This window comes from Sus scrofa, chromosome 11, assembly GCF_054392235.1.
Source record: "Sus scrofa isolate SSC_HxYL_T2T_F1_AM1 chromosome 11, Sscrofa_HxYL_maternal_Yorkshire_Landrace_v2.0, whole genome shotgun sequence".
NCBI classification, from domain to species: Eukaryota; Metazoa; Chordata; class Mammalia; order Artiodactyla; family Suidae; genus Sus; species Sus scrofa.
In genome coordinates this window covers 20,071,885-20,216,063 of record NC_139393.1, presented here as the reverse complement: position 1 = coordinate 20,216,063, position 144,179 = coordinate 20,071,885, and the positions used below count along the sequence as shown (strand labels likewise).

General features: G+C 41.3%; 3 protein-coding genes across 8 annotated transcripts in view; 1 reads left to right on the top strand and 2 right to left on the bottom strand.

Moving 5' to 3' along the window:
- Positions 1-35,434: 35,434 nt before the first annotated feature.
- SUCLA2 (succinate-CoA ligase ADP-forming subunit beta) lies at positions 35,435-90,006 on the bottom strand. Of its 4 annotated transcripts, none has more exons than XR_014818880.1 (11): positions 89,822-89,921; positions 83,031-83,211; positions 76,838-76,937; positions 76,168-76,330; positions 64,045-64,173; positions 61,160-61,298; positions 51,940-52,101; positions 51,703-51,845; positions 41,526-41,646; positions 36,889-40,688; positions 35,435-36,217 (listed from the first exon to the last, which is right to left on the bottom strand). XR_014818880.1 is itself a non-coding variant. In NM_001444553.1 (11 exon segments), coding segments are annotated over 11 exon segments (1,392 nt in total). In that variant the 5' UTR covers positions 89,912-90,006; the 3' UTR covers positions 35,435-36,142.
- Positions 90,007-90,040: 34 nt separating this feature from the next.
- On the top strand, positions 90,041-133,773 carry NUDT15 (nudix hydrolase 15). Of its 3 annotated transcripts, XM_084981760.1 has the most exons (4): positions 90,041-90,455; positions 91,071-91,199; positions 128,407-128,603; positions 132,628-133,773. In XM_084981760.1, the coding sequence occupies exons 2-4, from the start codon at positions 91,147-91,149 to the stop codon at positions 132,786-132,788; spliced, it is 411 nt and encodes a 136-aa protein (XP_084837886.1). In that variant the 5' UTR covers positions 90,041-90,455; positions 91,071-91,146; the 3' UTR covers positions 132,789-133,773. The 3 variants fall into 3 exon arrangements, with proteins under 3 accessions (XP_084837886.1, XP_013834189.3, XP_084837885.1); XM_013978735.3 differs by lacking the exons at positions 90,041-90,455; positions 91,071-91,199 and adding an exon at positions 121,884-122,051; XM_084981759.1 differs by lacking the exons at positions 90,041-90,455; positions 91,071-91,199 and adding an exon at positions 121,884-122,051 and having other exon boundaries at positions 128,407-128,705; positions 128,979-133,773.
- Positions 133,774-139,770: 5,997 nt separating this feature from the next.
- Positions 139,771-144,179, bottom strand: part of MED4 (mediator complex subunit 4) — a 15,148-nt gene continuing 10,739 nt past the window's right edge. Inside the window, exons 5-7 of the mRNA XM_013978727.3 lie at positions 143,738-143,824; positions 142,261-142,392; positions 139,771-140,434 (exon numbers count right to left, since the gene is read on the bottom strand). Coding sequence (XP_013834181.2) covers positions 140,262-140,434; positions 142,261-142,392; positions 143,738-143,824 — 392 coding nt within the window. The 3' untranslated portion in view covers positions 139,771-140,261. The remainder of the gene's footprint in view (positions 140,435-142,260; positions 142,393-143,737; positions 143,825-144,179) is intronic.

Genomic DNA, 144,179 nt, shown 5'->3' with positions numbered 1-144,179 from the left:
TAACAGAGTATGTTATCAGTTGGATATTTTCTAATTTAATAAGTGAAAGATGATGTCCTGGTGTCGTTTCCATTTGCATTCTCTTCTTAAGAGTAAAGTTAGTCATCTATTTATATGTTTGAGCCATTTCTATTTCCTTTCCTAAACTATTAATTTATACCCTTTGACCATTTTTTATGGGGCTTGTTGCTCTTTTATTAAATTATAGGGGCTCTTAATATATTAGGGAGATCAGTGCTTAGTCCATGATGTGAGATACAGACTTCTTTTCTCACTTCTTTGTCTTTCGATTTCAATTACACAGGATTTTGCCTCACAGTAATGTTACGATGTCATATATTTAAATGTATCAACAATATCTTTTTTGTTTCTGGATTTTGTGTCACATTTTAAAATCTTTCCCACTGGAATGATTTCTTTACTTCTTCCATAGTTTTTTCAAGTACTTTTAATGATTCCATTGATCAAGTCTAAATATTGTGAGGTTATTTGAGGGGTAACAGTGTAACCCAACACACTACCCCTTGTATCATTCATCTCTGCTCCACTGAATAGAACCATATGATAAAAACTGATATTTAATGTTTTATTAATTTCATAATAAATATTATCTTAGGACTAAAACAACTATATGTACATGTGTTAAAACCTGCATTTCTTGCAAATCAAAACTACCATGAGATACCACCTCACACCAGTCAGAATGGCCATCATTAATAAATCCACAAATAACAAGTGCTGGAGGGGGTGTGGAGAAAAGGGAACCCTCTTGCACTGTTGGTGGGAATGTAAACTGGTACAGCCACTATGGAGAACAGTTTGGAGATACCTTAGAAACGTATACATAGAACTTCCATATGACCCCGCAATCCCACTTTTGGGCATCTATCCGGACAAAGCTCTACTTAAAAGAGACACATGCACCCGCATGTTCATTGCAGCCCTATTCACAATAGCCAAGACATGGAAACAACCCAAATGTCCATCGACACATGATTGGATTCGGAAGACACACACACACACACACACACACACACACACACAATGGAATACTTCTCAGCCATAAAAAAGAATGACATAATGCCATTTGCAGCAACATGGATGGAACTAGAGAATCTCATCCTGAGTGAAATGAGCCAGAAAGACAAAGACAAATACCATATGATATCACTTATAACTGGAATCTAATATCCAGCACAAATGAACATCTCCTCAGAAAAGAAAATCATGGACTTGGAGAAGAGACTTGTGGCTGCCTGATGGGAGGGGGAGGGAGTGGGAGGGATCGGGAGCTTGGGCTTATCAGACACAACTTAGAATAGATTTACAAGGAGATCCTGCTGAATAGCATTGAGAACTTTGTCTAGATACTCATGTTGCAACAGAAGAAAGGGTGGGGGAAAAAATGTAATTGTAATGTATACATGTAAGGATAACCTGACCCCCTTGCTGTACAGTGGGAAAATAAAAAAAAATTATATATAAAAAACTTGCATTTCTTATTAAATGCAAACATGTGAACTCTACTACAAGGTTTTTCTCGGCTGCACCTGTAGCATGAGGAAGTTCCTGGGCCAGGAATCAAACCCGAGGCACTGCGGTAACAATTCCAGATCCTTAACCCACTGAGCCACCAGGGAACTCCACCTACCACAAGTTTTAATAGCCTATCTTGGCATGTCTTCACTTTTAAAGCTGCCCTAAGGGGAGTTCCTGTTGTGGCACAGCAGAAATGAACCCTACTAGTATCCATGAGGCTGTAGGTTCTATCTCTGGCCTTGCTCAGTGGGTTAAGGATCTGGCATTGCTGTGAGCTGTGGTGTAGGTCACAGACACGGCTCAGATCTGGTGTTGTTTTGACTGTGGTGTAGGCCAGCAGCTGCAGCTCCGATTTGACCTCTAGCCTGGGAACTTCCATATGCCGTGGGTATAGCCCTAAAAAGCAAGAAAGTAAAAGAAAAAGAAAGACGCCCCTAAGGAAACTCAAGCAGGGCGCTGGCCAAGACTTCTCTAAATGCTGAGGCGCCCCTGGCAACATGACCGGTTCCCTCGCAGCTCCACCTATAGCAAGGTCCCCTTGGTTCCTCTTCTCTCTTCTCCATCCACCAGCTCAGAAACGTGGAGGAAAAGTCCAATGGCCTTAGAGAAGAAAGTCTTGCCTCCAGAGACTCTTAAACAAAGACCTAGGAGTTTCTGTTGTGGTGCAGCAGAAATGAATCCTACTAAGCAACCATGAGGTTGCGGGTTCGATCCCTGGCCTCACTCAGTGGGTTAAGGATCCGGCGTTGCCGTGAGCTGTGGTGTAGGTCGCAGATGTGGCTCAGATCCCGCATTGCTGTGGCTGTGGTGTAGGCCGGCAGCTGTAGCTCGGATTTGACCCCTAGCCTGGGAACCTCCATATGCCACAAGTGCGGCCCTAAAAAGCAAAAAAAAAAAAAAAAAAAAAAAGACCTAGATGTTCATGTGACCAAGGTGACAGCTGAGGTGACTCAAGAGTAATGATGGCAAGAGATGATGATATGCAGAAGGTTGGACGGGCCAACAAATCATCTGAACTACTTGCTACCATGTCCACCATGAGAAAGTCCTCAGAAGTCCCCGACAGCAGAAACGGAGCAGAGAAGATTCTGAAACAGAAGAGAGCATGGCCCGGAAGGTGTTCAGCCCTTCCCTGGAACTGGGCTGCATCAGCGTTTCGCCAGCAAAGCACGTGCCCTCCAATGGAGGGAAGCATGCTGTGTATGTGTGCATATTAGTGTGTATGTGTGCACGTGAGTGTGTGTGTGCGCGAGTGTGTGTGTGCATGTGTCTGTGTGCGTGCTGGGGGTGAGGGACACCTGGGTTTTGTTTGTTTGGAGGCTGATTGTGGTTTGGGGCAGGGTTGGGTCTGGGTTTTGCTGTTTGTTCCATGCAGTGTGTTCTGCTCCTGAAAATGTCTTTCTTTTTACCCTGAGTTGTTTTGACTCTATCCCAAGACACTTTCTTCAGGGGATATTTTGGTAAGGAGCTCAGAATAGTTAAATCGGATCTAGTTCTCCTGATTATTAAGTGACATAGATTTCATTTTATTTTTTGGTCTCTTGCATCTCAAGTTTACTGCCAGAGACAGATGCACATAAAAATATATTCAAGTGACTGAGACTCAGAATAGCCCATAGAAAAGGGTCTCCAATTTAACGTCAGAAAGCAAACAAGAAGGATGTCGGGCTTTTTGCAATAAATGTTCAGCTGAATCACGTCCATTGCCCATGGAGGCAGGTGGGCAAAGGAGCCCGGTGAACATTTTGGTCCCTCCTCCAGAAGAGGGCGACCTACAGGAGACACTGGTGAACAAAAAACAGCCCATGCCCTGACCTCCTCCAGCTTACAGTCCAGGGGCTGTTAGGACAGAGGCAGAGAGAAGAAATGGCTTTCACGTCTTGCAGAGCAAGGACGAGAAGGAACACTGAAGAGCAGCCACTTGGATGGCCTTCTTTTCCCAGAGGAAGAAACTAAAAGCACCTCCAAATAGTTCATCCGAGTGGTGAGGCTCCAGGCTGAGTGTTCGTGGTTTGTGGAAGTTCCCGGGCCAGGGACTGAACCCATGCCACAGCTATAACCAGAGCCGCAAAGGTGACAGCACCAGATCCTTAACCCATTTTGCCACCACTAAATTCCTTGTCCTTGTCATATTCTCCCTCCAGGAGCCCCCAAGTCATCATTCCCCCATAGAGACTGATCTTCTTCCGGGTTTCCTGTCTCTGCACTTAGCCCAACAAGCATCCTTGGCACAAGCTGGAACCAGGAGAATCCTTAATCCCTCCCCCTCTGACACCCAGCTTGAGACTCCTTCACCAAATCCTGATAGCCTCTCCCCTTAGAATTCTCCTGAATCCACCCACAGCTCTCCACTTCCACCACCTCGACCCTTGTCAAACTGCCACGATCCCTCACCTGATGACCAAAGCTGCCTCCTCACACGTCCCCCCATGGACTGTGGGCTCCTTTCAATCCACCTGCCACATTATAGTAAAGGTGCCCTTTGCAGAAGGCAAATCCCTTCACTCTTTTCCTCTTCCGTTTTCTTTTCCTTTCCATCCCGAACAGTTCAGATACAAAGCTAGCAGATGGGACACATCAAGGCAGGCATCCCACCCTGAGCTCTAAGACGTGGCCTAAAAAGAGACCTGTGGGATGCAAGCCACCCTAACAGACGACCACAGGACCCAAACCAGCAACACCTCGGCTCTCTAACCCGCTGGGACTGGGGGATAAAAATCAAGGATTTCCATAGTGATGGAACCTGCTGACTCTATTAGGCAAAGAGACCACCGAACCCAGCCAGAAAGCAGAGTCTCTCCAACATCCGTCTTCTCAGCCTCTTGGCTCTGATGCCATCCATAGTTCCCATCTCGTGTTCCACCTCCCGCCCGTCCCACTGAGCCCTTTGTGGACAGCTCTGCCATCCATGCGAATTCATCAGAGAGCTGACAAAGTCCACAGTGGGATCCACGCCTGCCCCCTGCCAGGCCCCAAGCTTAGTAACTGGAAGATTATGAAGTTTACACGTACAGCCTACACTTTACCATCTCAAGGCCTTAGTCTTAGGCATGGGATGGTGAACACGGAAATCATATACTGTCTTTCAGATTTGCAAATATTACAAATACCTGGGGGGGAGGCACAGGAAACTGATGCCTCAAGGAATGGAACTGCTGGGCCAGGAAACTGTCAGTCAGCATTTGTATCGCAAACAACAAAAACAACCCTGGCTGATTTAAGTAGGAAGGGAGTTTGTTAGGAGGATGTTGGAAGGCTTAGAGACGCCCCAGATCAGGCATAGGAACTAAAAAGTCAGAGCCAAGGCCCCAAATCAATTCTGTCTTCAGCAGTGAGAAACAGGCTTTGCCTCAAAAGGAAGGAAGAATCCTCCAGCGCAGCAGTGGCTCAGAATCTAAGTAAACAAAAAGAATTACAACCCAGCCATTACACTTGCAGGTGTAGAGCCAGAAGAATTGAAAGCAGGAACTTAAACAGATATTTATTCCAATGGCTGTTCATAGCAGCAGTATTCACACTAGCCAAAAGGTGGAAACAACCTAAATGTCCATCCAGGGGAAAAATGGGTCAACAAAAGGTAGCATATGCATCACATGGAGTATTATTTAGTCTTAAAAAGAAATGAAACTCTGATACGTGTCAGAATGTGGGTGAACCCTAAAGGCATGCAAAGGGAAAGAAGCCAGTCACAAAAAGACAGGCAGTGGATGCGTTCACTTTAATGAGCAGTCAAATTCCTGGAGACAGAAAGCAGAAGAGTGGTTACCAAGGGCTGGAGGGAGGAAGGGGAAACTGTGGTTTAATGGGTACAGAGTTTTGCCAGAGGGGTGATGGAGAAGCTGTGGATATGGATCGCGGTGATGGTTACACAAGCTTATGAATGCGCTTAACGTCACTGAAGTGTGCGTTCACGAATGGTTAAAATGATAAATGTGTGTTTTTGCCACAGTAATAAAAAAGAATTGCGAAAAACACCCACAACACTCACTTTCCACTGCATATTCTTCTGTACCTTCATATCGTAGGCATTCTTACCTATTTAAAGCAGATTTTTTTTTAATCAAGGGATTAACTTTTATAGGATGTGCTTTCAACGGTGAAAAAGTGGTTCTGCTGTATCTTAGAAATGGCACAATATTGAGGAAAAACATAAAAGCTAAAAACCTGCATCTGTGTGTAAATACATTCAACAATGTAAATAAATTCATCCATCGCTACTGCTCCTTGTTGGAGCGAAATACAAACTCTCCCCTCTTCCCTCTCCTCACAGTCCAGCCACCACTTCCTGTCACATGCAATGGGAATTTCACAATTTTAGCAAGCTCTCATCCAAAACAGGTCCTCGGCACAAGATTTATCGCTCTCCCAAATCAGAATGCAAGTTATGTTTTAATGCCTAGCATATTCACCTGAGGAAGCAAATTAACTTGCAATTATTGTAAATAGTTGCGTGACTGTCACAAAAAGATTTTGTCTTTTTTTTCCTAAAATAGCAAACAATATAAGATGTTGAAGCTGTGATTGGCCAGGAGAGTGCAGACAACCAACATGGGTTTCCCGTAGCATTAAATGAACCTCAAAGGAATGGGTTAGGCAGTCTCTGTTTCTTGGCTGACAGTTTGCACCATGATACCACAGCACTCATCCAAGCTGTTAGAAAGAAACATGTCAAATAACCTATTGGTGAACCTTTAAGAGCCTGGTTCACGCCCAGCAACATAACCTCAAATCTTTCTCCAACCACATCTATGGCATCAAAAGGAAAGGGAAATTTTCTAGCTCCGCCATGTCCCTTGACCTTCTTGAGAACTGAATGTGTTTTGCTTATTGTCCAACCCCTGACACCGGTAGGTGCTTAGAAGATGTTTGAAGGGATGAATCACTGAAGAAATGAAGGTCTGAAGCACCTGCCTCCTAGGTCTACACACCTGTCACTGGTGGCCTCGCCTTCAACACTCAGACCGACAGCAAGTGGGTCATTACATCAAGTCGAGCTGTGACCTTGCTGAGTGGTGGCTGGGACATGAGGGATCCCACTCATTCCAGAAGCACCCGCTGAACGCCTACTCATTCCAGACCCTGTACCGAACCTAAGGGTACAAAAGAAATGGGCAGCCTCCTGCCCTCTAGTTACTTACAGCACAGCAGGGGAGACCAGTGTGTCAGCTACTGTTAAACGCAGAATGTGAAGGGCTCCGGAGCAGGAGTGAGCAGAGGGCTCTGGGAGCAATGGACGGGGACACCACTGAAGATGCAAGCAGGGAGGGCCCACCTGGGGTGGAAGAAGGAATCGCAGGAGGAGGGAGGCTCCGGAAAGGGCCAAGGAGGGGACTTCACAGGAAAGGGGAGCTGGACAGGAAGGAGCCAGCCTGAGAGCTGCTGGTGCTGAAGAAAGAAAAGGAAAGGCCGAGGCTGGGGGTGGGTAGCAGAAGACAAGCTCGCCCTCTCTGCTTCCCCGGGAGAACCCTAAGAGGAGGCAGGGGGTGGCCTGGTGCTGGGGAAGCACCGGCCAAGGTCAGGGGAGGCCACGTGAAGACAAGGGCTGGACGCCGTTGCCCTGCCAGCCCTGGGGCCCAGCGTGACTCTGAGAAGGTCTCTGCCCATCCTCTGTCCCCACAGAGGCAGGAAGGGCCCGGAACACGAGCCTAGACTGGAGACAAAAGACGCAGGGGTAGTAGAGGAAGGAGGCTGGGATCCTAAATTTTTTTTAAACCATATTTTTCCAGTTCCCCTTGTTGAATTCAGTTCCTCATCTGTGACGTGGGTGAAGGACCAGGTGTTTGAAGTCCATTCCAGCCCCAACAGTCTCTGACTCTCTGACTTAGGATCTGTTACAAGTATAGATACACATGGTGCTGTGGACTGAATGGGGTCCACCCCCAAAGGCATCTGTTAAGCCCACAAATCCTGGTACCTCAGGTCGTGACTGTATTTGGAGAAAGATTCTACAGAGGTGATCATGGTTGCATGACTCAGACAAGTGGGCCCTGATCCAGTCTGACCGATATTGTTATAAAAGGAAATCTGGACACACACAGAGACGCCAGAGATGTATGTGCAGGGAGAAAAGGCCACATGAGGACACAGCAAGCAGGCAACCACCTGCCAGCCAGGCAGAGGCCAGGGAGAAAGCAAAACTGCCACCACCTTGATCTTGGACTTGCAGCCTCCAGACCTGGAAGACGGTAAATTCCTGTTGTGTAAGCCACCAAACTACATATTTTTCTCTGAAAGCCCTAGCCAAAAAAAAAAAAAAAAAACATCTGATAACAGAACAGTGGTTAAAAACTTAAATTGTCCAGGAAGAGAAAATTCCTCAGTCCAAACATCTAGTTCTTCTGACAGTCAGCCCTTCGCCTGGGGCTCTGTGCCATGACTAATAAGACGCAAGTCAATAAATACAACAAATGTTGGCTGAATGCCGGTCCCAAGGAGAGGCCCTGGCGGTCATCCTCCAAGGTCATGGGGATTGAGTGGGAAGGGGGAAATGACAGGTCCATCAAAACTCTGACGCTAATATATGTGGATGACTGGGTCACTTTGTTGTAGAGCAGAAATTGGCACAACATTGTAAATCAACTATATTTTAATTTAAAAAATTTTTCTTTGACATAAAAAAAAAAACTAACACTAGCCAAAAAACCCAAGTCCCTCTCTCCTTTATATGTGACCTGCGTCTCAAACTAATCATGGGTCCTCCTAGCTCGGGACCAGCCCAGTCTCTCCCAGCAGGGCTGATGAGCCCCGAGTAAGCATGGGAAGGAAGAGAGTACAAACGTGCATGACCTTGGAATAGCCATCCTGACAAGAGAGAAGCTGGGCTGCTCGCAGCAAGGGATTCTCTATGTCAAAGGGAGAGGACAATTCAGGACGGGCGAGGACCCGTGACGTCCTCCCAGTGTTCACCCAAAGCAGCTTCCTTCACTAAGGCGGGAATCTGCCGAGAGGGAAAAGAGAGTTTGGAAAGCCCTTTGAGCATTTTCTCCGATATGCCCATTAAAGTGTGGAGAAGAAAGAAATTTCAGAGTTCCCGACATGGCGCAGTGGAAACGAGTCCGACTAGGAATCATGAGGTTGCGGGTTCGATCCCTGGCCTTGTTCAGTGGGTTAAGGATCTGGCGTTGCCGTGAGCTGTGGTGTAGGTCACAGAAGTGGCTCGGATCTAGTGTTGCTATGGCTCTGGCGTAGGCCAGCAGCTGTAGCTCCGATTCAACTCCCAGCCTGGGAACCTCCATATGCTCCAGGTGTGGCCCTAAAAATTAAAAAAAAAAGAAAGAAAGAAAAAAATGTCACATTCGCAGCTCTTTCCTTGGATAAAAATATGATGAAATGGAGACAAAGGGGACTGGAAAATGGCAAGAAGGAAAGAAAGATCTGGGTCTTGTTTCATCCTTATGATTAATGTCCTGTCAGAGCTGAACATCTTTAGGAGTCACTCTATTATCGCAAATCTTTTAGCCCCTAGCAATGTTTGGTTTTTTGTTTGTTTGCGCTTTTTTTTTTAGGTCCCTACACCACAGCCACAGCAACATAGGACCTGAGCCCCGTCTTCAACCTATGTTACAGCTCACGGCAGTGCTGGATCCTTAACCCACTGAGCGAGGCCAGGAATCAAACCTGCATCCTCATGGATATTAGCCAAGTTCGTTACTGCTGAGCCATAAGGAGAACTCCAGCAATGTTAAAATGAAAACAAAGAGGCTAAATATTCTATCTCAAAGTTTTTTTTTTTTTTCTTTTTTGGCCTCATCTGCAGCATATGGAAGTTCCCAGGCCAGGGACTAAATCTGAGCCACGCCATAGCTGTGGCAATGCCAGATCCTTAACCCACTGCACTGGGCTAGAGACTGAACCCATGCCTCAGCAGTGAACTAAGCCTCTCAGAGACAATGCCAGATCCTTAAGCTATTGCACTGCAGCAGAAACTGCTATCTCAACATCCTAAACATCCAAGTCCCACCCAGCCCCCTGGAAGGTTTCCAGCATACCCACTGGGAACCGCAGCTCCACCAGGATCTCAGGAAGGCGACCTGTCGTCCCTTGCTTTTCAAGTGACAAAGATCTCAGCTCAATTCTAGGAACTGGGTCCTAGCAGAGGAGTGTAGCATAAAGGTTTCTTTTTTTAAATATTCCTTTTGAAATTCTCTGTCTTTATTTACATCCATCCCCAGCAGAGAAAGACAGCCACTATCCTTCTGGGCTCCTCTCTCCATTCTCCCAGAGACGCTGACTGTCGTTTCCAGGACCTGGTCTGTATTTCCCAGAACCCCCCCTCACCCCACAGTCCAGGCCAGGACCTAGGGCCAAATCCTCAAAGCGTTCAGCAACCCCAGGCCAAACTGAGGCTGCCAACCATCATGCGCCTGCGGCCCAGAGCAGGAAGGCTTCCCCTGCCTGAACCTGGGTTAGGCAGCAGCAAGTGGGCATCGGGGAGGCTCTGTGAACCCTCCTCTTAGAAAATCAGAACCAGGGTCTGGAATTTGTGTAAATGCAAAGTAAGTGGTTGGACCTGCAAGAAATCCAATTGTAATGAAACACAGAACAGAGGCTGTGTGTTCTGGAGGAAGGAGCACTGGACTAGGAGTCTCTGGGGTCTACCTCCGTCTTTGCTCTGTGACCTTGAACAAGTCTCTTACTGGCCTGGACCTCTGTGGTTTTCACTGGAAGAAAGCGGGTGTCAGATCAATCCCGAAGGCTCTTTTCGGCTCTCAAAATGTTAGGGCTTCAGTTTCTTCGATTTGCTCTGGTCGATATTCATAGAAAACAATCTTTAGTCCACATAAGATTATGACTCTCATCCACAATAAGTTATTAAAGGGTCATGCGTTGGAAGTACTATTTTCTGAATTTATACTTGGCATTTCTAATTCTTTTTTTGGCTACCTCTCCTGTATTGGAGGAGTCTGTCACCTTAGGAGGTGTTACGGGCTGAATTTTGTCCCTTGAAAATTCATAGTTGAAGGCCTAACCTCTAGTACCTTAGAAGATGACCTTATTTGGAAATAAGTTCGTTGCATATATAATTAGTTAAGATAAAGTCATCATGGGGTAGATTAGGCCGTGATCCAGTACAATCAGTATCCTTGCAAAAAGGGACAGAAACACGCAGAGAGAACCCCATATGAGGATGGGACTTAAGCTCTCATAAGCCAAGAAAGTGCCAGAAGCTGGGAGAGGAGCCTGGAACACACTGTCCCCCAGCACCTTCAGAGGGAGCATCACCCTGCTGATACCTTGACCTTGGACTTGCAGTCTCTTGAACTGTATAAGTTTCTATGGTTTAAGTCACAGTTTGTGGTACTTTGTTATGGCAACCCTAGCAAGTTAATAGAAGAGGTAAAGCCCATTTCTGTTTATAAAGCAGAGGATGCCAGCTCCTCATCTGAGATTCGCAGTGTTGTCTGGGGTTGATCAGACACACCTGCACTGCGAGTGATGCAGAAAAGCAGGGACCATGCAAGTCCCATCAGATGGCATGTGGCGGCAGTGGTAGCCACTCTACACAGCCCCCAGAGGCAGTTGCAGCAGAAGCTGTGGCAGGGCATCCAGCTGGAAACTGCAGACACCCAGCAGCAAGGTCCACCCCGCACAGCAAGGGCAACACCGCCACCTCCGCAGGGTGAGCGCTGCAGCCTGATTCGGGGGATCCTCTGAGCCTTCTGGAAATCCCTGAGTTACCCTGTGCTTTCTCAACAATTTCCAGTCTGCTTCAATTAACCAGAGGAGGTTTCTACTGCCTGCCTCACACACTTCCTGACACACAGTAAACAGGCCTCTCTCTCTCTTTTTATTTTTATTTTTTATTTTTTATTTTTTATTTTATGGCTGCACCTGGGGCATATGGACGTTCCCAGGCCAGGGATTGAATCAGAGCCCCAGCTATGATCTGTACCACAGCTGTGGCAACACCATATCCTATGTCCTATGCCATAATCCTGTGACTTATACCATAGCTGTGGCAACACCAGATCCTTTAACCCACTGGGCTGGGCCAGGGATGGAACCCACAGTGACCCAAGCCACTGACAGATTCTCAAGCTGCTGCACCACAGTGGGAACTCCTTTTTTCTTCTCTTTTAACTTTGTATTTTTTGGCTGTGCCTTTTTTTTTTTTTTTTTTTTTTTTTGGCATGCAGAAGTTCCTCGGCCAGGGATCAAACACGCGCCATAGCAACAACCTGAACCATAGCAGTGACAATGATGGATCTTTAACCTGCTGCACCACCAGGAAACTCATGGAGCAATAAATGTTTTAAATGGTAGTATTAAGGAAAGAATTCAAAGGTTTTGATTCTGAACTAGTTACAGAACATTAAGTTTGCCTGAATGTCCACTTGTCTGGAAAAAGTTACATGCGGTTTTCCCTGAGGAAAGAAAAATGAACAAGGAAGCTTCTAGTTTTCTGCTGATGGCCCAAAGGAAATTGATGTAAATAGCGAAATAATTGAGGGCACAAATTTTTCAGGTAGTAAAGCTGGGGAATTAATTTCTCTGCGAAATTGTGTGGTGTCAGTTTGACTTATAAAACCAAATTCCTTTTTAAAAGTGTTAGCCATTACAAATTCTGAGACATTTTGCAAAGCTCCTGTTTGGCAAATGAGAACAGTTGGGAAAATAAATATGTGCAGTGAAAACAGCTAAAATATCTTGTTCAAAAAAGAAATTATGGTAACTGTGACAACCAAAGTATCAGAACAAATGTCCATTCTCAAGCTTGGTAGACCCGTCACTGTCAGACTCAAAGCATCATTGAAAGTACACATATATATGTATATATATATATATATATGGGGAGAGAGAGAGAGAGAAGAAGCCAACAGAGTAGGTGGCAATAACAAATTGTCTGGAGGAGCTCGGAAGGCTGGGTCAGCCAGACGCCGCCTCCCATTCTCAGGTAGGAATCCTCTCTTGCAGGATTTCCTGTTGAAACCAAGTACCTCCCTGTAGGTTGACCCCCTATCACATCAAGCCCCATCATCCCCTTCCCTGCTGAGAGTGAATTAACTCCATCTGGCATCACTTCTCTGAGCCACGCGCAGGGTGGGAGCCACCTGCTTTGCCCCGCCTGACCTTGGAGGCTGGGTTTGCTCCTGACATGCCTTCCAGTTCCCACAGACCTTCCTGCCCAGCCACCATTTCACTCCTTCCCCTCCTAGTCTCTCCCCAGCCTCTGGGCTCTGACACATCATGAGGAAGCAGAGAATTCTGAGGGTCAGGCTTAGAGTCCAAGATTCAAAAGGACCTCAGGGAAATGGAATCTATTAAAGTGAAACATAGGCTAATCTTATAACTCAGGGATTCTGCTGCCAAGTGTATACCCAGGAAAAATGTGTGCATGTCTCATCCAGAAGACATGCGATCATAATGGCCAAAAACTGGACACCAGGCAAAGGGACATCAATAGGACAATGACCAATCTATGGCGTATTCATCTATTATTACACAGCAATAAGAAAGAGTAAACCACTTGTATCTTCAAAATATGGAGATATAACATGGATGAAAAGAGGCTAGACTCCTGGAGTTTCCACTGTGGCTCAGAGGGTAAAGAATCTGACATAGTGTCCATGAGCATGTGGTTCGATCCCTGGCCTCGCTCGGTGGGTTAAGGCTCCAGTGTTGCTGCAAGCTGCAGCATAGGTTGCAGATGCAGCTCAGATCTGGCGTTGCCATGGCTGTGGCGTAAGTCTGCAGCTTCAGCTCCAATTCGACCCCTAGCCTGGAAACTACCATATGCTGCAGCTGTGGCCATTAAAAGAAGAAAGAAAAAAAAGAATAAAGAAGCTAGACACCAAAAGTGCATGTTGTGTGATTCCATTTATGGAAGCTGAAGAACAGGAAACACAAATCTGCAGTGAAAGAGGTCAGAATAGGCATCATGTCTGAGAGAGAGGGATGGGTATGGACTGGGAGGGGACACAAAGGACCTTCTGAGATGCTGCAGATGTTCTGGATATTTGTCCTAATAGTGATGACATAGGTATGCATGGAGGTAAAAATTCAAATAGTTTGTATATTTCTGTACAAATATTCTATCATTTCAAAGATTAAGGAAGAGGCTTTTTAGACTCAGGACTTTGGTCTTAAAGTGATGAGGAATTAAGGAGATTTCAAGCAGAGATACTCAGGTCAGAGCCCTTAGGCTCAGCATCCAGAGCTCAGACGGCTCGGGATTCAGGGCCTGTAACTGATGGAATACCTGCAGGTGAATAGCACTCACCACTACCATCTATGAGGCACCTGCCAGGTGTCAGGCTCTAGACAAAGCATTTTGCAAAAATGACTTCATTTAATACTTACAACAGCTTTATAAGGTAGGTGCTATTATTCTCTCCATTCCACAGGATAATGCCCTGTCTCATTCAAGGTCGTGCTGCGAGTGGCAAATCCAAGATGCGAAAGCAGGTCTGTCCAGGATGGAGGAAGGGGTGGTACCAAGAAAGGAAAAAGGACTCTTCCAGGTCCCTCTGCTCTGGGCCTTTATATTCTTAGTAAGAGATTAATCACAACTTCAGGAACAGAAACGCCTCTCAATTCCCTAGGCAACCAAGCAGTCAATACACCCAAAGGAAGGCTGCTCGAAGGGGGCAAATCAGGTCCAGACACAAGTGACCTCTGCTTGTCAACCAGCACTTCTCCCCTTTTCTCCTGGAACAGGATTGACACTGACCCAGCAGGGCTCATCACAGCCTCTTTCCTGGGCACATGAAGCTTTAGTGCTGACAACAAGGATGGAAGGGAGACCAGCGCCACATCGTCACACGAAGACCAGAGCTCCTGTGGCTGAGGCTATGGGGCCGCTGGCTCCCTGCCTTTCCCACATGTCTTGTACGATCTTCTTTCCCTTCGGTGAACTGGCCCTATACCCTTTCAATAAACCCTATGTTGTTAACAGGGCTCTTGGCTACAGTAAAGGGGACCCAATTTGATAGAGATGCAGCCTGGGGTGGAACCGTGGCCTGGAGCCCAAGGGAGCCTAGAGGCATCTCTCTGCATCACTCCCTCTCCTCTCCACACCTGCCCTACTCCTCACTCTTACTGCAGACCAGCCTCCTTGGCTCCTCCATCCACTTGGCGGGGCACAGCCACGCTGCTCCCACGGCTTATACGTTCCAGCTCATGCACCCAATGAAGAGGTCCTCTTTAGCTCTTACTCCCAAAGCCAAAATCTCAAGGAAAGGAATAACTGGCCAGGTTGGATCCCAAAATGGGGGAGGGGGAGGGAGTGGGATGGACGGGGAGTTTGGGGTTAGTAGATGCAAACTATTCCATTTAGAATGGATAAGCAGTGAGGTCCTACTGTACAGCACAGGGAACCATATCCAGTCTCTTGGGATAGACCATGATGGAAGAGAATATCAGAAAGGGAGTGTACACATATGTGTGACTGGGTTACCTTGCTGTACAGCAGAAATTGGTAAGACATTGTAAATCAACTGTACTTTAATTTTTAAAAATGTAGCAGAGTTCAGGATCATGTTTAATCAGAGCATCTCCTACCTCTACTCCTACTCAGGTGGAGAGGTGGTAGAAGGAGAAACCAGTAAAAAAGAGATGGTGGGGAGTTCCCTTTGTGGCTCAGCAGTTAACAAACCTGACTAGGATCCCTGAGGATGCGAGTTCAATCCCTGGCCCCACTCAGTGGGGTAAGGATCTGGCGTTGCCATGAGCTGTGGTGTAAGTCACAGATGCGGCTTGGATCCTGCATTCCTGTGGCTGTGGCGTAGGCCGGTGGCTGTCGCTCCGATTAGACCCCTAGCCTGGGAACTTCCATGTGCCGTGGGTGTGGCCCTAAAAGTAAAGGAAAAAGAAAAGAGATAGTGGACAGCAGTCCAATGGGCATGCACCACGTGGGTGAGCTTAACAAGTCTTTGATAGTGGCACCACATCAGCTCTGGAGCTAGAGCGCCATCATTTGCCAGTTTTGTCACATTGGCCCAGTTACTTGACTCTCCCAAGGCTTTTTGCTCATCAGCAAAGTATGGATAATAATACCTACCTCATGGTCTCACTGAGAGGATTCAGCAAGAAGGAATAGGTAAAACACCGCCTAACACACCCAAGTGCAGAGCAGTTCTAATCTTATTTTGAAATCAAAGCAATCACAAGAGCACCGAAAGGACCTTGCATATACCGAGCTGATTTGCTGAAGTGGAGGCAATATAGCCTGATAACTTAAGCTAACTTACGGCATTTCGCTGGGGCATCTCATGCTTTCAAAAATTTGTTTTCCAAAAAATACATCTAAGTTGCCTTAGAGCTTGTTGCAAAACACCCAGAGGTTGCGGGTGTAACGTGCTGCAGGTACCCAAGTTGAGCCCTCCCTATGAAGCAGACAACAGCAAACATCATCCTTAGGGTGTCTGGATTTGCTGAATGATTTATCATTTAAGTAAATATGGGCAGTTATCAGGGATAAGCTATAAATAGGAAAGTTTTGATGACTCAGAGACCAAAAATCCTACCAGACTTGTGGGGGGGGCCTTGCTAGTTGTCAGGGGTGACAGATGGGAAATTCCTTTCTTCTTCTCTCTTTTCACAGGCCATTTCTTACTTCAGGAAATCCTGGACCAGCTCAAACATAGATCCTTCTAGGATTGACTTAACACTTTGAACATTCTGGCTTCATGTTAGCAATATCAAGATGGTATTTTCAGAAAACAAAGACAACAGATACTCACTTTGAACACAGCATGTCAGGGCTTTGAGAAAGTGTCTTGCTAAAAGACCAACCTCTCGAAGTTTATCAGTTTGACATTCTGTGGCTTAGAATTCACAGCACGGCCAATAACCAGCTTCTCGCTCACATCAAAATCTTCACTCATTCCCATTCTCTGAGGCTGAATGAAGAAAGCCAGCGAAAACTGCTCCATCTACAACGCTCACTGGAAATTAGCGCATGTGTGTCTCTCGTCATATTCAGAGTTAGAGTAGCATTTTATTTACAAAAATGTATACACAACCCACATATAATTAACATTTTATATTGAATCATGTTTCCTAAGGTAAACAGAGACTGCATCTGCAATCCAAAAGTCTAGCCCTTGTTTTATGATGTGAAAGACCTCAAGTCTTGGAGTTCCCACTGTGGAGCAGCAGAAACAAATCCAACTAGTATCCATGAGGATGCAGCTTCCATCCCTGGACTCGCTCAGTGGGTCAGGGATCCAGTGTTACCGTGAACACTGCACGGATAGGGTGTTGCTGCAGCTGTGGTGTAGGCCAGCAGCTGTAGCTACGATTCGACCCCTAGCCTGGGAACTTCCACATGCCTTGGGTGTGATCCTAAAAAAAGAAAAAAAACAGAAAACAAAAAACCTCAGGTCTTCTTTAAGTGAAGTTTTTGACTATAAACTGAAAAAGCAGGGATTTCCTTTTTAACATCGTGAAAAACACAGTATGTTCACGTGAGCATCATGGAAACCCACCCAGCACAGGAAACCCGTTTACAACAGTCCTACAAATGATCATCTCAGTCCCCCTTAATGAAAGTGGAATGAAGTCATGGGGAGCCACTCCCTGATTTACAGGTATCCTTACCTGCATCTGCCATATTTATATTCATACCCCTTGGTACTTATTAGGCTTCCAAAGCAAAAAGAACCATCTCTGGTGCTAACCATCTGATTTAAAACAGAGCGGCACCTCCATCACCAGCTCGCCCACAGGATTTGCTTTGGGAAAAGACGCAGTTAGAGAGAGTGTTGGGTTTTTTGTAATTAACTCATGGACAACATGGCTGACATGATCCTGCAAAAGATTTAGAGGGAGAAGCATGTTCCTGGAACTGGTCTCCAACTTTTGAAACACAGCAAAACAGTCTCATTCCTTTTTGCTATTGCTCTTCGAATATATCTCAGCTACAGTTGTTAAAACTGTAGGTAGAAGGACCAGGACTACTCTTTTTTTTTTTTTCCAGTATGAATACTTTTATCTGTTTGTCTTGCCTTATTATATCAACTAGAATCTTTAGTACAATATTGAATGGAAGGAGTAAGAATGGATATCTTTGCTTTAATGGTGATCTTAGGGGAAAAACATTGTCTTTCACCATTAAATACAATGTTAGTTGTAGGTCTTTTGTAGATCATTTCTTATTAATTGAAATATAATTGAGGTACAATATTATGTTAGTTTCAGGTATATGACAGAGTCATTTGATATTTGCATAAGTTATGAAGTTATCACCATCATAAGTCTAGTAACCACCTGAAGGATTACTCTTCAAAGAGGGATAACTGACAAAACAGGAACATGCAGCATGAAAGTTAGAACGACTGTTGTCACACGGTGGTCAGAAATTATGTACTTTTTTTTTGGTCTATTTTTTTCGCCCTTTCTAGGGCTGCTCCTGCAGCACATGGAGATTCCCAGGCTAGGGGTCTAATTGGAGCTACAGCTGCCAACCTACACCACAGCCACAGCAACGTGGGATCCGAGCTGCATCTGCAACTTACACCACAGCTCATGGCAACGCCAGATCCTTAACCCACTGAGCAAGGCCAGGGATCGAACCCACAACCTCATGGTTCCTAGTCGGATTCGTTAACCACTGAGCCACGACGGGAACTCCAGAAATTATGTACTCTTAATGCTAATGTTTTGGACTGCAAGTCTGTGTCCTCCCAAACAAAATCCCTATATTGCAATCCTAAGCCCCTAATACGATGGCATTTGGCGGCAGGGCCTTTGGGAGGTGATTAGGTCATGCGGGTGAAGCCCACGTGAACAAGATTAATACTCTCATTAAAAAAAAAAAAAAAAAAAGACCCCAGAGAGTTTGCTCCTCTGTCATGGAAGAAGCACGCAGAAGGAACCAGGAACCAGCACACGGGCCCTCACCAGACAACGAATCTGCCGGCATATTTGCTCTTGGGCTGCCCAGCCTCCAGAGTGTGAAAAATAACTATTTACTGTTTAAGCCACTCTGTCTGTAGTATTTTTGTTGTAGCAGCCTGAGATGCCTAAGACAAACCATAACCGAGTCTGCTTTGGAGACGTTCCCAAAGAGAACCCGAGGCATGCAGTCTCATCCCGCCCACACCCTTCAGAAACCAAGGTAAGTTGCTTGTATCATGAGAGTAGCTTCTGGTGAATATCACTTCATGGGAACTCCTGCTAGTTACTGCTTAAGTAAATACCTTTCCCTTTCCCCCATGCATCCCAAAAATCACTTTTTAGCACTTCTGGGAATATCTGAAGTTTAAGAAGAGCACTTGTACCAGACTGATTTCAACAAGTGTAATGGTTAAGCTCCCTGTTGGACACAGACATTCAGCATGAAGTATATCCATTCTGAAAATTCCTGGGCCAACTTGGTAGTCACCATCTTCTCTTTCCCATACTTTCGCTCCCAAATATCACCATTCTATGACTTTGCACAAACTCTCTGTCATTGCCACTCTCCTGGGGGACTAAACATCTAGCTATATGCCTGTCTCACCGCCTAGTACATAAAATTTTCTGTGCCCTCGTGGACCCTAAATGTTAAACAAGGATATTCCCAGTTATGTCTCTGAAGCCATGGATTTCAAGCCCAGCCTCATATTAGAATCACTGGGAAAGCTATTTAAAAATGCACATGCTGGAGTTCTTCTGCGGCTCAGTGGATTAAGGACCTGGTGTGAACTGCTGTGGCACGGGTTTGATCCCTCTGTGGCTCAGCCAGTCAAGGACCCAGTGTTATCACTGCAGTGGCTCAGGTCACTGCTGTGGCATGGGTTTGATCCCTGGCCCAGCAACCTCTGCATGCCTCATTCATGGCCAGAAAAGAATGCAAATGCCAAGGCCTCAACCTCAGAAATGCTAATTTAATGGCTGGCCCTGACATCAGTAATTCTTAAAAGCTTTTCTGGTGATTCTAACGTGTAGCCAAGGTTAAGAATGATTGTTCTAATGCTCTGACATACCTGCCAGCTGTGATGGATTCCATCAGTCACAGGTTCTCATGACTGTGGTTACATTCATGCAACAGAGGGAGGGAGAATCCCAGAGACGGACGGCTTCTAGAAGAGTCCTAGAGCACCTGCAGGAATAAACAGAATCAAGAATTAAATGGCTCGTAAAATATGACCCTAAAATTCACATGGGAAAATAAAGCTTCAGAAAACACTAACAAAGGAGCATTCTGAGGAGACTGGCCCAACCAGATCACTAAAACATACTACAAAGCCTGCGTAATAAAAGCAGAGTAGTTCTGGTACATGGATAGAAAACAAATCAAAGAAATAGAAACAAAAAGCCCTCAAGCAGATTCAGTTACATACAAAAATCAAGTATCTGATAGAGGTGGTATCTCAAATGACTAGAGCAAAGACAGTACCTGTAATATATGGTGTTGGGACAACCGAACAGCTATTTAGAAAAAAAATAAGATCCATTCCTCCTATCAGACAAAAGAATAAACTTCAAATGAATCAGAGACCTAAATGCAAAAAGTGGAACCAAAGAAGCAGGAGAAGAAAACATGAGTGAATCTGCCTTCACTTTGAGGTAGAGAAAGATTTTCTGATTATGACTCAGAGAACTCAGAGGCAATAAGACAGATAAATGTGACTACATAAAGAGAAAAAATAAAAACTTTTACATGGTCAAAAATATTATAACAAAGTCAAAAGACAAAAGACTGGGAGTAAATATCTCACTTTATAAGTGAGAAGTGCTTTGAAATGCAAAAATTTATGTACAGGTATGGGGTATATAATTAGGGAGCGATGTAAAGTACTGTTTTTTATGCAGTTAACTTGAAATGTTACTAACTTATGGATTTGAGTTTGCTTTTGAAAATATTCCTTTGATGTTGACATTAAATAAAGCATATGGTTAAAAATCTGAAAAAAAAAATAAAGATAAAGGGCTAATATCCACAATTTATTTTTGTAACTTTTTAAATTACGGAAGAAAGTCCCCAAATTATAAATAAAATGGACAAAAGACATGGACAGACAACTCATAAAAGGATTTTAAAATGGACTTTCGGAGTTCCCGCCATGGCTCAGTGGTTAATGAATCCGACTAGGAACCATGAGGTTGTGGGTTCAATCCCTGGCCTCCGTCAGTGGGTTAAGGATCTGGTGTTGCTGTGAACTGTGGTGTAGGCCGCAGACCTGGCTCAGATTCTGCGTTGCTATGGCTGTGGTGTAAGCTGGCAGCTACAGCTCCGATTTGACCCCTAGCCTGGGAACCTCCATATGCTGCGGGTGTGGCCCTAAAAAGACCAAAAAAAAAAAAAAAAAGGACTTTCAACAAATGAAAAGATGTATAACTTTACTCATAATAAGTGAAATACGGAGTTCCCGTCGTGGCTCAGCAGAAACGAATCTGACACAGGTTCGATCCCTGGCCCCGTTCTGAGTGGGTTGAGGATCCTGCATTGCTGTGAGCTTCGGTGTAGGTCGCAGACAAGGCTTGGATCCCATGTTGTTGTGGCTGCAGCGTAGGCCAGGGACTACAGCTCTGATTTGACCCCTAGCCTGGGAACCTCCATTTGCCGCAGGTGCAGCTCTAAAAAGCAAAAACAATAAAAAAAGAAAGAAAAAAAAAAAACAGATCTTTTGAACCCCGGGCACTACTGGCTGCCAGGAAGGTCAGAGACCCATCGAGACACACAATTACCATAAGCGCTGCACCCTCTCTGCCTAGACCAGGATTTTCCATTCGGAAGTCCGCTAAGGTCACTGTGTGTGCGATGCCTGCCCTGGGGCTGCTTGCCTCCCCTCCCTGCAGGTGCTCAGGCCACTCCCTCCCCAGGAACACCCTGGAGATTGTCCCCACCAAGCTGCCTCCCACTCCTCCTTCAAGACCTGGCTCCCCAAACCTCGTCTGAGCTCCCTGGGGTAGTGAAGCGCTGTCCCCTCTCTGGCCTCCCCTTCTCTCCCCCAGCCCCCGTTCCGTCGCCCGGAGCACACGATTATTATACGGGAAATTACATTCTAGCACATGCAGTGGCTTTCGCCCCCATTTCCCCCTCAAAGGCCCCGCAATGGTCGAGACCTGAGTCATATTTGTATCCCCAGGTCCTACTGAAGGTCTAGCACTTGACAAACGTTCAACCCAGCTGAACTGCGTGTCTTTCGTTGTCCGCCACCGAAGTCCTTTTGTGGAAAGAAGAGTATAAATAAATAGGAAATATGCAAGTTGGTGCGTGGGGAGGAAGCAGCTCTACCTCCCGGGAAAAGGAACAAACCTCCTTAGAAATCCCTTTTGGGAATCTTAGGTGTCACAGTAGAAAATAAGGAAGGGTCTCTTATATGATAATGAACTTGCTGCTCCGACGTGTGGAAAATAAACCTCTAGCGCCGTCTCTCCGTCTCTCCCGGGGCCCGGCGTTTTCATGTGAGAAAAAGCAGCTAATTATTGGGTGTTTAATTATAGCACTGTCTTGTCTAGAAATGGAAAAAGTAATATATTGAGCGGTGTTGACCTAAGGGGACAGCTTATAAGAACATTAAAGTCCATTTTAAGCACAAATTGTATTCCCTGTAAGTTGCATAACTGCCCGAACTTGTGTTCTCCGCTGATTAAAGAGACGGCGGCGGCGGCTTTTAGCCACACACAGAAGCCACGCCTAACCCTTCGCAACGAAGGGGCGAGATGCTCCTTTGATTTTGCCACCTCCGAGGAGTTCATGTCTCATCCCTTCTCACGCGGTCTGCTGTTCTTCCCACTCCCGTGCAGCGTGAACAGCTTTTTGGGGACGTGATTATGAAAACACCGCCCCATTATATACTCGCTCTCTGTGTCCTTCACTAATACTCGCCCCAGCTTTCCTGTCCTTTTCCAAGCAGCGTATTTTCCTTTGGGCGAGTTTGTCTCCCTGTCTCCTAATGTGGGGCATAAAATCGACTCCAAATATATTTCGGTTTGGGGTCTGAAGGGGTAGGTTTATCTTTGCACCCCAGAAATTGTAGGTTCGAAGGCTCTTCCTGTCTGATCGCTGCTCCTGCTGTTGACAGAGAAGGCTCTCGCCCTGAGGGCATCGGGGCTTTTCCAGTTTGGGAGGTTAAAGCCTGAGCATGCAGGGAAGAGAAGAGCAAAAGAAAACCTAAAGACTAGAATAGAGGAAGAACTGAAACGGATCCAGGCTGGTGAGGAGGAGTGCAGCCCCACCAGCAACAGCCCCTGCCGGAGTTCCCCTCCTCTTCAGAAAGGGAATCTTTCTGATCGAGTTCAGGGTTCTTTCAGCAACTACCATCAAATGATAGAATATTCTACAGCCCAACATCACATTCACTTTAAAACCAGCAGGTATAGCGTTTCCACACACTGCCTCTCGACCTTGCTGCCTTTAAAGTGAAAGCACATGGAGTCTGAGGTCAGAAGGCCCCGTTCAGGGCACATCGCTGAGACGCCCTGGTGAAGCCACTTACCCTTCTTGGCATCTCAGTGTCCTCAGCTGTTAAATGTGGGCAACTCCTGCCCACCCGGGATTGTTGTGAACGTCAAATGACTATGCTCGGGAAAGTATTCTGGAACCTAGCACACTGAACAAGCTTACACTTTCATTGTAACAGGAAGGGAGGAAAGTTACTATGTCTGGACTTGAGGGCTTCTGAGAACAAGCAACATCCAGGGGCCATTGATTTACTGAACTGAAATTTATTATCTGGCCATCCTCAAATTGTCATCTCTTTTCTCATGAAGTTCACAATTCAGTACTATGTCGATATGTATGCTTATTTTGATTTAATTGCTCAATGTCTGTCTCCTTAACTGCATTGTAAAAGCATGCGGGATCATGGCACTTGCTCTCTCCTTTTTTTTTTTTTTTTTTTTTTTTGTCTTTTTAGGGCCATACCTGCAGCATGTGGAGGTTCCCAGGCTAGGGGTCTAATCGGAGCTGTAGCCTCTGGCCTACACCACAGCCACAGCAGTGCCAGATCTGAGCTGTATCTGTGACCTACACCACAGCTCATGGCAACGCAGGATCCTTAACCCACTGAGCGAGGCCAGGGATCGAACCCACATCCTCATGGATGCTAGTCAGGTTCATCAACCGCTGAGCCATGATGGGAACTCCCCATCATGCCTCTTATTTAGCGTGTCTCTTATTCATCTCTATATAGCAACGCACCTGTGGGACATTATATGGCGCATAGGTGGAGTGCCATTAATATTAGTCCAATGAACTGAATAAATACTGGAAGTGGATTCCTGAACTAATTGTGTGGATCAAAGAACTCTAGAAAAATAGAAGCTTTCCGTTAGAAGAGACCTCAGCCATCTTTTTAATTACTTATTATCAAGTCTTCCTGATTACATCAAACAAGTTAAGAACTGAAGCAATTTAATCTACTACAGTAACAGTAGATGCGATAGTAATAACGAGCCTATTTTTTCCAAACTGATGTTCAGAAGAGCTCATAAGAGTCCCAGCAAAGACTCAGTTTCAAGTCCTTTCTCCACCAGTAAAACATTTCCCTACACGTCCAACTTCAAGCAGATTTCACAGTCAGTCCAGGGGCTACAGATCAACTAAACTAATCCTCTTCTCCAGGAAATTAATTGGGTTTCTCTCTCACTGCCACTTCCGCTGGAGGAGAGGCTGGGCAGAGACAAGAAATCCAGTCAAATTACAGGCATGAATTTGGCATCTGGGATAAAAGCCAGGCCTGGGGAGCATGTTGGTATTCGGTGGCTCCAACGTTGTCTGGAGCTTTCCCGCTCAGACTCTTCTCCATCCCCCCACTCAAAGCTGTTCTGCTTTTACCACCAGAAAGGCTTGGCTGTCTGTTAAGGCAGAGCTCCTCAAAGTGTGGTCCCTAAATCTCTTAGCTTCCCGTCCGCGCAACAAGATAAGAACTTACATCAGGACATAAATGAAAGCACTGAAGCTTCCTTCGCTGAAATAACCTTGCTAAGCAAGACAAAAATATAGCAGAGGAACTAAAGAGGGTGCTTAGGGCTGTACCTGATGTACATCTTGGCAGAAGGTCCTTACCTGGTTGCAAATCAGTAACAAATAGCTTCAGAGACTGGCACTTTGAAGAGCATTGTGCCAAGGTCCGAAGGACAATGAGAAGCTTAAAACCAAAGAAGCAGTTCCCTAGGTATTCATTCTAACACACACACAGTGTTATTTCTAGAGCAGAGGGACACAGTACTTGAGGTTGGGAGGGAACCTCTGAAATGAGGTACCCTGGCATGACCAAGTCTGGTCCACGGTAAGTGCACAGATCAATTTGAACACCTGTCCTCCTACCCCTGCCCCAAGCCAGTGTTTTGCAAAGAACTACCTGCATTAGAATCACCTAAGGAGTTTATTAAACACGCACGTTTGCCAAGTCAACGGAATTAGAATCTCTGGATATGAGACCTGGGAAGCTGCATGCTTAAGAGGCATCTGAAAGAGTTTTTTGAGTGTACACCCAAATCTGAAAACCACTGGACGAGGTCAGCTGAGACCTAGTCTCAACACTTTCTAAACGCCTACCCCAAGTAAATGTTAAAGAAAAAGACGTCTGTAAATGCCAGTTTGCAGAAACGATCTTATTACACAGTGGCACAGCTTCAAAGGAAAAATAAAAGCCCGGGGGAGGGGGGCATCAAGGAAGTTTGTGTCCCCGCCACTGTGATTTCAGAAAATATGTGAGTACAATGTAGCTGATCAACTGGTGCAAATACTGCTTAATCCATAAACAGGCCTTGCCTGACAGTCTGTCTACCATTGACCTCTAAAGCAGATCAGACAGAGGATGATTTCCTGGCCCATGTTTAATTGCCATTCACCTTGTAGGACTCGTGACCCTGGAAAGCCCATTTCTCACGAAGATACTGGATGTCTGATTACGTCGAATTGAGAAACAATGGATTCTTTGGGGTATTTTGTTACTGTTTTTGTTTTAATGGCACTTCCTCACTTCAGAAGCAGCCTGGAATCCAACCAGCCTTTTTCTCACTGAGGAAATTCCAAAACAATAGACTTCTTTCAAAGGGCATTTCACTCACAAATGCCCTAAATGACTGTCTTGCCAAAACCTGCTTCCGTGAGATCTTTTTATCTAATCCTTGCGCAGCGCTCTATCAGAAGTTCAGTCATTTAACACGGCATCGACGACATAGATTTTTACAGTCCCCTCACCACCCTGCTTTCTCAACAAGAGCATCTCTACAAGAGGGGCGCTAGGCCAGGTGCTCTCCCACAGAAACTAACCTTTGCCTAGTGGGGCATTAATGCTCAGCCAAGCAACCTGTCTCAGTCCACGGTCAAGTACAGGAGAGGGGCAGCTTCTAAACCACGGGGCAAACACCAGGGAAAGGAATGGAACCACAACAGGCACCAAATGTCAGGACTGCTGGGTCTGCCTAAGGGGTCAGCAAGGGCTTCTCATCGGGTCCTCCTGATGACCTCCTCCAACAGTAAGAGAAGCATTAGACAGGAGTTCCTGTCGTGGCTCAGTGATTAACGAATCGGACTAGGAACCATGAGGTTGCAGGTTCGATCCCTGGCCTTGCTCAGAGGGTCAAGGATCCGGTGTTGCCGTGAGCTGTGGTGTAGGTCGAAGACAAGGCTGGGATCCCGCTTTGCTGTGGCTCTGGCGAAGGCCGGTGGCTACGGCTCCGATTTGACCCTCAGCCTGGAAACCTCCATGTGCCACGGGAGTGGCCCAAGAAATGGCAAAAAGACAAAAATTAAAAAAGAAGCATTAGATAGAGATTCAGATCTAAGCCTTCCCCCTTCACAGGAGTCTTGGCACACCAGACCCAAAGTAAATCATCACTCAAAGCAGTATTTCCATTTCTTCCTTATCAGCCCACACAGTCTTTTACGTCTGGTGTCAAATATTGTAGCTTATTTTTCTCTAGCAAAATCTGAATCATCAGAAGAGGAAAGTTCAGGTTTTTTTCACAAAGTAACAGTGATAACTATGATAGCTAAGTGGCTGAAGGGGAAAACCATGCCATGGTTTCAACACTTTCTTAACTCCTGTCCCAAGTAAACATTAAAGAAAAATACATCTGTAAATGCTGGTTTGCAAGACATCCAAGAACACATAGGAAGGTGGTATATAATAAAGATGGCCATTCCAAAATGGGTGGGAAATAGATGAAATAATAAGCAGTGTTTATGAAATCAGCCAGCCATTTAGGGGGAATAAACATGTGCATTCATAACCCAAGTTCAGACCTTATACCAAAACAAGTCATACCTTTCAAAATGTGTCATGAAAACCAGAAACCACAAAGACTGCACATTTGATTATATTAAAAATTACATATGTGGAGTTCCCGTCGTGGCTCAGTGGTTAATGAATCTAACTAGGAACCATAAGGTTTCGGGTTCGATCCCTGACCTTGCTCAGTGGGTTAAGGATCGGACGTTGCCGTGAGCTGTAGTGTGGGTCACAGACGAGGCTCGGTTCTGGCGTTGCTGTGGCTGTGGCGTAGGCCAGCAGCTATAGCTCCGATTAGACCCCCAGCCTGGGAACCTCCATACGCCATGGGAGCGGCCCTAAAAAGACAAAAAGGAAAAAAAATTATATGTGAGAAAAATACTATATGATTCCACTTGTATGAGGTATATAAAACAGTCAAAACTCACAGAAACAGACTGGAACGGTGGTTTTCCAGGGTCTGGGTAGGGAGGGGAAGTGAGGAGTTGCTATCCAATGCGTATAAAATTTCAGTGATAGAAGAATAACAAGTTCTAGAGATCTACTCCACACCACTGTGCCTACCAGTAACTGTATGTGCACTTACCATTTTCTTGAGAGGGTAGATTTCATGTTAAGTGTACTCACCACAATTTTTTTTTTAAAGTACCTATGTTAAAAAAAAAAAAAAAAAAGGTACCTAAAAAGCAAAAAAAAAAATTGGAGTTCCCCTTGTGGCTGGGCGGAAATGAATCTGACCAGTATCCATGAGGATGCAGGTTCAATCCCTGGCCTGGATCAGTGGGTCAGGGATCCCACGTTGCTGTGGCTGTGGCATAGGCCAGCAGCTGTAGCCCCGATTGGACCCCCTAGCCTGGGAATTTCCATATGCCACGGGTACAGCCCTAAAAAGACCAAAAAACAAACAAACAAACAAAAAAAAGTATGTAGCATAACAAACTAATGGTTACCTCAAGTATGCAAAGAGTTCTTAAGTATCAATAAGAGTGAACAATCATTGGTAAAACCGTCAAAGAGCATAAAATGGAAGTCACAAACACACAAACACACACACACACACACACACACACTCCTCAACAAAGGAGTAGTAAGCAGATGAAAATCTAGTCAAGGAAGGACATGGGTTTTGGCCCTTGGAATCAGCAACGCACTGTTGTCAAATGTTTGGAAAAACCCTTAGGCACTGGGAAGGGGAGAGTAACCAGTACAGACTTCCTGCAAAGCAGTTCAGCAACTGCCATGGAAATGCTGCATATATAGTAATGTTTTTACACAGCTATTCCACTCATAGGTTTTTATCCAAAGGAGAAATTAACCACATGAGGAACATATGCACCAGCGCATTCACTTCTGTTGTTTATAATGTCAAAAATGTAGAAACCAAATGTCAATAATGTAAGATGTGGAGTTCCCATCATGGTGCAGCAGAAATGAATCCGACTAGGAACCATGAAGTTGTGGGTTCAACCCCTGGCCTCGATCAGTGGGTTAAGGATCCAGTGTTGCCGTGAGCTGTGGTGCAGTTTGCAGAGACAGCTCAGATCTGGCGTTGCTGTGGCTCTGGCGTAGGCTGGCGGCTACACCTCAGATTAGACCCCTAGCCTGGGAACCTCCATATACCATGGGTGCAGACCTAAAAAGACAAAAATAATAACAATAATAATAATAATGCAAGATTGGGTTATGTAAAATGCTGGTACATGCACCCTTTTGTATGTGTAGCCATTAAAAACGATGCATACCTATACTGAATGCCATGGAAAGATGGACTACGTGTTTACTGAGGAAAAGCAAATTGTGGACTATTATATATAATTTGCTCCCATTTGTGTGAAAGTATATTCAAATATCTGTGCACATATGCTTGTATGTAGAGAAGAACAGAAGAATGTTTATCAAACTGTTAACAGTAGTTATTTCTGGGTTCTGGCATTTCAGTTGATTTTTACTTGTCTTGCACTTTCTGTGTTTTTTGTTGTTGTTGTTGTTTGTCTTTTTGCGTTTTCTTGAGCGGCTCCCGTGGCATATGGAGGTTCCCAGGCTAGGGGTCTAATCGGAGCTGTAGCCACCGGCCTTCGCCAGAGCCACAGCAGCACGGGATCCCAGCCACATCTGCGACCCACACCACAGCCCCAGGGCAATGCCAGATCCTTAACTCACTGAGCAAGGCCAGGGATCAAACCCACAACCTCATGGTTCCTAGTTGGATTCGTTAACCACTGAGCCACGACGGGAACTCCTTTAATTTGTTTTTACAATGAGTGTGTATCATTTCACTAAAACAAAGGTCCCTTTTTCTAAAATGACATCAGCTTTTTATTTTTTTGGTTCCCCCCCACCCCCAGCCAACTCCATAGCATATGGAAGTTCCCAGGCCAGGGATGGAATCTGAGCCAGAGCTGCAACCTATGCCACAGCTACAGCAATGCCAGATCCTTAACCCGCTCCGCCAGGCTGTGGATCTAACAAGCACCTCCACAGAGACACGCCGAATCATTAACTCACTGCACCACAGCGGGAACTCCAAAATGATGCTAGTTTTATCAAACACATATATCAAAACGAGACTAGAAAGATGCTTTCTGCTTTCAGATCTCATCAGAGGAATAATCGTGACCTAGTCAAGCTTTGTCCCAGTTTCCTTCTTATGAAACAACCATCCCATTCCCCTGGAACATGTTACCTGAACATGCAAAGCCTCAACTGGTGGTCAGACAGCTCCTACTAAAGGCACTGAGGATGTTAGCGTTCAGTTTGCATCATACAAGCCAGACAGGAAGCTCAGGCCATCCCTGACCCTTTCGCTGCATCCCGCAGCTTGCTAAACTGAGCAATATACGGATTAGTGTTGACTAGACTCTAGAGCACACAGCAGTCATGTCACTTTTTTGATTAGTGGCAATTGCTTCACAGATTTACAAAGCTCCGCTTGAATCTCTCAACCCTGGATGTTTGTTTAAATCCTAGTACACATTCATGTGTTTACATCCCCACAAATTGGATGTGATAGCGTGTTCCTTAGTCCTACTCGGAATGTGATGTGTGTGGATGGAGGCTGAGCCACAGAGATCACAAATCCTCAAAAAAAAACAAAAAAACAAAAAAAAACTGCAAGACACAAGCAAATATTTAAAAGTAAACATTTAGAAAGTCTTATGGCAATTTGAAAGAGCAATTTTATGCGGTTGAATCAAAAACAAAAGAATTGAGGCTTATATTTGGCATGCTTTTTGTTTTTTCTAGTAACAGATTTTACTGTATGAATTAGTCCATGACAGATGAGAAATTTTTTAGATTTTTAATTTTTATAAATCAGCACTTTACCTCAGTTTCAGAGGTGAAACTAATTTTTAACAGGATGTGTTAGTGTATTAAGTTTCCCATTGCTGTCATAACAAATTGCCACCATTTTTAGCAGCTTTAAACAGTACAAGTTTAGGAGTTTCCATTGTGGTTCAGCAGGTTAAGAACCTGACGTGGTCTCCGTGAAGATACAGATTCAATCCCTCGCTCAGTGGACTAAGGATCCAGCATTGCCGCAAACTGCAGTGTAGGTCACAGATGTGGCTCAGATCCCGTGTTGCTGTGGCTGTGGTGTAGGCCGGCAGCTGCAGCTTTGATTCGACTCCGAGCCTGGGAACTTCTATAAGCTGCAGGTGCAACCCTAAAAAGACAAAAAAAGGTACAAATTTATCATCTCACAGTTCTGTGGGTCAGAAATCCCAGTGGGCTTGTCTGGTTTCTCTGCGGAGTCTCACAAAACCAAAATCTGGGAAGACTCCACGACTAAACGCATTCCAGCTGTTCAGAAAATCCAGGTCCTTTCAGCTGTAGGACCGGGATCCCCATTTCCTTGCTTGCTGTCAGCTGAGAGGGCCTCTCCTTGCTCGTGGACTCCTCCATCTCAGGAGAAGCAATGGTGCTTTGAACTCTTCTCCTGCCTGGAGTCTCTCAACTTCCCCTTCAGCTACAGCGCTCTTGCTTCCAGCTGGAGACTGTTCTTTGCTTTTAAGGGCTCCTGTGATTAGAATAGCCCTTGTTATGGACTGAATATCTCTGCCCGCCCCCCCCCCCATTCCTGTGCTGAAACGTAATGTTCAATGTGATAGGATTAGGAAGTAGGGCCTTTGGGAGCTGCTTAGATATGAATGGGGAGCCCCCATGAATGAGATTAATGCTTTTACAAAAGGGCTCCCACAGAGCTCCCTAGCTCCCTCTGCCCTGCAAGGACACAGCAAGAAGGCATCATCTATGGACCAGGAAGAAGGCTCTCATCAGAATCTAGCGATGCCTTCATCTTCGTCTTCCCAGCCTCCAGATCTGTGAGAAACACATTTCTGTTTGCCTGTCAGCCACGTAGCCTATGGTATTTCATTACAGAAGCTCAAAAGAACTAAAATAGCCCTCTGGGGATAATCCAGGATAATCTCCCTATTTTAAGATGCACAGCCTTAACCTCATCTGCCAAGTCCCTTGCTGTGTAATGTAACCTAGGCACAGGCTCCAGGGACCCGGCTGTGCACATCTGCGAAGGGGCCATCATTCTGCTGACCACAGACAGGCCAAGGTGAAGTCCAGGAGTTCTCACATATTTGTCCTTCAAGTAGGGAACCTAAAGGCTAAAGAAAAGGAAGGAAGGTTATAATGATGGAAGGGCAGACACGGGGGGCATGGAGGGCACATAACACTCCTTCAGGAAGCTGACTGAAGGGATCCTGGCAAGGTGGGCCCTTCCAGCCTCATTTTTCTAGGATGGCTGCTTCCTGAGTAGAGTTTGCTGTGGACTCTACCATCGGTGGGATCACCAAGCGGAGGGAGGCAAGTGGGGGGTGGCTCTCCCCCAGGAAACATGCCTGGGGGGGAGGGGGGGCGATGCCCAGGAAAGCAGCCGTGTACACACACAGTGGAAGAAAAACAAAACAGAGAAAGAAGCTGCTTACATGTGAAGAAACGAAAAGTTGTCCGTCATTGTTCCTCCTTATGAGGCAAAGTCATGAGCAGAAAAAGATGCGGGCAAAGCTGGCTCTTTGACAAGGAGAACAAAGACTGCTGCCACCTTGATCTCAAGAACATTCAACAGGAAGGCAAATCCCGGCCCTCAAGGACACACGGCCTTGTCTCGAGTCTCCTGCATCAATCACCACGGGCACGCCTGCCTCTCCCCGTTTTCTCCTCTCTAGGCTGTCACCCCGACACCAGCTTTTACGTCGTTATTACTTTATCCCTTCATGATCCCCGCTTCATTTTAAGTCAAACTTTAAACAAAAATTGATTTACCAACCTTTGATCTTTCCTCATTTTATACTGCAAACCTCTAAATCTCATTTCAGTTTATCACTGCATGATAAATTACACACATCTGAAAATGGATGTTTCCACAAGACTTTTCTCACCCTTTACGTTTCAACACGACCAAAGAGCATGGCTGTAATTACAGCCCCGCACACCCGACCCATGGCCTGCTAACATCGACACCCATGATTTTCAAATCTCTTTAAATAGAGATCTTTGCCAGACGCAAACAACTCACTAAAAGGTTAACAGTTTCGATGTCCTGCTGGGGTTGTGAGTGTTGTTTCTCCTTTTGTTGTTTTTGCTTATGTTTTCTCTTAACGTGTGGGCTTTTAAAATTCCATCTGCTACAAAACACCAGGCTTACTGCCCTAGGTTCTGGAGCTGTAAAGCTGATATAATAGTCAAAATTGGTCCTCTTTGATGCAGAAACTGCAGTTTATATGGATCTACTGAACTGTAACTGGAGAAGTCAAATGTTCAAGTAAGGTGGGGTTTTTTTGTTGCTTTTTTTTTTTTTTTTTTTCTTTTTTTCACATGAAGCAGGTAGGGCTATAGGGAAGGAACCTTCATGAGCATAAGGCCCAGCACTTTACTGTGCTTGACTTGACTGTGCTTGGCAGATACTGTTTTTCACAAGTTGAAGGTTTGAGGCATACTTGCTATTGATGCCATTTCTCCAACAGCATTTGCTCACATCACGTCTCAGTGCCACATTTTGGAATTTTTTAATATTTCGAACTTTTCTTTTGGTCTTTTTAGGGCCGCACCCACAGCATATGGAGGTTCCCAGGCCAGGAGTCCAATTAGAGCTGTTGCCGACAGCCTACACCACAGCCACAATGCCAGATCCAAGCCGAGTCTGCAACCTACACCACAGCTCACAGCCACATCAGATCCTTAACCCACTGAGCAAGGCCAGGGATCAAACCTGCAACCTCATCGTTCCTAGTCGGATTCGTTTCCGCTGTGCCACCATGGGGACTCCTAACTTTTTCATTTTTGTTACATTGGTTAGGGTGATCTGTGATCTTTGATATGACCACGACTCACTGAAGGCTCAGATGGCTTTTATTTTTTAGCAATAAAGAATTTTTAAATGAATTTAATGAATTATTTAATGAATAATGTTGTTTAGACATAATGCTGTTGCACACTAAATAATCTATGGTATAGTGTAGACCTTTTACATGCACTAGGAAACCAAAACATTGTAACTCTTTCCTGGATACTTGCTTTATCGCAGTGTTCTAGAACAGAGCGCCCATTATCTCCGAGGGGGAGATCGGGTGGGAGGGTGTGTTAGTAGCCACCGGCCAGTTGTTTCAGCTCTCCCTTCTCCACAAAACTGACTTCCTCCTGTACTGTTACTTATCATTCTTACCCAGATTAGTTACACCCTATTTCAGTTCCCCTAGACATATTGTATCCTCATGTTGACTTCTCAGCTGCAACTGATATTACTGATCATTTTGACTTTGCCCCAGAAACATTCTTATCTTACTTTCCCTGAGTCCACTACTGAGCAGGGTTGGGAGATCACAGCCAAGGCAGGCACTCTCCCTCTTGTGGTCCAAGCACGAGACGGCTCCCAAGCTCCTAGCTTCTCATCCTAGCAGTCCTTAATCTGAGTGAACTCAGCCCTTGATGTTTGCTCTCTCAACACCCAACAGGAGTTGTGGTTTTAAAATACATCAACATGGGGGTGGGGAGATGTGCTTGGGTTATGGGATGGAAATCCTGTGAAATTGGATTGTTATGATCATTATACAACTACAGATGTGATAAATTCATTTGAGTAATAAAAATATTTAAAAAAATTTTTTTAAATACATCAACAAACTCTGATACTTCTCCCTTCAAAAGTAGAGCTAAGGTGTCCCTGGTGGCCTGGGGGTTAAGAACCCGGTGTTATCACTGATACGGCACAGGTTCAATCCCTGGCCTCAGAACTTCTGCAGGTGTGGCCAGAAAAAAAAAAAGAGAGAGAGAGAGAGGGAAAGGGTAGAGCTGAATTTCCTTCTTATGGGCTGGACGTAGTGATTCATTTCTAATAAGACAGTGGCAGCAGTGACAAGAACATAAATATCTGAGATTAGAACACGAAAGGCATTGTGGTTTCCTTCCTGTTCCCGTCGATCACTTGCTCTAGAGGCAGGCGGTGCCCTATTACGAGGACACTCAAGCAGCCCCATGGACAGGCCAACAGGTGGCAAAACTGAGGCCAACAGCCATGCGTGAGCCATCCTGGAAGTAGGTCCTCTTACTGGAGTAAAACCTGCCAAGGACTACAGAGCACCCAGATAAACTGCTTCTGAATTTCTGACCCACAGAAACTATGAGATAAAAATGTTGTTGTTTGAAAATCAAGTTTTGGCATAATCCATCATGCAAGAATAGAAAACTGAAACACTGGTATTACCAAGAGTCTATATTACATCATCTCTGAAATCCCAAGCACTGTCTTCTTTCCTGATTAGATCCAACCAGTACAAACACCAGTCTTTTCTGAGCTAATCATTGACTAGAATTCTTTGCAATTTTTTTAATTAAAAGCTAAAGACTTGTACTCTTAATTATAACTTTATCACAATTTTAAGTGATTAATGGCTCTGATTTAGTCTTTTATTAAAGTACAGGCAAGGAAGACAGATTGATAGACAATGATATATGTATAGCTGATTTGAGTATATATATATTTCATGTAGTCTCTCTATATAATTTCCTTTCCTCTCTCTTTCTCTTTGCCTGTCTCCCTCTTCCCAGTAAAAAATTCTAGTGAAGATTAGAAAGGAGCTAAAAGAAACTGAGGTATACTGAAATTTAGAAACATGCCCCCACTTATACAGCTAGTAAGCAGTGAAGCCAAGATTCAAACCAGATAGTCTATTTCTAAGTTCTATGCTCAAAACCATCATGTTACACTGCTTCTCACAGTATGTTTGTGTCTTTTTTTTTTCGGCCATGTATCCATGGCACACGAAGTGTCCGGAACAAGGCCTGAACCCATGCCACAGCAGTGACAATGTCAGATCCTTAACTGCTAGGCTACAAGGGAACTTGTGTGTGCGTATCTGATCACCCTTTTAAGAAATAGGTGGGAGTTCTCAGGTTCACAGTATGGTTACATACCCAGCTTACTCCTTGGCTATCTCCTTCCATGGTACTTACACTGTTAGCATCACATGGTCTTAACTCTGTTATTAGTTAAATATCAACCGTTCTATATGCAGTGAAGAAAGGATGGCCACCTACATACACATATACACAAACTGGGACACAAAGACAACCTGTTTTGGGGGGGAGAAGGTACCAGAGGGCATACACATAAATAGTGTAATTCAGGTGAAATATCTGTAGGTAGCTTTAAAATATGTAATATCATGCCCAGGACATGATCTACAAATTGGTTCCTCCGAGGTGGTGAGTGCAGTGATGAACACATCACCTTCCACTATGTTCACTTGAAAAAGAAAAAAGAAACATCCGAATCACATTGGGAGATTTTTATTAATTTAAACTGACATTGTTAATTTTGTCTGCCACGTCCTTAGTACATACATCCTTACTTGATACAAACCTACAGGTTCTTCTCAACACCACAGGATTATGAGGACCTGCGGTTATCAGTGTTTTGTAATGATTAAAACAATGTTCAAATAATTCACCAGTTACTTCACTGAAATACTTAAAAGAATATTCTGGGGAGTGTCTGAAAGATCTGTTTATAAATAGTGATTGATATATTTAGTTAGGTATTTGGTGTTGAAGATAAACATTTCTTATATAAAACATTGTTTTAATACATCGCTCTACTAATGAAACTAGTTATTAGATATAATACATTTCTAACACTAAAGAATAAAGCTTTATCTTCATATTTATTTTATTCATAAGACTCTTATCAATGACGGATGCTATATCCAACCATAATAAACTGGCATATTGCAAGTGACATTCTAAAGAAGTGAAAACAAAGGCTGCAACAGAAGAAACTAGAAAACTGCATTACACATTCGTTATGCAAGCAGCCCATTCTGAACAGAAACAAATGCAGACCAAATGCTTCTAAAAGTTTCTTTGCCTAGATGGCAATTACGATCTCCACACACGAAAGAGGAAAGGAACAATAATAACACAAAACACAGTATCTTTAACGATTATAGCACATTTAACATCTGCAGCCATCCACCGGGTTCTCAGATTGGCAACTGGAACTTCACATCCACCTGGGCTTGCTTGGCTAAGGTCACTATCTCAGAGAGCTTTACAACCTAAAAGGAAAGAAAACAAATGCTCATTGTCTCTGTTTTCACAAAAACATAGAATCAGAATGATTGGTCAATGTGAAATTAACGGCATGTTCAATCCTTTTCATTTAAAACACCTGGGCTATTATGACACTGCTATAAATCGCCTCACAGTCTTAGAAGCATTTGCCACTCTTGAAGGACAGTCAAATCTGACACTATTCACAACCTACACTGGATTTTATTTATATATATAAAATCAAAAGGTATTAGATACATTTCTGATGTATACATATACCTCTTTTTTATTGCCTAAATTTTATTTTTTCCTTTTTAATTGAAGTATAGTTGATTTTACTATGTTGTATGTTTTACGTGTACAGTAAAGTGATTCAGTTATATACTCATACATATATATACTTTACAGATTCTTTTCCCTTCTAGATTATTTTAAAATATTGAATATAGTTTCCTGCGCTATACAAAAGGTCCTTGTTGTTTATGTATTTTGTATATGAGAGTGTGTACATGTTAATACCAAACTCCTAATTTGTCCCTCCCTTGCCTTTCTCCTTTGGTAACCATTAAGTTTGTTTTCAAAGTCTGTTTTGTAAATAAATTCATTTGTATCATTTTTTAGATTCCACAGATAAGCTATATCACACAATATTTATGTCTTTCTCTGTCTGACTTACTTCACTTAGTATGATGATCTCTAGGTCCATCCATGTTGCTGCAAATGGCATTATTTCATTCTTTTTTTATGGCTGAGTAGTATTCAATTGCATATATATACCACATCTTCTTTATTCATTCATCTGTTGATGGACATTTAGGTTGCTTCCATGTCTTGGCTATTGTAAACAGTGCTGCTATGAACATAGGGGGGTGCATGTATCTTTCTGAATTATACTTTTCTCCAAATATATGTCCAGGAGTGGGATTGCTGGGTCAGATAGTAGTTCTACGTTTAGTTTTCTGAGGAACCTCCATACAGTTTTCCATAGTGGTTGTGCCAATTTACATCCCCACCCACAGAAGGAGGGTTCCCTTTTCTCCACACCCTTTCCAGCATTTGCTATTGGTAGACTTTTTTAATAATGGTCATTCTGACCGGTGTGAGGTGATACCTCCTTGTAGTTTTGATTTGCATTTCTCTAATAATTAGCGATGCTGAGCCTTTTGTCATGTGCCTGTTGGCCATCTGCATGTCTTCTTTGGAGAAATGTCTATTTAATCTTCTGCCCTTATCTATCTTTAAAAACAGAAACAGTGACTGTCTTAGCTGGATACTACACAATGCAAAGCACATCTAAATAAAATTTGTTTTTAAAAGAATGTATAAAATTTTAATTTATCATGTTGGGATAGGAGCTTGGGTCTAGGGGTTAGTATTTTACTAACAGTAAATTAACAATTATCAATCTGAATTCCAATATTCTCTCTAGAATCTGAGAATATGAAGCTGGTGCCATATAAAATACACAAATTAAACATATCGAAAACCAAACAACAAATTTAGTTTCTCTCCTCCCCAGAAGTTTTAAAGTTAGACACCTCGAGTTCAGACCCCACCCTGATGCTTATGACATATGATCCTGGATAAGTTAGTTTATCTAACCTCTGTTTCTTCATCTATAAATATAGAGATTACACCACCAAAATTGTATTAAATGAGATAATACTTGAAGAAAAAAAAGCCTTAGCACTGCGTGCACAATAAATTACAAATGGTAGCAGTTACTAATATCATCATCACATTATGTTAATAGTATCATGACTTCCCATAACTTCCTACCCAGTAGGAAAACACTGCACATAACTTAGATCAACTGTTCACGTTCACCTTTCATGGTCTATTGGAGTCTTCTCCTTTCTTCCCATGTCCACAAAGCTCTTCTTAACTCAGGCTCTCATTGCAAACGAGTGTGTTTCAGACCCAAGTTCTACCCTATCCATTACCTTCACTTCACCTCACATCTAATTATGACTCTAGCCAGACTCCATCTATCCCTCACTCTTCCTCTCAACAATTAATTCTACATCTCAAAGTCAAAACAGGCTTTCTGCAAGACTTCCTCCCTACTATTCCCTTATTCAAAATCTTAATTTAAATTCAGGACTGAATATAAGATCCTCTGTCTCTAAACTGCAGTTGAATTTCATTTCCTAGTTAACTACTTTACCCAAGTATGTCCCAAAAAAGGAAGTAAGACCTTTATTATTCTTATAGAAAGATATCACATTAACTTGGCAAATCTTAAGCCTATTTATTGATTAAACCATATACCTGCAAAGAGTATTCTGTGAACCATCTATAAACATGGATGGGAAAGAATCAAAGGTTCTCACTTAGAAACATTTCTGTATCTCCTAGAGAGTGTGGACCAAGATATAGTGTTAAGGAGAAGAAATGAGGTAAAATACATGTTACCATCACATAACGCGGGAAAGGGGAGACATATGTACACATATATGTACATATATTCACACACATATTCACATATATTATTTGCTTGTGTTTTTCAAATAGTGAAAAGATGAACCAAAAAATTCTTAAAAACTTAAAAAAACTGGTTACCTGTGGAGAAGGAACCAAAAGGAAGAGGCATAAAGGCTAGGTTCTTTGAATATACCTTATTTTACAGTTTGACTTTGGAACCATGTTAATATTTATAACAAAAAAATTTTTAATAAATTCCTTTAAAGTAAATAAATGAAACTAACTGTGTATCAAAGTGGGATAAAACAGAGAACTATTTCACATGAATTTTAAAATCCAGTAGATCATGGGGAATACTTCAAAGGACAGAAAGAACTGCACATGCAAATGCTGAGCTGCTTTCAGTCATCATATTATTAGTATTATTATTGTAAAACGTTCATGTCTATATTGAGGGACAAAGCAAATAAATATTTTATATGGAATGGGAAGAGAAAAACAGATATCAGCTAAAGAAAGGAAAAAAACTGTACTCCTGGATTTGCACTGGAAATACCAATGTGTTCTCAGGTATTTCTCTCTTTAAAAAATACATATTTTCCTAGATTTGCCACTTAAAATGTAGAAACAATGAACAGCCCAATAGCTACAAGTACCCTTAGCACTTAAATAGTGGTGCCTAAATGCCATTTGTTTGATTCCAAGTCTGCAGCAAGAAATGTAAAGATGAGCCTGAAATATCTCATAATATCAGAAAGCATATCACAGGGTATGTGGGAAGGACAAAGGACTCAACTTTTAAGAGGTTCCCACTGACCCAAGATGGGATAATCTAAGCATCAATAAAAATAACTACAATGGATTGAACCACATCAAATAATATCTAAATCCATGAGTTCAAATAGCATATGCATACACACACAAACGCAAGACACACACCTAAAAACAGAAACTAAGAAACAAGAGCCTAGGTCACTTTTGTAGGCCATAATGGAAAAAAATCATTACTTTGAAAACTCATCAATAAAAGCAAAGAGGTAAGTCCTGCTTTCCCTATGCAAAATGTACTTCATAACGACAAATAGTTGATACAAGAAAGTTTCACTTTTTAGAAGTATTCCACATAATAAATGAAGAATCACAGAATTAGAATATCACCACTTTGCATAAACAAAATACTGGATCTAAGTTATGAGTGTCAATGACTGCTAGTATTACACAAAGAGAAATAATCTGGTATTTATATTCCTCCTTATGGAATTAGACAAAATCAACTATAAAATACTCTTGCTCCTTGCTTCCCAAAATCAAATATAAATATTATCAACCCTATAGACTGAACTACCAGATTACAGGAAATACAGGAGCAGAAGAGCATGTTAAATGACACCCCAGGGATACAATCATTCACATCCAGACTACAGGCAACACTATAGGACTACCGGCCTGGTTTTTTCAACAAATAAACTTAAGGGGAAAAAAAAAAAGGCAAGGGAGAATCCACAGATGACGAGAAATTTAGTGAAATATTAACCAACTGCCATGCATAGACTTATTCTGATCCTAATTCTAACAAAGAACCTAAGCAAAAAAACATTTAAGAGAATCAGGGAAATTTCAATACATGAGTAGACTATTTTTATAAAATATAAATAAAATACCACTATCCCATCTGAAACAAGTAATAATAATAATTCCTTTATATCATCAACATCTCTACCTTTTATAGATACATGATGATATGTGTGAAATGCTATATAATGTCTGGGACTTGCTTCAAAATCATCATGGGCAGGAAACAAAGTAGGTAAGAATAAGATGAGATAAGATTGGACATGAGCTGATAATTGTTTAAGATGGGTGATAGGTATACGGGGTTCGACACTGCTAGTATTTAGGTGAAACACCAATTATTTTTCATACACTTTGCAAATTTACCCTTAAATTAACATAGCCTGTTTACCATTTTAGCAGCTTCGTCCAAGTCATCACAAGCAAGAATTTTAAGTCCACTGTCTGCTATCAGTGCCTTAGCATCATCAACTCGTGTACCTGGAAATGATTTATGCAAATATAATTATGTTTTAAATATCTACACAAAATCATTTAAAATGTTTGTCACAATGTAAAGTATGCATTTCAACCTACTTCCACCATTTAATATAAATGCTTCTAAATCAAAGAAAACAATGTAAAAATCTAGAGTTATCTTGTGAAATTCTTTGCCTTAGCACATTAATAGTGATTAAGACAAGTCAGAATTCAAGAGAACTCACAACAAATAAATAATGTATCAACTTATACCAAGTAAAACTATGAAAAATTTTGCCCCAATGTTAAAAATACTTTAACGTATGTTTTAAAATTATTCCTCTCACAGTTCCCATCATGGCTCACTGGAAACGAATCTGACTAGTATCCAAGAGGATGAAAGTTTGACCCCTGGTCTTGCTTAGTGGGTTAAGGAACAGTAGGTTGCAGATGGGGCTCAGATCCCGCATTGCTGTGGCTGTGGTGTAGGCTGGTGGCTACACCTCCAATCTGACTCCTAGCCTGGGAAGCTCCATATGCCGTGGGTAAGGCCCTAAAAAGACAAAAAAAAATTTTTTTTTAAATATTCCTCTTATTTAAAAAATATAGAGAGACTCTTATTTTAAAAATACAGCTATTTAGGAGTTCTCCTGCGGTGCAGCCGGTTAAGCATCTGGCGCTGTCACTGCAGTGGCCTGGGTTACTGCAATGGTGAGGGTTCAATCCCTGGCCTGGGAACCTCCACAGTTGCAGCCATAAAAAAAAAAAAAAAACAGCTATTTAAAACTATATTTTACTCCTCAGAATATGAACTTTTAAGGGTTCATAGAATAACTGCAAGATATCTTTTACACTCACCTTGTAACCGTACCACAATAGGTATTTTAATTTCCAAATCCTTTACTGCCATGACTATACCCTGTGCAATAACATCACACCTCATGATTCCTCCAAAAATATTGACCAGAATAGACAGTACCTGTAAATAAAATATTTCGGTAGATTAAAATCTTCAGAGAATAAGTATTTGTCTTTCCTTTTCAAGAAAATATTAGTATCTGTGCCTTATGATAAAAATTAAACTCCACTGGGTCACTTTGCTGTTCCAACTATAATGGAAAAAATAAAAATCATTATTAAAAAAAAAAACAGGAATTCCCTTCGTGGCTCAGTAGTTAACGAACCTGGCCGGGATCCATAAGGATGCAGGTTCGATCCCTGGCCTTGCTGTGTTGTTAGGTTGCAGATGCAGCTCGGATCCTGCATTGCTATGGCTGTGGTGTAGGCTGGCAGCCGAAGCTCCAATTTGACCCCTAGCCTGGGAACCTCTATATGCCATGGGTGCAGTCCTAAAATAGCAAAAAAAAAAAAAAAAAAATTAACTCCATAAAAACATTTTCAAACCAGCCATCCCCCGCAGCTCTCACTGCTGAAGTCCACCACCCACCAAAACTTATCTCCCCTCCTTGGGTAATTTCAACACCTGGCTCAGAGTCTTTTCCCTCCTGCACCAGATGAACAAGACCTCCTGACTCCATTTGCTTGTTTCCTATTGAGTGTGGCCATTACCCACATGACTCTCCCAGACCACGCTGTAAGACAACACCACATGTGGCATCTCCAATTTAGGGCTCGTCAATTATATCTTCATTTTCCTCCATCTACTCTACCAACTTTTCACATAAACCAGGCCCTCAAGATCACTCAACATCTATACGCCCACTCCTGGCTACATGTCACATCGAAACCTCAGGGCCTGTCCGGGTCAGCGTTTTTTCATCATCACACTGATAGTCTGAATCACTGTTCTGTCCTCTACCCAAAAAAATCTTAATTGTTTTTTTTAAAAAAGAGGCTTAGTTCTGAATCACAAAAAAAAAAAAAAAAAAAAAAAAAAAAAAAAAAAAGGCGGCTCACTTAGCTCATTCAGCCATCCCAGAACTTCTCAACCAGTGAGATACAAATGGATTAGAGCCGCACCAAGACATCGTTCCCTTCACCCCTTACAACAACTAAGAAGGTCCTGGATAGCCGGTGCCTTGAGCCAGTGGCCTCTGACAACAAGCAACCTTCCCCACGTACCCCTCCTGCCCCAACGAAACATCATTCTCTGTGAAAGCCACGGCATGAAAAAAGTAGAGACACGCTGAGCTACACTAGGCAGTCCTTATCTTTACCACTATTATTTCTAGATTCAAGAAATGAAGGTCTAAAATTCATAATGGAACAGAATCGATAGTGGCCCATTTCTCTCCCGCCCACCTCATTCCAGACAGCTACAGTAAGCACCACAAGGCACCAGCCAGCACTCAAGCCTTCAAATGACTGGATCTCACTTTTACCTCCCGTCCACTTGAACTGGTTACGACCAAGGGCACATCCTTGCCATGACCAGAATGAACGTCTCTAGGGCATCAAATGTGTAAATCCCACTCTCGTTCAATCTCCTCTCCTTTCACCTTTAACACCTTCCACCTCTAACTCCATCAAACCCAGTCTTTCCCTCTCAAAGCTTCTAGTCCCTCAACCCCCTTCTAATCTCCACCAATCTGATGAGCTTCACCACGCAGCCTGGAAGCTATAGCTGAACAAGCCAACGAGACTGTCATGTGCATACGAAACTGCCTCCGAGCCACTCATACCCAGGCTACCTGCCATCCCCATTCAAATAACGCATTCTTGGAGAATTCCAGCCTATTCGTTTATCCATTACAACTTCAAGAAAAAGCAAAAGAGTGAGGGGGAAAAAAAAATGAAGACCTTTGAAACACTAGCATAACCTGAAGAACAGTGTAATAATGATTCACCAGCAATCTTTTCCTTAATAGTCTGACTCACACCTTAGGAGGCCGACTCACATCTTTCAACTTTCTTCATGGGTCTCCTATGCTACTTCGAACCCTCTAACTTTTAGCCCATCATCTTCCTTTCTCCAAACACCTTAAGAAGAAGTAACCTCCTCTCTAAAATTAACCTCATTGCTAATTACCACACTGTGTCTCCTCAGGTCTTTCTCCCTTTTTTAAACCATACTCACACTCTTCTGTATCTTCAAATCGCTTCTTTTCCTCCAGCTACAGAGAGCCCACCTTCTCGGTCTTCTACACAAACACACAAACATCTAGCACACAACTCTCAATCCTACCTCCATTTAACTGCTAGCACTCTAGGTCCTTCTGTGCCTCCACAGACCCCCTGGAATAGTAACTCTCCTCTATGACTCCACACCCTCAATTCTCGGTCACAACTCAACCCAGTGCAACCGGGCCCCTGGCCCCCTCTCCTCTCCTGTTCCTACTAAGGTTCCCAATTACCTCTCTCAGTTTATTCTACATGGTTGCTCTTACAGCATCAGACACTACTGCCCATTCCCTTACTTCTCAAAACTCTTCACCCTGGCCAGTGATGTCGCAACCACTCTCTCCTGATCTGCAACTCTCTCTCAGATTGTCCTCTCCCTCTTTTATTGTGTCTTCCTTCCTAAATCAATCCTTCAACACTGAGTGGGGGAGCGAGGTTCCATTCTCGGTTTCCGAGTATCACTTGCATGAATCATCTTACCAATTGCTAACACTTCAACTTTTCTCAATACACTGAAGACTTTCCAATATACATCCAAGCATTATAGGAAGAATATCTTTACAACTATCTCCTAGGCATAGTCACCACAGTGCAAACTTAACACATTCATTCACAAATACTAAATTTCTTTACTTTGCTTCTAACAGCACAAAAAGTATCACCAACTAATGATTCTCTCCAGGCACAAGTTCCAACCAATTCTTCCCCATGCTACCCCCCAAAAAAAGAAAAAATGAATTTAATGATTTTTTTCATTTTTCATCTTTTTGTAATTTTTTATTAAAGGATACTTAATTTACAATGTTTTGCCAATTTCTGCTGTACAGCAAAGGGTCTCAGTAATACATACATATACATTCTTTTTTTAAATATTCTTTTATATTCTTTTCCATCATGGTCTATCCCAGGAAACTAGATACAGTTCTCTGTGGTATACAACAGGACCTTATTTTTTATCCATTCTAAATATAACAGTTTGCATCTACTAACCCCAAATACCCAATCCCCTCCACTCTCTCCCCGTTAGCAACCACAAGTCTGTTCTCTAGGTCTGTGAGTCTATTTCTATTTGTAGATAGGTTCATTTGTGCCATATTTTATATTCCATATATAAGTGATATCATAGGGTATTTGTCTTTCTTTCTGACTTATTTCACTTAATATGATAATTTCCAGTTGCATCCATGTTGCTGCAAATGTCATTATCATTTCTCACGGCTGAGTGGTATTCCACTGCATATATAGGTACCTCATCCTCTTAATCATTCATCTGCCAACAGACATTTAGGTTGATTCCATGTCTTGGCTATTGTGAATAGTGCTGCTATTAACTCAGGGGGTGCATGTATCTTTCTGAATTACAGTTTTGTCTGGATAGATGCCCAGGAGTGGGACGGCTGGATCATATGATAGTTCTATTTTTAGTTTTTTGAAGCCCCCCCATACTGTTTTCCATAGTGGTTGTACCAGTTTACATCCCTACCAGCAGTGTCGGAAGGTTCCCTTTTCTCCGCATCCTCTCCAGCATTTGTTAATGACGGCCATTCTGACTGTTGTGAGGTGGTAACTCATGGTAGTTTTGATTTGCATTTCTCTAACAGTTAACATTGTTGAGCCTCTTTTCACGTGCTTACTGGCCATCTGTATGTCTTTTTTGGAGAAATGTCTCTCTACGTCTCTTGCCCATTTTTTGATTGGGTTGTTTGTTTTTTGACTCTTGAGTTGTATGAGTTGTTTGTATATTTTGGAGATTAAGCCCTTGTCGGTTGCATCATTTCCAACTATTTTCTCTCGTTCCCTAAGTTGTCTTTTCACTTTTTTTTTTTTTTTTAATGGTTTCCCTTGCTGTACAAAAGCTTGTAAGTTGATTAGGTCCCATTGGTTTATTTTTGTTTTTATTCCTATTGCCTTGGGAGACTGACCTGAGAAAACATTTGTATGGTTTATGTCAGGGAATGTTTTGTCTATATTCTCTTCTAGGAGTTTTATGATGTCATGTCTTACATGTAAGTCTTTAAGCCACTTTGAGCTTATTTTTGTGCATAGTGTGAAGGTGTGTTCCCGTTTCTTTATTTACATGTGGCTGTCCACTTTCCCCAGCACTACTTGCTGAAGAGACTGTCTTTTTCCCATTTTACGTTCTTGGTTCCTTTGTTGAAGACTAATTGACTATAGGTGTCTGGGTTTATTTCTGGGTTCTCTATTTTGTTCCACTGTAACAATGTCTATTTTTGTACCAATACCACACTGTTTTGATTACTGTGACTCTGGAATACTGTCTGAAGTCTGGGAGAGTTATGCCTCCTGCTTGGTTTCTTCCCCTCATGATTGCTTTGGCAACTCTGGGTCTTTTGTAGTTCCACATATATTTTTGGATTATTTGTTCTGGTTCTGTGAAAAATGTCATGGGTTATTTGATAGGGATCACATTAAATCTGTGGACTGCTTTGAGTAGTATGTCCATTTTAAAAATACTAATTTTTCTAATCTAGGAGCATGGGATATCTTTCCATTTCTTTGAATCCTCTTTAATTTCCTTTCTTAATGTGTTATACTTGTCAGCTTATATATCTTTCACCTCCTTGGTCAGATTTATTCCTGGGTTGGTTTTCTGTTTTTGCTTTTGGTGAGATTTTTAAAGGTTTTTTTTTTTTTAATATATTACTATTCTAATATTTCATTGTTAATATACAGAAATGCAACTGATTTCTGAATGTTAATCTTGTATCCTGCTACTTTGCTGAATTCATTTATCAGGCTGAGTAGATTTTTTTGTGGAGTCCTTAGAGTTTTCTATATATAATATTATGTCATCTGCATATGGTGATAATTTTACCTCTTCCAATTTGGATTTTATATATATATATATATATATATATATATATATGTTTGATTGCTATGGCTAGGATTTCCAGTACTATGTTGAGTAAAAGTGGTGAGAGTGGGCATCCTTGTTCCAGATTTTAGAGGGAAGGCTTTCAGTCTTTCTCCATTGAGTACTATATTAGCTGTGGGTTTGTTGTATATAGCTTTTATTAGATTGAGATACATTCCCACAATACTAACTTTTGTGGGGTTTTTTTTTTTTTTATCATGAAAGGAGGTTGAATTTTGTTAAATGCTTTTTCTGCATCTATTGAGATGATTATTGGTTTTTTACTTTTCTTTTGTTAATATAGTGTGTTGAACCACCTTGTGAACTTGAGGTGAATCCCACTTGGTCATGGTATATGATTTTTTTTATGTGTTGTTGGATTCAGTTTGCTAAAATTTTAAGAATTTTTGCATCTACAGTCAACAGATACTAGCCTATAATTTTCTTTTTTAGCAATATCTTTGCCTGGTTTTGGTATTAGGGTGATGATGGCTTCATAAAATGTCTTTGGGAGTGTTCCTTCTTCCTCAATCTTTTGGAAACATCTAAGAAGGATCTGTATAAATTCTTCTTTGTATGTTTGGTAGAATTCACCTGTGAAGCCATCTGGTCCCAGACTTTTGTTTGTAGGGAGTTTTTTTGTTTTTTTAAAATTACATGTTCCATTTCAATTTCAATTCTACTGACTGTATTCTTATTTGGTGAGCTATATATTTCTAGAAAGTATCCCATTTCTTCTAGGTTAAAAAAATTGTTAGCATACAATTATTCAGAGTATTCTCTTATGGTTTTTTATATTTCTGTGGTATCAGCTGAGATTTCTCCTTTTTTAGTCCTTATTTGGGTTTTCTCACTCTTCTTCTTGGTGAGCCTGGCTAGAAGTCTGTCAATTTTGCTTACCCTTTCAAAGAACAAATTCTTGGTTTCATTGACTTTTTCCTATTTTTTTAATCTCTATTTATTTCCTGTCTGATCTTTATTATTTCCTTCCTTCCACTGACTTTAGGTTTTGTTTGTTCTTCTTTTTCTAATTCTTGGTGGTAGGTTAGCTTGTTTGAAATTTTTGTTTTTTGAGAAATGCCTGTAACACTATGAACTTCCCTCTAAGAACTGCCTTAGCAGCATTCCATAGATTTTGTATGGTTGTATTTTCACTGTTGTTTGTCTCAAGGTATTTTTTAGTTTCTTTTTTGATTTGTTGAGCCACTGGCTTTTTAGTACCATGTTGTTTAGTCTCCATGTTTTTTCTCACTTCTCTTTTTCTGTTGTTGATTTCTAGTTTCATGCCATTATGGGTCAGAGAAGATGCCTGAAGTAATTTCTATACTCTTACATTTGTTGAGGTTTGTTTTGTGCTCCAGTATATGGGCAATCCTAGAGAATGTTCCATGTGCAGTTGAAAAGAATGTATATTCTGTTTTGGGGGGATGTAATATCCTGAAAATATCAATTAAGTCTAACTGTTCTATTGTGTCATGTAGGATCTCTGTTGCCTTGTTGATTTTCTGTCTAGAAGATATGTCCATTGATGTGAGTGGGGTGTTAAAGTGTCCTACTATTATTGTATTCCCATCAGATTATCCTTTTACTGCTGTTAGTATTTGTGTATGTATTTGGTTGCTCCTATATTAGGGGCATATATGTTGATGACTATAATATAGTCTTATTGAATTGATCCTTTTATCATTAAATAAAGTCCTTCTCTATGGCCTTTTTTTTTTTAAATCTATTTTTTCTGACATGACTATAGCAACTCCCACTTTGTCTTTCTGTTTGCATGAAATATCTTTTTCTATCCCCTCATTTTTTTCCTTTTTTTTTTTTTTGCTTTTTAGGGCCACACCTGCAGCACGCATGTAAGTTCCCAGGCTAGGGGTCAAATCGGAGCTGCAGCACAGGATCCAAGCCACATCTGCGATGTATATCGCAGATCATGGCAATGCTGGATCCCAACCCACTGAGTGAAGCAAGGGATCAAACCTGCATCCTCAAGGATACTAGTCAGACTCACTTCTGCTGTGCCACCACAATGGGAATTTCCAGCCTCTCGTTTTCAATCTATGTGTGTCCTTTGACCTAAAGAGGGTCTCTTATAGAAAGCATATTGTAGGCTCTTGTTTTATCCAGTCTGCCACTCTATGTCTTTTGATTGAAGCATTCAGTCTACTGACATATAGATAATTATTAATAGATATGTATTTACTGCCATTTTAAACCTTGTTTATCAGTTGAATGTCCTTTGTTTTGTTTTCTTTTTTTTGGTTGTATAATTTTCTTCAATTTTATGTTTGTGTCCTCTTTTTGGTTTTTGTGAATCTATTGCCTGGATTTGATGTGTGATTTCCCTATTTTTCAAGTATGTTAACCCCTTCCTATATCTGCTTGTTTTAGCCTGATAGTCATATAGGCTCAAACACATTCTTAAAAAAAAAGTCTGTATTTTCTTCCTCTTCTTTCCCACATTTCACGATCTTCATGTCCTTTCTCCCATCTTCATGTTTATCCTTTTGCTGTTCCTTGTGTTTATCGTCATATTCAGTTTTTCTTTTTGATCTGTATATGGGCTTATTTAAGTGATTACTTTCCAATTGTGATTTCCTCCATCCTATATCTTCTTGCAAGTTACTTAGTCACTCCTCTGCATTATTCATTCTGCTATTCAATGCCTTTAGCTCAGCTTTTGTCTTGGCAATTGAATTTTCTCATTTTTCTTGGCTCTTCCTTATAGTTTCTAGTTCTCTTTTAAAGTAATCTGCATTACTATCAATAGCCATTCTTAATTCCTTCAGTATTTTCACTACCTCCTTTTTGAAGAACTCAGTGTCTCTTAGACTGCAGAGGTCAGTCTCATTGTTTGCTCCTTCAGGGGAAATCTTCTGTTCTTTTAACTTGGAATGGTTCCTACACTTCTTCGTTTTGCTTATATTTTTCTTACTCTGTGAGTTTAGGGAAAATAATTATCTACTGTAGTCTTGAAGGGCTATTTATATTCGGCAGCGTCCTTGGGTAGCTTGCGTGGGTTTACTATTTTTTGGCATAAGGGCTGCTTTTGATTTGGATGCTTGCTGTCTCTTTCCTCTGTGTGTGGAGGCCCTTTTCCCCCTGATAAGGAATGTGCAGGTGTACGGCCTGCACTTGGTTGCAGGGGCCTCAGCAGTGACTCTCAAGGAGGAGGTATATGATATATGTATTTGTGTATGTGCTGAGATACAAGGGTTAACTTCAAAACTCCTTAGCTACAGGGATCTTCACAACTTGGCCTCAATTTGCCAAAATTATTTCATATCATTTACCCCAATAATGCTGTATTCTTACACATGAGCATCTTAACCATTCCATGAACACAGTGGCCCTCTCTGGACTCCATGCCTTTGCCTACTTCCTTCCCCTTGCCTAATTCATACAATTCTCAACACAGTTCAGGTCATCATCTGTTCCATGGAGGCCACCCTGATCTTCCCAGTTACCAGCTCTGTCTTCTGTTCTTCCCCAGCACTATATTCGGTTCACCCGCCTAGTCAAACTATAAATGCCTCAAAGGAAGGACCAGGCATTCCCAAATTCAAGCATGGTGTCCACCACAAAGGGACATAATATATATACCGCCACTTCACCGCTATCCACACTGTCACCATTTCCAATTCCAATGCCCTCTGTGTCAGTCCAGCACCAAAACTCCTCATATGCTTCTCCATTCTTGTACATAGGCTCTAAAAGCCATGCTTAGAAATATTAACTAGAATTCTAGTTCACCTTAGTAAGTACTGAACTATTAGATAATTAGATAATATTCTGCTTTTAGAGTTTCTGTCAAAAGAAACTATAGAAATATAATCTCAATAAAGTTTATTTCTAAAAAAATTATAAAACCAAAGAAATAAAGTACATTTTGTATCTCATTTCAGTTTAATATTTAATGCTCTTTGTAAAATTGAATATGGCTAATAACAGTCTATAGACTCAAAGGAAAAGACCTGTAAAATAAAACTTTTCAAAACAATTCTAGAGTCTAAGACCAAGAAAAAAAAAGTCAGCATCATCAATAATAAATATTTATTGAGGACCTCTATATGCACTGAGCATTATGCCAGCCATTTAGAAAAGCAACAATGAGTAAACTATGATCCCTACGAATAACAAACTTAGTCTAAGTTCAGTAAGACTGGTTACGTGAGGTTCGTCATCTTATTTGTCCACAGCCCTTACAAAACTCACACTGGCCACACAGTAGATATATTCCTTTAAAAAAAAATCTAGTACATGATAATATTTATGTTTCTTGGATCACAATGCTTCACATCTCTTGTATTGTGATAATCATTTAGAAATGCATAGTTATAAATTATGAAATATCTATACGACAGATTGTACAAATATTAAAATGAGTGTTTTTGAATAATACTTTACACAAAAAGTGCTCAAGATATTTTAGTCAAAAAGACTCAGGCTGTTGGGTGGAAATCCTGTGAAATCAGATTGTTATGACCATTATACAACTACAGATGAGATAAATTCATTTGAGCAATTAAAAAAAAGAAAAAAAAAAAACAAAAAGACTCAAAATATGGGTATGAATGGGTGAACTATATGGCATATGAATTATATCTCAAACTGTTTCTAGAAAGACACATATGCAATGCATTTGAATGTGTGTGTGGGTGTGAAATATATATGCATTTAACAAGTCATGAAGAAAATAAATCAATAGTAACAAAAGTTATCTCTGGATAGAATTAGAGATGATTTTTATTTTCTTTTTAGTTTTATAGACTTTCCAGATTTCTAGACTTTTGCAGTCAATATACCTAAAATTTTTTTCTAAAGGAATGGGCTCTCACACCAAGTCGCTACCATTTATAGTATTATCTAATGCTATCCAGTATTTTTTCACTTCATTTTCTAAATCACAGTAGAAAACTTTACCTTTCTATCTAGTTTTGTTACACTGATTTTAGCAAATTTTTCCAAATTATAGAGGACTTTTGAATTTTGATGCTCAACTAGTATTACAGCTACATTTACTAGTTAATCAAGTTACTTCTTATCATTCAAATTTTAAAACATAAGCTCTGCTCTTACCTTTTTATCTGAAGTGATAAGCTTAAATGCTTCTGTTACTTGATGGACTGTGGCACCACCACCAACATCAAGAAAGTTGGCAGGAGTTCCTCCATGAAGTTTTATTATATCCATTGTGGCCATAGCCAAACCAGCACCATTTACTATTAAGGAGGGAAATAATTTGTATAAGTGACAAACATAAAGAAATTAAATTAAGCTTAGCCAATTCAACTCTCACATAAAAAAATGTGGTACCTAGACAGCCTATATTTCCATCTAGGCCAATGTAGTTGAGATTTGCCTTCGCTGCATCTTTGTCCCTCTCATCTTCCTGGGTCCAGTCCTGCAGGTCAAAGATTTTCTTCTGGCGATAAGCTGAATTAGAATCAAAATTGATCTTCGCATCCATACACAGCACTTTGAAGGAAAAACAGGAACGTGATCTTAATCTCAAGATAGACACAATAAAATGTACAATAATCAAATGTTTTTTACTTTAGAGGAAAAACACATTTTGTTACTTACTGAAGGTATTTCAGTTTATGTTCACAGTTAATTCAAACTGTTTTTTGAAAAAGAATATTTGAGAATTAAAAGTGCCCCATCAAAGTTACTGGTTCTACATTTATCTTAAGCAACAGATAAAGAAGAATGGGGGGGGGGTACCCTCAAAAGCATTTCTTTTTTATTACCAAGAATTAACTAACCATACTCCTAGCTAACTCCTTTGCTTGGGCCCTGAGCCCCAACTCAAAGGCATTGTTCCAGCAATTCTGCTTTCAAAAAATAAGTCTTATTTAAAAAGATATAGGAGTTCCCGTCGTGGCTCAGTGGTTAACAAATCCAGCTAGGAACCATGAGGTTGCGGGTTAGATCCCTGACCTTGTTCAGTGGGTTAAGGACCCAGTGTTGCTATGAGCTGTGGTGTAGGTGCAGACACAGCTCGGATCTCGCATTGCTGTGGCTCTGGTGTAGGCCGGTGGCTATGTCTCCAATTAGACCCCTCACCTAGGAATCTCCATATGCCATGAGTGCAGCCCTAGAAATGGCAAAAAGACAAAAAATAAAATAAAATAAAAATAAAAAGATATAAATCAAGACTTACATAAATGAAAAATAATGTATTTCTAGTTAGAAAAATAAACTGCTAGGAAGATGTTAATTTTTCCCCAATAATTTATAGGACTAATACAATTCCAATAAAAGTCTAGTATGATGTTTTGAAACCTGACATAGTTTTTCTAAAGGCTGCTTAGCAATAAGAGTTAGTCATTTGACAGCCAAGTACTAAAAGCAGTACCACAGCAGGACCCTGACAACTCTGCTAGCAGTAAGGGTTTGCAATATTTGTAAACAGAGCCCATACTCAATCCATAGTGTTCAAAAGACGGTAAGAAATGTACACACTGTTTTTCTCCTCCTAGAAATCACAAATGGCCCAGGCCAAAGTTAATTTCTTGCTCGGAGATTTCTCCCAACTGCTCTTAAGTCTTTAGGTAAAATAATCAGGACAATTGGCATCCTGGTAAGTCTAATATCAGTCCACTCTCCTTCACTCAGCTTTTACGTATTTTGTGCCATGAACCTTTGATAAAATGAAGTACATGGTTCTGGGAACAAAGCTGTGCCTGGGGCTCCTGGCAGTGGGAATGACTTAGGTTTTGGGGGTTTTGGTTGTTTTTTTTTTTTTCTCCTCAAATTTGGTAATTGAGGGGGGTCAAAGCTGTGATAAACTTATATGTATTATCAACATTTTGTACACTTTTAGAAGCAAAGCACTTAAGAGACCTGAAATACAAATAATTCTGAGACCATGAATAAACTCAATCCATTCCTATGAGAGACAGTCCAAACTGCCATAGCTGAAAGAATTTAAACTCTATCTAGAATTCATAACCTCTCTTTTAATCAAAATATACAAGAAATTAGAAAGAACATTAATTTCTTGGAACTTCTAACTCAGATAAGAGAATCTGGCTTAGGATTTTAGTTCTCCAGGTCCTTTGGACTTCATCACATTTGGCCTTAAAATCCAGGTGGGTCTTTATGCAGTTTACCATTAGAGGATTTCAGAGAATCTTAACGCCATAATTTAATCTCACTGATGAACTTCTATACTCCAACAGACAACCTACCCAGACACGATACGGTGTCAGAAACAGCAAAGAATAAATTTTCAGAGTTGAGCATATCACTTTCTCACAGCTGATTTTATTGTATTATTTTGACCCATTTTAGAAATTTCTGAAGGTGAAAATCCTCACTACCTATTAAGTGTTCCCAGAATATCTAAAGGAACAAAGGCTGGTATTGGAATATCATCAAAGTCCGAATGAGACCACCCAGACAGCTGCTCTCTCAAGAGCTCCACATCTACCTTAACAGACCATAGCTCAGGGGGTCAAGAAAACACATAGGAATGCTGGGAAGGGGGTGAATCAAATCTTCCCCACTCCTGATGCTGCCTTTCTCACTCGAAGGATTCGCTTGGTCTAACAGTCTGTCTTTCACTGCCTCTCTACTCACTTCTTCCCAGAGGAAGGGAAGCAAAGCATCTGTTCAGTTAATCTGGATATTCTAAAACCAGGCATGTGATTCAGCTCAATCTTTCTTCCTCTGGGAGTAAGGTTCCCACAGGGAGCAAGCATTTCCAACTGCTATTCCCAAGGGAGAGTCTCTGACTGAAAGGACTGCCCTGTTAAAGCCTCCTCTCTGAATAGATTTATTAAGTCTAATTGTGTAATTTGATCCATTTTAATTAGAAATCTGGCTAGGAAGATGGGTAATCACTGGAAGATCTCGCAGAAACCCCAGTGGTATGATAAATGGTATGATAAACTATTTAAGCAATAAACTATTTAAGCAATGGTATGACAAACTAAGCAATTCTAATCAAACATATTATTTATATATGTCCATGTATTTTCAGAGCATTACTAGGAAAATAACTCTAGAGTCTGTAAGCTTTCCTCTTACAATTATTGAAACAATTAAACCAGTACAAATTAAGAGGTATTCTTGATTCTCTGCAGCAGATATGCTCCAAAACAACTGGGCACATAGGAAGTAATTCTAAATTTAGTCATTCAAAACGTCCTTAAACTGGAGTTCCCTTCATAACTCAGTGGTTGATGAACCCGACTAGGATCCATGAAGATGTGGGTTTGATCCCTGGCCTTGCTCAGTGGGTTAAGGATGTGGAGTTGCTGTGAGCTGTGGTGTAGGTCACAGACAAGGCTCGGATCTGGTGTTGCTGTGGCTGCGGCACAGGTTGGCAGGTGCAGCTCTGATTCGATCCTGAGCCTGGGAACCTCCATATGCCATGGGGTGGCCCTAAGAAGTAAAAAAAAAAAAAAAAAAAGTTCTTAAACTATTTTAAGTAATACTATGATAATTTCCCCAAATGTATACTTTTATCTTGTCATATGGTAACCTAGTACCAAAGGAGACAAATACCTAAATTTTTGCAAGTTTTACTTTCAAAATATTACTTTTGAAAGTCAATAGGTACCTTATAAATCAAACCTAACAATCTGTAGATATTTATAACCACACAGTCTACATTGCTCCAAAGCCTCCACTCAAATATATGAAGAAGGTACTGTGAGAAATGAAGACCCACTAACAAAGCCTGAGCTTGGACGTATCTGTAAAGTCTTCTTTCCATTCCCACCGCCTTTGTAACCCAAGGCCTCTGTTACCTTCTGCTTGGACTATTGCTACAGCTTCCTAACCTAAAAGACTGTCTTATCACTAATCTCTTCCTACTCCAGTACTGCAGATATACTGCTCTACCAAAACTACCCGAGTCATACAACTGTGTCATATGTAAGAATACAAATTCTGCATCTGACTGGATTCACAGCCCATCTCTACTAGCCATGTGGCCCTGGCCAAGTCATGTAACCTTTGGGTAACTCAGTCTTCTAACCTATAAAATAAGGATAGTTAATATACCTACATCACAGAACTGTTTGAAACATTTAATAATCTATGGGGGGGGTGTCCCTATTTGAAAAGTTCTTACAACAATGTCTGGCACACAGTACTTGCCATGTTTTTGTTAAATAGAGGGAAAATACATTCTTTCTTTTTTTTTTCTTTTTAGGGCTGCACCATAGCATACGGAAGTTGCCAGGCTAGGGATTGAATCAGAGCTACAGCTGCCAGCCTACACCACAGCCAGCAATGTGGGATCCGAGCTGCATCTGTGACCTACACCACAGCTCATGACAACGCCAGATCTTTAACCCAGTGAGTGAGGCCAGGGGTCAAACCTACATCCTCATGGATACTAGCTGGGTTTGTTACCGCTGAGCCACAACTGGAACTCCTAAAAATATATTCTTAAAAACTTCGCTGTAGGAAACCAGAGTATACTCAGAATGCCTCTTTTGTATGGTCAAAATTCAAAACTATGAAAGAAGAAACTGAAAATAAACCAAAACATGGGAGACAAGCTAAAATGGAGTAGAGGTTTTTTTCAAAGACTAAGAAAAACAAATACAACGACAGAATTAAAATCTACAAATGAAGAACAAAACCAATAGTCTCTGTATTTTAGCAGTAATTAGTAAGAAAATACACTGGTGAAAAGATCTTATTCAAAACAGCAACAAAATATATCTCCACAAATCTAAAAGGAAATATAACACCTACCAAAAGAAAATAAGTCTTATTTAAAAAGATGTAAATCAAGACTTACATAAATGGGAAAATAACATATTCTAGTTGGAAAAACTAACTACTAGGAAGAGGTTAATTTTTCCCTACAATGTATAGGATTAAAACAATCTCTCTAAAATTCTAGCATGATCTGTTTGGAAACCTGACAAAAGGATTCTAAAGGTTGCCTAGCAACAGGAGTTAGTCATTCGACATCCAAGTACCAGAAAGCAGGAACAAAGGCTTCAAGGAGTTGAGAACCTCTAGACTGTGCGAAAAATAGAGCACATGCACATGCGCACAGAGTAACACTGGTGTGGACTCCTTGGTGAGGGTTTCTCACTTTCACGCAGTTTTCACTGCACCTCTTAAATTTGTCCTTGACCCACAAAGGGTTAAACAATGCCAATCTAAAATAATAAACAGGAATAAGTGCCCCCCTAAAAAAATTTAAACACGCATATGAAGGAAGCTTATCTCATTCATTACTAAAATGTACAATGAGGAGTTCCTATCATGGCACAGTGGAAAACAAATCCAACTAGGAACCATGAGGTTGCAGGTTCGATCCCTGGACTCGCTCAATGGGTTAAGTAAGGATCCAGCATGGCCATGAGCTATGGTGTAGGTCAAAGATATGGCTCAGACCTGGCATTGCTGTGGCTGTGGTGTAGGCTGGCAGCTACAGCTCTGATCAGACCCCTAGCCTGGGAACCTCCATATGCCACAGGTGCAGCCCTAAAAAGCAAAATAAATAAATAAATAGATAGATAAATAAATAAAATGTACAATGATACAAAAAAGAAAAATCAGATCCATGGAATCAGACACTTGAATAAGGCGGGGTATCAAAAATCAGTAGGGAATGTTTTATTTAATGATTTTAGGGAAACTGACCATTTGGAAAAAAGAAGTAAAGCTAAAATAAAACCTTCCAGTTTAAAGGCTTAAAAACGAAAAAGTGAAACATAAAAAGCAGAACTCAGTGAAGATGAATATTTACTTATTTTATATAATGGCAGAAAGGATACTATTCAAAATTGCAACCAAAAATTTATTTCTAAAAATGAATCTAAGAAATACAATACCTCCATTTAAAAAAAAATGTCTTATTTCTTCTTAGAAGAAAAAATATCTTTGCCGAAAAGCAATGGAAGTCAAAATGAGACCTGACTACATGAAAAATCAAAAAAGCTCCAATATGTTCAAAAAAAGAAAAATTCAAACAAAATTAAATAACAATAAACAAACTTAGAAAAATACATATATTAGATGTCAGACAGGCAAGCAACAGCCTTAATATATAAAAAGTTCATACACATGGAGAGGCACCAGGGTGTATATATATATACATATATATATGTGTATATATATATATATATATACGTGTATATATATATATACATATATATACGTGTATATATATATACATATATATGTGTGTATATATATATACATATATATGTGTGTGTGTGTATATATATATATGTATATATATATACTGTAATCTTTCTTTGAGGGGTTAGTTAAGAACCTATTATCTTTGTTTATATTTGCAAAAGAAACACTAGAAACACACACAAGAAACAAAAAAAAAGAGAGAGAGAGAGGAAGTGGGAGTAGACAAGGATGGGTAAAAGCTAAATTTTGAGATAAAGAGATGCTTCGATATACTGTTCTGATTTTTCAGCCATGCAAATAAATTTTCATCAAATTAATAAGAAAAGCCATCTGTATTTCCTTTGGGTACTATACATAGTAATGGCCACCCAAAGACAACAGGTCCTAACATATAGAACTTTTGAATATTACTTTATACGGTAAAAATGTTTACAGCTATGACTAAGATAGATAAAGATCTTGAAGAAAGGAGATTATTCTGGATTATCTGGGTAGGCCCTAAGTGACACTGAAGGTGTCAGGGAGAAACAGAGGGAGATTAGATAAACACAGAAGAGGAGGAGGCAGTGAGACCTCAGAGTTAGAGAATGGAATGCCACAAGCTAGAAAAGGCAAGGAAAGGCTACTTTCCTGGAGCCTCTGGAGGGAGCAGAGCAGCAGACACCTTGAATTCATATAATTCCAATGATTTTGGAATTCTGGCTTCCAAAACTGAGAATAAATATCTGTTGTTTTAAGCTACCTAGTTTGTAGTAATTTGTTACAGCAGCCATAGAAAACTAACCCAGATACCAAGGTCATCAACAAAAAATTCTTAGTCTGAGGAAACATACACTCAATAAATATGAAAAATTCTCAATATCACTACCAATCAAAAAAATGAAAAATAAGACACCATTTCCTGACTATTAGTTCAATGGAGATTAAACACACTACAACACTCACTTCTGGAACAAATAGGCAATGAAATGACACTGTGTATCAGAAAAACTTTTTCAGACAATAACCTAACAAAATACATCTCAAAATGTCATTATTCTGACTCAATAATCAAACCATGTAAAAAAAATACTATTACTCTTTGACTCAAAAATTCTACTTCTGGAGTTCCCATCGTAGCTCAGTGGTTAACGAATCTGACTAGGAACCATAAGGTTGCGAGTTCAATCCCTGGCCTCGCTCAGTGGGTTAAGGATCTCAACCCCTAGCCTGGGAATCTCCATATGCCGCGGAAGAGTCCAGTTGGATAGAATCCAGGAGTCTTTTTTCAGAGTTATCAGGTTTCATGATCAAGAAAATAACACAAGAAATAATGGTTTTGGAATTTCCATATGGCTCAGCGGGTTAAGTTCCCCAATGCTGCACGGGTGCAGACAAAAATAAATAAATATTTTTTAAAAAGAAATAACGGTTTTATTCTGATAATTCTCATTCATTGAATATTTCATTTTTAAAATGTGCATTAGTCCTCAACTCTTTAAAAAATTAATTCCATTTTTATATATTATCTCTATAATCTTTAGAGAATTTACTCATTCTTCTTTATACAATATAATGACCAGCTAAAAATTGATTTTTATGGTAAAAAATATAACTAATTAGATGTATGAAAATGAAAGATGATTTACAAATGCTTAAGAAGATTAGAAATGTCCAAAGAGACTTAAAAAAAAAAAATCAAACAAGTTATAGCAACAGAAGCAGTTAACATAAAATATCAAGAAAATTTTAGGCTACAAGTAAAACAACATATATATATGTTATATATATATATATTTTTTTTTGCCTTTTCTAGGGCCGTTCCCACAGCATATGGAGATTCCCAGGCTAGGGGTCCAATAGGAGCTGTAGCCGCTGGCCTACGCCAGAGCCACAGCGACTCAGGATCCAAGCCACCTCTGCGACCTACACCACAGCTCACAGCAACGCTGGATCCTTAACCTACTGAGCAAGGCCAGGGATTGAACCCGAAACTTCATCGTTCCTAGTCGGATTCGTTAACCACTCCTTCAACTTATATTTTTAGAAAAACTATACATGGAAGGCATGATATTCAAAATCTGATATGCCTTTTTTTTCTTTTTTTTTTTAAGGGCTGCACCAGCAGCATATGGAAGTTCCTGGGCCAGGGATCAAATCAGAGCCACAGCTGGAGCCTATACCACAGCCACAGCAACACTGGATCCAAGCTCCATCTGCGACCTATGCCGCAGCTTGAGGCAACGCCGGATTCTTAACCCAGCAAGCGAGGCCAGGGATCAAACCCACATCCTCAGGGACACTATGTCGGGTTCTTAATCCACTGAGCCACAATGGGAACTTCCTGACTTACCTTTTGAATGTATGTAAAAGAAAAGCTGTCAAAGCGACAAGGTAATCTTACTTCTCTAATATTAAAAGGACCCCAGTAACAGAACACACCTTTGCACAGTAACAATTACGGTGTCTCTACCATCTGAAACTGGGGGGGACTAAAATGGCTAATTCCCCAAAACTACAACTATTTACTCCCTACTGCACTGGATACTATAATCCAGCACTGCCCAGAAGAACTTTCTGCAACGATGAAAATGTTCTATATATGTACTATCCAATACAGTAACCACATGGAGCTACAGAGCACTTGAAATATAACTAGTACAAGTGAGAAAGATTTTAATTTTATATCATTTTAATTAATTTTACTGTTACAGATGACTGGATTCGGAAGATGTGGTATACACACACAATGGAATACTACTCAGCCATAAAAAAGAATGGCATAATGCCATTTGCAGCAACATGGATGGAACTAGAGAATCTCATACTGAGTCAAATGAGCCAGAAAGACAAAGACAAATACCATATGATATCACTTATAACTGGAATCTAACATCCAGCACAAATGAACATCTCCTCAGAAAAGAAAATCATGGACTTGGAGAAGAGACTTGTGGTTGCCTGATGGGAGGGGGAGGGAGTGGGAGGGATCGGAGCTTGGGCTTATCAGACACAACTTAGAAGAGATTTACAAGGAGATCCTGCTGAGTAGCATTGAGAACTTTGTCCAGATACTCATGTTGCAACAGAACAAAGGGTGGGGGAAAATGTAATTATAATGTATACATGTAAGGATAACTTGATCCCCTTGCTGTACAGTGGGGAAAGAAAAAAAAAAATTTTACTGTTACATGTGTCTGGTGGCCTCCATATTGTAAGTGCAGCTTTAACCCCTCTCTGTGTGCATAAATATATATTTAAAGTGTTTGTTTAATGAGTCTCCAACATTTGTTCACATTCGCTCTTTTCATTATAAAATAAGCTTCTACATAGGAATTAGTTTACTTCCTTACAAGGTTAACTCCCTTAGCAAAGCATACGATGTGTGGATAAATAGATAATCAATGTTTGATGAAAGAAAATACTTTACCAGCTCCATCTGAATCCTCTACCATTGGATTTATTTCTACCATGGTTGCATCATATTTCAGAAAAAGGTTGTAAAGCTTGATCATGTTTTCTGCTGCAGAATCCACAATACTGGGTGGAAATCCCATCTTCTGTGCAAGCTGAAAGCAATTTGTCTCTTTATTACAGGGATGTCATATACATCCAATCAACATTAAATTATTACAAATAAAAAACCTTACAGTTTATCATCTAAATGGTAAGCTTGAATCATCTGTGGTCAAACATTAGTCACTGAAATAGCAGCTACTATCACTAGATGGTTAAAGAAAACATTTTTTTTCAAAATCCTCACAAAGCAGGTAGTATGCCCATTTTACAAACAAGAAAGAGATTCAGAGGTCAAATTGACTTGCCATTCACTTCCTGTTCCCATGTTTATTCCATAGCCTCCATACTGCCTCTAAGCCTTACACCAACCTAAACTGAAAGAAGAGGCTTATACTTTATTAAAATTACATATAAAAGTTAGACTAAAAATCCCAATGGTTCAAAAACAATGGCCAAAACATCAAATCACCCTATTTTAGCTTTTAGGTAATTTATGAAGAGTGTCTACCAAGCAATGAAGACAGTCAAATGGGTCTTATCCCATTCATCCAAAAATCACATGAGCACCCAATACAAGCTAGGTGCAAAAGCTACAGGTATTTAAGCTTCTAATCTACTAGAAATGTTTTGTCTTGAGCAGAGATTTCTCACTCTATACACCTGAAGAGTTTTGTTTTTGTTTTGTTTTTTTCTGGCTTCTCCTGCAGCATGCAGAAGTTTCCAGGCTAGGGACCACACCTGCACCACAGCAGTGACAACACTAGATCCTTAACCCAGAGCCATCAGGCAACTTCCTTGAAGAATTTTTTAAAAAATACACACACCAAGGTTTCAACCCAGAATTTCTGGTTCACAAGTTCTATCAGGGGATGAAGAATCCGTAATTTTTAAAGTTCTATCAGCAATTCTGAACCACTGGTATAGAAGCTACATGTCTCTATGTTTATCCTAACTGCTGCAGTCCCTCGAGAACCCTACAAAGGAGTTTCTTCCTCTCTTCCAATTGCTATCTAAGCTACAATACATCTGACTTTCAATAACAGAAAACATTAAATTCTTTGAGAGTGAATGTGACTTTTGCAAAAAGTCAAATGCAAATAAATAAAGTGGATGATCATACTAAGACATGTCATTTGAGGAGTTCCCACTGTGGCTCAGCAGTAAGGAACCTGACTAGTATCCATGAGGATGCAGGTTCAATCCCTGGCCTCAATCAATGGGTTAAGGATCCATTTAAGGATCCAGCTTTGCCATGAGCTGTAGTGCAGGTCATAGACGCAGTTCGGATCCCGTGTTGCGGTGGCTGTGGTGTAGGATGGCGGCTACAGCTTCAATTTGATCCTAGCCTAGGAACTTCACATGCCATGGGTACAGCCCGAAAAAGACAAAAAAAAAAAAAAAAAGAAAAGAAAAGAAAAGAAATGTCATTTGAGATTAAGACATTTCAAATAAAGAATATTAGTAAAGTACCATTTTCATTTAGAAAGATTTTCAATAGGTCCCAATCTACTGTTTTAAATTTAAACATTTGCGAACTGCAACAGAATTCTGATCAACCCAGTATGACATCAGTTGTCAAGCATTGTGCTGGGTATTATTTCTGTTCATCCATCACTCAAAAAGCTACAATCTTAGATTATTCCTTCAAGTATTCTTGTAAATCAAGGGTTTGTTTCTCATCTAAATTTAAGTCTCCAGTCATCACTCTCACATAACCACCTAACGAATCAAATCTCTGTCCCCTTTAAACCTTTATACCAGTCACTTGCCTAAATGACTCGCTTCATGCTTTATCAGGGATATCTTTGTATCAGTCAAAATTCCTGCTCTACTGTACTTCAATACCATAAGCTTCTTTTGACAGTTTCCTGATAAGATATGTTAATTTCAGTCAAACTTTAATACTCAAACTTCTTTTGAAGATGGGTCACTCATTCTTTATATCCAAACTAAACAATTTAATTCAGCAGCAATATTATAAACATTGCCAAGCAACTCTCACAGGCCATAACATTAAACTTCATTTAGTTTTTGTTTGCAGGTTTTTTTGGGTGGGGTGGGGAGGATGATGGAACTGGATGGGAGGAAGAGGCACACAAGGATGGCTCAGAAATTTGCCTACTGTAGGCAAAATTTATTGTGTATGTGCATACACCAAGAGGAAAGGTGTCCATAAACCTCACTCCACCCCCCAAAAAACCACTGATCTATCACCAGGATATATTCAACTGTGTCCCCACCATTCCACAGAATTTACAGGATAGGAAGGAGGGACGGGAGCATGTTAAATGCCACCATGGCGATGTAAAATCCAGACTGTGAAAAATGATGAGGGGTAACTGCCCCAGGTTCTTCAACAAATGAAAGAAAATGGATGAAGAAAGGGAGGGAAAGGAAAGCTATAAACTAGAAAAAGACCTAGGAGACATGTTATCCAATAGCAGTGAAGGAACTTGTACGGATCCCAACTCAAACAAATTGTAAAAGGAAGAAAACTTGAGACAATTAGGGAATGTGAATGAATAAGTAAACAAGGGTATGAAGAAATTATTGTACAGTGGCTACTTTAAAAGAATCCGTATCTTTTAAAGATACATATTAAAGTATTTACAAAGATAAAAAGAAAAACACTTTAGATACTTCTAAAACATTCAATACCAAACAAGATATTAACATGCCTTGACACTCAAAAAAATTTTTTACTAAGTTTTGTCCCTCATGTCACTTATTCAAAGTTAATTCTAAGTTTTATAATTACCTAATCAAAAGCTAAAAATGTTTCAGGATACAACATACCCGGACAGCTTGTTCTTTTTTGATGCCTTCTACAATGTCAATAGGTTCTTTAACTATGGCCTCAGGCGTCTCAGCAGCAACATCTTCAATGTTGACACCACCTTGAGAACTTCCGATTAATACAGGGCCCTAGTAGGAGGGGAAACAGCCAAAAACATTTAGGTTTTCTTTTGGACCCATCAGTAAAATTTTAAAATATATTTGTGCACAATATCAGACTTATACATCTACCACCCTCACCACTTTCAAATTCCCTTGGGAACTTATCCTGCCTCGCCTACACAATGCCCCCTCAAATGTTCGATTAAAGTAATGGAAAAAGAAGCAAAAAGAAAGAAAAAGACAATGGCTCACCTGTGAGGGAAAAAGAGTAAAAATATATGCAAGATGTATACCAAACAAGTTAACATAAACACATATAGAATATGAAATAAAACCTATGCATTTTTCATAAGAACCCAAGGGTCATTAAAGCATTGTTTAAAGGACATCAAAAAAAAAACAAAAAACGGAAAGTCTAATGAGCAAAAGTTCCTGATTTTATAAACACTAGCCCTACTGGAAGTCAGCGAAAAGAAAGCTACCTACCTTGAGGGAATAGCTCTGGCTACTATCATGAACAAAAAGAAGGTAAGCCGTAAATACTCAACAATTAAGTTAACTTTTGGAGTTTCCATCATGGCTCAGTGGAAATGAACCTGACTAGTAACCATGAGGACAAAGGTTCAATCTCTGGCCTCGCTCAATGGGTTAAGGAGCTGGCATTGCCATGAGCTTCGGTGTAGGTTGCAGACACGGCTTGGATCTGGCATTGCTGTGGCTGTGGCAAAGGCTGCAGCTACAGCTCTGATTCAACCCCTAGCCTGGGAATCCCCATATGCTATATGATATCATCCTACACTTCTAGGAGGAACTGAGTGGGCAATGATTAAACCAACCATTCCTACTTCATAAACTATTCCCCACCCTCCACCCACCCCCAAATACTCTGGACGTCAGAGTCAGCAAAATGGTGGAAGAAAAGGCCCCAGCTTTTGCTTAGTGCTTAGAAACACTAATTCAACAACAATATATGGCCCCAAAAGCCTGTCAGAGGATGCCAGAAACCAGTTAGGAAGTTGTATCCCAAGCAAGCTCAACTGGAACAAAATGGGTAATAAAAGCCATTTCACCTCATCTAAGTCAGCCCCTCCCCAAGCCAACACAGTTCTAGATACAGAGCAACAGCCCAAGGCTGGGCTTCTCTCTGGGAAAGGAAAGAGAAGAGTGAAATGTGCACCTAACACTTCCTGCTTTTCAAGAGATTATCCAAGGACAGGTTTCTGTCTCATCTGACTTTGGAGGGCTAACTGGGAAGCTGCATACTCTGAACGCCTGTGGGGCCACTGAGAATAAAAGAAAGCTCAGCAGCTGTGACAGCACCAGCGAACTCGGAATATTATAGCTCACCAAAGTTGGGAGAAGGTACTCAGCTCATGGATATCTTTTTAACAACTTCAAGAACTAGAAAAAGAACAAACTGAACCCAAAGTTAGCAAAAAGAAGGAAATAATATAGATTAAAGCAGAAACAAAAGAAGTAGAAAATAGAAAAAAATTAACAAAACCAACCAAGAGTTGGTTCATTAAAAAAAATCAATAAAATCAAAAAACCTTTAGCAAGACTGAAAAAAAAAAGACTCAAATAACAAAAAGCAGTAGTGAGAGAGAATACATTACAACTGATGCCACAGAAATGAAAAAAAAAATTATGAGACTACTATGAACAATTACATATCAACAAATTGGATAACCTGGAAGAAATGGATAAATTCCTAGAAACATACAATCTACCAAGACTGAGTCATGAAGAAATGAAAAAACTGAACAGACCTTTAACAAGTAAGGAAATTGAATTAGAAACCAAAAACCTCCCAATAAAGAAAAGCTGAGTGAAAATGGCTTCAATGAACAATTCCACCAATCCTTCTCAAACTTTTCCAAAAGACTGAAAAAGAACACTTCCAAACTCATTCTATGAGGCCAGCATTATGCTGTTACCAAAATCAGACCAGGATAGTACAGGAAAACTACTGACTAATGTCCCTGATGAATGGCGATGCAAGAACTCTTTACAAAATACTAGTCTACCAAATTCAGTAACATATTAAAAGGATGATACATGATCACCACCAAAGGAGGGTTATTTCTGGAATGCAAGGATGTTCAACATAGGAAAATCAATCAATGTAATACACTGCATTAACAGAATCAAGGCTGAAAATCTCAATTGCTCCAAAAAATCACTTGAAAAAAATTCAATGCCCTTTTATAAAAAGACTCAACAAACTAGGAAGAGAAGAAACTAATCTCTGCATAATAAAGGTGACATATGAAAAGCCCATAACCAGTATTAAATTCAATGACAAACAACTGAAAGCTTGCCTTCTGAGATCAGGAAAAAGGCAAGGAGGCCCACTCTCACCATTTTATTCAAAATAGTATTAAAAGTCCTAGCTAGAGCAATCAGACAAGAGAAACAAAAGGCATCCAACAGGAAAGAAAGAAGTAAAATTACCTCTGTACACAGATGATGATTGCGTACAGAGAAAACTCTCAAGAATAGGCAAAAAAAAACTGTTTAAGAATGAATGAGTTCAGCAAAGTTACAGCACAAAATCAACACACAAATATGTCTTGTATTTCTTACACCAACAATGAATAATCCAAAAAAAAGAAATTAAGAAAATGATCCCATTTACAATAGAGTCAAAAAGAATGAAATACTGATGTTCCTACTGTGGCTCAACGGGTTAAGAACCCAACTAGCATCCATGAGGATGCGGGTTCAATCCCTGGTCTCACTCAGTGGGTTAAGGATCCAGTGTTGCTGCAAGCTGAGGCGTAAATTGCAGATGTGGCTCAAATATGGTGTTGCTGTGGCTGTGGTGTAGGCTGGCAGCTGCAGCTCTGATTTGATCCCTAGCCCAGGAACTTCCATATATCACAGATGCAACCCTTAAAAGCAAAAAAAACAAACAAACAAACAACAACAACAACAAAAAAACAAATGAAATACTTAGGAATAAACTTAACCAAGGAAATGAAATACATGTACACTAAAAATTACAAAACAACAGTGAATGAAATTAAAGACACAAATAAGAAAGCATCCTGTGTTCATAGACTGGAAGACTTAATATTAAGATGTCCAATACTACTCTAAGTGATCTACAGATTCAATGCAATTCCTATTAAAATCCTAATGGCATTTTTTTCCCAATACAATCTTTTTTTCCATTGTCCATGTGCTGCAAAAAAAAAAGAAAAGAAAAGAAAGAAAAATCCTAAAATTCATGCGGAATTCCATAAAACTCTGAATAATCAAAATAATCTTGAAAAAGAAAAAAAAAAAGCTGAAAACTTCATACTTCCTAGTTTCAAAACACATAACAAAGCTATAGTAATAAAAACAGTATGATTAGAGAAATGCAAACCAAAACTACAATGATGCATCACTGACGTATCACCTCACACCAGTCAGAATGGCCATCACCAAAAGGTCTATAAACAATAAATACTGGAGAGGGTGTGTAGAAAAGGGAACCTTCCTACACTGTTGGCAGGAATGTAAGCTGGTGCCACCACCAGAGAACAGTACGGAGGTTTTTTAAAAAACTAAATATAGAACTATAATATGATCCAGCAGTCCCACTCCTGAGCATGTATCTGGAGGAAACCATAATTCAAAAAGATACATGCACCCCAATATTCACCACAGCACTATTTACGATAGCCAAGACATGGAAGCAACCTAAATGTCCAGGAACACAAGAATGGATAAAGAAGATGTGGTACATATATAATGGGATATTACTCTGCCATAAAAAAAAGAATGAAATAATGCCATTTGCAGCAACATGGATGAACCTAGAGACATTATCATACTAAGTGAAGTAAGTCAGACAGAGAAAGACAAATATATAAGATCATTAATATGTGGAGTCTAATAGAAATGATACAACAGAACTTAGAAAACAGAAACAGACTTAAAGATTTTGAAACAACTTATGTTTACCAAAGGGGAAACATGGGGGGGGGATAAATTACAGGGTTGGGGTTGATATACACACACTACTATATATAGAATAGACAGGTAACGGGGACCTACTGTACAGCACAGGGAAAGTTACTCAGTACTGTGTAACCTATACAGGAAAAGAATCTGAAAAGGAATGGAGAGAGATATATATATGTGTGTGTATAACTGAATTACTTTGCTGTACACCTGAAACTAAAACTTTGTTAAAATACTGAGTCTTGAGAATAAACAAACTTTTTTTTTTTTTTTTTTTTTTTAGTATGGCTCTGGAGTTCCCTGGTGGCTTAGAGGTTAAGGATTCAGTGCTGTCACTGCCATGGCTGGGGTTTGATCCCTGGCCCAGGAACTTCCACATGCCATAGGTACAGCCCAAACAACAACAACAACAAAACCCCTGCAAAAAACAGTATTGTTTTTGACATAAAGACAGACATAAAGACCAACTGAACAGAACAGAGAACCCAGAAATAAACCCTCATGTACATGGTCAAATGGTCTTCAACAAAGTTGCCAAGGCTAGAAAATGGGGAAAGGACAGTCTCTTCAACAAATGCTGTTAGGGAAACTAGATATCTACATGCAACATAATGAATTTGGACCCCTACCTTATACCATATACAAAAGTTATCTCAAAGTGGATTAAAGACCTAAATGTAAGACCTGAAATTGTAAAACTCCTAGAAAACATAGAAGAAAAGCTTCATAACATTGAATTTAGTGATAATTTCTTAAATAAGATAGCAAAGCACGGAGTTCCCGTCGTGGCGCAGTGGTTAACGAATCCGACTAGGAACCATGAGGTTGCGGGTTCGGTCCCTGACCTTGCTCGGTGGGTTAAGGATCCGGCGTTGCCGTGAGCTGTGGTATAGGTCGCAGACGTGGCTCGGATCCCGAGTTGCTGTGGCTCTGGCATAGGCCGGTGGCTGCAGCTCTGATTCGACCCCTAGCCTGGGAACCTCCATATGCTGCGGGAGGGGCCCTAGAAAAAGGCAAAAAAAAAAAAAGACAAAGACAAGCAACAAAAACAAAACAGACAAGTGGGAGTATATCAAACTTAACCTCTACACAGAAGAAACAATCAACAAAGTAAAAAGGAAACCTAGAGAGTGAGAGAGAATATTTGCAAACCACATATGAAAGAATAATATTCAGAATATATAAAGAACACAACTCAACCAAAACCCCAAACAACTCAACTAAAAATGGGCAAAAGACCTAAATAGACATTACTCCAAAGGAGATATATGTCTTAGCTTAGGATGCTATAAAAAAATACCAGATTGGTGGCTTAAACATTTGTTTCTCACAATTCATGGTTCACACCCATACTAATCTCCTTATCAAATGGTTCTTCAGCCACAACCTTTTAATTATCTTCAGAATAGCTCTCTCAGAGTTCTGTTGTGGCTCAGCGGTAATGACCCCAACTAGTATCTTGAGGATGCAGGTTCGATCCCTGGCGTCACTCAGTGGGTTAGGATCCAGAGTGGCTGTGGCTGTGGCATAGGTTGCAGATGCAGCTCTGATTTGATCCTTAGCCTAGGAACCTCCACATGCCTCAGGTGCAACCGTAAAAAGAAACAAAAAAGAGAAAAAGAATAGCTCTCTCATTTTTTGCAACATAGGCAGGCTGAGAATGTTCCAAACCTTTAAGTGTTAATTCCTTTTTATTTAATAATTCCTTCTTTATTTCTCTCTTCTCAAATTCTACCAAGCAGTAAACGGTAAGGAGAAATGAAGCCACCCCTTCAACATTTTGCTTAGAAATTTCCTTACCTAAATATTAAATATCATCACCTTCCACAAAACACTAGAATATGAATACGATTCAGTAACTTCTGCGCCACTTCATAACAAGGATCATCTTTCTTCCATCATCCACGAATGCTCTTCATTTCTGAGCTCTCACCAGAATAGTCTTTACTGTCACTATTTCTATCAACATTCTGTTCATTATTATTTATACAATCTTTAAGAAGATGGAAGCTTTCCTTACATATCTCTGTTCTTTTCTTTCTGCGTCCTCACCAGAATCATCTTTGAATCCCTCCATCGCAATCTCAGCTTTTTCTAACCTGCACCTCAAAACTCTTCCAGCCTCTCTACCAATTACCCAGTTCTGTATTATGGCATTGGGGGTTAGGGCTTCAACATGAGAATTTTGGAGAGGACATAAACATTCAGTCCATAACAACATACAAACGGCTAACAAGCACAGGAAAAGGTACTCACTATTATTAAGCACTAGGGAGATGCAAATCAAAACCACAATGAGATATTACCTCACACCTATTAGGACAATTTGTCAATAATAATAATAATGATAGTGTAAGTGAAGATGTGGAAAAGATGGAACTCTTGTGCCATGTTGGTAGAAATGTAAAATATTGGAGTCACCGGGGAAAACAGAATAGAGGTTCCTCAAAAAATTAAATATGGAATTACCATATATGATCCAGCAATCCTAATTCTGGGTATATATCCAAAAAAAACTGAAAACAGGATCTCAAATAGGTATTTCCACGCCCATATTAACTGCAACATTATTCACAATAGCCAAGAGGTGGAAGAAACCTGAATATCCATCAACAGATGAAAGATAAAGAGAATACTTTATGGAATGGAATTTTCTTCAGCCTTAAAAAAAAAAAAAAAAAAGGAAATCCTGACATATGCTATGACACAGATGAACTTTAAGGACATTATCCTAAGCAAAATAAACCAATTACAAAACAAGAAATACTGCATGATTCTACTCAGAAGAGGTATATAAAAGAGTCAAATTCTTGGAGGTCCCTTGTGGTGCAACAGGTTAAGGATCCAGCATTGTCACCACCATGGCTCAGGTCGCTGCTGTGGCATGGGTTCAATTCCTGGCCCAAGAACTTGACATGCTGTGGATAAGGCCAAAAAAAAAAAAAAAAAAGTCAAACCCTTAAAAACAGAAAGTAGAATGGTGGTTGCCAGGAGCTGGAGAAAGGGATAAATGGGAAGTTGTTTCTCAATGAGTTTCAGTTCCACAAGATAAAAAGTCCTCTATTATGCAACAATATGCATAAAGTTAACACTATTGTGCCATACCTTTAAAAGTGGTTAAGATAGTAAATTTCGAGTACTTCTGGCCACAATTTGAAAAATAAAAACAACTCTAGACCAGAAGATCAGTGAGCTTCTGTGGTTGCCAATATCCTGCTTATTGTCATATATCAATACACCAGGAGGGTAACACATCCCTGATCAAATGGAAACTTTATGTATGCGACTCTCCTAGACCTTGTCCGGTGCATCTGTCCATTCGGTTGATCCTGATTTGCATCCTTTGGCTATAATAAAACTGCAAGCACAAGTATAGAACTTCCCTAAGTTCTGTGAGTCATTCTCTAGCAAATTATGAAACCTGAGGGGTACTAGAAACCCCTAAATTCGTTGCCAGCTAATCAGAGGTGAGGGTGACCTGGGGAACCCCAAACTTAAGGCTGATGTCTGAGTGAGGACAGTAATGTGAAGGACTGTGCCCTGAACCTGTGCAGGTTGACCTGATTCCGGGTACTTGGTGTCAGAACTCACTGCAAAATACACACACAAAAAATTGAAAAGAATCCACTGCAGAAGAGACTACAGAAAAAAACAGCAGCAAGCTTAGGTAAAGGGAAACGTTTGAAATTACAGTCTAATTTTTAGTTTCTCTATAAACTTCATATGAAAAGGTGTTTTCGGGGTTCCCATTGTGGCTCAGTGGAAACAAACACGACTAGTAGCCATGAGGTTGTGCGTTTGATCCCTGCCCTCGCTCAGTGGGTTAAGGATCCGGTGTTGTCATGAATTGTGGTATAAGTCGCAGATGCAACTCAGATCCTGCATTGCTGTGGCTGTGGTGTAGGCTGGCAGCTACAGCTCCAATTTGACCCCTAGCCTGGGAACCTCCATATGCCGTGGGTGGGACCTAAAAAGCAAAAAAAAAAAAAAGGTATTCTTCATTTCCTCTCAGGAAGGCAATTCATAATTATAAGCTTTTACAGAGATTTAAAGAGAGGGAAAAACTCAGAAATAGCCTATTCAACTACGGTCATGCTACTGATGGTGAATATAGATAATCTACAGATAAGCCCCAAATATACTTTTATTCAACAGAAGAGGTAGAATCAACAAACTTTTAAGGCATTTGAACATTTTATTTTAGTTTTACTTTCCTTTTCTTTTCATTTCTGCTGATAAGAGAAGTAAAGAGTCACATAAAAAGCAGCACTACTAGAGGAGGGGCTGTTAATATTAAATTCTCACTAAAGCAATGATTAAGTTTCCAAGAGCTGGCCATAAGTTAGAGAAAAGGCTTAATATATATATAAAAAATATATTAAAGAAAGTGAACAATTTCTCTTTATACTAATTCCCTGACCCCCAAACTTGTAGCCAGTGAGTCAGAAGTAAACTTTCAGAATAATTTAAGTTCTGGCAAAGAACTATAATTTCAAATAAATTAATAATGCTATTTTCACCTTCTTAATCTAAATTCCTCTTTTCTTACTGATCTCACAAAAAGTTTTGTCTTAAAATGGATTTGAATTTAAAATTATATGACAAACAGGCCACTTAAACATCTCTTTTTTAAAAAATAAAAGTATGGAAAATAAAATTTGGAATTCCTGCAGCACATTTTATACCTCATCCAAGCAAAGCAAAAAACTGACATAGTTAAATGTACCATTCATTTACAGAAGACTGCAATGTTTTTACTAGAAAAATAAATTAAAGTACAAATGCAATTTGTTAAATTAGATTTGTCTCAGCAAAAAGTACCCAACAGGCACTGGAAAATGTTAAAAAATCTGATTTTTTAAAAATGCCAAAACATAGAATAGGAACTTAAACTGATTTTTCTGGCACATCGACCATATGGTAGCTATCTGCCCAGGCTTCCTGATGCGATACGTACTAAAGAGACCAATAGAGCCTATGATTCATCTCTTAAAAACAGATAAAGCAACTAAAGCAATTTTTAAAGATCAGTTAACTCTTCTGCATATGACTAATTCAATCAAAGTGCTCTTTGTCTTTTAGCTTAAATAGCTGACTTATTCTCTGTTGTTTAATGGGGATCTGACCACAGAGATTCCCAAAATAGTTCGTCTTATCCCCAAAAGTAACACCAATCAACTCCACGTTAGTCTAACACAATAGCATCCAAGAATATTATCATTTCCTTGGCCAAATGGTTTAACAAGTACTACTGAATTTTTAGAATGAATTGTTACAACTACATATTACTTGTGCAAATAAAATAAACACATGTTCCTTAAATAAGACTTAGAGTTCTCCGAAAATTCAAGTTCTTTTTTTTTTTTTTTTGTCTTTTTGCTATTTCTTGGGCCGCTTCCACGGCATATGGAGGTTCCCAGGCTAGGGGCCGAATCGGAGCTGTAGCCACCGGCCTACGCCAGAGCCACAGCAACTCGGGATCCGAGCCGCGTCTGCAACCTACACCACAGCTCACGGCAACGCCAGATCCTTAACCCACTGAGCAAGGTCAGGGACCGAACCCGCAACCTCATGGTTCCTAGTCAGATTCGTTAACCACTGCGCCACGATGGGAACTCCCGAAAATTCAAGTTCTTAAAATGAATTCAAATGTCATCATCTTCCCTAATGCTTTAACATGCCTTTAACATATTCCGTGTGTTATAGTCACATCTTTAACAATACATATTCAGTTTGCTACATTTATTCCAATCAAGATAAGCTACTCTGAATGTACAATATTACAGGACTCATATCTCAAACTGTCCAGGCACATATACTTTGTTTCCGGCTATAACAAAAAGTTATAACATAATAACTAACAAAATGATAGGTGTTGATATATAATATCAATGAAAAGTAAAAAAAAAAAAAAAACTAGTGAAAATAATTTAAATTGTAAAAATACAGTTTTTACAAGTGTTTGTATTATAAAAGGTAATTGTCATAGGATTTCTAAAGTAACTTACAAACTAAACTCTATTACATAAAGCCTACAGAAGTAAAGATATCACTTATGACCAAAACAATGTTTTTTTAATCTTATATCCTAAGTGGCTTTTTACTACCATCTAGTGTTACACCTTAAGAAATACTTTCTTACAGGAGTTCTCTAGTGGCCCAGCTGGCTAAGAATTCCATGTTGTCACTGCTGTGGTTGGTTCACACCTGGGAACTTCCACATGCCATAGGTGTCACCAAAACGGAAAAAAAGAAAGAATTTTTTTGTTTGTTTTTTTGTTTTTTTTTTTTTTTTTTGCCCTTTCCTAGGCTACTCCTGCGGCATATGGAGGTTCCCAGCCTAGGGGTCTAATCGGAGCTGCAGCCGTTGGCCTACGCCACAGCCACAGCAACACGGGATCCGAGCCGAATCTGCAACCTACACCACACAGCTCAAGGCAATGCTGGATCCTTAACCCACTGAGTGAGGCCAGGGATCGAACCCACAACCTCATGGTTCCTAGTCGGATTCATTAACCACTGTGCCACGACGGGAACTCCAAAACAGAAATTCTTATAAAAATTAAAAGTTACAAAAATTTTAGAATGCCACTCAAACATTACTAGAAGACTTAACTGTAGGAAAAAAATCACTACATGGAAAATAGCTGTTTCATAAATAAGCTGTCTTGGAGTTCCCGTTGTGGCGCAGTGGTCAACGAATCCCAACTAGGAACCATGAGGTTGCGGGTTTGGTCCCTGCACTTGCGCCCTTGCTCAATGGGTTAACGATCCAGTGTTGCCGTGAGCTGTGGTGTAGGTCGCAGACGCGGCTCGGATCCCGAGTTGCTGTGGCTCTGGTGTAGGCTGGTGGCTACAGCTTCGATTAGACCCCTAGCCTGGGAACCTCCATACGCCTCGGGAGCGGCCCAAGAAATGGCAAAAAGACAGAAGACCCAAAAAAAATAAATAAATAAATAAGCTGTCTTATACAAGAAATCATTTTCTTGACCCTTAAAATTTGTTACACTACTAATTATGTAATTAATGATGTTCTACATCAAATCCTGACCAGGGCTTCCAAATATGCACCCAGCCTGCTTCAAAAGACAAGCTAGTTACCACAGACTCAGCTCATAAAATTTAACCAACCCACTCAAAAAGCCAAATGATTATACTACACAGCGATTGCCAACGCCCTCTCCAAGCACTAGGTCTATCAAAGAGTTTTCTCTTCACCTGATGCCTTAAGTTCATCGCTAGCATTTCAAGTTCCATAAAGAGAGCAGAGCAGAATAAGGTTTGCTCCTCAGAGGCATACTGTTTGCTACTGAATGTTATCCTTCAACTTACCAAGCAACAAATCATCTTGTGAAACAAATTCCAAACTCCAAAAAATTACAAGAGGTTGAAAAAGAAAAAGATGAAGCCAGGGACACACATTCTCTTAGTGGGTTCAGAGACTTCTCTTGGGTTAGACTATTTGACTGCACTAGAAATTATTTTCTCAGCCTATGGAATCTAAAGGTAAATTAGAGATGAGTTAAGCTACTCTTACCAAATTAACAATTTGAAAATTCTGTGGATTTTATTTCACCATGGTTTTGCCTCTAGTTTTGGGTTTTTTGGTTTTTTAAGTGCCACACATGCAGCATATGGAAGTTCCCAGGATGGGAGTAAACGTGGAGATGCAGGTGCAGGCCTCGGCCACAACCACAGCAACAGCGGATCCAACCTGCATCTGCAACCTCCACTGCAGCTTGCTGCAACGCCAGATTTTTAACCCACTGCGTGAGGCCAGGGATGGAACTTGCATCCTCACAGATACTACATTGGGTCCTTAACCCACTGAACCACAATGGCAACTCCTTACCTACAGTTCTTATTACCACAATATTATATATTAAATGTTATATCATTAATCATGTTATTTTCTTAAAAATAACATAAAAATAGTTATTGTGACACATACAAGTTGATTATGAATCATACCTTTTTAATCCTTCCCATATAAATAGAAATAATAATCACCTTTGAAATTGAATGTTATAAAATCATTCTAAAAGCATCATGTCCAGAATTACTCACTTGAAATGACCTTTCCATTGTTATTGCAAAATAGTATTCCCTCCTGGGATATCTTCGCTCACAAACCAGTACTTGATTGCATATTCTGCCCTTTTCTCCTGTTTGCTTGGTAAACAACTTTTTTCCAATCATTTGTGAGGAAACAGCTTTTGCTTCTTCTGGACTAAAATAAGAAAAAGAGCTCAGATACTTTTCTCCCCCACCTGAGAAAAATAAAAGCACATGACAGCCAAAATCTTACCTAATATTTAAATCTCAGGATTTTTAACATCTCTGTAATAAGGGGTATCTTTTACACTATACATTTTTTTCTTTAATAATGACGATTTTTTAAAAATATAACTTACGAGGAGTTCCCGTCGTGGCGCAGTGGTTAACGAATCCGACTAGGAACCATGAGGTTGCGGGTTCGGTCCCTGGCCTTGCTCAGTGGGTTAAGGATCTGGCGTTGCCGTGAGCTGTGGTGTAGGTTGCAGATGCGGCTCGGATCCCGCGTTGCTGTGGCTCTGGCGTAGGCCGGTGGCTGCAGCTCCGATTCAACCCCTAGCCTGGGAACCTCCATAAGCCTCGGGAGCGGCCCAAGAAATAGCAACAACAAAAGACAAAAAAAAGACAAAAAGACAAAAACAAAAAACAAAACAAACAAACAAAAAAAAAATATATAACTTACGAGAAAACTATCTTCACTCCTCCTTTGAGGCCACTTTCAAATGTTCCCTTTCCTCTACCACCAGCTAAAACTTGTGCCTTTATCACAACATCTTTTGAACCTAGAAGAAAAACACTTCTATTAGTAAGCATGGAACAGCATACAACACACAATATTTTATTAAACATACATATTAAGCTGTCATTAAATGTAGTAAAGTCTCATTTACCCACAATGTTAAAAAATGAGGCATTCCATGTACATAGATTTTCTAAGAACACTGTAACAGTCACCATCTAAAGATCCACAAACTTAAAAAAATTAGCCGCTCATATTAAACCACCTCTTAAAGTATACTGAAAATAATTTTACCTTTCCTAGATACTTTAAATAGTACTTTGGAAGATACTGAAAGAACAAAATTGAGAGTCAAATGTTTTCCTAACAGTTCCCTCCCTTCCTACTGATACATAAACTTGCTATCTTATGAAAATTTGAGTTAGAAATGCTACTTTGAGTAGAAATGTACCATGACTTACGGGGAAAGTGCCACTGCTGATACCTATTCACATCGTCCCATTAACAAAAAGTCCTGTTAAGAGAGGGTTTTGAGTTGTTCTGTTGTGAAGAGGACTATCAAGAATTATGATGTTTATCAGGAGTTCCCGTCGTGGTGCAGTGGTTAACGAATCCGACTAGGAACCATGAGGTTGCGGGTTCGGTCCCTGACCTTGCTCAGTGGGTTAAGGATCTGGCGTTGCCGTGAGCTGTGGTGTAGGTTGCAGACGCGGCTCGGATCCCACGTTGCTGTGGCTCTGGCGTAGGCCGGTGGCTACAGCTCCGATTCGGCCCCTAGCCTGGGAACCTCCATATGCCGCGGGAGTGGCCCAAGAAATAGCAACAACAACAACAAAAGACAAAAGACAAAAAAAAAAAAAAAAAGAATTATGATGTTTATCAAAAGATGCCAGAATGGTATGCTTCTAAGTCTTTAACACATTTTTTTTAAGAAATACTCTGAATTTTTCTTCTTTAACAGGGAGACTGATGACCCCTCTCCCTCTTCCCCTCCCTCTTTCCCTTCCTTCCTTCCTCTCTCTCTCTTTCCTCACCTTTCTAACTTGCTGAAGAAAATCACCAAACTCGCTGTTCGGTCCAGGTACAACCCTTCATGATCCAGAGCAACACCACTTAAGAGGGGCAGCCTGTCTCCTGAGACAGGCAGAATCTCAGAGCCTCCTCATTCTGCTTCTCACGGCATTTTGCCCACACTAGTGGTGTAACACCAATTATATTACAAAAAATACCTTTCAGGAAGTCCCCTTTGTGGCTCAGCGGTAACGAGCTGGTATCCATGAGGATGAGGATTCGAGCCCTGGCCGAATCCGGGGTTGCTGTGAGCTGTGGTGTAGGTCGCAGGTGCAGCTCAGATTCCAAGTTGCTGTGGATGTGGCATAGGCTGGTGGCTACAGCTCCGATTCAACCCCTAGCCTGGGAACTTCTGTATCCCACCAGTGCAGCCAAAGAAAGAATGAAAGAAAGAATGAGAACGAAAGAACAAACAAACGAAAGAAAGAAAGAAAAATAGCTCTGAGAGGAGTTCCCGTCGTGGCGCAGTGGTTAACGAATCCGACTAGGAACCATGAGGTTGCGGGTTCGATCCCTGGCCTTGCTTAGTGGGTTAAGGATCCGGCATTGCCGTGAGCTGTGGTGTAGGCTGCAGACATGTCTCTGATCCCACGTTGCTGTGGCTCTGGTGGAGGCCAGTGGCTACAGCTCCAACTGGACCCCAGCCTGGGAACCTCTATATGCTGCAAGAACAGCCCTAGAAAAGGCAAAAAGACAAAAAACAAACAAACAAAATGCTGCAATTTGTCCACCTGTGAACGATCCCCCTTGCCCCTTTTTTTCCCATAGAAGTCATCACTTTCAACTATATAATTTTCTCTATACCATTTCTGTTTTGCTTTCCCACTAGGATATTAATTCCAGGGGAATCTTTATTGATGTTTACAAAGTCCTGGGAGGGATCCTAGCACATAATATTTTCTGGATGATAAATAAAAGAACATTTAGAAATTGACAAAATTCTTATGAATCTAGATTTTTCCACTGCTCTTAAAAAACCCAGAAGTGAATATCCTGGGCCTTGCAACTAGAGCTGCTTAGAAGTGCCCTGTTTACACAAGACATTATTTCAATTTGCCACAGTCCCCACCATTCCCAAGAGTCACAACTATTAGATGTAGATCAGAGAAAGTTTAGAATTTCCTTAAAACTAACAATAATTTTCTTGCTGAGAAAATAACAGGGAGCCTCAGGGGCTAGGGCCAGTTAGAGAGTTCATGCCCAAACTAAAGGGAGCCACTAGTCATTTTAACTGTTTCTGTTTAACTGACTGTCAAGTCAGTTTTCCAAAACCTTAGAAATATTCATCTATATTCAAAGAAGATAGCTATAATCCAAACAGTGTACATGTAATGTAAAAACAGACAACAGTTAAACTGGTGTCTTGCTGAGCTAAATTCAAACATTCTTATCCATTAAACTGGGAACTTAACATAATGACCTATTAAGTAAGAGTAAGAATGATCTATTTTATCAAAAACATTTTACAAGACAGAAGACTTTTCCCCTAAAGTGTCAATGTTCTTTTTTTAGGAAAATAAACTCTTTAAGGGCACAGATGATTCTTCAAACGTTCCTTCTAAAAAAGTCCTTCACACCAAAAGAAAAGCCAAAAGAAAAGGTAACAACACACAATCCATCCACTATCAAGACAGAAGAGAACTAGAAGATAAATCTGAGGACAACTGATCAAAACAAAGATTTTATTCAATTCATTAATTCATTCAACAATTACATCTACATACCAGATACTGTGCTGGAGCTGTAGCTACAGTGAGCAAAATACTCCTATCTTGCTTAAACAGAGCTCACAATCTTACCAGATCTGGCCCTTTGCTCTAGTCAGACAAGATCATTTAAAGAGCCAAGACTGTTTTTAAAATATTTGCATCATCCCTCCTAGTCACTGACAAATGTTGTAAGCATCCCCTATTATTAGATGACTGTTATCTAATAGAACACTAGAAAAAGGAAAAAGAAGGCAGAGTGCTATTGTATTCCATTAGAAATCTCCCTCCAGGCTGACAAGCATTCATCAGCACCCTCCGAATGTTTATTCAACCAGAGAGAAATTCTACCTTAGTTATACCAGAACCCAAACTGTATTTCCCCAGTGCATAGGGAAATCACAGGAACACTGCCAAAGCCTTATATCCTATTTTCATGAACAGGTAACTAAGAGAGAGATGGCAATCTGCTCTTAGAACCAACCCCCAATTACAAGCACTTTGTTTCTACTTCAACCACTCCTTTGATAATCCCACTCCAGAAACTTCTCCACCATCTTCCAGCTCATCAGCCTTCATTCTGCGGGCTCATACGGTCTTTTAAAATACTGGAATAAAGATTTCTTTCCAACCATTCGTCCATTCCTAGCTTCAGTTGTTCACAACAGGTAAAACGTGCCTCCAGGACAGTGTTTCCCAACCTTTTTCTCGTCAGGACAAACATAGGAATGACGTCATTTGCAGGGAGTACTGGGGAAAGAGGTCATTCTTTCTATTCCAGGAGGAGTTACCAAAAGCTATTCCAGGAGGAGTTACCAGTTCTGGGGCTCAGCGGCCACAGTCCCCCTGCTAACTCAGCTTCTCCTGGCATCCACAGGCCTGAGAGGAAGCAACGGTCTGCCATACCTGTAATGCATGTATGCCCCAGTATGTCAGTCGGTGAGTAAGACCTTATAAATAAAGGGGAATTCACATTTTTGTGAATTTAGCAGTAACTGAGAAGCAAAAATTACCCCTAAGTAGCCAAAACCAGCACTGGAAATTGCCAGCAAGATGGAAAGAACCAGGTGTGTTTCCAGGGGCTCTCATATCACACCTTGCGCAATTACATCCCATAATCCATATCTTCTGACTAATGACATGCCACAAAAAACAAAACTGTCTCATCTTCAAAGCAGTCAGGAAACACATCTTTTAAAAAGTAGTATTTCTGCACCTCTAGACTGAAAGATCCTCATTAGCACTAATCCCGCTCCCAAGCTACAACCATCATTTGCAGCCTTCTTTGACAAAAACACACTTTCTAGATAAACAAGATGCTTTCTGTTCCAAAAGGCTCATCATCAGAGCTGCCTACCTGCTCCCTACTACTCTAAGTCCTGGTCCCAGAGACCTTGCCAGAAGTACAGTTACAGAATATCCAGTACATATTAACGATTTTGTATTCTACAACTAGGAATCATTAAAGATTTCTACAATGAGTAAAGAAATCAAGAGACTGGTACCTGAATAAATCCTATTCATTTTATGAAGAAGTTTCAACACGAATTATTTTTTTCTGACAAAATAATAAATTTGACTAAGTTAGAAAATATATAGAAAACTAAGTAAGGAAACCAATTATAACAAATTGGAAATAGAAAAAGAAATACTAGCTTTTACTGACTTCATTAAACAAGGACCTATTATCACTGGCATGGAAAACACTTTACGCTCTTGGCATTATTAAGAGGAAAGAACTGGTAAACAAACAAACAAACAAAAAACGCATCACTCAAGAGATTGAACTAATGAAAATAAAAGAAAAAACTCCAGGGTCTGATATTCATCCTTAAGGACAGAAGCGTAGGTAAAAAAAACTTAAACTTTCTCAATTACATTTCCAATTTTCCTTCCTGCTTAGCTGGATCTTCTTTAGAAATTAATGTTTAGGTCATATACATAAAGCTGAATTTCAAGAAGGCAGTTACTAAAAAGTGTTTTTGCAAGAAATACTAGAGACTACAAATATGAGTTTTCTCTAAGCCTTGACCTCCAAGATCCTCTAATATACAGTATTTCAAATGTTAAAATGAGGTATATCTTTTACCACAGGTCACCATTAATTAACAAAAATTTTACCGAAATTACCACGAATTTACACAAGGCTTTTGCTCAATGAAAAGAAGTTTGCAGGAGTTCCCGTTGTGGCTCAGTGGTTGACTAGTCTGACTAGGAACCATGAGGTTGTGGGTTCGATCCCTGGCCTTGCTCAGTGGGTTAAGGATCTGGCGTTGCCGTGAGCTGTGGTGTAGGTGGCAGATGCGGCTCGGATCCCATGTTGCTGTGGCTCTGGCATAGGATGGTGGCTACAGCTCCGATTAGACCCCTCACCTGGGAACCTCCATATGCCGTGGGAGCAGCCCAAGAAATGGCAAAAAGACCAAAAAAAAAAAAAAAAAAAAAAAAAAGAACAAAAGCTAGTATGGTTTCTGTCAGCAATTTTTAAAATCTACTAATGAACATGGACAACTATTTAACTCATTTCACAAATATTAATATTTACTGATTACCTAAGTGTGAGGCACTCTTCTAAGAGTTTGGGATCTATCAGTGAACAAAACAAAGAAACCCTGCTCTCATGGAGCTTACATTCTAATGTTCTACTTTCTTAGAGTTTCCATTGTGGTGCAGTGGAAATGAATCCGACTAGGAACCATGAGGTTGCAGGTTCTATCCCTGGCCTCACTCAGTGGTTAAGGATATGGCACTGTCATGAGCTGTGGTGTAGGTCACAGATGCGGCTCGGATCTGATGTTGCTGTGGCTGTGGTGTAGGCTGGCAGCTGCAGCTCTGATTTAACCCCTAGCCTGGGAACCTCCATATGCTGCGGGTATGGCCCTAAAAAAAAAAAAAAAAAGCAAAAAACAATTATAATGCTCAACTTCTTTTTTCCCCTCTTTTGGTTCCCTGTTTTTCATGTCCAAAAAAAAAGGGGGGGTACAGGGGGAATACAGAAGTTCTCTTTACAACCACATAAACATCTAAGATCTTCCTTCACCATTTCCCTGAAGAATCATCACAGCCAGAATTTCCTTCTCCATAATTATATTTCAACTAAAAACAGGACTTCAGTTTCCTAATGCCAATATAAGTCACTGTTAAGTTACTAGCACTATGGGAACTCAGAATAATATCAATAATTTTTTGGAATATCGACAATCATAAAATTCCAAGTTAACAAAACTTATTTTTTAAAGTCAAAATAAATAAATAAATAAACCAAAATAAAAGCCAAAAGTTGCTATTAAACCAAAGTAAAGTTATATCTTATCAAAGATCCCATGTCAAGGTGGCATAAATTTTTCTTAACTTAGTACCTAATTTTTTGGCAATTGCATAAGCCTCATCTGGTGACTTAGCCACATGTCCTTTGGGAATGGAGACGCCAGCTTCTTGCAATAATTCCATACTCATGTATTCATGTAGTGAGAGATTCCTTTGCTGTTGCTGCTGTATTTGGAGTCCATGGTTGTTAAACAATCCAGAACTTCCCAGAACCTAGAAAAATGGAGACATATTTACATAGAGAGTGATTTGGCAGTAATTCTTGTTAAATACACCTTCTCAAAATATTTTGTTTATATAGAGTACTTGGTTCTTCAAAACTATAATAAAATCCTTATATTAAGTCATCAAACTGTAATATTCAGAGTAAATTACAACATAAAACTAAGAGCTAATCTACTAGCTAAATACTGAATAATACCTTTGCAGCTTTAACTATTTCCGGATCATCTCTAGTCCTTATCTTTTATTTGAGCTTGACCACCCTATCTCTAATGACCCACAGGGCATTTCTACCTCAATGCCAAATTTCACAGATCTAAAACCAATTTATTTCCACCAAACCAAAAATCCTTCCCATCTCTTTTCTCTCCACCATTCCTCCAGCACCTGACAAATTGCCTGACACTAGATACAGGAATTGAATTATTTGGTACCATTAATCTTTCATACACTCAAAACTCAAACCCCAACTTCATCTGCAGTGCACACTGCGGTGTGCTGTCCAGATCCTTCCTCAGGACCAAGGCATTCCTGGCCCTAGCTGCTGACAGTGCTGGCAGCTGGCAGCCCTCAGCTGAGTCCCCTCATTGGCTCCTCCTTGCCCAAAGTCATCCTTTCCCACTGTCAGCCTGAATCCAATGACTGGCCAATAAGGGTGAAGGGAGAGATGTAAAGACCCAGCACCTCGCCCCAATTTGGGACAGTTCAGGACCATCCCGGGAAGAGCAGAGGTCCCCACTGCACCTCAGTTCTATGTCTCTCTACTCAATCCTCCTGTCTTCACTCTGCTGCAAGTGTTGATCCAGAGATCACTTTTGAGTAAACTTCCTCCATGAAACTCTCCTTCTAATAGTCTGCAAATTATAGCTCAGAGAACCAATCTGCAACATCATCTTTAAGGCATTCTTTCTAAATGACTCCCTTAACTAATAACTCCATTACAACCCCAGTTCAGGTGTTTGTCCTTCACAGCTGGACTGCGAAAGTTTCCAATGAAGTAATGCACAACAGACCGCTCCCTTTTTCAATCTATGTAGAACATTCACTCATTGAAATATTCACTGAGCACCCAGGCATTGGAAATAGAGCAATGAACCCAACAATATCCTTGCACATAACCCTTACAGTCTAATGTGTATTGGGGGCCGGGGGTGGGGGGGGCACAGATAATAAACATAATATGCCACAGAGTAGTAAAATGAGTAAGAAGAGAGGAAAATAAAAACTAAGAGAAAATGCTATTTTACAAAACTGTCCCTTAGTAGAGCTGAGTAAGAATTATCCTTTCAAAAAGAAATAAGTAGGAAACAAAAATAAGATGTCCCTCCACCAGCTTAATAAGTCACTGCTGAAAGACAAAGGAGATGAGAACTGTCAGCCTCCGGTGGCAGGACCACAACAAGTGCTGAAGGAAGGATGCAATAGGAAAGACCTCTAGCATCTATTGGTCCCAAAGTGCCACTAAATTCGACCTAGTCTTAACCCATCATAACAACACACAAAAACACCTTCTCCCCTTCCTCTACTCCTCAATTCTATCAAATTTATACCGCAATATGTAGAACAAATTAAGTGCTGTGAACGCCACGGAAAACTGCACTGGAATCACACATTTAAGTGTTTCCACTATTATTCTGTTTCTGCACAGAACGCAGAATACTGAAACATCATTCATATGAAACATATGGTATTCTAAGAAGTGAATTTAAAAGAATCTTCGAGAACTATGTCTAGATACTCATGTTGCAACAGAAGAAATGGTGGGGGAAAAACTGTAATTGTAATGTATACATGTAAGGATAACCTGACCCCCTTGCTGTACAGTGGGAAAATAAAATTAAAAAATAAATAAATAAATAAATAAATATTTTTTCAATGCTGAGCCATATAAAAAAAAAAAAAAAAGAATCTTCTACAAAACAGTCTGCTTCTTAAAGAGGGTTCATTAACCATCTGCATTAAAATGATCTGGGAATGTCTCTAAAAATGAAAATTCCAGGGCCCCATTCTCATTTACAACATCAAGATCTCTGGACTGGGCCTCAAAAAATCTCCATTCGTGAAAAAGTTATTCAGTTGATTCTTAACAACTCTAAAATTTGAGAACCACCAGTCTAACAAGTAAAAGAATTTCTGTTATTTCTGATTCATCTGGTAAACTAAAATCCTGAATAACATTTCTCTTGGGTAGTTCCATTCACTGCTTTATCTTAACTGTAATATTAAAAGCCAAAAAATTCTCAAACCTCAGTGTACTTCTACTTTGTGTAATCCCATTCCTGGGTATATACTCAAGAGAAATGAGTGCTTGGTCTACCAACAGGCAGATATAACAATGCTCACAGCAGGCTTATCCATAAGAAGAAAGAGGAACGAACGAACGAACGAACGAAAGAAAGAAAGAAAGGACGGACGGAAGGAAGGAAGGAAGAAAGAAAGAAAGAAAGAAAGGAAGGAAGGAAGGAAGGAAGGAAGAAAGAAAGAAAGGAAGAAAGGAAGGAAGAAAGGAAGAAAAAAAGAAAGAAAGGAAGGAAGGAAGGAAAGGAAAGGAAAGGAAGAAAGAAAGAACCCAACTGCCCAACAACAGGAGAATGGATAAGTGTTAGCATATTAATAGAATACTACAGTGAAAAAAAAAATAATCCTACTGCTCACACAACAATGGATTAATCTCGCAAATATGACTTCAAGCGAAAGAAGCCAGACATAAGAATATATATCATTCAAAACCAGTCAGAATTAATATACAGTGATGGAAATCAGAATAAGTGGTTACTTTCTGGAGTTCCCATCGTGGCGCAGTGGAAATGAATCCAACTAGGAACCACGAGGTTTCGGGTTTGATCCCTGGCCTCACTCAGTGGGTTAAGGATCTGGCATTGTCGTCAGCAGTGGTGTAGGTAGGAGACACAGCTCAGATCTGGTGTTGCTGTGGCTGTGGCGTAGGCTGGCAGCTGTAGCTGATTCAACCCCTAGCCTGGGAACCTCCATGTGCCACAGGTGCAGCCCTAAAAAGCAAAAGAAGAAAAAAAAAAAAATAGTGGTTACTTTCTGTTGCTAAGTACTGAAAGAGAGAGTACCTTTTGAGGGCTAAGAGTATTGTATGTATATCCCAAACTGAACAGCAGTTACACAGATGTATACATAAAAATTAATCTAGCTGTCCATTGAAGGTGTACATAATTTGTACATAAACTACATAGTTTGCTGTACATAAATTATATTTCAAAATAGTAATAAAAATAAGGGGGAGAAGGGGAGTACCCAGCATAAGCTTGGCAAAAATAGTCATACACTGAAGCATTTTTTAAATGCGCATATACCAGACATTGTACTAGGAACAGTAAAAGAATGAGGCCAACTTGGTCCATTCACAGAGTTCACAAACGTATAAATAAACAGCAGCGACACATATAAGAGCAATCATAGACTGGCACCTAATTAGCTGGAGAGACGGGAGAAAATATACCACAGAGGTCTGATCCCAATTTAAAAAAAAAAAATTAAAAGCTCTAAAGGACACTTTGGAGACAACTGGCAAAATAGGAATTTGATCTATACATTAGATATTAGTAATAGAAAAATTTTAAACTACCTAAGATAACTATATTGTGGTTATTTAGGAGAACGTTCTTATTCTTAAGAGACATACACTGAAATATCTAAGGGTGAAGCGCCATGATACCTGCAACTTACTCTCAAATGGTTCCCCCCAAAAAAATGAATTTACACATCTGTGCATATCATATAATTTTTAAAGATAAAGCAAATATGGCAGATGTTAAGTTTAGGTGAAGGTAATACCGGTGTTCACAGTACTAGCTGGAACATATCTATTGGTTTGAAATTTTCCCAAAAGAAGATGACAATAAACTCATGATGCAAAACACTAAGTATATTTTTAGAGTTTCTTTTAAATACCTATATTTACAAAGAATTAGTGGTACTCATAAGGTATTGTTGATAGCTTTTTATACCACTTTAGAGGTTTTTTTAAGTATCTGAGGTATTGTGATAATCCTTTCTTTGTACCACTAGAAGTTACAACTTGAAATATCATCAGCTGTGAATTATGTTGGTAATACAAATCCCTGCACAATCACGAAGATTCTCACATTTAAGTATTTTTCTTTCCTGATACTGTCACTTAGAAGATCCTTAACTGCCAAAAGGCCACTAGAGTTCCCGTTGTGGCTCAGCAGGTTAAGGACACGATGCTGTCTCCGTGAGGATATGGGTTTGATCCCTGGCCTTGTTCAGTGGGTTAAAAATCCCAAACTGTGGTGGAGGTCACAGATTCGGCTAGAATCTGGTGTTGCCATGGCTGTGGCTTAGGCTCCAGCTGTGACTCCCATTGGACCCCTGGCCCAGGAACTTCCACAAGCCACAGGTGCAGCCATAAAAAGAAGAAGAAGAAAAGGCCACCAATTCCTGGTCAAATCCCTACCTACACCGCCACCCATCCAATCACATACCGAATTTAAATAATACTTATTCAAAAGTGGGAAAATGCAGTTACTAGGGAGTATGATTCACAACGAGCAAGAAAATTCCTTAAATTATTTAACATGCTCATAACTGAACTATTTTTATAAAATATACACTGGATGAAAGATACAGAGAAACTAGAAGAGGGTCAGAGAACTAAACAAAAATGTTTATGAGAATTTGCTAAACTCAGTGTGTAAACCTAGACAAGATTCCTTAGGCCCCATACCTCTATGTCCCCAGGTACAAAAGCAAGGGGCTAGACGGGAGATTTCCAACTCCAAAGCTGTACTATTTAATGTGAGCATGGAAAAGAAGAGAAGATGTTTAAGACAAAATATTAGGCATTTCTACATGGAGACACAGAGATTTTTAAAGGAACTTCCAAGAGGATAAAAACAATGATTAGAATGGAAACATATTTGTTCATCAAAGCCTCACAGTCTAAAACCTAGCTAGACAGCACCCTTTAAGACTCATAAGAAGGAAGCTCAAGGCCAAAAAAAGACATATCAGAAAGCAAACTCATAGAATTCACTATCTCTAGGTTGAAAGTACAAATATTTAAAAAGAAAAAAAAGTCTAAATCAATTCATTTATGGTATGTCTGAGGTTGCCTCAGAATACAACCTAAAACTCTGGAATTAATTCATGAAGTCAATCAACCCCCTCCCTTTTCTAGTGTCAATGTTGGAAGGAATGGTCCAATGTTTATGCTCTAGAAAAAACTGTAGAACAGATTCAAGCACACAGACTCCGAAGCCAGTTCTGGAAATTAAGCCATAACTCTGACCTTACCTGTGTGGTGACCTGGATTAAATTACCATTCTCTTAGCCACAAGTTCTCCATCAACAAGGTGGAGATTAATGACTTTTTACAGTGATGCTGAAAAGCCTAATGAGAGATACGCGTAAAATGCTTGGAACAGTTCCCGGCACACAGTATATGCTCCATACATTAAACTGAGCCCCTAAAACCAAGTTTCCTTACCGAATTTATGATTAATCTGTCTACCCCAATTTTTATTCCCTTTTTGTTCCCACCAATCTCTAACTGAACATTAATCAACCAGTCAGATAACTAAAATTGCTGTCGTTGATAACATCACTAATGAACTAAACGTAATACTGCAGATGTCATCATTAAAGTACAAACTCAGGTTGTTTCTCCAGGTCAAGATGAGCTAATAGGCCCTGGAGCCACGGACCATTTGGCAAAAGAATCAGAAACAGGAGATAATCTGAGTCCCTGAAACTAGAATTTAAAAATGTCACAGAAATTACAGAAGCTGATGATTAATCCCAGCTTCTTTGTTCTTCCCCTTTAAAAACACTCCAACTCAAAGACCAAGCTGGAATAGATCTGTGACTTGTCTACCACTCCCTCGCTTGCACTCTGCAAATAAACCCTTACTTTGCTGCAAACAACCCCTTGCTCCTGTTACTACACACACACACACGCACACGCACACGCACTACACACCCCACATACACCCCACCCACACTCCTAAAGCTAAAAGATTTTTCTTCCCAATTGGTAATTACCACTATTAAACAAAACAGTACACAGCTACTTGGAAGAGATGAGAAACTTCCCGGCTGAGTCCCAGAAAAGACCAGTCAGCAAGCACTGCTGGTTATGTGAAGCCATTCCCATCTATGACAGCTCCTGAGGCACAAAAGTACATCTGAAGGGCATTCCCCTCCCAGCCCAAAGGCGGGCCGAAGAAGTCTCGGCGCACTGCGCCGGTCGCGGGAGCAGCAGGAGAAAGTGCTCGACCCCCGCCTCGCCACTAGCTACCCATCCTGGCTCTCCTCCGCCCCCTCGGAAACTGGACGAGCAGCCCCGGCCAGATGGCCACAGCTCTTCGCAGAATGAAGGCGGGGACAGAAAGGCGCAAACATGAGCCGGCTCGCGGTCTTGGCAGGCAGCACTCCCGGGCAAGCCTCCCGTGAGCCCGGAGTGGCATCTCTTGTCACCCAATGTCACTGACGGTGGGGTGACCCCGAGCCGGGCCCCGGATCCCTTCACACCTCGCCCACAGGTGCCAATCCCCCACGTCGCCCTTTCTCCTGCCGACCCTCGAAGCGAGAGCCGGCTCGACCGCAGTACCTGGGCGGCGGTCTGCAGTGCCGTCCGGGGTCGGTGATTCCTAAGGGTGGCGGCAGCCAACAGCCGGCTGTAGAACATGGAGGCCGCCATTTCTGAGTCTGACCCAGGCCCCCGGGCGCCGGGCGCAGGCGCAGAAGCTCGAAGCGACCAGAGACGCTGCGCCCCGGGACGCGCGCACCGCCCCTGGCCCCGCCCATGGGGCGGGGTCTCGGGTTAACTTCGCAGTGGCGGGACACCCTGGGCAGGCAAAGCAAGAATTGCTGCTGAGAAGCTGGGCTTGGCTTGCCCAGAGCAAACTTTGACCTTTGTAACCGGACACCGCAGCCTCAAGGTCCGACCTGCAGCCGCTGCTCAGCCACCGAAGTTTTCCTAGCAAAATGTAGTAGAGGGACCACCAGCGCCACCACCTGTGTGATCTTAACCTGAGCCTCAGGTGGTGCCCCCTCTGTAACTTGGGGTTCATTCAGAAAATAAGTACTGCAAGTCTGTTTTGTGCTGAACACTGCAGCTGAGCTTTGGGTTACAGCAGTGAATAAAACAGTGATTCTGCTCTCAAACAGAAGATGGACAGCCGCTAGTTACTGAGGACTGTAGCCAAGAGACAGTGTCTCAGTAGGAAAACCGCTCTGAAAAGGTACGGGAGTGTTAGTCCGTGTGCCTTATGCACAGTGAGGCCAAAATGAAAGGTTGGAGTTTGGAACAGAGAAAGGTTTATTGCAGGGCCAAGCAAGGAAAGCAGATGGCTGTAGCTGAAAAGACCCGAACTCCCAGATAGTTTTCAGGGAGTTTTTATAGGAGAAATTTGGGGTGAGGCCTGAGGGGTGGAAGGCTTTCTGCTGATTGGTTGGTGGGGTGATAGCAGGGTGCTGTTCCATGAATCATGGGCTGAGCCTGAAATTACCATACTCCACCTGGGTGGATGCCTTAGTTCCTACAGAAGAACTCAACGATGCTCTTAGGTTTATTTATTGAGGAGGAACAGGAATCCTGCTTTAGTGGCTACGCTGCAGTTAGCCACTGCAGTGCATTTCCAGTTAATGCACAGGAAAAAGTTTTTGTGCCCAGGATCTTGCCTGGTTTCAGGAGAAGCCAGGATGCAGGAAGATTTATGCTAAGAAAAAGAACATGAAAGTATTATGGCTGATCACAAAGAATAGACATCTCAAGTTAATGATTTTAGTACTTTTCTAGTTATGGGAAGATGCTGGGTTCATTGAAATTATTCCTTAGCTGCATCTTAACTCTCTAGGGCCAGTATCCAGAGAACAGAATGCTTCCTGTTTTCCATCCTGAATCCCACTCAGGGTGGACCACAGGGGAGGAAGATGTCTGAGACAGCAGTGGCCGATGATGGCTTGATCCTTTTCGAAATGAAAGGGTAGGTAACATTCTTTGTTCACTGGAAAGGCATGCAACATTCCCTGACCACATAACCAACCCAGAGGTATCAGAATCACCTGGGAAGCTTTTCTGGAGTTCTCTGGTGGCTTAGCGGATAAGGATTTGGCATTGTCACTACTGTGGCTCTGATTCCATCCTTGGCCAAGGAACTTGCCTGTGCTGTGGGCATGGCCAAAATACACATACCTTCACCAGAACCCATCTAAGGAGTGGAGTCAGGACACTTGCATTTCTTAGAGTTCTGTAGGAGAATCAGATGCACACGCCGTGAAAGGAAAACCCTGAGATGACATGTGCCCCACCAAAGAATCAACCACTGGACAAATGACTGGGTGCCTGTTCTGCTCTGAACATCAAGCTTCAAAATGTGTCAAAGCCATTTCTGCCAGCAAGATCTTAACCTAAGGGTAAGCGTGTTGCTGACAGGCATTAGCCAGGCTCTGGCACCTACCTCTGAGGCCCAGTGATCCAATCCACAGAAAAGCACAGGAAAAAAAAAAGGTGAATCTGGAACAAGTAGCTGGTCAAACTGGGGAAGGAAAAGAAGCCTTTTGCAGGCCCCCAAATCACTTGAGTTCTTAAAGGTAGGATTTTCTTAAGGACTTTATCATTTCATTGACAGACATGAGGGACTGATCTCCAGGCTCCATTCATCACTAATTGATATTCTGTTTAGTTAAAAACAGAAAGAGGAGGCACAGACTCTGGTTATTCAGATATCTCTTGCTCCATCTTTCTCCCGCCCAACTTAACCAATCAAATAAAATCTGGATGATCTATGCCAAAAGCTGGCATTGAGACCTAAGGTGGATATTAGAAAAGAAACATATATCCCATCAGATATGAATAGAGCATACTTATTTTCAAGCCAGCTCTTTTTAACTGATAGTAAATACAGTAGTTGAGCTACTGAGTACCACTGACCATCTGAGTCCAAGACCGGGTTATTTAAAGGCCATCTGGGTAAACCCAGAATAAGTTGGTGTCCTAAAATAAGATGTAATGCTATAGCCCTGCTAGAATTAACTCGGTTCACTTTGCTCCACATGCTTCACGGTGGCACACGTGATTTGTTAAAGGAAACATCTCCACTCCCATGACTTCTGCAATACTGGCTCAAAAACAGCAGCAGCAGCAGCAGGAATATGAACTAGAAGCAGGAGAAAGGAAACATGCGGTTCCCGTGGGGCCCAGCTGCTTTGGAAGCTTAAGCAAGGCGGTGGGAGGATGGGGGGGGTGATATACTCCTCCTACAGCACTGACCGTGCTCAGAGCTCTGTACCTCTTGACACCTCATTAAAGAACCAAGTAGGTAAAGTGGTCATGGGCCTCCTACCTGCTAAGTGCTTCGTCACCACACAACCAACCTTAAAAAGTGAAATTGCTAGAGTTTCCTGTTGGCTCAGCAGGTTAAGGATCTGGTGTTGTCACTGCTGCAGCCCAGGTTCTATCCTCGGTCTGAGAACTTCTGCATACCACAGGTACTGCCGAAAAAAGTGAAATTGCTTTCTCAAGGAACTACTTTTGTCACAGCAAATCTTCCACAGCCCTTATCTCCAAAGATCTTAGAACCTATTAGTGGGCGGTAAAGGATGGCAGAATGTGATACACAGAGTAGACGCTGAGGTTTTGGTTCGCTTAAGGGGTGGAGGGGACGGGGGAGAGAGTACTCGAGCAAGAGGGGAGAGAAGAAATTGTTCTGCAGTTAGAATGGCAATCCTCTCCTTGACCTTTAGTCACTCGCTTTCTCTTTCTCTTCCTTCTACTAGGAGATTAATGATGGGATCGCATGCAGGAAAAAAGGGAAAAGAAATGTCCTGAGGGAAAGAAGTCTTTAGTTTTTCCACAGTCCTTTGAAAGCGTTAAAGTTTTATACCCTCCACTTTTCAATGCCCAGAGCAAAGGCTCTGCTTAAACCATCCGTAAACTATAGATTTAGTAGAATTAAAAAGTGCTATGGAAACAACCTTCAGTATATCCATTCATCCTAAACTTCTGAGGGCTGAGATGAGTAATAACTATCTGCTGGACACTTAGTTTTTCGTGCCAGATTCTGACATACATTTTCTTCCTTTTTTTTTTTTTTCCCCTATCCTTTATTTTGCCTTGAGACATTTTCAGAATTCTCTAGTTTTCATCCTACTCCATTTTACCCATCCAACCTCTGCAAGAGAAGGAAACTCTAATTAGTTGTATATGGTCTCTTGAACTAAAGTTGGGAGAGAAGATTAGAAACACAACATGGGACAGCTGGATGTTTACACAGGAGTTCTCTTTGTTCTCTGGAGGCTGCAGAAACTGTAGAAGATGAAACACTCGTCTAGATCACCCTGGAATGGCAGTGGCCACAGAGAAAAAGAGACACATGTGTTGTTTTATTAATCCTTAACAATAGTCCTTCATTTTACAGAAGGCAAAACTGAGGCTCAGAAACAATAAGTCACTTGCTCCGTGTCACAGCTTTTACTTGGCTGTTCCAGCACAATATTTGAACCCAGTTTTAGGTGGAAAGATGAGAATTTGAGATATAAATGGAGATTCATATCCTTTTATCATTTTCTTTGCCTCTTTGTCATTCTCTCCATGGTTTTTTTTGGGGGGGGAGGGTTGTTGTGTGTTGTTGGTTTTTGGGGAGGGTGCCTTTTTAGGGCCACTCCCACAGCATACAGAAGTTCCCAGAGTAGGATCCACAGCAACATGGGATCCAAACTGTGTCTGCGAACCACAGCTCCCAGCAATGCCGGATCCTTAACCCACTGAGTAAGGCCAGAGATTGAACCTTCATCCTCATGGATACCGGTCAGGTTCGTTACTGCTGAGCCACGAACTCATAGTTCAAGTCCATAGGCCATCAGGCAGGAGACACGGGGTAGAGTTGATGTTTCGTTCATCCAAAATCCATCAGGCTGGAGAATTTCCTCTTTCATGGGAGAGGTGAGTCTTTTGTTCTAGCCAGGCCTTCAACTTATTGGGTAAGGCCCACCTGCATCATGGAGAGCAATCTGCTTTATTTAAAGTCCACTGATTTGAATGTAAATCTCAGGTTCCCGTCGTGGCGCAGTGGTTAACGAATCCGACTAGGAACCATGAGGTTTCGGGTTCAATCCCTGGCCTTGCTCAGTGGGTTAACGATCCAGTGTTGCCATGAGCTGTGGTGTAGGTCGAAGATGCGGCTTGGATCCCGCGTTGCTGTGGCTCTGGCAAAGGCTGGCAGCTACAGCTCCAATTGGACCCCCTAGCCTGGGAACCTCCATATGCCGCGAGAGCGGCCCAAGAAATGGCAAAAAGACAAAAAAAAAAAAAGAGAGAGAGAGAGAGAGAATGTAAATCTCATACAATAACACCCTCATGGATGGATTTCTCACTGTGGCTCAGTGGGTTAAGGATCCAATTGCAGCACCTCCAGTTACTGGGGAGATGTAGGTTCAGTCCTCAGCCCAGCACACTGAGTTAAAGGGAGTTATCTAAATGGAAGGGAAAAGATCAAAGAAGAAATCTTGGGACATCAGTAAGAAAAAAGAAAATGGCAAGCAGAAATAGGGTTAATACAGTCGGTGTTCTTTTCCCACTGGAGTCTTCTAAGTTATATTTGATAGTTGAAGCAAAAATTGTAACACTGTCAGATATAGTTCGAAATGTATACAGAGAAAATAAGACAATTATATATTATAAACAAATGAGAGTAAATGGACATAAAGAGAGGTAGGTTTTTTGTATTTCATACATCTGGAAAAACTACACTATTATGGTAAGTGAAGTGTGTATAATGTAATAACTAGAGCAACCATTACAAAAGGTATAAAAAGAGATACACTCAAAACCACTATAAATAGATGTTCCCATCGTGGCACAGTGGAAAGAAATCCGACTAGGAACCATGAGGTTGCGAGTTTGATCCCTGGCCTTGCTCAGTGGGATAAGGATCCGGTGTTGCCATGAGCTGTGGTGTAGGTCACAGACACGACTCGGATCTGGCATTGCTGTGGCTCTGGCGTAGGCCAGCAGCTGTAGTTCCAATTAGACCCCTCGGCTGGGAACCTCCATATGCCACAGGTGCAGCCCTAAAAATGACAAAAGCCAAAAAACAAAAACAAAAAACCGCTATAAATAAATAAAAAATAGAAGTCTAAGAAGATATTCAAATATCCTTCAGGAAGATAGGAAAAGGAAAACAGAGAAACAAATATTACAGAGGACAAACAGAAAACAAACAATAAAATGGCAGCCTTACCTCTTAACATTATCAATAATTACATTAAATAAATATGGTTCAATTGCACCAATTAAAATATAGATATTGACAGGGGTTGCTTAAAACACAACTATATGCTAAATGCTATCTATGAGAAACACTTCAATATAACAATGTAGGCAAACTGAAGGTATAAGTAGCAAAAGCTATCAGTGGTGACTATATTAACATATGATAAACTACTTCCTTGCAAGGAAATCCTCCCAACACCACTTACACACATTTCTGGTTTTATTTAGCATCCTGCTCTTTGGGTTTCTCTATTATGTCCATGTTACCGCCCACATTAAATTTCTTGTACTATTGCCTAAGGGAAGGGCAAAGAGCAGACAAGACAATGGCAGTGGAGTTATTTTTAACAAGCAGCTCTGCTTAATAACTAAACACATGGCAACATAGCTTTGCTCAGTCTGGTAATATCTTGGTACCAATATTCCCCTATTTGAGGAAGAAACTAAGATATAATCCATTTTTCATGGAGACCATCCTAACAGAAATAGATCTGGATTCCAGAACTATTAACTTTTTTTTTTTTTATGTTCCTTTACAATTTGAGCTAATACTTGTTGAGCACTAATTCCATCCACTATTTCAAGTACTTTTACACACGTTAACTCATTCGTTTGCATGATGACTTTAGGGCAGGTACTGAGGTTTAGTTGTTTTGAAAGTAGAGAAACTGAGGCATGAAAAATTGAAGAAACTTTCCCAAAGTCATAGAGGAGGTAGGTAGTAGAGCCAGGATTTGGGTCCAGGCAGTCTAGCATTTTACGCTTCAGATTCTTATGTGTAACAGGAGAGAACAGACTAGAGAGCCCCAGGGATCCCTTGTAGTGCTAAAGTGCTCCCATTCTGAAACCCCTGTAAATTATCCCTTTTTCCCCCAACAGCCAACACAGAACAATCTCAAGTTGTTCCTTCACATCCAAGGTTTTCCAAACTTCTTCTGGCTCTCGTTTGTTTCTTTAACAAATTCAGAACATCTATACCAAAAGTAGTACAGGTTACAACTGATCATTTTTTTTTCCTGACCAGGCTGCCCTGTGATCTGGCAGAGAAAAAAAATATCCCATTCCCGAGAGACATAGTCCAGGGAGAATGGCACACCCAGGTGGAGATACGTGTTGAATATAGAGCATGAGTTCTCCTTTTCTGTGCAAAAATAGCAGTGCCGACTCAAAGTAGAGCACACTGTCTATCCTCTGGCCCTGATGCTAATCTCCATGACATGCCAAGCCCCTTATTAGTTGAGGTACGCATTTGCAAGATTGCTGGCCAGGTGTAGGTATCCCATTTTTGGCAGTGTATCAGGATAAACCAGACACTCTGCCATTCATTTACTCATTCATTCAGTGGTCATCAAACCAGAGTAATGTAGCGGTGGAGAGCATGGGCTACAAAGCCAGGCAACAGAACTTACAATCTCAACTCTCCCATTGAAAGCTATGTGATATTGGACAAATTAACTTCTCTGTGCTTTAGCATCTTCATTGGCAAGCTGAGGATATTTGCTGAGTTCCCTGCGTCAGAGGACTGTCCTGAAGATCAAATGAGTTCATAAATATTTAACCTTTGCTATGGTGCCCAGCGTATAGCACTCGAAATATATGACTTTTTTTTTTTTTTGCTTTGTGAGGCTGCACCTGTGGCTTATGGATATTCCCAGGCTAGCAGTCTGGTTGCAGCTATAGCCACTGGCCTACACCACAACCATAGCAATGCGGGATCCAGGCCGTGTCTGCGACCTGCACCACAGCTCATGGCAACGCCAGATCCTTAACCCACTGAATCGAGGCCAGGCTTCGAACCTGCAATTTCACAGTTTCTAGTCGGATTCATTTCTGCCGTGCCACAATGGGAACTCCCTATGACTTATTGTTGCTGTCATCATTCTTATTTATTTGGTCCTCCACTTCCAAATAAATAAATGATTTGGGAATTACATGATTATGCTTAACATATAGATTTTCAACACAAGGATTTTGTCTTTTTCATCACCCAAAGACTTTTAACAATCAGTTACGTACACTGGACACTTAATAAATGTTCACTGAATAAGCCAATGAATTAATTTAATTAATCTAAAGGGAGACAGCAGGAGTTCCCACTGTGGTGCAATGGGTTAAGAACCCGACTTCAGTGGCTCAGGTCTCTGTGGAGGCGTGGTTTGGACCCCTGGCCCGGCACAGTGGGTTAAAGGATCTGGTGTTGCAGCAGCTGTGGCATGGGTCACAGCTGAAGCTTGGATTCAATCCATGGCCTCAGGAACTTCTGTATGCCATGGGTGCATCCATAAAAAATAAATAAATTTTTTTAAAAAAATTAGACAACAGGCTAGCCAGGCACATGGATAATTTTCAAATTGTTGATTTGAACATAGGCACATCGATAATTTTCAAATAATTGATTTCAACATAAATATCAGTTTTGCATTCAAGAATTTTATCTTGGGAGTTCCCGTCATGGTGCAACAGAAACGAATCCAACTGGGAACCATGAAGTTGTGGCTTTCGTCCTTGGCCTCACTCAGTGGGTTAAGGATCCGGCGTTGCCGTGAGCCATGGTGTAGGTGGCAGACATGGTTCAGATCCAGCATTGCTGTGGCTATGGGGTAGGCTGGCAGCTGCAGCTCTGATTAGACCCCTAGCCTGGGAACCTCCATATGCTGAGGGTGCAGCCCTAAAAAGCAAACTAAATAAATAAATAATAATTTTATCTTGAAACTAACTGTAAAGGACATTTGTTGTTTTAATTTCTTGTCTTTTTATTATCTGAGCAAGAATTTTATAAAGCTTATTCTGAGAAATAGCAGAATATTTCATTGTGGCATTACAAAACCTTGAGAGTGAATATCATAACTAAAGTGTTTCAAAGTATAATCCAAGCATTGCGAAAAATGAAGAAATGGTTTGCAACCAGCCTAAGTATTGCTTATGAATTGTTTTTTGTTTTTTGTCTTTTGTCCTTTTAGGGCTGCACCGGCGGCATATGGAGGTTCCCAGGCTAGGGTTGAATAGGAGCTGTTGCCACTGGCCTATGCCACAGCCACAGCAACTCGGGATCCAAGCTGTGTCTGCGACCTACACCACAGCTCACAGCAACGCCAGATCGTTAACCCACTGAGCAAGGCCAGGGATCGAACCCGAAACCTCATGGTTCCTAGTTGGATTGGTTTCTGCTGCACCACAACAGGAACTCTGCTTATGAACTGTTGATAGAATTTATGCATTAAATGAACCAGAAGTATCGTTTGTATGATAAATCTATAGAAGATAGTACATGCCTGAATTAATTTTGCATCTTCTGTGTTACCGCTCCGAAGCTGTATCCAACTCGAATAAATGGATCAACTTGTTTCCCCGAGCAGTTGATGTGAGTCCACATTTGAAAATAAATCTATTCAGGAGTTCCCGTCATGGCGCAGTGGTTAATGAATCCGACTAGGAACCATGAGGTTGCGGGTTCAATCCCTGGCATCGCTCAGTGGGTTAAGGATCTGGCATTGCCGTGAGCTGTGGTGTAGGTTGCAGACGCGGCTCGGATCCCGCGTTGCTGTGGCTCTGGTGTGGGCTGGCAGCTACTGCTCCGATTTGACTCCTAGCCTGGGAACCTCCATATGCCACAGGAGCAGCCCCAAAAAAGGCAAAAAAGAAAAAAGAAAAGAAAAGAAATCTATTCAGACCTTAAATTTGGATTTAATTATTGTACATTGACCTGTAGAACCATAACACATTTATAGGAGAAACTGTAAATGTATTTCTGTTGCAATCATGTATATCACAGGTAATTAGTGCACTAACAGGAAAGAAAAAGATAAACAACTCAACTGATAATGAACAAAAGGGTTTATTTAACTCTCGCTGGAGTGTGGGATATCAAAATTGTACCTAACTCTTATTCTAAATGAGCCTTCAAATTATTTCTTTGTTTAGGAAAGCTTATCTCAAACAGCTCCCTAAGACAGTTCCAGCTGATTTTAAGATTTGAAATCCATCTCATTAACATGAAGAATGGCTTCCCTTTGGCTGCTGGCCACAGTCATTGGCTATTGTACACTTTGGCCAATTGCACCCTAAGTGAAGGATGTAGAAGTGAAGGAAAAGGCTGCAGTGACCACTCTATCCTCTATGAATAGTAACAGTGCCAGCTGGTGTGAGCTATAAGTCCTTGGCTCGAGTCCTGATAAGGATTAAGAATTCCAAAGGAAGTTAAGTTTATAAGAATCTAGGCTGTAGCTATGCAAAAGCAGGCTAAATCAGCAATTCTCCAACTCGTTGATCTCAGAATGCATTTATACCCAATAAGTTGTTGAGTTTATGTTTATATGGTTCTACCTATCAGTGTTCACCACATTAATTCTAATTTAACTGAGAAAATGTACATTGGTTTACTTTAAAAATAACTGTAAAAAAAAAAAAAAAAGAATAGGGAGTTCCCGTCGTGGCGCAGTGGTTAACGAATCCGACTAGGAACCATGAGGTTGAGGGTTCGGTCCCTGCCCTTGCTCAGTGGGTTAACGATCCGGCGTTGCCGTGAGCTGTGGTGTAGGTTGCAGACGCGGCTCGGATCCCACGTTGCTGTGGCTCTGGCGTAGGCCGGTGGCTACAGCTCCGATTAGACCCCTAGCCTGGGAACCTCCACATGCTGCAGAAGCGGCCCAAAGAAATAGCAAAAAGACCAAAAAATAAAATAAAATAAAAATAACTGTAATAACCTATGCCAGGTTAACATAAATAGATACATTTTATGAAAAGTAACTGTTTCCAAAACAAAAAGCATTAGTGAGAAGAGTGGCATTGCTTTACATTGTTTCCAAATCTTTCATGTCTGCCTTAATAGAAGACAGCAAGATTCTCCTCTCTGCTTCTGCATTCAGTCTGTTGCAGTGTATGTTTTGGTTGAAGTGTGTGAAGAAACATATGCAGATATACATTTGGGAAAGAGAGGAGTATTTTATTAGCCTTCTCCGATAAGTATGGATATTTGTCTTTGACACTGTACTGAAACTCAAGGAGCGTTTATTTCTTTTTTTTTCCTTTTTTTTTTTTTTTTTTTTTTTTGTCTTTTGAAGGTCATACCCGCAGCATATGGAGGTTCCCAGGCTAGGGGTCAAATCAGAGCTATAGCCTCTGGTCTACACCACAGCCACAACAATGCCAGATCCGAGCCATGTCTGCAATCTACACCATGGCTCATGGCAACACCAGATCCTCAATCCACTGAGCAAGGCCAGGGATCAAACCTCATGGATCCTAGTCAGACTCATTTCTGCTGAGCCACGACGGGAACTCCAAGGAGCATTAATTTCTTAAAGATGTGCTGCAGTGTACCATCTGAAACTATATCAGTGAACTTTTCAGCCTGTTATTTTGCAGTCCATTGATCTATTGTGAGTGTTGAATGAATCTTTACCCATGCGTGCAGTCCATTATCAGCATGTATTGATCATTTGAAAAAAGTATCAGTTCACTGAGTTATGTAGCACTTGCAAATGCTGACATATTCATTATGAAATATTTGTACAATGACATTGGTTAATAGCACCACTAATTTCATCAGAAAAGCCTTTAAATTCTGGAAAGCTGTCCAGCTCAGGGTGGCAGATAAAAAGTTTTCCAAAACTCCGATTTTCACTTGAAAGCTTGAATTTTAGTACCATTTTAGCAACAAAGAGTGTCAAGTGTTTCCCTTGAAAGGACAGGCTTACTTCATTTATTTTTGAGGCAGTGTCCACCCATGTCCCCCTAATACCCAAGCCTGCAAATCCCAGTTTGTCTCTCAGTCCCGTGGCGAACCACCAAAAAAGCAACTAGTTTAGCTCACAGCTCCATCTCACAATTTTTTTTCCTCAAGACAATCATTCTTCCACTGCAGCAAAAAGCACTTTATAAACACCTCCCCTTTCATCACACAGATTAATAAAAAGACATGTATTTTTGGATTGATTTTTAATGATATTATCATTTTTACTGCTTCATCAAGGATGTTCTCAAGTAAAACCGGCTTGTGCTTTTTTTTTTAAATAGTGTGTATATCATGGTAAAGAATTCAATGATTGAGGACTATCATTATGGCTTTGTGCCATGACCTTGATTCTTGCTAAATTCTAATAGTTTTAACCCCCAGTGTTTCTTTTTTGTTTGTTTTTTAGGGCTGAACCCATGGCATATGGAGGTTCCCAGGCTAGGGGTCTAATCGGAGCAGTAGCTGCCAGCCCACAGCCACAGCCACAGCAATGCCAGATCCAAGCCACATCTGCGACCTGCACCACAGCTCATGGCAACGCTGGATCCTTAACCCACTGAGCAGTGCCAGGGATCGAACCTACAACCTCATGGTTCCTAGTCGGATTCATTTCTGCTGCATCACAACGGGAACTCCAACCCTTAATGTTTCTAATCAACAGTGTAGGTGTCAACACAAGATAAAAATAAACCAGTGGTGCAATGGCAGCACAGCTCCAGGATAAAAACAAACCAAAAAAAGTCTTTGTATTATTATGAAAATAATTTTGACCTCATGGATCCCCTGAAAGAATCTCATGACAACCCCCCACCCCGGGGCCTTTTGATCAAATTCCAAAACTGTTAGTCTTAACTCTGCAGAAGGAAATAAATTAGTCAAGCCATAAATAACAACTAAAAAAAAATAAGAATTTGTTTTTATTTACCTATTTTAAATTTTTTTTTAATTTTTTTTGCCATGCTGGTGGCATGTGGAAGTTCCAGGGCCAGGGACAGACCCTTCGCCACAGCAACAATCCAAGCCACAGCAGTGACAACATTGGATCCTTACCCATTGAGCCACCAGGGAACTCTAAGAAATAGTTTTTATGTAGCATCTTAACAACATAATTTCTCACACATTACCTCATTTGACCCGCCAAAGGCACTCTTGAAGTGATAGGTGAAGCCAGTATTATTTTTCACACACATAGGAAAACATCCTTTGAACTAACAGAAATGACAGCTTGTCTTTTTGCTAGCAAGTGAGGGAGTTAACGTTCAGATCTAGACTCTGTGACTCCAAATGCAGAATTTTGCCACAATACCACATTTCCTGTCTGCCCCACCCTGGAACAGAGCTCTGCTTCTCTTTTCCCCCCTTAATATGCCTGTAGCCTGACCTGTGTTGGTCCCTACCCCCAACCCTCACCTTGTGCTGAATTTAACAGGAACTTTCTCAGAGTAGACAGGATAGGAAGCTGTAGAAACTGGCCCATGAGTGGCCTTGCAGTTTGGAAGATTTTCTCCAAAGGGAATGAATTACATCACACAAGCTGCCTCCAAGAAGATGGTAAGCGGGCAGCAGAGGGCATCTCAGCAGACCCCTCAATGCTCTTCTCTTTGACAGTGACTTTGCCCTAGGACCTTGTTAAGCAACCTGTATCCCATGGTGACCCCGAGCATCAGAGAGGTACCCCGCCAGCCTAGACGTTTTTATGTCGGGACTGTTTATGAGAAAGAACCAAGCTTCTTTGTTCTTTAAGCCACTTCACTGCTTTAACAGCTTTGTTATACCCCGATTAATATGCCCTCATTTCTTAAAGCTTTTAGTTCCTGGTTCACTGTTCCTCTTCCCACTAGTAATCTAACGATAATTATTCATGATAGTGCCCATAAAGGTGATCTTTCCAACTCCTCCACGTTTCCACTGCCTTTATCACGATCACCTTTGACCTCCACGTGGCTAAATCAAAGGGTCACGTCTCAGTCCTATGGAGCAGACTGTCAGCAGTGTTTGATCAATCTCTTCGAAACACCCTGTACTCTAGGTCTCTGAAATCTGATATACCCTTGTTTTCATCCCATAAACTCAGCTTTTGTACCATTTCCTATTTCCAAACACACTCAGACCCTTGGTGACCTCGTTCAGTCTCTTAATTTTAAATATAGGCCATATGCTCGTGATGCCCACATCTATTTCTCCAATCCAGCTCCAGAATCTAAACTCATATATTTAGCACTTAGTCACCACCCATTCAGTTCTCTGCTTCTGTGTAGACTAGACATTTCACACTTACCACGTCCAAAATGTAATCCCTGAGTTTCCCTTCCAAGCCTGCACCTCCTGACTGTTCATGTCAATTATATTTTTCTAGTTGCTCACATGTACACTTTCTTTCATAGCCAATCCACCAGCAAACTCTGTTTATTCCACCTTTGAAATGCATCTAGAATCCAACCACTTCTCATTCTTTCCATGAATACCACTACCGTCCAAGCCACCAGCAGCTCTTACCTGCATTATTGCAACAGCCTCCTCACTGGCATCCCAGCTCCACCCTTGTTCCCAGCAGCCAAAATGGTCCTATGAAAACATAAGTTAGATTGGACCCCTCCTCTGCACCTTAGGGTAAAAGCCAAAGTCCTTCAAAGTGACCAGCAAAGCCACGGTCTAGACCTGATAACCAATAGCTGTTCACCTCCCACTGCTCTTTCTTGCTTTTTCCACTCCAGGCACACTGGCCTCCACACTCTTCCTGGAATGCATCTGGCATGGTTCTGCCTTAGCTTTTGACAATTGTTATTCCTTTTGCCTAGAATGCTCTTCAACCATATGCCACCTGACTCACTCCCTCACCTTAAAGTAAAATGTAAGAAGACAGAAAAAGAGGAGTGGAAAGATAGCATTGTGGTCAGGCATAGCACTGAAATATGTTGGCAATAATTATTCATACTAACAGCAGGCCACAAACCAGGTCCTTAAGGCTTTCTGTAGGCAACTAGTTAGTGATGTAATTTGATTGTAGGTATATAAACAGGCTCAGGATCTCTCTTTCTTTCTTTCTTTATTCATACTTTATTTTATATTGGAGTGGAGTTGATTTACAACATTATATTAGTTTCAGGAGCATGGCAAAGTGATTCAGTTATACATATACATATATCCATTCTTTTTCAGATTCTTTTCCCATATAGGTTAGTACAGGATTTGAGTAGAGTTCCTTGTGTTATACGGTAAATCCTTGTGAATTAACTATTTTATATATAGTAGTGTGTATATGTTAATCCCAAACTCCTGATTTATCCCTCCGCACCCCTTTCCCCTTTGGTAACCATAAGTTTGTTTTCCAAGTCTGTGAGTCTGTTTCTGTTTTGTAAGTTAGTTCACTTATACCATTTTTGGATTCTGCCTATAAATGATATCGTGTGATACTTGTTTTTGTCTGACTTACTACACTTGGTGTGATAATCTCTAGGTCCATCCATGTTGCTGCAAATGGCATTCTTTCATTCTTTGTATGGATGAGTAATATTTAAGACCTGCATTTTTGTTTGTTTGTTTGATAGGCAAGAAATAGATTAAGAGAGGACACTTGTGAGAGTTGCAAGCAGACAGGCAAGGAGGCTCTGCCACAGGGCCTGTATTTTTGATATTAAGATCAGGCAAGCATTTCTTCCAGGGATAAGGTCACTCTGGAACACACTGGAATTTTTGTGTTTGTTTGATTGAGGTGGAATTGACATACATGACTGTATAAGTTTATGATGTACAGCATGATGGTTTGATTTATATAGATTTTCAAATGATCACAATTGGTTTAGTTAACATTCATCTCACAGAGATGTAATAAAGAGAAAACAAATTCTCCTTGTGATAAGAATTCGGAAGCTCTACTCTCTTAACAACTTTCCTAAGTATCATACAGCAGCATGAACTATAGGCATCATATTGTATAGTACATCCCTGTACTTTTTTATCTTTAACTGGAAGTTTGTGCCTTTCAACCACCCTCCTCCAAGTCCCCCTACCCATACCCCATCCCGCTCGTTGTCTCTTTTTTATTCATTTTTTAATTTTTATTGAAGTACAGTTGATTTACAAGGTTGTGACAAATTCTGCTGCACACCAAAGTGATTCAGTTGCGCATGTACACACATCCATTCTCTTTCAAATTCTTTCGCCACATAGATGATCACAGAATATTGGGTAGAGTTCTCTGTGCTGTACAGCAGGTCCCCGTTGGCCAATCAGTCCACACACCTGAGTGCGCATATGCCAGTCCCGAACCCCCAGTCCATCCCTCCCCACCCCCCTCCTCTCTTCATCTCTGATAACCACAAATCTGATCTCTTTTTCTGCGAGTTTGGTGGGAGTCTTTCGGTCATTGTTTTCGAAAATATTTGATGATATTCTTAAAGTATTAATACTCTCAGAGATTCATTTCTTATAGCTCTCAATTCAAAAGTCAATTCAGCTTAAAAACCAAAAATGAAACAGAACAAAAGTTGGGGAGGTGGGGAGACTTATATGTAGATAATCCAAATACCCAGGCCGGTACAGGGATATATTTTGGAGTCTGGATCAGGAGGTGAACGGAATGTAGGTCTTTTAATCTGTTGACTCGGAACATTATTTATTTCTCATTTGGGGTTGTAATAAATTTTGAAAGATAGCAGCCAAAGATTTCACTGTCAGGCCCAGAGAGAAGCTCTCCTGATGTTGCCAATTAAGGTTCAACTGAACTTGTAGACCTTACGTAGAGCCTGTGCCTACAGAGGCCGCCTCTCCTGTTCTGGAGGTGCCTAGCTTTTCATAAGAACAGTGTTTCTGTCTGTTCCATGGCACAGAGAAACAAGAACACCATGTCTTAGGCAGACGCATTAAGCCGGGGTAAAAATTCCACAAAGACTGTTCGTGTTTGTACGACTGTGTAGGGCGCTAACAGGAAGTGCCTCATCCTGGTGTGACCCGCTCCTCCTCTACCTCTGGCACTGCCCCAAAGATGCAAAGGAGCAAGTGACAGGAGAACACAAACAGTGTCCCCAGACTCTCCCAGCCACTCGTCAGCATCTTCCACAGGCTGCTCAGAGTTATTAATGCAAATGCAGCGTTACCAAAGCTTCATTGTGTGTTTCCAAGCATAGAGCCCATCAGTGGCTCCTTGGCATTCAAATCCTCTTCATGTTCCAGTTCCCTCCGTCTTGTTACCTACTGTGGCGACTCACCGGCCTACCTGCCATTAAAGCTGTGTTGCAATTAAAGGCCGTGGCACAGGGCCAGTGTCCCTGCACTTCCATCTCTTACCCTGGCTGCTAGTTGGCTTTTAGGACTCAATACAACGGGCAATTCTTATTGGAACCCTTTCCCAACGCCTCTACCCACCCCCTTCTCACTCCCCACTTCCCCCCAGGCTGAGGCCGAAGCTGCTGTGTAGTGTATGCCTGTTCATAGCACATGTCACATTATATTGAAATCTCTGACATGTTTGATCTTTCTCTCACCAGACTTGAGTTCTTTGAGGCAAGGCTATACCCTTAACTTTGGTGCTTAATTCAGTGCCTGGCAGCGGGTCAGAAATTAAGTATTGATGAAGGAAGGAATTCAACACAAAATACCTATTGATTAAAGTCAACTCTGTTCTGGGAGCTGTGGATCTGGGCACCTTGGGAAAGAACGGCTCGCAAAAATCAACACAGCATCACTTCTCACCCGGCCTGTACCCTGCTGCCGGAGCAGAGACAGGAGCTAAGTAACCATACTAATGAATAAACATCTGAAACTAAAATGTGTGCTTTGAAGATGCAGAGCGTAGTCAATGAGAGCAGTTAAAAGGACTGTGATGTAGACTGTTAATCTCTTTTATTTTCTGTTTGTATTTGCTTGGTTTTAGAAAGAATAGATCTGATTATGGTTTAGACTTGATAGGAACAATTCAAGTGAGTGAAAGACGTTAATATACAGGAGCATTAACCTGTATATTAACAGGAGTCGTGGCTCAGAGGTTAGCGAACCCGACCAACATCCGTGAGGACTCAGGTTCGATCCCTGGTCTCGCTCAGTAGGTTAAGGATCTGGCGTTGCCATGAGCTGTGGTGTAGGTCACAGATGTGGCTCGGATCCCGCGTAGCTGTGGCTCTGGCGTAGGCCAGTGGCTATAGCTTTGATTGGACCCTGAGCCTGGGAACCTCCATATGCCTGGGTGTGGCCCTAAAAAACCAAAATAAATAAAATAAAATAAAATAGGAGTTCCCGTTGTGGCGCAGTGGTTAACGAATCCGACTAGGAACCATGAGGTTGCGGGTTCGGTCCCTGGCATCGCTCAGTGGGTTAAGGATTCGGCATTGCCGTGAGCTGTGGTGTAGGTTGCAGACGGGGCTCGGATCCCACGTTGCTGTGGCTCTGGTGTAGGCCGGTGGCTGCAGCTCCAACTGGACCCCTAGCCTGGGAGCCTCCATATGCCGCAGGAGCGGCCCAAGAAATAGCAAAAAGACAAAAAATAAATAAATAAATAAAATAAAATAAAATACAGGAGAGGACAGGATTAAATAACAGAGCACACTTCCAGAAATGATAAGGATGATCCTACAAGCCCTCGGGGAGGGACTGGCCTCTTCTGAAGCCACAAGAGGGAACGTTGAGCGAGTGGACACAGAAGTGGGTGGGTGGCAGGTTTTGTCCCAGAAAATTGAGATCCTGCCCAAAAGCTTGGATTTTCTCTGAGGGAGAGGAGTCAACGTTGTCTATGGGAAATACGGCAGAGATGAGACATTCAGAGGTCTGAAGAGACTGGAGAGGGTTTGAGGCTTTCAGCATGGAGTGCAGCAAAGCAAATCAACTGAGAAATGCAGCAGGATGGTTGGGCTGTGGGAACAAGAACCCATCTGAGGAAGGGGACCTGACTATATACGGACAACACTCTACTTACTGCGTAATTTTCTCTAGCAGACCTGGCGGCTCAGAGACATCCACAGAGAAAGCATAGAGTTGGTTTCCAACAGGATTGGAGTTTTGCCAAATTGAGATGAGGACGTGCCAGTGGGAGTTGAGGATAATTGATAAGAATGTTCCTGAAATGAACGAACATAGAATCCAAGAGGAGAAGCTTGATGGATTTGAACAGGGGGAGCAGTGTCAGTGGACTGGGGTTCCCAAAGAGATTGAAGAACAGCTGTAGTCAGTATGGTTGACCAGAAGACTGGAAGGAAGAACAGGAGCATAGCTGGAAGGTGGTGGGATGGGGGTGCTACCCCTGGACACATCCTCCAAATATAGAACCTCTTAGGTAATAAAAGATGATGAAAGGGTATTAGGGAAGCAGCATGTAAGCAAGGCAGCGAGAGCCAAGATACATGAATAAAGTAGTAAAAGAGTGGTAACTTTTCAGCATCACTTTTGCTCCTTTGTCAACCAACCATTAGTATAAGCCCCAGACCTCAGCCCACACCATACCCACTCCCAGGCGTCATATCTCCAGTGTTGGAGCTTGACGAGGCTGTTGAAGAGGGAAGGACACCATTACAGGTCATTACCTATTTATCAATGATTAAATTAATTGTTTTGGAGATGGGCAGTTTCAAATGACAAGGTCCAAGGTGTGGCTGTGGGAGTGGGTGGCAGAAGGGAAGAGAAGGTCATTGGAAGTCAGGGAGTCAGTCTTGGAGGGTCAGCCGTGGAGGATGATGGCACACTTGGCAGATAAGACTGTGAGTTAAGCATCGAGGTCTTTACTGAATGACAGAGTATAACCACAAGGTGGGCCTATGACAGGGATTTGAAGACAGATGGGACAGCTGGTCACAAGGCATTGGCCCTTAGTAAAGGAGAATTTTTTTTCAGGACAGTGAAGGAATAATGGTCTGGAAGAATGGTGGAAAGAAGGCAGACACAAAAACCTAATGCTGGTCCTGAGGACAGTGGGTAAAGAGCATAAACGAGCATTTAACCTAGAGAAGGGACACAGTAGAAGAATCCTTCCCTCAACTGTGGACTATATCAGCCCAAAAGGAATGCCTTTCCCTTTGCCAAATGCGCCCTCAAGCTAGCTGTGACCTTGGCTAGCAAAGTGCTGACCTAAGAGAGGTCAGATTTCAGTGAAGACAAGGAGATGGAGGGGAGGGCAGGGAAAGGCTAATTATGAATTAGTCAATGGTGGTAGAAAAAAAAGACTCTTTGCTCATTGAAGAGCAAGCTGAGATTAGCTGCCCTCCAAGGTTTTATCACTGGATTGAAAGCTGGATAGACCAGCTGCGTTTGGAACACCATGGCAGCCCCAGGGCCCAGCACCATCCCTAGCAGATAGCAGATTCCTGAAATATATTTGTTAGCAGTGGGAATGATTTCCCATTACGAGAGCTGTAGTAGGGAAGGGAAATGGATGAGTATGATGCGCACTTGAAACCTCTGTCAGTAGAAATAAAGTGTGGCTAGAGAACACAAAAGAAATTGAGAAGTTCCCACTGTGGCTCTTCAGGTTAAGGGCTTGACATAGTGTCCGTGAGGATGCCGGTTCGATCCCTGGCCTCAATCAGGGGTTAAGGATTTGATGTTGCCACAAGCTGGGGTGTAGTCGCAGATGCGGCTCAGATCTGGTGTGGCTGTGGCACAGACTGGCACCCTTAGCTCCCATTTGACCCCTCACCTGGCAACTTCCATATGCTGTGGGTGTGGCCATAAAAAGAAAAGAAATAGGAGTTCCCGTCGTGGCTCAGTGGTTCACGAATCTGACTAAGAACCATGAGGTCGCGGGTTCCAACCCTGGCCTTGCTCAGTGGGTTAACGATCCAGCGTTGCCGTGAGCTGTGGTGTAGGTCGCAGATGAGGGTCGGATCCCGAGTTGCTGTGGCTCTGGCGTAGGCTGGTGGCTACAGCTCTGATGCGACCCCTAGCCTGGGAACCTCCATATGCCACAGGAGCAGCCCAAGAAATGGCAAAAAGACCGAAAAAAAGAAAAAGAAAAGAAACAAACAAGCAAACAAAACAAAGGAAATGGAGAGTCTATGCCCTCGAGAGAATCTTTGCAAAAGGCCCTTGTCCTTTCACCTCCAAAGTCATTTTTCCAGACATGGACTGGCCCCGGGTTGCCTCCTCTGAAGGTGAGTTCTCAAGTATTACAGCAGAGGCTGAGCAGTGGCTGAAATGAGTGAGAGAGAACAGGGGAGAGATAGGGACACAGGCCGAGAGTTGTCTCTGCTGGGAGAGGGTGTAACTACTACTCACCCGAATTGAAAGGTGGAAATTGAAACCCCTACTGATTTTATCCTATGTTTAATATGAAGAGAGAAGCAGCAATAGATAGATAAATACTTATTAATTTTTCAGCGATGCCTTAGGAGAGGAGCTGGAGAGAAATACAGCATCAATGTTGACAGCAGTTATCTCTGGCTGGTAGACTTGTTTTTCCTCTTTGTACATTTCTTTTTTCTCTTTTTTTTTACTGGCTGCACCTATGGCATGTGGAAGTTCCCAGGCTAGGGGTCCAATAGGAGCTACAGCTGCCAGCCTACACCACAGCCACAGCTATAGCAACACGCGATCTGAGCCTTGTCTATGTATGCCACAACTCACAGCAAGGCTGGATCCTTAACCCACTGAGCGAGGCCAAGGATCAAACCCTCATCCTCATGGATACTAGTCGGGTTTGTTTCCACTGAGCCACAGTGGGGAACTCCCTGTACATTTCCTCATGTCTGCATTTTCCATATTGAATATATAAGACTTTGCCTTTTTTAGGAGAACTCTAGAAAAATATTATGCCCTTTCTAAATTTCTCACAAGCCCAGAACATCTATTTTTAGGGAAAATTTGGTTGCAAACTAAAGGAACTGTAAGACTTCAAAAGAAATTATCTCTAGTAATTTCAGCAGTGGTGCAGTAATTACGAAGCCTCAATACATAGCAAATTTAATAAAAACGAAAGTGGTTAGGAAAGCATGCAAACACCAGCTGTGTGACTTACTGTTTATATTTATCTATAGTATTTTAAGAGGGAAAATCAAAGCTACAGGAAACTTGCTACTTATAATAAGAGAAAGACATGTGTTTTAGGAAATCTGCATGACAAGCCACCCAAGGAAAAAATAACTAAGTAACTTATTGTAAGTCATCTCACGGTGATACTAGTTTGAAACTAGATGAGAACTATTAAAATTAAGCAGAATGTTCCCTTCCTTGAAGTATTTACAAGGTTATGTCCTTTATTCCAACACAACTGAGAACAAGAAATGTGTATTTGGTTTAGATCGTGTTGCAGTAACAAAGAGCCCTGAAATCTCAATTGCTTACAACAAGCTTATTTCTCATTCACATTTCATGTGAGGGGCTGCAGGGTGGCTGTGACTTTGCTCCATTTTTCTTCTCATTCTAGAATTTATTCATTTATTTAATTTTTTTTGGTTGGGCTCTCCACATGTGGAAGTTCCCAGGACAGGGATCAAATCCATGCCACAGCAGTGACCCGAACCCACAGCAGTAACAACACCAGATCCTTAACCGGCTGCACCACCAGGGAATTCCAGTACAATACTGTTTTGACAACCATTGCTTTGAAATAACTTTTGAAATAAGAAAATGTTAGATCTCTACCTTTTGTTCTTTTTCAAGATTGTTTTGGCTACTTGGGGTCCCTTAAGATTCTATATGAATTTTAGGATAGATGTTTCTATTACTGCAAAACATGACATTGGCATTTTGATAGGAATTGCATTGAATCTGTAGATTGCTTTGGATAATATGTACATTTTAACAATATTAAGTCTTCCACCCTGTGAACTTGGGATTGCTGTCCATTTATTTGTGTCTTGTTTAATTTCCCTCAGCAACATTTTGTAGTTTTATAGCTAAGTATTTATTTTTTCTCATGCTATTTTAAATGCAATATTCTTTTCAAATTGTTCATTTTTGGTGTATACACATGCAACTGATTTTTGCATGTTGATTGTTTTGACAGATATATATGTTTCTTTTCTAATTAGAGTATGGTTGACTTACAGTGTTGTGTTACTTTCAGATACATGAATACATATCCATATATATATGTATGTATATATAGATATATCTATGTGTGTGCTTTTTCCGATTCTTTTCCCCTAAAGATTATTAAAAGATATTGAATATAGTTCCCTGTGCTACACAGTAGGTCCTTGTTGGTTATCTATTTTATATATAGTAGTGTTTATATGTTCATCCTAATCTCCTCATTTATCTGCTACCACCACCCCACCACCCTGCCACATGTTGATTTTGTATCCACAGCTTTTCTGAATTCATTTATTGGTTCTAGTCAATTTTTACGGAATCTTTAGAGTTTTCTATGTATAAGATCCTGTCATCTGTGTACAGAGATAATTTTACTTCTTCCTTCTAGTTTGAACACCTCGTTTCTTCTTTCTTGCCTAAATGCTCTGGCTAGCTCTGCCAGTACTGTGTTAAATAGAGGTGGCAGAAGCAGGCTATGTGCATCAGAGCTGATTCCTGAGTGACATTCAAAGAAGCTAGGAGAGCATGTGGTCTGAACAGAAAGTAGTAGAGGTTTGGAAAAACACATTAATGTTCATTTCTCACCTATCATCCCAGGCTTCATACATCTCAGCCAAACCTTTTTTTCAACAGCTTTATTGCTGTATTACATATTATACAATTTATCCATTTAAACAGTATGATTTAAATAGTTTCAGTACATTATTCACATAGTTGTGCAACAGTCAATCTCAGAATATTTTCATGATCCCCCAAATCAGTGACTACTCATTAGCAGTCACTCCCTATTTCTCTTTGGCCTCCCCCGACCCTAGGTAATAAGTAGCCTATTTTCTATCTCTACGAATCTGTCTATTATGGGAGTTCCCATTGTGGCTCAGTGGGTTAAGGATCCAGTGTTGCCATGAGCTGTGGTGTAGGTGGCAGATATGGCTCCGATCTGGCGTTGCCATGGTATGGCATAGGCTGGCAGCTGCAGCTCCAATTCGATCCCTAGCCTGGGAACTTCCATATGCCGAAGGTGCAGCCCTAAGAAGAAAAAAAATAATCTATTATGGACATCCCATATTAAGTGGAGTCATACAATACGTGGCTTTTTGCATCCAGCTTCTTGTATTTAGCCTAATATTTTCAAGGGTCATCCAATGTATAACACAGCCTAACATTTTAATGGTTGCTACACACTGATTTCATAATATTTTCTATTTTGTTAATTAAATACATAAAGGTTTACATTTGGGACAGACAGATATCATTCTGTAATGGGGCTGTATCTAATGTAACGTTCTGTAAAAAACCACCCCAACTCTTAGTGGCATAAAACTGCAATCATTTTATTACATACATACTTTTGTGTGTCAGGTATTTGGGCAGGGCACAGCAGGGACAATTTTTCTTGGTTTATAATGACTAGGGTGGCTTCAAAAGGCCATATATGTGGAGCAGATCTGGTTTCACAGGAATGTGCTCTGTGCTGACTCAGTAATAAAAGGCCTTGTGCTCATTAAGTCACACCTAGTTTAACTTTTTGTGGTCACCATCTTGAAATTCTGACCAATTTTTGAAAAACAGCCCCACATTTTCATTTTGCACTGGGTCCCTCAAATTGTGCAGCCAGTCCCTCAGTTCCGGTTGTCCGCTGGGTGCTTCAGTTCTCTACTTCATGGGAAACGTCAGAGACGGCGTCTTCACGCACATATTTGGTTGCCTGTGTTGGGAAGACTGGAGACGCTAAGGACAGCCGAGCATCTCTCTCCTCTCTGTGTAAACACTTTCTGTGGCAACTTGGGCTTCCTTACAACATGGCGGTTGCAGGGTGTTTAGACTTTTCATGTGGTGCCCAGCTTTCTCCAGAGTAAGTAGACTAAGACCCTGGGGGAAAAGGCAAGGGTTCGTAGGGCCTCACCTGGGAAATCACCGAACATCATTTCTGTTATAATCTTTTGGTCCAGAAAGCCACTAATTCTAGCGCAGATAAAAAGGAAGGGAACTTAAACGCCACTTCTCAATGGAAGGAAGAGCAAAGAATTTAACTAATATTACCTTAAATCTCTCACAGGCTAATAGCCACCTGATACATTCATTTTAGGGGGACAAAATTGACATTTGCTAGAGAAGGAATGCAAGAGGACCACTGTAATTCAGTTTCTAACGTTCAAAATAGAATCGGGAAGTAAGGCGATATGCTGGCACATCAGACCTTTAGATCTTCCTCAAGAATCTGAAAGTCTAGGGCTAGTCCATAAATGATAGATTTCACAGCATGGAAGGTAGCAACTTTTCTTCTTCTGCCCCCTGGTGGATAGTTGCAAATAGAGAAGAAAGAGGGGAGTGAAATGTTGGTTTGCCTTCTCTGTGATCTTCAGCCTGGCAAAGGAAGTTTCATTGGATGTGTTGTAGGAGGAAATATCCCAATAAAAATGTAGAAAGGAGAGACCCCGGCCATGGTGACTAAGCAAAGTCTAGCCAACGGTCCCAACCACCCCTCCCCCACACATCTGCTTCCGTAAATTTGTTTCCGCATCGACTCCCTTGCCTGACGTCACTCCGGTCCAACTAGCCAAGCATGGACCCGGAAGACGTAGCCCAGAAAAGCCTTGGGAAACCCTTCTTCCGGGCTCAGACTCTGGAGAGCGATCTCCTCAGAGCCCGCCGGCGTCATAAACCTGAGTTCTCCAACTCGCTTGGTTTCTCGCCGGGTAAAAGAGCTGATCTACTACAGCCACAAAGCTGCGGGAGCTGGTACACGACGGCCACGGGGCTGTCGCCAGAGCTGATATGCTGCAGTGCAGGGCTGCGGGGTATCTGCCGTAACATTTCGAAGATAATGTTGAAGGCGGAGGAGCATCCTTTTGTCCTGCTCCAGCCCTGTCACACCTCCCCTCCAAGGCTTTGAGAAAGGGTTGCCTTGGAGAGTCCCCTGAACCCAAACACACTTGGTAACGGTATGGTTGGGATGGGGAGGGGTCGCTCTTAGTCACCCTTGGTTGCTATGAATGAATGGATCCTTCAGAGTTCTTGCCTGCCTGGCCCCTGGGCACCATGTGGCATCCACATGGATACAAGGAAACTGGCTTCCAAAAATGTTACAGTGTGGCACAAACCGCACATCCACCTCATACATCTTCCCAGAAAATAAAGAGGAGAAAGTTGACTGAGAGGGCAGTTGTTTAAACCAAGACAGACTGAACATGATTTAAAGGGACCGATTAAATATATTGGACTGAACAGTTTTGACTGAAATCCAACGTTTAATGAATTCTGCATGGACTCATACCCCAACTAGTAGCAAAGTTGGGGAGAAAAGTGAAAGAAAGGAAGGAAAGAAGGAAGGAGGGAGAGAGGGAAAGGAAAGCATTATTTTTGCAGGTCTGAGTTGCCGTGTGTTATATTTATGATTCTTCTACAATACATACCATAGCCTACTACATAAAATCATAAGGTGGGTTCTTGAATTATATACACCTTCAACTGTCAAACATGGGGAAAGGCTGAGAAGAAAGGGGAAAAAAAATCCTGGGAGTGGAGTTCCCATCATGGTGCAGTGGTTAACAAATCCGACTAGGAACCATGAGGTTGCAGGTTCGATCCCTGGCCTTGCTCAGGCGGTTAAGGATCTGGCATTGCCGTGAGATGCAGTGTAGGTCGAAGACACGGCTTGGATCCTGCGTTGCTGTGGCTATGGTGTAGGCCAGCGGCTACAGCTCCAATTCGACCCCTAGCCTGGGAACCTCCATATGCCGCAGGAAGCGGCCCTAGAAAAGGCAAAAAGAAAAAAAAAAAAAATCCTGGGTGACTTCAAACTAGAGACTTGAGTGTGGAATAAGAATTAAGCACATCCAACCAGGGCTGGGCTGCCCAGGGCAGCGGAGGTGAGGGAACTGATCTAGTTCTAGTGGACTCTCTTCCAAATCAGGTTCCTGAGTTGGAGTTTGGGGTGGAGAAAAGAGGAAAAAGCATTACCTTAACTGTATCATTCCATCTTATGCCCTAACTCTATTAGTTAGATATTTTGTTTGGAAAATAAAGGAGAGCCTACTTGATAATTCAATGCTAGGAATATTCTCAGCCTTTGTGTAAATTGTGAAGATCAGGTAACCTTCTGGTAAAAAGTTGATTCAATTATAAGCAATAAATAGAAGAGGTGTGGAAAATAAACAAGATTTTGTTAAAACAAGGTTATACTGAAACTGGACGGAACAGTTAGTTTGGGGGCATTACAGCACCCCCCAGACTGAGTGAGCCAGATTTCCATGTGGACAGGAGGGAGAAGAAGGGTGCTCTCCCAGTAAAGTCCTGGAATTGGGCAGGGGAGGGGTCCTTGTGTCTGAGTACCCTACCCTTTAGCTCGGAATCTGGATGAGCTAGGAAGGGAAGTGGTGGGAAGAAGCTCTGTCAGATTCTGATGTTGCAATAATTACTGGTATACCCGGTTCAACCAGTTGGGCATCCTGCAGAAAGAATTTTAGTATGTGGATTCTGTAATTAGAATAAGGAACATCCCTAATGGTGCAGCAGGTTAAGGATCTGGCATTATCACTGCAGCAGCTCAGGTTGCTGCTGTGGCATGGGTTGGATCCCTGGCCTGGGAGTTTCTATGTGCTGCGAGTACAGCACCCCCCACTCCCAAGAATAGTAATGTCTATGGGGGTTGATTTACATTTCTCTTGTTAAGATTCCTGAACATCAGCTTGATGCCTTTTTCCTTTCATAATCATTTGTATTTCATATGAATCAGCATCAAGATTTTGAGGAAAATTATTTTCTAGTTTGCTTAAATGATATTGATGAGAGAAGCTAAAGAAGCTTTCATTCAAGTCTTCATTTACAGGGCACTCGTGTGAGCCCCTCTTCGGAGTTCATGGGGCGTTCCTCTCGACCTCAATGTTCTCTGGGCTGATGCCCTTCTGTTTTCAGTCCTTCATGAGAAGGTAAACCCAGGCCCATCCCAACTCCTCAAGGCAAGTTAAGACCAGGCTGTAACATATAACAGACTTGACTGAGGGCTCCAGGATAGTAAAATGGAATTACAGTGTACAAAAGGAAAACTTTAAACTGGCTACTAAATGTGACTTCTTCTGAGTATCAGAGGATCCCTTTCAGCCCCCAACTTTCTATGTTTTAGGAGTAGCCTATTCTCCTTAACAGAACTCTTGTAACCACACACTCCCCTGCCCCCAGCAAGAGGAGGAAGCTGCCTCACCCTAGCTCCAGCCTAAGGCTAGTTTTTGAGAAGACATCATCACCCACAGAGACACCATCCATAAGGATGATAACTTTTTTTTTTTTTTTTTTTGGCTGCATCTGAGACATGTGAAAGTTTCTGGACCAGAGATCAAACCTCTGCCACAACCATAAGCAAAGCCACAGCCACAACCAAAGCCACAGCCACAGCAATGACAACGCCAGATCCTTAATCCCCTGAGCCATGAGCGAGCTCCAGGATGACAATTTTGATACTGTTAATAAAGCACTTGAGCTTAATGACATTTTACATCCACCACCGCTGAACTGCATCTTTGTCATGAGACATGTTTCTACAATATTTTCTTAGCCCCTTGGCTGAAAATTCCATCTCGTCCGGCTTTACTTTACCCCATCTTCCTGCTTGAAAAACAGTCACAGTGCTGGTAAATGACTTAAGCTTAAGCACAAAGACCTAAAGGCATAAGTTATTCATAGGGTCAGCTGAATGAGGGCTTAATGCGTTGGTCTAGGCATGCAGGACCTATGCAGATGTGGATTGGCTCGCCGTTTGCACAGCATGTATGTCCTCTTGAGAATAAGAGAAAGAGAAACCTCATGGCCCCAAGTGGTTTATGAGCAGTCATTAGCAGAATATGCATTAGCAAAGAGAACAAAGGTGCAAACCTAGGCACGCTGGGTTGCCGCAGAGGGCATGCCTTAGTGGAAGCAGAGTGATGATTCTCTGATGCTATGCAAAGATAGCTAAGCTTCCTCAAATGCTAATGATTGTTAAATGCCTAAAGGTCAGAGTAAAAACTTAACTATCTACCAGCTATGTGACTTTTTTTTTCTTTTTTTTATTACTCAAATGAATTTATCACATCTGTAGTTGTATAATGATTATAACAACCCAATTTCACAGGATTTCCATCCCACAGCCCAAGTACATCCCCCCCACCCCCCAAACTGTCTCCTCCGGAGACCATACATTTTTCAATGTCTGTGAGTCAGCATCTGTTCTGCAAAGAAGTTCCGTCTGTCCTTTTTTCAGATTCCACATGTCAGTGAAAGCATTGGATGGTGGCGTTTCATTGTATGGCTGACTTCACTTAGCGTGATAATTTCTAGGTCCATCCATGTTGGTAAAAATGCTGGTATTTCATTCCTTTTAATGGCTGAGTAGTATTCCATTGTGTATATGTACCACATCTTCTTGATCCACTCCTCTGTCGATGGACATTCCGAGTCATTCTGCTGCACTGCCATGGGAACTCCAGTTTCAAACAATGTTAAGCAGATACTTATCACATAGCTCAGCAATTCCATTCTTAGGTATTTACCCCAGAGAAATGAAAACTTATGTTCATTCAAAGACCTGTATGCAAGGTTGTGGCAGGCGGAAACGAATCCGGCTAGCAACCATGAGGTTGCAGGTTTGATCCCTGGCCTCGCTCAGTGGGTCAAGGATCCGGCGTTGCCATGAGCTGTGGTGTAGGTGGCAGATGCTGCTCAGATCCCACATTGCTGTGGCTGTGGTGTAGGCCAGCATCTGTAGCTCTGATTAGACCGCCAGCCTGGGAACCTTCATATGCCACAGGCGCAGCCCTAAAAAGACAAAAAGACAAAACAAAAAAAATTATATGAAACTATAAATTGCTTTCCAAGATGTTTATACCATTTCACATTACTACCAACAATATACAAGAGTTCAAACTAGTCTGTATCCTCACCAGTACTTGGTAATACCAGGGTTGTTGTTTTTTTAATATTGTTCATTGTGATATATTTTTTTAATATTGTTCATTGTACTACAGTACTTGCAGTGCAGCTTAAGTTTTTTTTTTTTAATTTTTTTGTCTTTTGTCTTTTTTTGTTGTTGTTGTTGTTGCTATTTCTTGGGCCGCTCCCGCGGCATATGGAGGTTCCCAGGCTAGGGGTTGAATCGGAGCTGTAGCCACCGGCCTACGCCAGAGCCACAGCAACACGGGATCTGAGCCGCGTCTGCAACCTACACCACAGCTCACGGCAACGCCGGATCGTTAACCCACTGAGCAAGGGCAGGGACCGAACCCGCAACCTCATGGTTCCTAGTCGGATTCGTTAACCACTGCGCCACGACGGGAACTCCAAGTTTTTTAATTTATTTATTTTTGGCTGCACCTGTGGCACATGGATATTCCCTGGCCAGGCATTGAACCTGCGCCACAGCAGCGACCTAAGCCACTGCAGTGACAACACTGGATCTTTAACCCACTGAACCAAACAGGAACTCCACAGTTTTTAATGATGCAAACATCTTTTCATGTGCTTATTTGCCACCCATATCTGTTTTTGGAGAAATATCATTTCAGTTCTTTTGCCTATTTATTAACTCATTTGCTTTATTATTGAGTTTTGAGGAGCCTTTATACATTTTAGATCCAGGTCCTTTATCTGAAATATGCTTTGCAAATATTTTCTCCCAAGCCTGTGTAGTTTGTCTTTTCATTTTCTTAAATAGTTTATCTTTGCTAACTCAGGCTGCTATAAAATACTGTAGATTGAGTGGCTTAAACAATAGACAGTTATTTCTCAGAGTTTTGGAGGCAGAGAAGTCCAAGATCAAGGTGCCTACTGCTTCAGTTCCTGGTGAGAGCTCTCTTTCTGGTTTGCAGACTGCCACTTCTGGCTCTGTCCTCACATGGTGGGGAGAGAGAGATCAAGCTCACTGGTCTCTTATAAATGCACTAATCCCATCAAGAGTTGGTAGTATTTCTCCCCTTTCATTTAAATCTTCTTTAATTTCCCTCAGTAAGGATTTGTATTTTTCAATGTACAGTCTTGAACATCTTTTACTAAATTAACCCTTTAGTATTACATATTTTGTTTTTCATGGTAATATAAAAATTCAGTTTCTGATTGTTCATTGCTAGTATATAGAAATATAATTGACTTTGTATATTGTTCTGGAATCCTATGAACTGCTCAAACTCATTTATTTGTCTTGGTAGCTTTTTTGTGGATGTCTTAGGGTTGTTTACAAATAAAGACAGCTACTTTTTCCCTTCCAATTTAACTATTTTTTCAGTGATTTTTCTTTTTCTTTTTTTCTTTTTATGACCTGCAGCATATAGAAGCTCCTGGGCTAAGGGTTAAATTGGAGCTGCAGATGCCGGCCCGCCTGCAGCTTGTGGCAACACTGGATCCTTATCCCACTGAGCAAGGCCAGGGATGGAACCTACATCTTCGTGGACACTATATTGGATTCCTAACCCTCTGAGCCACAATGGGAACTCCTGATTTTTCTTGATTTTATTGGTTACACTAACTAGAACCTCTAACGATATGATGACTAAAAGTGCTGAGAATGACTATCCTCGTTTCTCAAGTATCAGTCATTCACTGCTTTACTAGTCTGCGGGGGCCGCTATAATCGTGCCACAGATTAGGTGGTTTAAACAACAAAGTGTATTTTCTCAAACTCTAGAGTTTAGAGGTCAAAGATCAAGCTGTCAGTGGGGTTGGGTTTTCCTGAGACCTGACTCCACTTGATGGCTCTCTGTGTTTTTACATGGTCTTCCCCCAGGGTCTGTGTTTGTGTCTTAATCTCCACTTCTTTAAGGACACCAGTGATATTGGATTAGGATTAATCCTAATGATCTAATGAAGAGGTAACTTAATTACCTCTTTAAAGACTGTCTACAAATAGTTACAGTCTGAGATCTTGGGGGTTAGGATTTCAAGAAGTGAATTTGAGGGAGGCGTGATTCAGCCCTTACAATCACTGAATATGATAGGAGTGGGTCTTTGTAGATACTGATATAAGCTTATCAAAATTCCTTTTTATTTCTAGTTTGCTTATTTTTTAAATTGTGAATGAGTACTGAACTTCATAAAAAATTTCTGCATCTATTAAGAGTTTCCTTTTTCCAGAGTTCCCATGGTGGCTCAGTGGTTAACAAATCCGACTGGGAACCACGAGGTTGCGGGTTTGATCCGTGGCTTTGCTCAGTGGGTGAAGGATCTGGTGTTGCCATGAGCTATGGTGTAGATCACAGATGGGCTCGGATACTGGGTTGCTATGGCTTTGGCATAGGCCGGCGGCTACAGCTCTGATTAATCCCCTGGCCTGGGAACCTCCACATGATAGGGGGGAGCGGCTCTAGTAAAGACGAAAAAAAGAAAAAAAAGTTTCCTTTTTCCCTCTTATAGTATAGTAGTTACACTGATTGAGTTTTCAAATATTAAACCATCTTGTATTTCTGGGAATAACCCCACCTGGTCATGATATCTTTTTCATACGCTGTCAATTTTTATTTGTGAAAATATCATGGAGTATCTCAGTAGTGCACAACACACTGAAGGCTGTGAACGATCGTCCCAAGGTGAAACCCCTAGGTGAGGTACAGCCATCACCCACAAAGGCAAGCAGGCAGAGGCCGGGGCTCGGGTTTTGATTTGCAGACCCGCACCTGCTCTGGGAGATTGGCGGCGGCCCGGGGGGGCGTGGCTAACGTCACTTCCCGTCGCCGGCGCAGGCTCCTCTCGCGACATGACGTCCGGCGCAGAGCCGCGGGTGCGGCGGCCGGGAGTCGGGATAGGAGTAGTGGTGACCAGCTGCAGGCATCCTCGCTGCGTCCTCCTGGGGAAGAGGAAAGGGTCGTTTGGAGCCGGCAGTTTCCAACTTCCCGGGGGCCACTTGGAGTTCGGGTAAGGAGCTGCCCGGCTGAGCCGGGAAAGCGGGACGTGCACGGGAAGGACGGCCTCGCTCCGTGCGTGCGCGCGCGCGCGCCCACGCGCCCACGGGGCGTCTTTTCTCACGAGCCCCTCTTTTCTCCCGTTGAGCCGGGAGGGGGCGCTGCCCTGGTGAGACGAGAGGAATCTTTTTTTCTCACGCCCTGAGCGGTCCTCTCAGCTCCTCGCCGGACCTGAAGCGGCCGGGGGTGGGTTGGTGGGTTGTGGTTTTGTTAGTGCTCGCGCTTGGCAGGCGTAAAGTGGCTGTTTGTAAGCCTCGATCAGTCCAAGTCTGTTAAAAAGATGTTTGCGTGGTTTGCTGGTGATCTAAACGCACACAGATAATATTTCCTGTTTCTTGCTCCCATGGGTTTAGTTGCGTTGCAACCAAGGGAATGGGCTAGTGAAACTCTGGGCCTGGGTTTCTCCCTCTTTAAAATGGGGGGGTTGGACGAAGTACTCCTTAAGTTCTTCCTCTGCTTTGGCTTTCTGTGGTTTGGTGATGTATCAGATCGACAAGGAAAATCATTTATACACAAGGGGGTGTCTTCCCCACACCGCGGACTTTTTAATCAATAGAAATTGTTAAGGGGCCGGGTAAGGATTTCAGGCAAGGCTTTGCTGAGGCTGGTGCTGCAGCAGAAGGGAGCGAGGACAAGAAATAGGTACCCTTGCTCGTTCCCCTGAGGTGGGGTTGGGATGGGCTGTTTTCCTTAAATGAGGTGAACGTGAGGGAACGCAATTCTACAGTTTATTATTGCCCCACCGGCAGTTGCCCGAAGTTATTTTTCTAGTTTCTTTGTATTCTCTTCTGGAGGAGATGTTTGTCCAGGTGCAAGCACTCTGGTAAAGGGTCTCGGGTTAGAGCCTATCTCAAAGTGAGAATAAGAAGAAAGTTCACAGCAGATAAATAGTATCTAAAGTGTTAGGACCCAGAGAAAATTTCAAACATACATAACAGTAGAGAAAACAGTGAATCCTCATGTACCCTTTACTCAGCTTGTTCTTGTTTCATCATTACTGCGCCTCCCTCCCCGCAAACAGACGCACACATATCCCTTGTTTTCTACACGATTTCAAAGGACTACTGGGAGTTCCCGTTGTGGCTCAGCGGAAGGAATCCGACTAGTATCCATGAGGACGCAGGTTCAATCCCTGGCCTGGCTCAGTGGGTTAAGGATCCAGTGTTGCTGTAAGCTGTGGTGTAGGTTGCAACACAGCTTGGATCCCGAGTTGCTGTGGCTGTGGTGTAGGCCAGCAACTGTAGCTCTGATTGGACCCCTAGCCTGGGAACTTCCATATGCTGTGGGTGCTGCCCTAAAAAAGAAAAGCAAGACAAAAAAAAAAAGAAAAAATCAAAGGAAGGGCACATGTTGCATGTGACTGATACATTTTTAAAGTTTCTTAATCTAACAGTACCTGCCCTCCCCGTTTTTTCCCATGACTTGTTGAATATGGGTCATTTGAAGACTTTCTCACATTCTGACTATTCTAATCCACCCATTTCTTATAAAGTGTTAAGTAGAACTCAATACTTGATCCTAGTGCCTTTTAATCAGACTTTGATCTTTATCGAATATGGAATTCTAGCACATGGAATTTTTTAAATGGTTTTTAGAATTTGTCATCTAATTAATTGGTAGGTTTGTCATTTTTAGATAATTAAGATAAGCTATCACTTAATAGATAATAAAATTTCTATATTAAAAATAAAATTGCCCAGGCAAGCACACCATATTTACTTTGTCAGTTGTTGGGCGATCATTAACCAAACTTAGATCACAAACTAAGCACTACGTAGAATGTATGATTACTAGAGCAATAGCTAGAGATAGCTTTCCTCACAATAACACAAAATTATTGGAGTCTTGACTCAAATCAAATGATAATGGCCAAAATTGAACCTTAGTAAACTTTTTCCCTAAGTGCTAGATATTATGCTAAGCTCTTCACATGTGTGCATACTTTCATGTATCTTTGTATAGTTGGTAAACTGAGTGGACTAAATCAATGGAAAACAAACAGAAAGGAAAAATGGCTTTATTTTCTCCTTCTGTTGTCTTCAGACATAGTTTGTTTCTCCCTTCTCTGCTGCTGTATGACATTTTCTGCAAATTCTGTTGTTTTCCTTTTGTTACTGACCTGGGTTCTTGGATTCTTTTTTTTTTTTTTTTTGCTTTTTAGAGCCATACTTGTGGCATGTGGAGGTTCCAAGCTAGGAGTCTAATTGAGCTGCTGGGCCATGCCATAGCCACAGCCACGCTAGACCTGAGCTATGTCTGCAACCTACACCACAGCTCACAGCAATGCCAGATCCTTAACCCACTAAGCAAGACCAGGGATCGAACCCACAACCTCGTGGTTCCTAGTCAGATTCATTTCCGATGTGCCACGACTGGAACTCCAGTTCTTGGATTCTTTTTTTTGTCTTTTTGCCTTTCCTAGGGCCGCACCCATGGCATATGGAGGTTCCCAGGCTAGGGGTCTAATTGGAGCTGTAGTCGAAGGCCTACACCACAGCCACAGCAACAGCAACTCAGGATCTGAGCCGAGTCTGCGACCTACACCACAGCTCACGGCAACGCCGGATCCTTAACCTACTGAGGAAGGTCAGGGATGGAACCTGCAACCTCATGGTTCCTAGGCGGATTCGTTAACCACTGAGCCATGACGGGAACTCCAGGTTCTTGGATTCTTAATCAATAGAAATTGATAAGAGATCAGACAAGGAATTCAGGCAAGGCTTTATTGAAACTTGCTGTAGCAGGAGAGAGCAGAACCAATAACAGGTACCCTTGTTCACTCCCTAAGGGGCTGCGGTGAGCTGGTCCCTTAAATGGGGTGAGTGTAGGGGCAGACCAGTGGGTTGGGCTGGGGGGGGGTGGGCTTAGGTGGTCTGCCCACCCCCTTGGTGGTGCTGTGTGCAGGGTGTTACCTGCTTTTGCTCCAGCACCTTGGAAGTGGCAGTTGGGTTTTGGCCTTTTTGTATCTTGTTGGTCATATTTGCCCCAACTGAGCAGCCTGCTGTTATTTTTAGTCCCTTATACTTTCTTTGTTCTTTTGCTTGAGGAGGTGTTTGTCCAGGTGCACACAGTGCGTGCAGTAAAGGGTCTCCAGTCCCAGCCAGTCTCACTTTCACTTGATTATGAAAATAAATGACATTTTGGTTATTAGGATCCTCTTTCAAGCATTTCTTTTTCCTTTGTCGTGGGGCAAAGGAGGTGTGGGCCATTTTCTCCACTTTCTCCTGCTTTCTCTGGCTTCCTTCTCCCTTGTGTTGAGGAAGGAGGGGCGGAGGCAGAGCTCTTACCTGAGAAGTGCTGCTGTAATCGGACGCGCCCTCTGGCTGCAGGGTTCGCACATGTGCTCTCTTTATTATGGTGTGTTGGTTGGTTGGTGGCAAGTCCTACAAGTGTTTCTCCACCGCACAGTTCTCTGACATGGGTGACTGACTTGGTGGCACTGGCCACCACCTCTTACTTTTAGCACTCCATGCTATGTTTTCTTTCTGCTGCGGTCCCCAGCCGTCTTTTGTAGCAGCACCTGCTTGGCCCAAAGGAAGCACATGGAGAATGATGCTTTCACAGCTGCCCCTTTTCCCTGCTCAGCCATCCAGAGTTGCTTTAGCCAGTTGCCTGCCATCCAGACTCCTAAAGTGGGAATGAGCGTCAGCGTCTGTATGCATATTCATTTCATAAACACCAAGGGACACATTTTGACTTACCCAAGAGCTCTTTCCCTCCGGCACCTCCGCTCTGATGCCCAGCTCCGTCTTGAACTGGGCAGAAACACCCCAGTACCTCCTCCAGGGTCACTCTTAGTCTCTTGGACTAATTCTGTCACGTGGTTTGGGGGCAGAGTTGCCCCCCCCCCCCAGGAGGAAAAGGAACCTTCCCACTAGGCTGCAAGCTTACAACTTTTCTTCCTCCCCATCTTTCTTATGCAAATTGGGTAGAGTGAAAGTAGTTTGGATAATTAGAGATATAAAAACATTCAAGGTAGAAAAGATAAACAGTATTCTTTTTTACTCAATGTCACACGTGCTGAAGTGCTTCATGAATATATGGAAATTTAATTTACTAAAGTGCATATCAGGTGACTTCTAGAACAACTCTCACTAATGACTTCTTTTAATAACACTTGTTTTCATTCAATACGCCTATATTTTACCTGATTATATAAAATTTCATTCGAAGCCATTTCTAAAGGGAAATATACATTTTAAACTTTGTTTCATGTGTGAAAAGGGTACAATGAAATGTTTTCATTTATATACAGGTTTTTATCAATATCTGGTTATCAGGAGTTCCCCTCATGGCTCGTGGAAATGAATCTGACTAGCATCCAGGAGGATGCAGGTTGGATCCTTGGCTTCATTCAGTGGGCTAAGTAAGGATCCGGCATTGCCATGAGATGTGGTGTGAGTCACAAACTCGACTCTGATCTGGTGTTGCCGTGGCTGTGGTGGAGGCTGGCAGCTGGAAAAGAGCCTGAGAACAATAGGCACCTCTAAATTTTAAACAGCCAAAAGATGCCATTCGAACTCAAGGGTTTGCTAAGAAAAGCCAGAGTAGTCTTTTTTTTTTTTTTTTTTTTTTTTTTTGCTAATTGAATCATTTATTGTAGAGATAAACTAGTGATTGTCACATGAAAAAATACAGAATAGTATTTATATTACTTCTGAGTTTTTATAAATGAGAAACATTTATAAATGTAAATTTTGAATTTTTATAAAAGTGGGGCAGTGTTTTTTAAAAAATAAACCCCCAAACTTTATTTCCCACTCTTTTTTTTTTTCTTTTTTTTTTTTAGGGCCGTACCCCAGGCATATGGAAGTTACCAGGCTAGGGGTCCAATCAGATCTACAGCTGCTGGCCTACACCACGGCCACAGCAATGCAGGATCTGAGCAAGAGTTTGCACCTTGTACCACAGCTCATGGTAATGCCAGATTCTTAACCCACTTAGTGGGGCCAGGGATTGAACCTGCATCCTCACGGATACTAGTCGGGTTCATTATGGCTGAGCCACAATGGGAACTCTGAAGCAGCATTTAATTAGTAGTATCCTAATGGAATTTTTCAGCAGTAAAGGATTGTTCTGTTAAATTGCTCATTCCTTTCTTGTTTCCAGTGTTGTGACTTAAAGAATATAGTTTCTTAGGATTCCCATTGTGGCTCAGTGGGTTAAGAACCCAATGCTGTCTCTCTGAGGATGTAGGTTCAATCTCTGGCCTGGCTCAGTGAGTTAAGGATCTGGTGTTGCTGCAAGCTCTGGTGCAGGTGGCAGATGTGGCCTGGATCCGGTGCTGCTGTGGCTGTGGCGTAGGCCTGCAGCTGCAGCTCCACTTTGACCCCCAGCCTGGGAACTTCCAAATGCAGGTGCAGCCATAATAAGAATAAAAAGAATATAGTTTGTTATTGATAGAATATTAATTTTACTCAAAACTGTGTAACGTTAGAGGTGAAACAAACTGGAGTTATCATTTTGTACATTTTTCATATTTTGCAGATGGGTGAACACGGGGTAAGTCGCTCAGGGTCATGCTGCCAGTTCAGGGAAGGCTATCCTAAACACCTCCCTTCAGCTTCGCAGGGCAGTGCTCTGAAGAGGCCCACAAATACAGCGTTTCTAACATGAAACTACTTTAACTTTCATATTAAAAAGAAGCTAAGGAGGAGTTCCCGTCATGGCGCAGTGGTTAACGAATCCGACTAGGAACCATGAGGTTGCGGGTTCGGTCCCTGCCCTTGCTCAGTGGGTTAACGATCCGGTGTTGCTGCGAGCTGTGGTGTAGGTTGCAGATGCGGCTCGGATCCCGCGTTGCTGTGGCTCTGGCGTAGGCCGGTGGCTACAGCTCCGATTGGACCCCTAGCCTGGGAACCTCCATATGCCGCGGGAGTGGCCCAAGAAATAGCAAAAAGACAAAAAATAAATAAATAAATAAAAATAAAAAAATAAAAAGAAGCTAAGGAAATCTGTCCTGATGAGGTCAAAGATCTGCTGAATATCAAAATATAACTTTCTAGGAGAATAATGTATTTATTATTAGTAGTAGAAGCTTCATACTCAATTTCTTATGATTAAGGCTGAGCATACCCTGAGGTACAATAGTTCATTATTTTAACCCATTAATGGGCACAAGAGTGACTGTGAACACTCTGGTGTTAAGCGTGGTCTGACGTTGACTTTTATCAGTGTGAAGGATATTAAATTATTTCCAAGCTCTTTTTCCTTTACACTGGAAATTTCTAGCCCAAAATTTCATGATTAAAAAAAAATTGTTTTTACCCACATAGAAATGCATGCAATGGTGTGTTTCTGTTTTCCAGTGAAAGCTGGGAAGAATGCGCTCAAAGGGAAACCCTGGAAGAAGCAGCTCTTCACCTGAAAAATGTTCGCTTTGCCTCGGTTGTGAATTCTTTCATTGAGGGAGAGAACTACCATTATGTCACCGTATTGATGAAAGGAGAGGTGGACACCACTCATGATTCAGAGCCAAAGAATGTGGAGCCTGAAAAAAACGAAAGTAAGAGAAGGATATATAATAATGAATTTTCTTTGCGAGCATATGCTCTGAAGGAAGGTTACAGTATGTTGCCCAGGAGGAGAATGAGAGTTTAATTAGACTGTGACTTCTTTTTTTGTTGTTGCTGTTGTTGCTATTTCTTGGGCCGCTCCTGCGGCATATGGAGGTTCCCAGGCTAGGGGTTGAATCGGAGCTGTAGCCACCGGCCTACGCCAGAGCCACAGCAACGCGGGATCTGAGCCGCGTCTGCAACCTACACCACAGCTCACGGCAACGCCGGACCGTTAACCCACTGAGCAAGGGCAGGGACCGAACCCGCAACCTCATGGTTCCTAGTCGGATTCGTTAACCACTGCGCCACGACGGGAACTCCAGACTGTGACTTCTTAAATCTGGAGACGTAAGGATAGAGCAGGAGGGAGAAGTGGCTGTGGAGTCACGTGAGTTGGTTTGCCTCCTCCTTCCTCTCCCAAGAGCTTTGAAGCCTCTGCCAAGGTGTTTACGTTTCTGGGCCTCTTTTCTCATCTGTGGTAACAGTCACTACCTCAGTGGGCTGATATTAGGATCGAATGAGTTAGTACATATCAAGGGCCTAGTGAACAGAGCAAGTACTCAGTAAATGTTAGTTTTAGTGTTTAGTTTTTCTTCAAACTGTAACTTTTAAGCAAAACATCTGGTGTGCCCTCCTGAGTTTTCCTACCTGTGCAGAAGCAGTAATAACTTCCTTTTGTAGAGAATGATCAGCCTAACAAACCAGTTATCTGTTAGCGTCTGTTGAATTGAGTGCTCGCAGAGTTTTAATGGCAATACCTGGTGTTTATTATTTACGCTAAACATTGTTCGAAGGGCTTAGCATGTATCGTCTCTCTTCAAATTCCGTAAAACTCTGTGAGGAAGGGAGCTCAAGAGTAAAATAGCAGACGGACTTACTGAATATATAAGTCACACTATCTGACTTAGTTTCAGATCTGCAAAGTCAAAGAGCTGCGCCCACAGGACGGTCCCCATTGTGTAGGCCAGTCCCAAGGCCAAGCCCCCTGTGCATTTGCCTGCCTGACTATCAAGCGAAGGGTCCCACAGCTCCAGTTCAGTAGTTGGCTCGTTGGTGCACAGAATTCAGAAAAACGCTTCACTTACGTTGCTGGTTCGTTACAAAGGATACCACACAGGAAGGGCCGGATGGAAGAGGTGTGCGGGGAAGGGGGTGTGCGCCTCCGGGCCTCTCCAGGTCGACCACCCTCCAGCACCTAGTATGTTCACCAGCTCTGACCGCTCTCTGGTCTCAGCTGTGTAGTATTTTCATGTAGCTTCCTAGGTGATGGGATTATTATTACTGTGATCAATTGTATCATTGCATGTTGGTGATGAACTCAGTCCCCAGCCCGTCTCTTCCCCTCAGTCTTTCTGGTCACCAATCCCCACCCTGGAGCCATCTAAAGGTCCCCAGTCACCGGCCATCTCGTTAGCATGAACTCAGGTACAGTTGAAAGGGGCTTCTTATGGAAAACAAAAAGCTCTCCTCTGATCCCTATCACTCAGGAAATTTCAAAGATTTAGGAACTCTGCCAGAAACAGGGATGAAGACCAAATATGTATTTCTTTCTTTCTCTTTTTTTCTTTTTAATCTTTTTAGGGCCACCCCTGCAGCACGTGGAGGTTTCCAGGCCAGGGGTCGAATTGGAACTGTAGCCGCTGGCCTACACCTCAGCCATAGCAACGCCAGATCCAAGCCGAGTCTGTGACCTACACCACAGCTCACGGCAAGGCCAGATCCTTAACCCACTGAGCGAGGCCAGGGATTGAACTCGAGTCCTCGTGGATGCTAGTAGATTTGTTTCCGCTGAGCCACAATGGGAACTCCCAAATGTGTATTTCTTATTTCACCATATCCCACCAAAAAAAACCACCCAAAAAAGTATCCAAAGGGCTTCATTTGGCCTACGATAACAACTAAAATTATTAATGCCTTAGGAAGTGGGAGGCGGTATTGTATGGGCTCCCTGGGGGAGCTGATAAGCCAGCTGCAGGCTGGCTAAAGGCAGTGGCTTGGGGGGGGGAGTCTTCATTTTATTTATAGTATAGGCTTGCAGTCTCTGCCCCACGTTCATCAGGTCCTGGATCCGGACAGCCGGCTTCAGTTTACTAGTTACTGCATCTTTCCTCTGTCTGATTATAATTAGGATTATCCAGATGCCTCATTTTCTAGGAGACAGGATAAACTTTATTATAGCTCTCTTGAGGCTGTTAATCCAGCATCTTGCAACATATTGTTAGAGTCTCTTTCTCTTTCTGTACATCTGTCCGTCTCTCTCCCTCTGTTACTGTGTGATCACAGGAGCCGATCAGCCCTTCTGAAACTTGCTCCAATTTTGTGGATTCTCTGTCCTTTGCCTTCCCGGAGTGAAATTACGTACCTGTATTTTACAGGCACAGAAATACTTACTGGAAGAGCCAGTACTTACACATAAGTATATACCTGTAATCATGAAGAAACTTATTTGGAACATGGAGTTCTAACAGTCATTTGTACATACTCTCTCTCTTTTTTTTTTTTTTTTTGCTTTTTTTAGGGCTGCACCCATGGCATATGGAGGTTCCCAGGCTAAGGGTCGAATCGGAGCTGTAGCCGCTGGCCTACGCTAGAGCCACAGTAACGCCAGATCTGAGCCGCGTCTGCGACCTACACCACAGCTCACAGCCATGCTGGATCCTTAACCCACTGAGCATAGCCAGGGATCGAACCCGCATCCTCATGAATACTAGTTGGGTTCGTTACTGCTGAGCCACAATGAGAACTTCCCATATTTATGTAGTCTTAATATCATGATATTTGTACATTCTCCTGTCTTGAGCATCTGTGCTTCCATGTTATTTACATTTAAATCATCAAAGAAAATATTATCCCCTGGAATATTTTTATAGGACTTCATGTATTTTTCAATTAGTAGACATTGTTAAGTCTTCAATATTTTGTTGGATTTTTTAAAAATCAGCTCCTTCCCTATTTATCTTTCTGTCTAAAACATGGCACAGCACAGAGAATATATTTTATTCTCCACACAGGTTCCATTACTTTTTTAAGAAACGGAAGATAGCTTGGAAATTTTATCTACCTTATTTTGTAGGTGAGGGAATTTGTTTATATTAATGTAGTTTAACCTTTAGTGTATAAAGTTTTGTGAGTTTTGTCTAGCCACATACTTAAATGAAGATTGAATAGTATTAAATCTGGATTTTAACACAGTGTAGCTGTTGTAAACTTGGCCTAGTGTTCAGATAACAGCATGTTTTAAATGCCCGGCATTCTCTCTCTTTTTTTTGGCTTTTTGGTATTTCTTGGGCCACTCCTGTGGCATATGGAGGTTCCCATGCTAGGGCTGTAATCGGAGTTGTAGCCGCCAGCCTACACCACAGCCACAGTAACGCCAGATCTGAGCCGCATCTGCAACCTACACCACAGCTCATGGCGACACCGGATCCTTAACCCACTGAGCAAGGCCAGGGATCGAACCCGCAACCTCATGGTTCCTAGTCGCATTCATTAGCCACTGAGCCATGAAGGGAACTCCCCACCATTCTCTTCTTAAGATCTTCATTCTAGGAGTTCCCTCATGGCCTAGTGGTTAAAGGATCCAGTTGCTGCTGTGGCTTGGGTTTGATCCCTGGCCAGGGAACTTAGGCATACTGGGGGCATGCCCCACCCAAAAAAAAAGATCTTTACTCAAAACCAAATTATGTTTGTCTAGCCGGGCTAATGCTTAGCATCACTATTGCACTTTATTTTTATTATTTTGGCCTTGCCCACCTGTGGCATGCGGAAGTTCCCTGGCCAGGGATCAAACCCATGCCTCAGCAATGACTTTGCCAGATCCTTGACCTGATATGCCACTAGGGAACTCCTACTTTATTTTATTAGCAGCAAATAATTTTTAAATTTAATTAATTTTCTTTAGTATAGGTTAATTTGCTAAATAAAGTATCCTTTGTTTCCTCTCAGCCCAAGAAATTGCTTTATCTTTTCCAGGTTGGGAGTGGGTTCCTTGGGAAGATTTTCCTCCCCTGGACCAGCTTTTCTGGGGACTACGTTGTTTAAAGGAACAAGGCTACGATCCATTTAAAGAAGATTTGGATCATCTGGTAGGATACAAAGGCAATCACCTAGAGGTGAACAAGAAGATTCCTTAATTTTTTTTTTTTCTCATAAAAGGCAAAATAAGGTCCTGCTAGGGAATGAAAAACATCTACATTTAAGAATAACTTCATTTTATTTAAAAAGCCCCATATGAGTATCTGTTGAGTTGCAATCTCTTAATAGACCCAGCACCCTTTCAGCCAGTACTTGTGAACAATTTTCAGGGATTGTGTCATGACTTGTATTTCAGACTCAAAAAAAATGTGATAAACGGTGATACTGTGGTGATTCTGCTTTCCGTATTTCTCTTTGATGTTAACCCTGCTGTTTGTATTACCAGCGTGCATGGAGGAGAGTTCAGTAGAGCTAGGTGTTTCAGTTCAAATACTAACACAGCATTGCCATTCCAGAATTTACCACGTGTGTTGATTTTCCTCTTGTTTTATTTAAAATAAAAATGTTTGGGTATTACCTTGTGACAGTCCCTGCAAACAGGACAAGCCATTAGGGTGTATTTCCCAGATTTCCACTTGAGAACCCAAACTAAGGGAAGTGAGATAAACGGTCCAGGATCTGCATCCCATCATTAACAGCCATTTTTGATTTTTCTCTCAATCCCTGTGAGATCCAGCTTCCTTATGTGTAAAATGTGATCAGACTAGGGCAGTGGTTCTCAGAGTGCATCCCTGGGGAGTGCTTGAGACCCTTTCAGGGGCTTTCAGGAATAAAGCTATTTTGTCTTAAGATGACATCATTTGCCTTTTTCATTCTCATTCTTTCCCGAGTGTACAGAGGAGTTTTCCTGAGGCTGTGTATTGTATGATACTGTAACAGACGGAACACAAAAGCAGAGAGCAGAGAATCTAGCTCTCTTCCGTTAAGCTAGACCTGAAAGAAATCTACAAAAATGCAAAACAGTGCCACTCTTCTCCCTTTTTTTAAGAAAAATAGCTATTTTTATAAAACTTATGTTAATATAAGTTTTGTTACGGGTTTTTGTTATTTGTAAATGAATTAATAAAAGAATTCTTAAAATTTCTCAGTTTTAATTCATAATATCACTAGATAAAACCCTACAAAAAACAAAAACTCTTTGGGGGTCTTAGTAATTTTTTTTAATTGAAATATAGTTGATTTACAGTGTTGTCTCAGTTCCAGGTATATAACAAAGTGATTCATATATATGTATATGTATGTATATGTATGTGTATATATATATATGTGTGTGTGTTTATGTGTGTATATATATATACATATAATTCTTTTTCAGATTATCTTATAGGTTATTCCAAGATATTGAATATAGTTCCCTGTGCTATATATAGTAGGTCTTTGTTGTTTATCTCTTTTGTATGTAGTTGTGTGTATCTGTTAATCCCAAACTCCTAATTTATCCCTCCCTCGCCTTTTCCCTTTGGTAACTATAAGTGTGCTTTCTATGTCCGTGAGTCTGTTTCTGCTTTGTAAATAAGTTCATTTGTATCATTTTTTTTTAGATTCTACATGTAAGTGGTATCATTGTGATATTTGTCTATCTGTGACGTAGTACTTCACTCTATCCATACTGCTGCAGATGGCATTATCTTTTTTATGGTTGAGTAATATTCGCGCGCGCGCGCGTGTGTGTGTGTGTGTGTGTGTGTACACATGTACCATGTGTTCTTTATCCATTCATCTATCTTTGGACATTTAGGTTGCTTTCTTGTCCTGGCTATTATAAATGGTGCTGCTGTACACATTAGGGTTCAAATTAGAGTTTTCATCTTTTCCAGATATATGTCCAGAAGTGGGATTGCTGGATCATGTGGTAACTGCATTTTTAGTTTTTGGAAGAACCCCCATACAGTGGCTTCATCAGTTTACATTCCCACCAACAGTGCAGGAGGGCTCCCTTTTCTCCACACCCTCTCCAGCATTTAAATGATGGCCATTCTGACTGGTATGAGGTGGTACCTCATTGTAGTTTTGATTTTCATTTCTCAGATAATTAGCAGTGTTGAGCATATTTTCATCTTCCTGTTGGCTCTCTGTCTTCTTTGAAGAAATGTCTGTTTAGATCTTCTGCCTATTTTCTTTTTTTTTTTTTTTTTTTTTTTTTTTTTTTGTCTTTTGTCTTTTGTCTTTTGTTGTTGTTGTTGTTGCTATCTCTTGGGCCGCTTCCGCGGCATATGGAGGTTCCCAGGCTAGGGGTTGAATCGGAGCTGTAGCCACCGGCCTACGCCAGAGCCACAGCAACTCGGGATCTGAGCCGTGTCTGCAACCTACACCACAGCTCACGGCAACGCCGGATCGTTAACCCACTGAGCAAGGGCAGGGACCGAACCCGCAACCTCATGGTTCCTAGTCGGATTCGTTAACCACTGCGCCACGACGGGAACTCCTTCTGCCTATTTTCTGATTGGGTTTTTTTTTTTGATATTGAGCTTTATGAGCTATTCATATATTTTGGAAATTAGGCCCTTGTAGTTACATCATTTGCAACTTTTTTCTCCCATAGGTTGTCTTTGGGGGGGGGGGTTATTTATTTATTTATTTATCTATTTTTAATGGTTTCCTTTGCTTTGTAAAATCTTCTGAGTTTAATTAGGTCCCATTGGTTTGTTTTTATTTATTTATGTATTTATTTTGTCTTTTTGCCTTTTCTTGGGCTGCTCCCGTGGCATATGGAGGTTCCCAGGCTAGGGGTCTAATCGGAGCTGTAGCTGCCGGCCTACACCAGAGCCACAGCAACGTGGGATCCAAGCTGCATCTGCAACCTACACCACAGCTCATGGCAACGCCAGATCCTTAACCCACTGAGCAAGGGCAGGGATCGAACCCATAACCTCATTGTTCCTAGTCGGATTCGTTAACCACTGCACCACAACAGGAACTCCTGGTTTATTTATTTATTTATTTATTTTTATATTGCCTTGGGAAACTGACCTAAGAAAACATTTGTATGGTTGATGTCAGAGAATGTTTTGCCTATGTTCTCTTGTAGGAGGTTTATAGTTTCATATCAAATTTAAGTCTTTAAGCCATTTTAAGTTGATTTTTGTATATAGTAAGAGGGTGTGTTCTAACTTCATTGATTACATGCAGCTGTCCAAATTTCCCAGCACCAATTACTGAAGGGACTTTTTCCCATTCTATATTCTTGCCTTGTCAAAAATTAGTTGACCACAGGTGTGTGGGTTTATTATTGGGCTTTCTATTCTGTTCTATTGATCCATGTGTCTGTTTTAGTACCAGTACCACACTGTCTTGAGTACCATAGCTTTGTAGTATAGTCTGAAGTCTATGAGAGTTATGCCTCTGGCTTTGTTTTGTTTTGTTTTCCTTCCCTCAGGATTGCTTTGGAAATTCTTGGTCTTTTATGGTTCCATATAAATTTTTGGATAATCTGTTCTAGTTATGTAAAAAAATGTCATGGGTAATTTGATAGGGATTGCATTCAATCTGTAGATCTCTTTCCATTTCTTTGGATTGTCATCAGTTTCCTTTATTACTGTTTTGTTTTTCTCAGCAATACGTCTTTCACCTCCTCAGTGAGCTTTATTCCTAAGTATTTTAGGAATCTTGTCTGATTGCTATGGGGACTTCCAATACTATTTGAATAAAAGTGGTGAGAATGGATATCCTTTTTTGATCCAGAATTTAGGTGGAAGGCCTTCAGCTTTTCACTGTTGAGTAGTATATTGACTCTGGGTTTGTCATGGATAGCTTTTATTATATTGAGCTGTGTTCCCTCTATAGCTACTAGTTTCATGGGTTTTTTTTTTTATCATGAATGGATGTTGAATTTTACCAAATGTTTTTTCTGTATCTGTTGAGATGATCATGTGGTTTTTGTCTTTTCATTTGTGAATGTGTTGTATCACATTGACTGATTTGTATATGTTGAGCCATCCATCCTTGTAATTCTGGGATAAATCCAACTTGGTTGTGGTATATGATTTTTTTTCTTTTTTTGTTTTTGTTTTTTTGTTTTGTCATTTTAGGGCCGAACCAGCGGCATATGGAAGTTCCCAGGCTAGGGGTCTAATTGGAGCTGTAGCCACGGGCCTAAGCCAGAGTCACAGCAACATGGGATCCGAGCTACATCTGCGACCTACACCACAGCTCACAGCAATGCCGGATCCTTAACCCACTGAGCAAGGCCAGGGATCGAACCCACATCATCATGGTTCCTAGTCGGATTCGTTCACCACTGTGCCATGACGGGAACTCCTCCATGTAATTTTTTTGTCTCATTTCTTCTTCTGTGGTTGATTTCTAGTTTCATACCATTGTAATCAGGAAAGATGCTTGAAATAATTTCTATATTGTTAAATTTGTTGAGGCTTCTTTTGTGCCCTAGTATGTGGTCAGTCCTAGACAATGTTCCATGTGCAGTTGAAAAGAATGTTGTTTTTTTGTGGATGCAGTGGTCTGAAAATACAAGTTAAATCTGTTAGTAGCTGTCCAGTGATGAGTGAAGTGTTAAACTCTATTATTGAATTACTGTCACTTTCTCCCTTTATGTCCATTAGTATTTGTTTTGTTTTGGGGTGCTCCTGTATTGGGCACATATATGTTGATGTGTGTAGTACCCTGTTCTTGTATTGATCCATTTATCATTAAACAGTGACCTTCTTTATAGCTTTTTGTTTTGTTTTGTTTTGTTTTGTCTTTTTGCCATTTCTGGGCCGCTCTTGTGGCATATGGAGGTTCCCAGGCTAGGGATCCAATTGGAGCTGGAGCTGGAGCTGCCAGCCTACGCCAGAGCCACAGCAACACGGGATCCCAGCCACGTTTGCGACGTACACCACAGCTCACAGCAACGCCGGATCCTTAACCCACTGAGCAAGGGCAGGGATCAAACCTGCAACCTCATGGTTCCCAGTTGGATTCGTTAACCACTGCGCCACTTCTATAACCACTGCGTAACTTCTATAGCTTTTGTTTTAAAATCTGTTTTGTCAGAAGAGTATTGAGAATCCTGCTTTCTTGTCATTTGTATGAAAATCTTTCTCCATCTTGTCACTTTAAGTTTGTATGTGTCCTTTGCCCTAAAGTGGGTCTCTGTAAGCAGCATATTGTAGTCTCTTGTTTTTTAATCTAGTCAACCGCTCTGTGTCCGTTTAGTATTTAGTCCATTAACATTGAAGGTTAATTATTGATAGATATGTATTTATTGCTATTTTAAGTCTTGTTTTCCCATTGATTTTATATTTCTTTGTCCCTTGTTTTCCTTTTGTGGTTTCATGATTTTTTGTGGTGTGATGCTTTCATTTTATTTTATGCTTGTGTTCCCTTTTGTTTATGGTTTTTGTGAATCTGTGTGTTTGATTTCTGGTCACCCTGTTTCTCAAGTATGTTAATCTGTTCCTATATCAAACTGCTTTAGACTGGTGGTCATAAAAGCTCAAACACCTTTGGGAGAAAATCTACATTTTTCTTAGTCTCCTCTCCTACATTTTATGATTTTGATGTCCTCTTTTACATCTTCATGTTCATCCTTTTGTTGTTGACTGTGATTATCGCTTTCAGAGAAATTTTTTGATTTTTTAAATCTGTGTACTGGCATATTTAACTTACCTTCCAACTGTGATATTCTCTTTCCTATGGATTGTTGCTTCTTTTCTCTTTAGAGAAGACCTTTCACTATCTCCTTTAGGATAGTTTAGTAATCCTGTATTCTTTTACTTTTTGCTTGTCTGAGAAATTCTTTCTGTTCTAAACGATAATCTTGCTGGGTAGAGTATCCTAGTTGCAGATTTTTCCTTTTCAGGGCTTTGAATATGTATCTTGCCACTCCTTCTAGCCTGCAGCGTTTCTGTGGAGAAATAAGCTGATAGCCTTAGGGGCATTCCCTTGTAATCAACTGTGTTTTTCTCTTGCTGCCTTTAGAATCTTCCCTTTAACTTTTGCCACATTAATTATAATATGCCTTGATGCGGGTTTGGGACCCTCTGCACTTCCTTATCTAGATATGTTTCCTTCTTTTGGTTTGGGATGTTTTCAGCCATGATTTCTTCAAATACATTTCCATCCCCTTATTTCTTTCTTCTCCTGGGATCCTTATACATAGATTGGCACACTTTATATTATCCCATAGGTTCCTTACATTGATTTCGTTTTTTGTTTTTTTTTTTTTTTCAATTTTGCTTTCTCCTACTGCTCTGATTGGATGATTTCCATTTTTCTGTCTTCCAGATCACTTACTTGTTCTTCTGCATTGAATAATTTGCTCTTGTGCTAGTTATTGTCGTTTTCAGCTTTCATCTTGGCCAATGAGTTTTCCAGTTTTTCTTGGTTTCTCTTTATAGTTCCTAGTTCCTTTTTACAGTAATCTGTATTTCTAGAGTTCCCATTGTGGCTCAGCAGATTAAGAACCTAACTAGTGTCCATGAGGATACAGGTTCAATCCCTGGCCTCTCTTAATGGGTTAAGGACCCAGTGTTTCTGTAAGCTGTGGTGTAAGTTGCAGATAACGGCTCAGATCCACTGTTGCTGTGGCTGTGGTGTAGGCTGCAGCTCCAATTTGACCCCTAGCCTGGGAACTTCCCTATGCCAGAGCAGACAGAAAAAAAAAATAATGTGTATGTGAAATATACCTGAATATGAAAGTTAAATGTGCTTAATTTATAAGATGACTCTTCATTATATAACATACGATATATATATCTCCTGTTAACTTTCCAGAGTTTTTTTTTTTTTTTTGCTTTTTAGGGCTGCATGTGGAAGTTCCCAGCTAGGGGTCTAATCAGAGCTGTAGCCATTGGCCTATACCACAGCAATGTCAGATCTGAGCTGCAACTGCAACCTACACCACAACTCACAACACCACCAGATGCTTAACCCACTGAATGAAGCCAGGGATCAAACCAGCAACTTCATGGTTCCTAGTTAGATTCCTTTCCACTGAGCCACAACAGGAACTCCCAGAGTATTTTTTAAAACCCAAATTCTAGGAAACATTGAGACCCAAGGGTTTTGGATGAGTGGTTATAAAGATGTACAGATAACCAGGTAAGCATGTACACAACAATTTGATTTGAGATACAGTGGTAAAATTCCAAACAAGTGTATTTATTTACAAAAAATACAGTAATTACAAACAGTACAAATTGAGGCAAGTTCTCCTGTGACAAAAGCTAACAGCCTTCACTTTCAAATGAGTTTTCTGTTACTCTGAGCTATGTTGCACTTTCAGCGATCTACTGCCTTTTGTTTACGTTTTTCATAATAACAAGAGGTCTATTAGTGATGTACATGGGTCATGTCCCTCAAATCTTATTTCCAGAACTACTATGTACAACTCCAACTAAGATGGCACTGAACTGACTAATCTTTTTATTCCAACGGTAAATTTTGTTTTTCTCTATTCCCCTAGTGGTTCAGAAACGAAACCATGATTTTTGGCTTCAAAAAGTCCACAATAATTTTTAACAATGGCACACTTTCACTACAGTATCACCTGGCTTTTAAAGATTTGCTGCTGTTTAAGAAGCCGATTTCTATAATATTCAATTCTGTATGCTTTTTTTGTCACATTTTCTTTAATCAGAGTCACTGCTACTGCTTGAGGAGTCTGTTGACATGACCTCTACGTCATCTTCATTTTCTTTATTGTGCCCTGGAGGCTCCAACAAAAAGTCATTACTGTGATTTGGTGGTAACATATTCATTGCCATATCATTTGACTGCCACGGATACTGGGGGGCAAGAACATCTGAAGAAAAGAAAGCCCATGTGAGAACATTTCAACTCAATTTACTTCTTAGTTACTCTTTCCTTCATGCAAATAAAATGAATTTTTAAGGCTAAAGTCTAAATACACATTTGACCAAATTAATGAAGATCAAATATATCAAGGAAAAATGTGATGTTTTAGTAACCACAATCTGTTTATTTTTTTTTAAATCACACTTTACTATAGCCACTATTCATAGTCAACTGCCATTAATTTTCCTTTTACAAGACATTCACAATTTCCAAATATTTCATATGTCTGTATATATTTAAGCACATATAATAGGTCATATATACTACTCTCCATATATTCCCTCGTGATATAAACAGCTAATATATGTACTATACTAAAAAAGGGGCCCTGTATCTATTATTACTGCATTTGAAAAATACAGTTCTTGGAGTTCCCGTCATGGCCCAGAGAAAACGAATCTGACTAGTATCCATGAGGATACAGGTTCAATCCCTGGCCTCACTCAGTGGGTTAAGGATTCAGTGTTGCTGTGAGCTGTGGTGTAGGTCGCAGACTCAGCTCAGATCTGGTATGGCTGTGGTATAGGCCAGCAGCTACAGCTCAGATTCAACCCCTAGCCTGGGAACCTCCATATGCTGCTAAATGCTCCAAATGCAGCCCTAAAAACAGACCAAAAAAATACAGTTCTCTTTACCGTCCAGTAGTTAGTGTATTGTTACTAGTCAGTAATTCTTTAAATTCTCCTTGTTCATATTGCTAGTGTGGTTTCTGCCTCCTGCCTGGATTGTGAGTGGCTTATGTCATATGATACAGTATAGTCACAATGAAAAATGTGATTCCAAGGGAAACTAATGCCCAATGAGTTCTCAGTTTACACCTTGAATAATTAACAAAAATGGTGCTTATAAAAAGCATTTTTAGTAACACAAGGACAGCCTTACAATGAAATGTCATGCATTATCTAGAGCATTTATAACAACGTTAAAAATACAGGGGGGAGTTCCCGTCATGGCACAGTGGAAACGAATCCAACTAGGAACCATGAGGTTGCTTGTTCGTTCCCTGGCCTTGCTCAGCAGGTTAAGGATCTGGCGTTGCCATGAGCTGTGGTGTAGGTCACAGACACAGCTCAGATTTGACCCCTAGCCTGGGAAACTCCATATGCCACAGGTGTGGCCCTAAAAGAAATAACAAACAAAAAACGGGAATAAATGAAATATGTAAAATACTAAAAGTAATTGCTCAAAAAAGCAATTTTTTCATGGTTTTAAAAAAAACTTTAAAAATATTCTGCCAGGTCAAAAATAAAACAAGTCGCCAAAAAAAAAAAGAAAGATAGGGAACGTAAAATATAACAACAGTACAAACCTGTATGTGAAGCCTGAGGAAGGGTGAAGCTCAGTATGAGTCTCACAAAAATGACATTCTATTTAGTTACAAAAAAGTCCATAAAAAGCTTTGTTATTCACTTTGTTAATTTGAGGGTTATTCATAAGAGTGTTCACTTGGTATTCTTTAAACTGAACATCTTACTCTGTTTATAAAGCATGTTTCATTTTAAAAAGCTAAGTTTAGGGCTTAGTTACTGAGAAGTCTAATGCCGGAGGAAAATGACACATTAATAAATGAGAAAAAAATTCAGTTTCTTCCAACTTCATAATAACCTCCATTTAGAACAATCTTTAAGCTGTTAGAAAGTAGAGAGCAGTTGGAGAACCTAGCTACTAAAATGAGCTGGGTCCAGACCCTCAAACTTGTTCAACAGCCGTATATCTGTCGTCATCATGACGTCTACAAAAACAAGTGTGAAAGCCTTATTCTGGTTAACTTACCTGGCAGCCTGCCTGCTGCAAGTGCGTCTCCTGGTAAATGACCGTTCACTCCATTAGTGGAAGGATTATTCATTTGACCCAGTAATCCACTTCTCATCTCCAAATCAGTAGGGTATGGTCTCCGTGGGTCCCCTAAAAAATAGTGTTTTTAAGTCAATCACATACAAAAAATATGCACAAACACCTTCTCTAAAATATTAATTCTCCTTGGTTCACTATAAAAAACTCAAGCCACATTTTCCATTTTGGAATGTGAAGGCCATCATCAATTGTTATTAAGAACGTAACAGTAAAATTTTAAATGCATGCATTTTTATTTCTTCTTTATATCTTCACAATAATATACTCTCTATGTAAAAAAGTCTATCACTTTAGCAGACATTCCAAAATGATAAAGAAAATTATAATCCTGATTCTTCTCAATTAAAACCTTTCTCTGCCTCTATGCTCTTGTCACTTAAAAGACTAATTCTAATTCCTATAACTTCCTAGTGTGGTATCGGGAGCCAAAACTGTTCATTCCCAGTCATGAAAGCACACAGTACTTTTGGGCTGATGAAAACTTGGCCAGATTTGGACCAACTTTTTGGTCATATTTTCTCCCCAGCTCCAGGTTACCCTCAAAAGCTGTAGCCACCCTAGTGCTTAGGGTGTGGTGAACACCCGCATCGGGGTGACTCCCTTCCATTCCTCCCACAAGGCTGTGGCTCCCCCTTAGGTCTCTGGCGTAGAAATGTTTTATCTCCTGTCACTCTACGTGCAGTCTGTTCCTCTCTGCTGCTGCTGACTACTCCAGCTCTTTCCAGTCCCGTGTGTCTGCCATTGGGTGTCTAGTGTTTCATCTTTATCACCCACAAGTTGAGACTGTTTCCCAGGCTAGAATCCTTGTAGAAATCCTACTGAGTTGAAAGCTGGCTTTTAGCCAGCCTGGGTTTTACAGGCATATAAATCTACAGCTTTAGGGAGTTCCCATTGTGGCTAAGCAGTAACAAACCTAACTGGTATCCATGAGGACTCGGGTTTGATCCCTGGCCTTGCTCAGTAGGTCAAAGATCTGGTGTTGCTGTGAGCTTGGTGTAGGCTGGCAGCTTCCAGCTCCAATTCGACCCCTAGCCTGAGAACTTCCGTGTGCTGCAGGTTCGACCCTAAAAAGACCAAAAATTAAATAAAATAAATGAATAAACAAATCCATAGCTTTAGAATCACATATTCTTCTGTATTTTTTAAATTATCAACTTTTTTTTTTTTTTTTACAAAAGGAAGGAAACAGTTCTAGTGTCCATAGCTTTCTGAAGAACCAAACTCATAAAACCCATGGCCTATATTATCACTTATGAGACACTAAAGATTTAGAAATATGTCACATATTTCTAAGGATAAATGCATCCTCTATTTAAATATTTTTTCCTATTTTTGTGTACAATCACCTAAGAATTTTCCAACCACATATATCTGCTAAAAAGAGAATTCGTTTTACCTGGGACCCAGGTCAGTGGGGCGCACACAGCGTTACTTGCACTAATCCTATGTGCGTACTTAATGATTTCTTCAGAGGAGATAGCACCTGCGGAGTCAAGAGCAGAAAGCTACAATGTTTCTGTCTAGTAAACATACAAGTTCATGAAAGCACATCACAGTCATAAATTACCTGAAAACAGGACAATCTGTGTTCCCTTCCTTCCCTAATGATAATATGTATATTGTTAAAAATGAGAGCTCCCTACACCACTTGACTTATTTGCTTACTGACCCTAAAACCCTAAGAGGATCTATGTAGAAAGGTTTTACAATACATTCATTAGATGGAAAAAGTAAGCTACTAAATAATGTGTATAGCATGACCTGGCTTTTATTGTAGAACATATGTACCTATGTTTTTGTATTGTTCTTGTTACACATCTATTATGCATCTAAGAAAA

Coding starts and splice junctions, on each gene's coding strand:
- SUCLA2 (XM_021065585.2), bottom strand. CDS start 83,127: ATGAGTATGGAATTATTGCAAGAAGCTGGCGTCTCCATTCCCAAAGGA. Junction 76,938..83,030: donor TGCAATTGCCAAAAAATTAG/GTACTAAGTTAA, acceptor TTTTTCTTCTAG/GTTCAAAAGATGTTGTGATA. Junction 76,331..76,837: donor GGAGTGAAGATAGTTTTCTC/GTAAGTTATATA, acceptor TTCTTATTTTAG/TCCAGAAGAAGCAAAAGCTG.
- NUDT15 (XM_013978735.3), top strand. CDS start 121,894: ATGACGTCCGGCGCAGAGCCGCGGGTGCGGCGGCCGGGAGTCGGGATA. Junction 122,052..128,406: donor GGGGGCCACTTGGAGTTCGG/GTAAGGAGCTGC, acceptor TCTGTTTTCCAG/TGAAAGCTGGGAAGAATGCG. Junction 128,604..132,627: donor GGAGCCTGAAAAAAACGAAA/GTAAGAGAAGGA, acceptor TATCTTTTCCAG/GTTGGGAGTGGGTTCCTTGG.